Source organism: Zalophus californianus, chromosome 11 (genome assembly GCF_009762305.2).
Source record: "Zalophus californianus isolate mZalCal1 chromosome 11, mZalCal1.pri.v2, whole genome shotgun sequence".
Taxonomy (NCBI): Eukaryota; Metazoa; Chordata; class Mammalia; order Carnivora; family Otariidae; genus Zalophus; species Zalophus californianus.
In genome coordinates this window covers 35,794,284-35,938,462 of record NC_045605.1, presented here as the reverse complement: position 1 = coordinate 35,938,462, position 144,179 = coordinate 35,794,284, and positions in this window count along the sequence as shown.

Genomic DNA, 144,179 nt, shown 5'->3' with positions numbered 1-144,179 from the left:
AAATCCAAATCAAAACCTCAATGAGATACCACCTCACACCAGTCAGAATGGCTAAAATTAGCAAGTCAGGAAACGAAAGATGTTGGTGGGGATGCGGAGAAAGAGGAACCCTCCTATGCTGTTGGTGGGAATGCAAGCTGGTGCAGCCACTCTGGAAAGCAGTATGGAGGTTCCTGAAACAGTTGAAAATAGAGCTACCCTACGATCCAGCAACTGCACTACAAAGATACAAATGTAGGGATCCGAAGGGGTACGTGCACCCCAATGTTTATAGCAGCAATGTCCACAATAGCCCAACTGTGGAAAGAGCCAAGATGTCCATTGACAGATGAATGGATAAAGAAGAACTGGTATATGTACAAAATGGAATATTACACAGCCATCAAAAGGAATGAGATCTTGCCATTTGCAACGACGTGGATGGAACTGGAGGGTGTTATGCTGAGTGAAATAAGTCAATCAGAGAAAGACATGTGTCATATAACCTCACTGATATGAGGAGTTCTTAATCTCAGGAAAGAAACTGAGTGTTGCTGGAGTGGTGGGGGGTGGGAGGGATGGGGTGGCTGGGTGATAGACAGTGGGTAGGGTATGTGCTATGGTGAGCGCTGTGAATTGTGCGAGACTGTTGAATCACAGATCTGTACTTCTGAAACAAATAATGCAATATATGTTAAGAAAAAAAAAGAAGATAGTAGGAGGGGAAGAATGAAGGGGAGTAGGTCGGAGAGTGAGATGAACCATGAGAGAAGATGGACTCTGAAAAACAAACTGAGGGTTCTAGAGGGGAGGGGGATGAGTGGATGGGTTAGCCTGGTGATGGGTTTGAAAGGGGGCACATTCTGCATGGAGCACTGGGTGTTATGCACAAACAATGAATCATGGAACACTACATCAAAAACTAATGATGTAATGTATGGTGATTAACATAACAATAAAAAAATAAAAAAAATTTTGGAGGGAACGAGCAGTCTATTGGGGATATACATAAAAGAAATAGACTAAATTCAGGGAACATATTTTCTTTTTATTTTCAGAATTCTCTTTATAGGAAGGATGTTGATAGTGTGGTAGGAGATATGTCTTTCAAGAGAAGTCTTGCTCCTTTATATTAATATAAAAATAATATCTCTTGAATATAGTGAGGAAGTTGTATGGGTATCAGAACACATTTGTTTTTGATTTTTAAGTTTGTTGACCATTTGCTGAAAGTTTTCCTACTTACTTTGCTTCTTACAAAATTTGTAGTGCCTCTTTATTATCTTGTATTACACGATGTGGAAAATGAAAGAGCAAACTTTTTCTAGTCTACATAGACTATGATGTGAACATTTCTGAGCAATCACTATTTTCTGGTAATTTAATGAAATCAAAATAGCAAGACCATATGCCCAGAAGTCAGTACAAAATGAATACTTTTTTAGTCCAGTGATTTGTTCTTTACATTTTTTTAAAAATAGCCTTAATTTCCTTTGTCCTTAGAAGCTTACCCTTCATCATGACCATTTTTTCTTGTTTTTATTTTGTATGGCAACAGTTAAGAACTGGGAGGGGTCTAGGATTTTACCCTATTTCTAATTTATAAGTTAGCTTGTCACAATTTTAAAGGTGCCGGCAGAAGACAGGAGAAATCTCTTGGGTCAGAGAAAAAAGATTGTATTATTCCTGATACAGAATCAACATGGGATTCATATTCACTTCAGATCCCTTTGTCTTCCAAGTCCCATGGGGGCAAAATAGAGAGGCTCAGGTAGATGCTAAGCACAGCTGGAAAAATGTCAAGCTTAGGGAACCTAAATCTTTTATTATATTGAACTGGAAGCAAATTTATTAAACTTGTCCTTGAGGGGGACATTATCTTTATTATACTAGATAGTTTATATAAAACAAACAAACAAAAAAACCAAACTAGAAATGAAAAACTTCTCTTCTCTGCTTTGAGGGCGAAGTACTGTCTTTATCTTCCAAGGCTGTTAATTATACCAATAATCCTGAATACATACTCTAAAATAAAGGCCTTTAGTTCAAATGGTCTTCTCATGAGATGTTCAAAAATGTGAGAAACAATGGAAAACTGTCTTACTATAACAACAGAAAAGTAATAGTATTAAAAAGAATATGATTATTTGTTTAGAAAAAATAAAAACCTATTTGGAGCCATGTAAATTTCCATTTTTACTGCTTCCTAGACTCTAGTGAGGATGACCAAGCTATTATTTCTTCAAGAGAAAGACACTTCCAGAAAATAATTTTTTCTTTGTCTAAGAAATAATGGAACCCCAAAATAAGTGTTATTAATTTGTTTTGACAAAATATATAGTCCATGAAGTAGGAAACAATCTCATATTAATGAAGTTATTTCTATAGAATGTTATTTAAATTCTAAAAAAGTAAATTATTAAAGCTGATGAGTATACAGTGTGATCTATCCATGTTATATTATATGGTAACTAAAAGATAAGTTTCCAAATGATATTAATGACACAGAAAAGTTATAAAATATTATCATGTCAATAAAGTAGAATACAAGCCCAATGTATTATATATTTTAATTTTGCAATAAATCTAAGTTTATGTCTATGTGCCCATATACAGAAACAAACATACACAAGTGTGCACACACAAAGTTAGAAGGATGCACAAGAATAACTTAAAAGTAGGCAATTCTAGGTGATATTATATTTCTTTCCTAGATACTTAACTTCTAAATGTACTATATTATAAAAATTACTTTTATAAACATTAAACAATAAAATTAAAAGTCAAGTTGTAATGGACTATTGATTCTATGCAATACATTTCTCTTAATTTATAGTTGAGGGAAATCATGTTTAAGGGCTTGGCCAGGGTTGTACTCTACCTTCAGACCACAGACTGATTCCAGTTCTTTTGGTTCTTAACCTAGGGATTTTTCAATTACTACACTCTTACATCCTTTTACTGTACTCTGTGATATCTATATCCTAGGGATTTTACATGTTTCTTTTGGGAGTTAACTTTACTCAAGACTTGGAAGCTCTTTGAAATTTGAACATTTAAGTATGGTAGTAAATCCATGGAAGGATGCCTGGTACTGGATTCTGCAGAGAATAACCCAGACATCTCTGGCAGGCAGAGATGGGTACCTGGAAAGTCTGTAAATAGAGCTTCCAAGGCACCTGAGGAGGCCAGGCTAGAGAGGACAAAAAGACAGATTTAAAAACTGGCTTCACAGTAGATAGCAGATGGGAATCTTAAAGGGTGCTGATTCAAGTTGGAAAATTGATAGACTAGAAATAATGGATTTAATTTGGAGTAACATAAAAATCAGTTTAAATAGCGGCAGGGGGGAAACTTTTTAAGAAGAGCTGGTTTTAAGAACCACCAGGGAACAGAATAACCAAAGAGGCTGTAGAAACAAATAAACAAAAATACTTCAGCTCTTGATCAAATCAGAGATTAACAAATATTTTAGCGGCACATGAATCATTGAAAACTCTGTTGAAAATTAAAACAAATAAATATTGATAAATTGAACCACAGGTAAGTCTGTTTTTATGTATTTGTGAATTATATGGATGGCAAATTATTTCCATAAAAAATTATTTTTGTTCTTTTAAAATATTAGCATACCATTTTTCAAACATGAAGAAAATATGACAGGACAGGAAAATGAACATGGGTATATCCACCAACTGGATTTAAAAATTAAATATTTAAACTCATGAATTTTAGATTTAGAATTCTAGATTTAAGAACAAGTATTTTGACATTTTACTTATTATTTTCATTCCTAATCCTTTGCAGCAAGTTTTAGACATGTGGACACCTCACTTGTTAAGTGTTTTATCATACATCTCCTAAAAATAAGAACATCTAAGAAATTTAACAATATCACTAACCAAAGTCATGCCTTCTATTTCGTTATTTTTCCTTTATTGTTTTAGTCAGTCTGCAATTAAATAACAATTTGGTTATACTTGCATTAGAGGAAAACATGTTAGTTTCTCTATCCTGCAATATTTATTCTAGTACTCTGCTGATCATAAATTCTGTAAATTATGCACAGGAATATCAAAGGACCTTTAGGTCTGAAAAGCATGTAAGTCCATAATGATGAGGTGATCTGCCATGCTACTGAAAGCAACTTTTCTACAAGCTTTGTAGAAATTGGAGCATGACTCTTGTGCTTTTCATCTTGTGTATTTGAAAAACACAGATGTCTGCAGTTACTTAGGAAGATGATGCAGCTTTGCCAGCTTTGGATATAAAGGAATGTTCCATCACATTATCCTTTTTTCCCCCTGCAGCTACTCTGAGCAATGTATACACCTTCACTTTTCACATTTTGCCAATCTCTAAATGGGGTTTATGGTTGTTAAACTTCTTAACCATCCTTTCTGCTCTATACCTGCCTGTTGGCTCCTGAGACAGGTGCTGCCCTGAATAGATCGAAATTTGCCAGGGCAGGGTTTCAAATGATCTGGGTAGTCTTGGAGTCTTCAGTGGTGGACATGAAAGGCACATTATTTCCCTCCCTCCCTCCATTCTTCCTTTCTTTTTTCTTTCTATTAAAAAAATCAAAACTATAAGAAAGCTGAGAGAACATTACAATAAATGAACACATAGCCTTCAACAAGGTTGGATTTGCCACATTTGCTTTTCTTTGATACAAATGTACACATGTACATTTGTATGCTTTGAAAGTTTGGTTCAGACCTTCTGAAATTTCATAAACTGGATAATGACCCCTCATGACTCCATTATGATTGTATACTCCTCATCTGATGACATATTTCAAAGCAATAATTGTACAGAAGTAATTTTAATATAAATTTTCTTGAATTTGTTGAAAGGCAACTTGAATTTCTCAAAAAGCAAATTTTTGTCTATATTTTACCAAATCTATAATAAAATGTACAAAACATCAGTATCACACATCTCAGAGTAGAAGTATAACATCCATTAAAACAAAAGATAATTATACTGTTGATAACTATTTTTTAAGCTTTATTCCAAATATAATTTAATGATAATACACAACTTGGCCTTTCCTTGAAATCCAAATCTTGGATCAGCTCATCACTGCCAGGTTAGCTGACTATCTGGTTCTGGGTTATGGACCTCTAATGGCTTCAAAATATTCACTGGTCTTCTGACTCTATGTTCATTGATTCTATTATGGAGTTCTGGGTCTCTTGGAATTAGACCTGCACATCAATTTTCCCTTAGCCTTTTTTTTCCCCCTGAAAATTGCATGTGAAAATTTAGTTACTCTCCAACGCTGCTACACTTAAAGGGGATAAAAACCAAAAATGATGCTTCTAGAAAATAGAAAGAATAACTTCACTCTTATCGTAAGGACAAAGGAGAGCCTAGGGAAAGAGGAAATGAGTGATGGATGGACTGGAACACAAAATTTGAGTGGATCTTGAGATTCCCTTAGGAAAGAAGAAATACTACAGACTCAAATTGAGATAAGACAATTCAGAGCCTAAGGAAGAAGAAGTAGGAAGGAGATAAGGAGGAAGAAGATGACAATAGATATTCTTCAGAGGACATGAGCTGAAGGGTTGTGTATCCATGAACCTTGGGCATGATTAAGTGACTCACAGGAAGGAAGAGAAGTAAGATAGTTTGATCTACATTTGACATCAAGAGCATTGTTCTAAAATGGACATTGCTTACATATAGCTTTACTTCTATCAACACTTGATGTAAGCAGATCATCATAATTGACAACAAGTGTTCATTAATTTTAGAAGTATCTTTTTCTGTGAAGTAGAGGTGTGAGGTCAAAGTGAGAATCTATTTTGTGAGAACCTTATTAGCTTTACTGAGCATTTTATATATTCTTTCGTCTCTTGGATCCTACCACATGCTTATAATGTTGGAAGATTTGAGGGCTGGGAATCACAGGAGTCAAACTGGATTTATTTGCCTTCATCTTGGATTTGAAATTTATTTGTAAACTACCTTGCATTATACATAACTTTTCATTCCTGTAAGTCTTGCTTTTCCCAGTGGATCTTGAGCTTCTTGACAATAGTAACTGAATGTTGAATGGCTTTTTCTTTTTAAAGTTTTAAGATTTTATTCACTTATTTTTTAGAGGGGAGGGAGGGGGATTGTCTGAAGGAGAGAGAAAGAGAGTCTTTTTAAAAATTTTTTATTGTTATGTTAATCACCATATATTACATCATTAGTTTTTGATGTAGTGTTCCATGATTCATTGTTTGTGCATAACACCCAGTGCTCCACACAGAATGTGCCCCCTTTAATACCCATCACCAGGCTAACCCAACCCCCCACACTCCTCCCCTCTAGAACCCTCAGTTTGTTTTTCAGAGTCCATCCTCTCTCATGGTTCATCTCCCCCTCTGACTTACTCCCCTTCATTCTTCCCCTCCTGCTACCTTATTTTTTTTTTCTTAACATATATTGCATTATTTGTTTCAGAAGTACAGATCTGTGATTCAACAGTCTCGCACAATTCACAGCGCTCACCATAGCACATACCCTACCCACTGTCTATCACCCAGCCACCCCATCCCTCCCACCCCCCACCACTCCAGCAACACTCAGTTTGTTTCCTGAGATTAAGAATTCCTCATATCAGTGAGGTCATATGATACATGTCTTTCTCTGATTGACTTATTTCACTCAGCATAACACCCTCCAGTTCCATCCACGTCGTTGCAAATGGCAAGATCTCATTCCTTTTGATGGCTGTGTAATATTCCATTTTGTACATATACCAGTTCTTCTTTATCCATTCATCTGTCAATGGACATCTTGGCTCTTTCCACAGTTGGGCTATTGTGGACATTGCTGCTATAAACATTGGGGTGCACGTACCCCTTCGGATCCCTACATTTGTATCTTTGTAGTGCAGTTGCTGGATCGTAGGGTAGCTCTATTTTCAACTGTTTCAGGAACCTCCATACTGCTTTCCAGAGTGGCTGCACCAGCTTGCATTCCCACCGACAGTGTAGGAGGGTTCCCTTTTCTCTGCATCCCCGCCAACATCTTTCGTTTCCTGACTTGCTAATTTTAGCCATTCTGACTGGTGTGAGGTGGTATCTCATTGAGGTTTTGATTTGGATTTCCCTGATGCCGAGCGACGTTGAGCACTTTTTCATGTGTCTGTTGGCCATTTGGATGTCTTCTTTGGAAAAATGTCTGTTCATGTCTTCTGCCCATTTCTTGACTGGATTATTTGTTCTTTGGGTGTTGAGTTTGATAAGTTCTTTATAGATTATAGATACTAGCCCTTTATCTGATATGCCATTTGCAAATCTTTTCTCCCATTCTGTCGGTTGTCTTTTGGTTTTGTGGACTGTTTCTTTGGCTGAGCAAACGCTTTTTATCTTGATGAAATCCCAATAGTTCATTTTTGCCCTTGCTTCCCTTGCCTTTGGCGATGTTTCTAGGAAGAAGTTGCTGCGGCTGAGGTCGAAGAGGTTGCTGCCTGTGTTCTCCTTAAGATTTGGATGGACTCCTGTCTCACGTTTAGGTCTTTCAACCATTTGGAGTCTATTTTTATGTGTGGTGTAAGGAAATGGTCCAGTTTCATTCTTCTGCACGTGGCTGTCCAATTTTCCCAACACCATTTGTTGAAGAGACTGTCTTTTTTCCATTGGACGTTCTTTCCTGCTTTGTCAAAGATGAGTTGACCATAGAGTTGAGGGTCCATTTCTGGGCTCTCGATTCTGTTCCATTGATTGATGTGTCTGTTTTTGTGCCAGTACCAGACTGTCTTGATGATGACAGCTTTGTAATAGAGCTGGAAGTCCGGAATTGTGATGCCGCCAGCTTTGCTTTTTCAAGATTTCTCTGGATATTTGGCGTCTCTTCTGGTTCCATACAAATTTTGGGATTATTGGTTCCATTTCTTTGAAAAAAGTGGATGGTATTTTGATGGGGATGGCATTGAATGTGTAGTTTGCTCTAGGTAGCATTGACATCTTCACAGTATTTGTTCTTCCAATCCATGAGCATGGAACGTTTTTCCATTTCTTTGTGTCTTCTTCAATTTCTTCATGAGTATTTTATAGTTCTCTGAGTACAGATCCTTTGCCTCTTTGGTTAGATTTATTCCTAGGTATCTTATGGTTTTGGGTGCAATTGTAAATGGGATCGACTCCTTGATTTGTCTCTCTTCTGTCTTGTTGTTGGTGTATAGGAATGCCACTGATTTCTGTGCATTGATTTTATTGATTTTTATTTTATTGATCTTCCTACTTTACTGAATTCCTGTATGAGTTCTAGCAGTTTTGGGGTGGAGTCTTTTGGTTTTTCCACATAAAGTATCATATCATATGCAAAGAGTTAGAGTTTGACTTCCTCTTTGCCGATTTGGATGCCTTTGATTTCTTTTGTTGTCTGGTTGCTGTGGCTAGGACTTCTAATACTATGTTGAATAGCAGTGATGATAGTGGACATCTCTGCTGGGTCCCTGACCTTAGGGGGAAAGCCCTCAGTTTTTCCCCATTGAGAATGATATTTGCTGTAGGTTTTTCATAGATGGCTTTTATGATATTGAGGTATGTAGCCTCTATCCCTATACTCTGAAGAGTTTTGATCACGAAGGGATGCTGTACTTTGTCAAATGCTTTTTCTGCATCTATTGAGAGGATCATACGACTCTTGTTTTTTCTTTTGTTAATATATTGTATCACATTGATTGATTTGTGGATGTTGAACCAACCTTGCAGCCCAGGAATAAATCCCACTTCACTTGGTCATGGTGAATAAATCTTTTAATATACTGTTGGATCCTGTTGGCTAGTATTTTGGTGAGAATTTTTGCATCCATGTTCATCAAGGATATTGGTCTGTAATTCTCCTTTTTGATGGGGTGTTTGTCTGGTTTGGGGATCAAGGTAATGGTGGCCTCATAAAATGAGTTTGGAAGTTTTCCTTCCATTTCTATTTTTTGGAACAGTTTCAGGAGAATAGGTGTTAATTCTTCTTTAAATGTTTGGTAGAATTCCCCTGGGAAGCCCTCTGGCCCTGGGCTTTTGTTTGTTGGGAGATTTTTGATGACTGCTTCAATTTCCTTAGTGGTTATAGGTCTGTTCAGGTTTTCTATTTCTTCCTGGTTCAATTTTGGTAGTTGATAATCTCTAGGAATGCATCCATTTCTTCCAGGTTATCTAATTTGCTGGCATAGAGGTGCTTATATGTTTTTTTTTTCACTTTTTTTCACCCACCACCATATCACTTATAATATGTTCTTATAATTGTTTGTATTTCTTTGTTGTTGGTTGTGATCTCTCCTCTTTCATTCATGATTTTGTTGATTTGGGTCATTTCTCTTTTCTTTTTGATAAGTCTGGCCAGGGGTTTATCAATCTTGTTAATTCTTTCAAAGAACTAGCTCCTAGTTTCATTGATCTGTTCTACTGTTCTTTTGGTTTCTATTTCATTGATTTCTGCTCTGATCTTTATGATTTCTCTTCTCCTGCTGGGTTTAGGCTTTATTTGCTGTTTTTTCTCTAGCTCCTTTAGGTGTAGTGTGAGGTTCTGTATTTGAGACCTTTCTTGCTTCTTGAGAAAGTCTTGTATTGCTATATACTTTCCTCTCAGGACTGCGTTTGCTGCATCCCAAGGATTTTGAACAGTTGTGTTTTCATTTTCATTGGTTTCCATGAACTTTTTAAATTCTCCTTTAATTTCCCGGTTGACCCATTCATTCTTTAGTAGGATGCTCTTTGGCCTCCATGGATTTGAGTTCTTTCCGACTTTCCTCTTGTGATTGAGTTCTAGTTTCAAAGCATTGTGGTCTGAAAATATGCAGGGAATAATCCCAAGCTTTTGGTACTGGTTGAGACCTGATTTGTGAGCTAGGATGTGATCAATTCTAGAGAATGTTCCATGGGCACTAGAGAAGAATGTGTATTCCGTTGCTTTGGGATGGAATGTTCTGTATATGTCTGTGAAGTCCATTTGGTCCAGTGTGTCATTTAATGTCTTTTATTTCCTTGTTGATCTTTTGTTTAGATTATCTGTCCATTTCAGTGAGGGGGGTGTTAAAGTCCCCCACTATTATTGTATTGCAGTCATTTGTTTCTTTGCTTTTGTTATTAATTGCTCTCTATAATTGGCTGCTCCCATGTTAGGGGCACAGATATTTACAATTGTTAGATCTTGTTGGATAGACTCTTTAAGTAGGGTATAGTGTCCTTCCTCATCTCTTATTACATCTTTGTTTTAAAATCTAATTTGTCTGATATAAGGATTGCCACCCCAGCTTTCTTTTGGTGTCCATTAGCATGGTAAATCGTTTTCCACCCCCTCACTTTCAATCTGGGGGTGTCTTTGGGTCTAAAATGAGTCTCTTGCAGACAGCCTATTGATGGGTCTTGTTTTTTAATCCAATCTGATAGCCTCTGTCTTTTGATTGGGGCATTTAGCCAATTTCATTCAGGGTAACTATTGAAAGGTATGAATTTAGTGCCATTGTATTGCCTGTAAGGTGACTGTTACTGTATCTTGTCTGTGTTCCCTTCTGGTCTATGCTGCTTTTATGCTCTCTCTTTGCTTAGAGGACCCCTTTCAATATTTCTTGGAGGGCTGGTTTCATGTTTGCAAATGCCTTTAGTTTTAGTTTGTTCTGGAAGCTTTTATCTCTCCTTCTATTTTGAATGACAGCCTAGCTGGATATAGTATTCTTGGCTGCATATTTTTCTCATTTAGTGCTCTGAATATATCATGCCAGTCCTTTCTGGCCTGTCAGGTCTCTGAGGATAGGTCTGTTGCCAATCTAATGTTTCTACCATTATAGGTTACATATCTCTTCTCCTGAGCTGCTTTCAGGATTTTCTCTTTGTCCCTCAGACTCATAAGTTTTACTCTTAGATGTCAGGATGTTGACCAATTTTTATTGATTTTGAGAGGGGTTCTCTGTGCCTCTGGATTTTGATGCCTGTTTCCTCCCCCACATTAGGGCAGTTCCCTGCTATAATTTGCTCCAATATACCTTCTGCCCCTCTCTCTCTTTCTTCTTCTTCTGGGATCCCAATTATTCTAATGTTGTTTCATCTTATCGTATCACTTATCTCTCGAATTCTGCTCTCGTGATCCAGTAGTTGTTTATCTCTCTTTTTCTCAGCTTCCTGATTTTCCATCATTTGGTCTTCTATATTGCTAATTCTCTCTTCTGCCTTATTTATCCTAGCAGTTAGTGCCCCCATTTTTGATTGCCCCTCATTAATAGCCTTTTTGATATCGACTTGGTTAGATTTTAGTTCTTTTATTTCTCCAGGAACAGTTTCTCTAATAACTTCCACGCTTTTTTCAAGCCCAACTAGTATCTTTAAAATCATGATTCTGAACTCTGGGTCCGACATCATACTAATGTCTGTATTGAGTAGGTCCCTGGCAGACGGTACTACCTCTTGTTCTTTTTGTTGAAGTGATTTTTTTTTTCTTGTCATTTTGCCCAGAGGAGAATAGATGAATGAGAGAACAAAATGCTAATAAGTTAAGAACCTCCCCAGAAAATATATTCTAAACAAATTCGAAAAGACCTGTAACCCGGGGAAAAGAAAGGGAAAGAAAGAAACAAGAAAGAGAAAAAAAAAAAAGGAAAAAGAAAAAGATAAAAACAAACAAAACAGAACAAAACAAAAAAACAGAATATGATCAAATATGATTAGGCTGGTGCATGGATCAGTGCCACACACTAGATTTTGGGTGTATTTTGGTCTGTTAGAAGAAAGTGCCCTCTAAAATTTTAAAGAAGGAAAGACTTATATATGTACAAAATAAGGGTTGATACATTGAAGGGATGGAATATGACTGTAAAGATGAAAATTCTATAAAATTTCAAAAAAGGATTTGATAAGGTGCTTCAAAAAAGAAAGAAGAGGATTAAAAAAAAAAGAAAGAAAAAAAGAAAAAAAAGGGGAGAGAATGTGATCAGGCAGGAGACTAGAACAAAGCCATACACTAGAGATTTAGGGTATATTTTGATATGTTAGAAGAAACTTCATCTCAAAATTTTAAAGAGAGAACAACATACATATATATATATGAAAAATAAGGGTAACTACTATGAAGGGATAGAATATGACTAAATATGAAAAATAAAAATGTTTTTTTAAAAAGGGATTGATAAGATGTTGGTTGGAAAAGGGAAAAAGAAAAATTCAAAAAAAAAACCATTTAAAAAAATTAACTTTGAAAGACTAATGAATCATGGTAAAAAAGCCATGAATTTTATGTGCAGTATTCCCCTAGTGCTGGAGTTCTGCCATTCTCATTGATCTGTAAACTTGGTCTTTGCTGGCTGTTCCGGCTGATCTTCTGGGGGAGGGGCCTGTTGCCGTGGTTTCCAAATGTCTTTGCCCGTCTGGGCTAAGTAATCTGCTCGGGTTTGCTTTGAGAAGCTTTTGTTCCCTGCAAACTTTCTGTACAGCATTGGAGGATGAGAGTGAAAATGGCGGTCTCCCAGTCTCCGCCCGGAGGAGCTGAGAACTTGGGGCCCTGCTCCTCAGTGCGCCCCCAGAGAAAAGCAGTCACTCTCGTCTCCCTGGTCTCTGGCCGCACTCCGTGCTCACCTAGCCTGTGACCGAGCATTTCTATCTCTGGCACCCGACCCCCTGTGGAGTCTCCAAACCCAGCAGTTCCCTGTGGTGCACTCCCGCACCCCTCCTCCTGGGTGAGGAAGGTGAGTCTCCCCGGATCTGCCACTTGTTGGGTCCCTGCTTCCAGAAAGTGGTCGCTTTTCTGTTCAGAGAGTTGTTGCTATTCTTTTCTTCGATCTCCTGTTGAGTTCGTAGGTGTTCAGAATGGTTTGATCCCTATTCAGCTGAATTCCTGAGACCAGACGAAATCCAGGTCTCCTACTCCTCCGCCATCTTGCTCCGCCCCCCTCAATACACACCAATTTAAAATGAATTTACAACACATCCATCTTCCCTCTCATCATCTAAGACACATAATTCTGCAATCACCACTTTAGATTTGGAGAATGGTTATTTAATTATTACTTACTCCTTTGTTTCATTTTATTTATAAAAAAGTAAGGCCCAGAGAAGTAAACTGATTTTTCAAAAATAAAGTATGAGAGATATAGGAATAGATTTCAGTTCTTCTATTACCCTGATCAATGTTTTTCAAATATTACTCTACTCTGCAGTCTCCTTGGAGGGTCTAGATACTATCTCTCTGAACACTTTCTTCACTTCTCATCTTAAACATTTAGGAATTGAAAGACAGGACACATAGGTCTTAAAAACATGGACTCCATTCATAGACATGGTTTGAAAATTGGCCCTTGGAAAACTAATTACATTTATCATATCTGCTTCCTTTATGTATAAATAGAGATGTTTATTAGGGTTCTCCAAAGAAACAAACAACTGGATATCCATATATGTTTGTTGTCTGTGTCTCTCTGTCTTTGTTTCTATTAACTACCTGTCATCTGTCTAAATCTAAATAAGATTTATTATAAAGAATTGGCTCACATGATTATAGAGGCTAAGATGTGCCATGATCTGCTGTCTGTAAGTTATAGACCCAAGAAAGCCAGTGGTGTACTTTGAAGGCTTGAGAGCTGGAGAACCAAAGATGTAGATATTAGTCTGAGTCTGAGGAGCTAGGAACTAGGAGCACCAAGGGAAGGAAAAAAACATGTGTCAACTCAACAGTCAGGCAGAGAGTAAATTCATCTTTCTTCCACCTTTTTGGTCTATTCTGGACCTCAATGCATTGGATGATGACCACACACCTTGGGGAGGACTATGTACTTTACTCTGTTTACCAATTCAAATGCTAATCCTTTCCAGAAACACCTTCACAAACATACTCAGAAATGATGTTTAAGTAAACATTGGTGGCCCAACCAAATGGAACACATGAAGGTAGCCATCACTAAAATGGTAAAAATTTTAACTACTCCACAGTATTTTTATTGAGATTAAATGAATTAATACACATAAAAGATTTATAATTGAGCATGGCACTTATAACAGAATAAACACAATGTAGGTATTACCTATTTATATTAGGAGTACATAGACTTATTTGAACACCTACTTAGGCTGTCTCAGAGGATATTTTACTTAGGGTGTATGGGTCTCCATCTAGTTCATCTAGACCAGTGTCTGCTTAGTGTACTCAATATTTGGATCCTTCTTTCAAAAACCTTGTCTTTTTAGTTTTCCCCTCATTTATGAACTTTCCAAAGTAACCTTCCTTATGAACTTGCAGAAAACAGACTTTGCTATCAAGTTTTTATGGCCTGGTTTAGGTAGAAGTGTTCTGTAGGCATTTTGAGATTGAAAATATTAGGTATTTGTTGATGGTTTCAACATTATAAAACATTTTAGGAATTCAGAAATGTAATCTAAAAGCAAGGTAGTGAAAAGCATTTCTTTTTTCTTCTGTGTTGTTACTAGGACAACTGCAAATTCCCTTATTACTGGTAGATGGCAGCCCTGTGCTGCTGGTAAGAAAAAACAAGGCCTGAGTTAAAGCCAAGAGTTTCTTTGATTCTGGATTTGATCAATGAACAGATTACTATAACAAAAACCCCATATATGGGTTTTTAGACAGCTTGACAAAATTTCATTGTTGAAATAGACAATAATGAAAGTATAGTTGACACTAGGGTTCAATTTTCACAAAATATTCCAAAATGATAGGGTTTTAGAATGGAAGGCCTGAGCTTATGTCCAGTGTCTTCCATCTAGAAGCTGTAAGACTTTGAAAGGAGTCACTCTGAGCTTAAAATTTATGCAATCTGTAAAGTAGAAATAAGAATAAGAACTTTCCTCATGAGCTTGTTTATAGGATCAACTTAGTAGTTGCTGGCAAGAATTGCTTTTAAGCTTTTTCATCAAGAGTGCTTATTGTAAACAGAATGAATTCTTACCTGTCAGGGTAGACATGTAGCCCCAAATAGAGTTTAGAAATAAAAAGTCAATAAGGTCTTCCCGTGTGGTTTTGTAAATTAATCTCTTCTACTTAAGAGGGTACTATTTGTGTAAATGTAAAAATAAAGGTTCAAGTGACTTACCATACCATTATGTAAATTTCTGATTTTATCTACTAACATATAAAATCTTAAGATCTGTGTCTTGTTTATAATAGGCATTCAAAACCTGTAAATTTTTGTCAACATGCAGGGGCCAAAAACTTTATAAGACTGGTAGCATTTCATCATCTTTACAAAACCTCAGATCTCCAATTCACATTTGAGAAAAATGGTCTTTGCAATGATAAAGAACTTACCTAAAGTCACATACCTTGTAAATGGATGAGCCAGAATTTGAACTCAAGTCTTACCTTCCATGACACAAATGAATTGTGATTTAAGGAAAATTACTTAATGTCTATGAACTTGCAATGATTAATGTATGATTTGAATAGGCTGCTTTTTCCTGACAACTATAATATTGTGTTGCATCTCAAAATTAAGCTAAGTAAGACTCTCTACAGCTATATTGCTACTAATGAAGGATGCTGAATAAGAGTTTTCGATTGGCTGGTGTCCCAAACCATAAACAGAGCTGCCTGATGCCCCTTTTGGTAGGAGATGACCAACATTTTCTTTTGAACTTTGCCACCAATCTCTTTCAGTTTCTCTCTCGAAAGTACAAATGTGGGAGTCCTGGAAGAGTGGCCCAAAAAGCCCGGAGAGCATGTTCTCTAGCTGTTGTGCTCCTCTCTCAAGCAAACAGAACAGCTGGTAGAGATCAGGGTTGCTTGTCTGAAAGACAGATTGAAAACATACTCTCTTGGTGGATGCTTGCTAAGGTATAGAAACTCAGTGGAATTTAGTGAAAGTCCTTTGAAGAATTTCACATAAGCTGGAAGCACACAAATACATGCAATGTAGGATATACCTAAACATGGACTGGTATCTGTTTATTGCTTGAGCAGTTTTTGTTTGTTTGTTTTTGTGTTTTTAGATTTTTATGTATTTACTTGAAAGAGAGAGAGAGAGAGCATGAGAGTGGGGTAAGGGGCAGAGGGAGAAGAAAACTCCCCGCTGAGCAGGGAGACCAACATGGGACTCAATCCTAGGATTCTGGGACCATGACCTGAGCTAAAGGCAGACACTTCACCGACTGAGCCACCCAGGAGCCCTTGCCTGAGCAGTTTTGAAGGTGAAAGCTAGCTGGAGTAGTTTGAACAAATCGTATAGGGCATGCTATTCTAAAGTAAATATTTTTATTGAATTCAAGGAAGATGGAGAGCTATAGATTCTTTTTTTAAGAGAGAGTTGGCATTATTTAGTTTCAGATCACTTTAGCCACTGCATGCAGGTAGGGCTATCACATGGAATAAAAACAGGGATATCTTCAGGAGATTATTGCAATGAATGGTATGGTTTGACCTGGGGTGGGTCAAATTTACATTTCTCCTTCTTCCCGTTTTTCAACATTACCTAGGAATTAGATGAAGATAATCATATATTTTTAATAAAAGTAGTTCTCACTAGTGTACGACTAATCAACAGATTTAACATAGTCAAAATGAGAAAATGTGTTATGTGGTCTTATGCTTACTCAGTGACGTGCTTTTGATTTGAGGGAAACTTGACAATGTACATAACTTCCTCTCTCTCTCTCTCTGCCTACAGATTAGGCATTTGTCATATCCTTGACATTCCATACTTGCTAGGAGAGATAGGTAGAGACCTATGGTTGTCTTGAAGATAAAGATACTTTTGGTGATAGTATTCTACCTCCTCTCCATAATTAAGCAAAGCCAAAGCCTTATTATTTTAGAAAAACACGTAGAAGAGAGTTTCACTAACTCCAATTGTTTTGCTAGGTCACTTACTGGCTTCAGCTCCCTTTTCATATTCTTACTGAAGTCTTATTTCCAGCTATACACTTTATTTTTACACCTCTTTTTCTTGGCAATTTAATATTACTGGTGATGTTATCAAGCCCCTTATAGGTCAGTGCTTGTCCTTTAATTTAGCTATTCTAATAGTATGCTGGCCTGTTGACTATTTGCTTTATATTTTTGTGATTGAGATGAACCTTGCACTATTTATTTGACCAATTGGTAAATATAGGTTATGATATCCAAGTCTTCAATGAGATAATGGCCCTGCAGAGAGATAATTGGTTCTTCTGGCATTTTCAAGGGCTCTGCAAAAATAAGAGAGCTCTCAGTTGTATTTTGTTTGAATATATTTGGGCAAGTAAGGAGAAATTTCCAAATGGAACCAAGATTTCAACCAAACACTTCACACAATTCATCATAAAATCAGAGAGTATTACCACTCTCCCTGTATGCAGTAGTTTTTATTATTATTATTATTCTTGTTATGTTATGTTAATTACCATACATTACATTATTAGTTTTTGATGTAGTGTTCCATGATTCATTGTTTGCATATAACACACAGTGCTCCATGCAGAACGTGCCCTCTTTAATACCCATCACCAGGCTAACCCACCCTCCCACCCCGCTCCCCTCTAGAACCCTAAGTTTGTTTCTCGGAGTCCATAGACTCTCATGGTTCATCTCCCCCTCCGATTTCCCCCCCTTCATTCTTCCACTCTTGCTATCTTCTTCTTCTTTTTTGTTTTTTAACATATAATGTATTATTTCCTCCATAGGTACAGGTCTGTGATTCAACAGTCTTACACACTTCACAGCACTCACCATAGCACATACTCTCCCCAGTGTCTATCACCCAGCCACCCCATCCCTCCCACCCCCCACCACTCCAGCAAGCCTCAGTTTGTTTCCTGAGATTAAGAATTCCTCATATGACCTCATAGTGAGGTCATATGATACATGTCTTTCTCTGATTGACATATTTCGCTCAGCATAATACCCTCCAGTTCCATCCATGTCATTGCAAGTGCCAAGATTTCATTTCTTTTGATGACTACATAATATTCCATTGTATATATATACCAAATCTTCTTTATCCATTCATCTGTCCATGGACATCTTGCATGCAGTACTTTTGAATAAAGAAACTATGTACTTTGGTGTTGAGTATGTGTTATATAGGATACTAGGTACATGATATTCAGATAGAGAAATTAAACAATGGGAAACATTTTCTAGTCATATCAGTACCCTCATCTGAGACCCTCATCTGAGTCCAACTGACAGTTTAAAAACCATGTAGATATTAAGGATGCCAAAGAGAGCCTTGCAAATTAGCTTCTATTACATGATCAGAAGAAAAGAACTGAAGAAAGTGAAGAAATCATTAATCATTGAATTTGTCTTGAGGTCACCTCACTAGGAGGTGGGAGCTCAGACAGGAAGTAGGAAGTCTGGAAACCTCACATATAGGTATGCTAATGCAGAAACTGATTAGGAAGGAATGTTGTATCATTCATTGCTAACTGTCTGCATAATACTGAATTTTATGGTGGAGAAAACTATAGTCTTCCTTTAACAAAAGTGGTCTTTAAACAGAAGAAAAAGTAACATTGTCTTCTTTTACTCCCTGAATGAAAGAAAGAATTTGTATTGTGTTTCTGGAAAGAGAAACAGAGTAGTTACCAGCATGAGCTTTGTAGTCAGGTAGAAATGGCTATGCTCCTAACTACCTTACATATTGCATGGAAAAGTTGCTTAACTTCCCTGAAACTGATTTTTCTCATCTGCAAAATAAGGATTATAATACATAATCACATTATTTTGAGGATAGGTGAGAAAATACTTATAAGTGCTCTGTGCAGAGAGAAGTGCTAGCTGTTAAGAATGATTAGGTTAATCTATCAGCCATGAGATGAAAATTCTGTTTCTCTCTTTGCTGGTTAAGAACATTCAGAATCAGAAAATTCAGGAAGATAAAATGAATATCTTGGATATAATGTTTTTGCAATTTGCTATAATCAGTCTGTCCTTTGAACTCAGCGGTTATCAACCCTTATATACACTAAAAGTACTTGGGTGGGGAAAGTCTTAGAAAAAGATGATGCCAGGCCCTTCTGATCAATTAAACCACTCTTTAGGTGATTCTTTGTGCAACAGTGTTTAAGAATCACTACTTAAACTCACTAGGACTCATTTCTGCACAGCAACTGAAGACGTTCTGTATTACAGCAGAAGCACCCTTCCTATGAAGAGTTCACTCTCAGCAGGTTTGCAAGTGTAGACTGAACAGTTACATTTTCAGAGGTTAATATTTAAAATAGTATCGGTTCTGAAGAACAAAGGAAGGAATTGTTTCTATGGCTTCTGTACTAAGTGCCATTGTAACAATAAATCCTGGTTATCTTCCTCCTTTACTTTTTGTTTTTAGAAATGTTAAGGAGTGCACCTTATTTACTAGTCTCAAAATTTAATCAGTGAAATAAACAAACATGAATGTACAATGTCATAGGTTATGGTAAAGATGTGTTCAGATGCCAACACAAGGAAGAGGTATTTAAATCCAATGGAGAAGCCTTTTGAAAGAGATAGTGCTAAAGTTCATGTATTCACTTATTTATTCAAAACAAGTTCTAGTAGGCTCTGACATGAAAACTACCAGGAAGACAAATTTGGTCCTTGACATCATGGAATCCACAATTTAGAAATCTTGACGGAAATGTAAACTTAGTTAAAAAAGTAAAAGAAAGAAGAACATGTGGGTTAGTTAGCACAGATATGTAAATGCAAAAGGCTTTGGGGGAGAAATAGCATAAAATGGAGAAAGCAAATATGAAATGGGATTAGCTTTCATTGCTAATCTGTGAGTTTTTTTTTAATTTAAATTCAATAGCCAACATATAGCACATCATTAGTTTTTGATGTAGTGTTCAATGATTCATTAGTTGCATATAACACTCAGTGCTCATCATATCATGTGCCCTCCTAATGCCCATCACACATTTACCCCATCCCCTCACCTACTTCCCTTTCTACAAGCTTGTTTGTTTCCCAGAGTGAAGAGTCTCTCATGGATTGTCTCCATCTCTGATTTCTTCCCATTCAGTTTTCTTTCCCTTCCCCCATGATTTTCTGCATTATTTCTTACATTCTACATATGAGTGAAACCTTATGATAATTTTCTTTCTCTGATTGAGTTAATGCACTTAGCATAATACCCTCCAGTTCCATCCATGACAATGTAAATGGTAGGTATTCATCCTTTTTGATAGTTGAGTAATATTCCATTGTATATATGAACTACATCTTCTTTATCCATTCATTTGTTGAAGGACATCTTGGCTCCTTCCACAGTTTGGCTATTGTGGACATTGCTGTTATGAACATTAGAGTGTGGGTGCCCCTTCTTTTCACTACATCTGTATCTTTGGGGTAAATACCCTGTAATGCAATTGCTGGACTGTAGGGCAGCTCTAGTTTTTACTTCTTGAGGAACCTCCATACTGTTTTTCAGATTAGTTGTACCAGTTTGCATTCCCACCAACAGTGTAAGAGGGTTCCCCTTTCTCCACATCCTTGCCAACATTTGTTGTTCCTTGTCTTGTTAATTTTAGTCTTTCTAACTGCTGTAAGGTGGTATCTCATTGTGGTTTTGATTTGTATTTCCCTTGATGACAAGTGATGTGAAGCATTTTTTCATGTGCCTTTTGGCCATTTGTATGTCGTCTTTGGAGATGTGTCTGTTCATGTCTTCTGCCCATTTCTTGACTGGATTATTTGTTTTTGGGTGTTGAGTTTGAGAAGGTCTTTATAGATCTTGGATACCAGCCCTTTATCTATTATGTCATTTGTAAATATCTTCTTCCATTCGCAGGTTGCCTTTCAGTTTTATTGACTATTTCCCTTGCCATGCAGAAACTTTTTATCTTGATGTACTCCCAATAGTTCATTTTTGCTTTTTTTCCCCTTTGCCTTTAGAGATGAGTCTTAAAGACGTTGCAGTGGCAGAGGTTGAAGAGTTTGCTGCCTGTGTTCTCCTCTAGGATTTTGATAGATTCCTGTCCGCCTTTAGGTCTTTCACCCATTTTGAGTTTATCTTAGTCTATGGTGTAAGAGAATGGTTTAGTCTCATTCTTCATGTAGTTGTCCAATTTTCCCAACACCATTTATTGAAGAGACTGTCTTTTTTCCATTAGATATTCTTTCCTGCTTTGTTGAAGATTAGCTGACCATAGAGTTGAGGCTCCATTTCTGGGTTCTCTGTTCTGTTCCATTGATCTATGTGTCTGTTTTTGTGCCAGTACCATGTTCTCCTAAGGACCACAGCTTTGCAGTATAGCTTGAAGTCAGGCCATGTGATGCCCCCAGCTTTGGTTTTCTTTTTCAATATTCCCCTGGCTGTTCAGGGTCTTTTCTGGTTCCATACACATTTTAGGATTATTTGTTCCAGCTCTGTGAAAAATGTTGATTGTATGTTGATAGGGATTACACTGAATGTACAGATTGCTCTGGGCAGCACTGACATTTTAAGAATGTTTATTCTTCCAATCCATGAGCATGGAATGTTTTTCCATCTGTTTGTGTCTTCCTTAATTTCTTTCATAAGTGTTCTGTAGTTTCTAGAGTACAGATCTTTTATCTCTTTGGTAGGTTTATTCCTAGGTATCTTAATGGTTTTTGGTGCAATTGTAAATGAGATCAATTACTTAATTTTTCTTTCTTCAGTCACATTATTAGTGTATAAAAATGCCACTAATTTCTGTGCATTGATTTTGTATCCTGCCACATTGCTGAATTGCTGTATGAATTCTAGCAATTTTGGGGTGGAATCTTTTGGGTTTTCTACAAAAAGTATCATGTCATCTGTGAAGAGTGAGAATTTGACTTTTCTTCACCAATTTGAATGCATTTATTTTGTTGTTGTTGTTGTTGTTGTCTGATTGTTGAGGCTAAGACTTCTAGTATTATGTTGAACATGTCATGTTCCTGACCTTAAGGGAAAAGCTCTCAGGTTTTCCCCATTGAGAATGATATTCACTGTGGGCTTTTCATAGATGGCTTTTATTTTATTGAGGTATGTTCCCTCTATCCCTACACTGTGAAGAGTTTTAATCAAGAAAGAATACTGTATTTTGTCCAATGATTTTTCTGCATCAAAGGAGAGGATCATGTGGTTCTTGTCTTTTATTAATGTGATCTATCACAATATTGTGATTGATTTGTGAATGTTGAACCACCCTTGTATCCTAGGAATAAAACCCACCTAGTGGTGGTGAATAATCCTTTTAATGTACCGTTGGATCCTATTGGCTAGTACCTTGGTGAGTATTTTGGCATCCATGTTCATCAGGGACATTGCTCTGTAACTCCTTTTTGTTGGGGTCTTTGTCTGGTTTTGGGATCAAGGTAATCCTGGCCTCATAGAAAGAGTTTGGAAGTTTTCCTTCCATTTCTATTTTTTGAAACAGCTTCAGTAGAATAGGTATTATTGCTTCTTTAAATGTTTGGTAGAATTCCTCTGGGAAGCTATCTGGCCCTGGACTCTTGTTTTTTTGGGAGGTTTTTGATTACTGCTTCAATTTCCTTGCTGGTTATTCATCTGTTCAGATTTTCTATATTTTCTTGTTTCAGTTTTGGTAGTTTATAAGTATATAAACACTAACTTTGGCTGTAGTAGGTGTATATCTACATGGATCATAATATGAGTGTATTTAAATATCAATATATACTTGAAATAGTAGTATTGATTTCATATTGATTTCAGATATTCTAGGTTATCTAACCATTAAGGTCTTGAGTGAGAGAGATGGTACCCATTATAATATGACAACATCTTTCTATCTATATTTTGTAAATTGAAAAATGTATTATTTAATATAATTTCTGATGAAGAGGAAAGGTCAGGCAATATGGAAAATCCTTATGGAATAACTGAATATCCTCTTTAACTCAGTGATGAGAACATCAGGATTTAAATAAGAATTCTCTCAAAATTGTTTGGAGATGAAAAACTCTTAACAGAAAAAAAATATATATATGAATATAAATTTCAGAAGTTTCACTGAGATAAGTGGTACCTCAGAATAATGTTTCTTGAAATTTTAATGAGGAACGTTCTTATTGATAATAATAGATAGCTTGTTCATTCTATAGTCAAGAATAATTCACACATAAGCAGTACCAGTAGATCATAAATTTTGTGTTTTTATTTTTGGTAATTTTTGTTTTTAAAGATTCAGTGTTCATATATGAGGTTAATAGCAAAAGAAAAGGCTGCCCAAAAAAGACCTGGTGCCAATCTAGAAAGGACCCCACAAAGCGATATTTATATTGATAAATTAACCACACTTTATGGTCTGTCTGGCTTTTAGAAACCTGATTTTCCTGGGGCACTGAGAGTGTGTGAGAGCAGATAGGAAACACTGTCAACTAACAAGGTTCATAAAATTTTCAGCTTCTATAACTTGTCTTCTTAACCTCCAGCCCATAAATGGAATTTAGAGGGATTATAACCTCTCTGAAACAGTGCATATTTCTGAAGTAGTAGTCAAAATCTCAAAGGAGTCTGTGGGGAAAATAATAGTCTGGTTCTTAGAAATAGTCAAGTCAAGGAAACTACAACATTTTCAATCAAGGCTTTCCCTCCCAAGAAGGTTCCTGGTAAGAACTGCTTCTCTCTTGGTTTTTCCCTCCATTTCTGTCACTTTTTCACTCTGTTTTCCTAATCTTTCTTTTTCTTTATCTTTTTAAGATAACATTCCTATTGTCTGTAATAGCAGACAATTGGTTAGATTTTTCTGTCATTAAATTATCATATTCCAATTATCCAACCCTGAGGTTACTTCCAGATTTCTTGATGGGTATTTGGGGTGTTCTTAAACTTCTTAGTAGCTTACTAGTATAGTTAACAGTATATCCATTACATATCAATTTCACTATTTTAAATCCTGGTTTAAACACTGGTTTCTGAGTAATCTGATGCATCTCTACATTAGTTGTCATTTGAGGTAAAATTTAACTTTACCACACAGATGATTTTTCTCCCTTTTAACATAAAATGAATTATGATATAACAGAGAATTTATAGCATTTGTACTAACTACAAAGATTAATGTTTCATACTGAATTACATTTTGGTTTGGCTCTAGATAGGGATGTCATGATTGATTTCTTCATGTTAAACATAAAATCAGGGAAAATGTAAGGAATTACAAAGTACATCATCTATAATCTAATTGGGAACTTTTTTGTTGTTAATTTATAGATGCTGTTCTGAGAATCAGCCATGTTTGTGCATTTTGGTCTGATGTATCTTTGGTAGGGTAAGTCACAGTTAAAATTTATTAATCTTTGATAATTTTCTGTCAGATTTGGAAGTTATATATCCTATAATTACATCATACATCTATGGCTTATAACCAGTATTCATTTAGCAAATGTGGAAAAATATTATTATAAAAATTTAAGTGAACTTTGATATATCATAGTTGTGTGGATGAACTAGCATAAGTTCTGGAATCAATATATCCAAAGTAACTGCAGTATTACTATCATATTGAACAATAGGAAACTAAAATAGCAATGGGAAAGATCTTTTACCTTATTCTGTTTTTTTTTTAAGATTTTATTTATTTATTCATTTGTCAGAGAGAGAGAAAGAGAGAGAGCACAAGGGCAGGCAGAGGGAGAAGCAGACTCCCCACTCAGCAAGGAGCCCCATGTGGGACTCAAACCCAGAACCCTGGGATCATGACTGAGTCAAAGGCAGATGCTTTACTGACTGAGCCACCCAGGCATCCCATCTTTTACCTTATTCTGGCTGAAGCTATTATCAGAACATATTGTTTGTGCTTAATAACATTTATCATTGTAGTCCTGTTTATTTATGTAATGTTTACCTTTTCTCCTAGATCCTAACCTCCTAGAAGAGTTCTCTGTGTTAGTGTCTCTATATCTTCACAGCACTGAGCAAAATGATATCATATAGTTGCTACTTTTTATAGAATGTGTGTTGAATGGAGTAAAATTGATTGTTTGATTCATATGGGATTATCCTTTTAAGTACCATGAGAAATAGGTAAGATCAATAAACTACTTTAAGTTAGAATTTCACAATTGTACACTTCTTGGAGGACAGTATAGAGAAATGGCTAAGAAACAGAAAAACTAAATTTATTTTTTATTTTTTTAAATGTTAGTTTCAGGTATACAACTTAGTGATTCAACAGATTTATACATTTCACTGTGCTTATCACAAGTGTAGCTCCCATCTGTCACCATATGCCATTACAGTATCATTGACTATATTCCTTATACTGTGACTTTTATTCCCATGACCTTTTCATTCCATAACTGGAAGCCTGTATCTCCCACTTCACTTCACCCATTTTTCCCATCCCCCACACTCCTTCCTCAGAGAACCATTAGTTCTCTGTATTTGTAGGTCTGACTATACTTTTTGTTTGTTTATTCATCTGTTTTGCTTTTTAGATTCCACATATGAGTGAAATCACAGGGTATTTGTCTTCTTCATTTTGACTTATTTCACTTAGTATAATACTGTAGGTCTATCCATGTTGTGGCAAATGGCATGATCTCATACTTTTTTATGGCTGCATCATAATCCACTGCGTTTATCTTCTTTTTTATCCAGTTATTTACAAATGGACATTTAGGTTGCTTCCAAATCTTTGCTAGTGTAAATAATGGTGCAGTAAATAAAGTGGTGCATATATCTTTTCAAATTCATGTTTTTGTTCAGAAAACCTAAGTTTAAAACACTGTCTCTGACAAACTTCTTATGACATTGAAAAAAATTAGGTAAGCTATTAGAGTTTTGGTATCTTTAGGATGGGATGATATTTTAAAATGGGTCATAGCTCATAAGCTTAATTCATTCTTCCTCTGAAGTCTTCATCAGCTCAGCACACTTCACAATGCCCTCAAAGATTCTGTTATACTACCTAGTCTTGCTCTCTAGTAAGGAGATCTACCAAGCCACTTGATGGCCCTCATAATTTCTGTATAAGCTGAATTAAGACCACTGCTCTAGCTTTAAATAAATGTCACACACTGACAGAGATTTCACTGTTACACATTTACAAAGTAAAGTGTATATGGGCATATTAACCATGATAATCATCACTTATCCTTTCTATAGTGTCTTGAAGAAAATACAACTGCAAGTATCTGGAGTCTGAATGTGTTAGCAGTCAAGACTTGTGAAATTTATGTATATAATGATTAAAAGTTCATGCTAGCCTTCACTTCATCATTGTTCTAGTGTAGCAATTAATACTTCATTAGACTGTTTTAAGTATTAAATGATATATGCCTAAAGCATTTTACACACTGCCTGGCACAGAGTAAATGGCCAACAGTGATGATTAATGCAGTTATATTTGACAATGCCTAATAATAATAAAAAAACTTTCTCAACAATAGTATATTCACTCAGAATAAGCTATTAAAAACATTAAGATTAGAGCACTTATTGTGTTCTATTCATAGTACGGAAAGCTGTGTGAGTATTACTACATTTCACAGTTGAACAAATATAGACACAAAAAGGTTAAGTAACTTATTCACAATCACACAGATGATCAGTAGTAGAACCAGGATTTGAATCCAGGAAGGTGGACACCAGAACCTATAGCCCTTTTCTAAAATGTTACAGAGAATAAATACTTTAGGTTTGTGGGTCATATGGTCTTTGTTATAATTACTCAATATTATCTGTATATGAAAACAGCCTTATACATATACAAATGGACATAGCTATCTTCCAATAAAACTTTATTTACAAAAACAGGCAGCAGAGCTAATTTAGCTCATGAGCTGTAGTTTGGTGATACCCACTCTAAAACAACGGTTCTCAAAGTTTTGGAATATCATTGAATATTTTCCACAAAATAAAAAGGAGATAATTATTAAAGAATTCAGGACTATCCCAGAGTTGTATCCTTAGGCTACCTGATTTATATCAACTGGTCCATCTTTTTTATTGATCCTATGGATCTCAGGGATAAATTGAAAAGATCAATGGACCCACTATCTGAAAAACTGAAAAAAAAAGCCCTAATAATTAAAATATACATCTTTAGACTATAGGAAGGCCCAAAGGGTAAGAAAGGTGATCTTGGCTGCCACCCCTCAAAGGTTTCTTGTCAAAGTTGAATGAATCATTCAATCATATGACCAGCAAGAAGGTAGGTCCCTTTTAGACTTCAGGAATTGTCTTATGACTCTTAAAGAGTCAGGTCTTGGACCTGAAACTTTCACATCAACTGCTCTGTCAAATCTATTTGTAGCTGAGTTTAAGCTGGAAAAGTCTAACTTGGTTAGAAAATAAAGAGAAAAATGGTAAATCTCTACCCTTCAGGGATTATAGCTCTTAGCTATGCATTTAGAAGAGAGTCTATAAATAAAAGATAGACATAATCTCGATCAAACTCATGGTAATTAGAAGGCTAAAGAAAGAACTCTTATTGTTAGAGACACTAAATATTGAAAACTATAGTGCACTGGAAAAATAACTGTTCAGTTCTAGCCAATACAAATAGGGCAACCAAAATTAAGAGTACTACCTATGACTCTGCCCCTATAATTACCTCTAAGGGACTTGTTCTATCCTTCTTCAATGCTATCTTTCAACTCCTAGCTTGTATTTTAGAAAAGAGACAGATTTTCTTATAAATATAGAGGGTACCATGTCAACTACAATTCTCACCACTTTCCCATTCTATCTTCCTCTGTGTCAAAAATATGTTTCCATGGTAGGTATTATTAAATCTCTCAACATCTACCTGCCTCAACTATCTCATTAGGATCTTTGGCATGCTATGTCCTCAGTAATTCAGTGTCTTGAATGTATTCAGGAAATCCTTATTATGAAAATGGAATCCTATAGTTAGATGTAGTTCGGATGGCCTATTTTTAGATTTTCTAGAAGGAGGAATTGTGGTTACCTCCTCCTTATTGTCATCATAAAACTATTGTCAGGATATTTTACCAGGTTCCAGATAGAACTTGGGGAAGTCCCAGAAAGTCTGTGCGCTCAAAACTGTTAAATACTTCATGTACACACAAGTGAAGGATCACTCAAGGTTACCACTGACCCCTCTAGACTACTACATAAACTTCAATACTATATCCATAAATAGGTCATAGTGTTAGTTTTCTATTTCTGTGTAAAAAAAAAATTACCACAGAGTTAAGAACATAAAATAATACTTAACTTATTGCATATTTCTATAAGTCAAAAGTCCATATAATTTCATCTGATTCTTCTATTTAGAGCTAATAAGGCTGGAATCAAGGTGTTGGCCATGCTGGGCTCTTATCTGGAGATTCTAAGAAAGAATCTGCTTTTAAGCTGATTCAGGTTATATGCTGAATTCAGTCTCCTGTGACCTGAAGACAGAGATCCCTGTTTTTCTCACCAGCTGTCAGTGAAAGCTGCTCTCAGAGCTTGAAGTTTCCTGTCACAGGCCTTCTCCACCTAAGCAATGGAAAACCTTGTGGTAAATCCTTCTCAAGCTTCAAATCTCTTTGATTTTCTCGTAAACTACTAGCTGGAGGAAATGCTTTAACTTTGAAGGGCTGATGTGTTTGGACTGGCACATCCAAATGCTTTTTTTTTGCCCTATAGTGTAACATAATAACAATAATATTTCATTATATTCATCACATTTGCATGAGGTTCTGCCTATATTCAAAGGGGTGGTTAAGACAAGAGTGAAGACAATTGTAGATCATTTTTAGAATTCTGCCTCTTAGTTTCCAAGAAGCCTTGATTATAGAGTGGGGGGTTGGCAGTCCAAATCCAGCCAAATGCCTGTTAAGTAAAGTTTTATTAGAATACAGCCATACCCATTTATTTATATATTAATTATCCATGTCTTATGTTTTGCTTGCTAAAACACTGCCACCTCCTAATAGCCTAGGATATTGCTTTATTTAGTATCTTCAGGCCATTAACTGAATTGTCATTCCTCATTCCTTCATCATTCAATATCCAGTATTATTCTCTTTGCCTCTCCATCTAATGCTATTTATTTCATTGTAGTTGACTTAAGCTCTGCCTTCTGTAGAAACATTGTTCACCCTGATAGCCAGTATATTTGTATTCATACTGGAAAATCAACAATATGCCTGGACAATCATGCCCCAAGCTTCCACTGAAGCTACCACAAATTTCTTACAAATCTTAAACCAGTACATAAAGAATAAATCCTGGATATTTAACAATTGGTATTTTACTCTTATACTCAACAGTTGAATGGGATGACTCCCTGTTTATACAATGAAACCTGACACAAAAAGGCTTTGGAAAGTGCTACCAGACTTACTGAATAGCAAGAAAAATATGTCCCACATACAGATTATAATTTATGCATATTTGAAAAACTTGAAATTATAGCAGAAACAAAGAATTTGGGATTAACAAGATAGATTGACCAGTCAAAAAGACTATTAAAATGTAGCCTTTTGCCTCTGTTTACCTGTGATGAATGATTTTAAAGAGGCCTGATTTGTGGTCAGGTCCTCCTGCTATGGTTACAAGAGAATCAACCAGACAGACAATGTCACAGGAACCGTAGACCTATACCTCTAGAGGTAGCCATTTAAAAAAAGTCAAGTTGGAGTACACAAAAGCATAATAGATAATATTCTAGCCTACAGATAGGGCAACTGGGCAGTCCTAAGTAAGGATCCGTTTTTATATGTCTAGAGATTTAGCCTGCATCTTTAACACCATCAAAATGATCTGGGAACCTAATGCAAAAACTAGAAAGCACTGTTGGAAAAAACTTATCTTAGAAAAGGTGTTGGAAAATCTTGTGGCAAGAAACATGATCACTCCTCCCAGCTAAATCTTAGAATTCTCAATATGGTTAAGAGGACTTGTGTAATGACTACCAATAATTATTTCCTTTGTTCATCTCCCCACCCCCTTAAGGCAATGCCCAGAGCATTAAATGATGTTTATTTGCTCACTTGACGGATCTTACAGAAAATAATTCTGCAACTAAAGGTATCCAAATAATACTTCATAACCCAGATAGAGACTACAGATATTGTGGTTTTATAAGGAGTCTGAATAATATAGGCCTGGGCAATAGCTAAGGGAGAGACTTCCTTTTGGTAAAAAGGAAGAACTATAAAAGGTTTTCATTTCTGCAATGCCTAAATGATTTGAGGTTGCTTTCTTCAGTCATTGCATGTCGAAGAATCATAATCTTGAGTCTAAATCACTCATCTTTCTTCCTAAAACTGAAACAGCAGAATATGCTTTCCCAGACTTGCTTACTCCTCAGTCATATACTTCTGCAAACTGAGAATGCTTAATTTTAGCAAAACATATGTCTCCCATCCCTCATCACTTACTATTTTTATACCATTTTATTGAAACCAACCTATGAAGTCCCTGCCAAGTGCCACAAGCAGGGCAACCTCACTTGATGATCACATTTAGGATTCTAGAAACTTCTCGTGGGCCCTTTCTCTCTCTAGTAAAATCTTACAGATTTCTGAAACTACTGACCGAATACTAGGCCCTCTGTGAGGTGTTTTTTCACACAGTATGAGGTCCTAAACTCTATCATCACATTTAACTCACTACAGTTTTATATGCTGCTTCCATGTTTCTTTTGTAGGTTGTGCACTTCTCAAGGAAAGGGGGAGTGTCCTAATTTTTATTTCCCTACTAACTAATACAGTGGCTGATGTAAAGCTGATTTTCAGTAAACATAGTATGGCAAAGTGGTTAAAAGAATGGATTTTTGAGTCAGTCTGACTTTTATGTCAGTTCTGTCTCTAAATACATGAACTATAAAATCTTGAACAAGTTCCTTAAACTTTTTAAATATCAGTTTTACCTGTAAAAGAGGGAAGATAATTATACCAATCTAAGTAATGTCACTGAGATTAAATGTATTGATGCATATAAAGCAAATCCTCAGTTCCTGGCATGTGGCAAATCCTCAATATATGTTAGCTATTATTTAAAAGTATTCATAATTTTTTTAAAAAAATCATGAATTACAAAGTCTAGCAAATTATCTACAGCCTATTCCAAAATTAACTTACGTGAAACTAACATTTTTTTGTATTGCCTGGTTTAATCATATGTGAGGCATAAAAAGTTTCCAGCCCATATGGTTGAATATTTCTTTATGATGCCTGGGTGGTAGTACCAGTATTTCTGAATTTTAAAGATGCATACTAAAACTGTAAAACTACAATCCTATAATGTAAATGTTAAACTGCAATATAATACAATACACCAGAGTTTCAGATTTAAATATGGTTCCATGCATATGTACTTTCTATTTTGATTCTTTAGAGTCTTATTTTTTTCACTCTGCTTTTTTGATCTGGCTTTTCCAAATGGTGGGTCCTCTCTCTCTCTCTCTCTCTCATTTTATTTCAAGTGAGAAATTATGCTGTTGGATTTAATTTATATATTTGTAAGCATAATGTTTATAATATAAAACTGATTACAAGTAAATTTTATTTTCTGAAAAGTGGAATAAGATTCATTTCTTAGTGCTTTCTGACTTCTCCCTGCTAAGGAAGACTATCTGCATGTATGAGTAGCGGAACTTAGAGGTAACTCAGTACATTACACATCAATGAAGACAAACATTAAGATCTACGATCTACTTTCAAAGGTTGTAGATTCTATGGCTTGCCTCTCCTCTGGTGGTTAAACGTGAGAAGTTATCTGATGTCACTAATATAATATCTGTATTTGATGATTTCTCTGGCCATTTCAATTCTGTTGGAGTATGGAGAACAATTGTTATTGAATTTTTGAGTCCCCCTGGTAATAGATTTTAGTTGCAGCCTTGCATAGAAATATGCTAAACATATTACAGGCTCATAGATGTGTATCTTAGATCATTTGAAGACACGGTGAAATATAAAACTTGCTACTGTGGCCCCAAGTCCTTCTTAAGTGCTTATGATATAGGGGGAGAGAATTTATTACAATTTGGGGTAATGATCTGTTATAGATCATTGTTGATCATTATAATTCTAAAGTGAAAAATGTACTGCAATTTAAAAGATTTGTTTCCTTTTGGATCTCATTTGTAACTCTCCTATTTGTTATATAGAATTTCAATATATATTTATGATCTATGCTGCTACAAATATGCTACAACATTGAAATAGGATTCTTTGGATAAAGTTTTCTTTCTTCCTCTTTAATGAGAGTTTTAAAACATTTATGAGGAGTAATGCATATAATATACTATTTTAAGGGTGTACCAGCTGTTCTTCACACCAAATGTCTATAAATACATATTTTTGGCCCATATTCAAAGACATTATTATATCTAGTAAAAACTAAAATAATTTGGGCAGTTGGTTTAGAGCAAAGGGAGGTGGACTGGTGTGGTATTGAGTTTAATATGTAACATTCAGTGATCCCTAAAATGTATTCCTATGACATTCTCCACTAAATAAGCAAGAGTTATAAATACTAAAATTATTTGTAGCTTGTGTTTCTTATTCATACCTTTTATACTATAGAGACTTAAAGTTTTCAAAATGGTTTCACAGACTTCATACAACCTCTAGAATGTGGCTGAACTGGTACTACTGCCCTCCACTCTATCTACCCCCACCAAGTCTTTTCACTCCCAGCATTACTGGAACTACAGTCAGATGTAGTTAGTGTACTGTGTGCTATGTACTACCTTAAGTACCTTAACATTAACTACACAGTTAATTTAAATATACATTATATAGGCTTATAAATAAAATATAAGTATAATTTAGATGCAGTTTTCCCATAAGTATAAAAATAAATATAATATTTCTTTAAATATAAACATAAAGTAGAAATATAAATGAAGGTCTTAAAATGCAATTTTTTAAACCAAAGAAGTAACATTTAAATCTTATAAAATATATACAGGATCTGTGTTCAGAAAATTATAAATCACTGATGAAAGAAATCAAATATCAAAATAGAGATATTCCATGTTTATGGATTAGAAGACTCAATGTTATAAAGATGTCAATTTTTTCTAGTTTGATTTATAAATACAATGTAGTCCCAACAAAAATCTCAGAGAGCTATATATAGATATAAAATAACTGTTTCTAAAGTTTATATAAAAATGCAATACACCTAGAATAATCAACATAATACTAAATAAAAAAAGTTGGAAGATTTACATTACCTGATTTCAAGATCTATAAATCTATAGTAATCAAAGCAATGTGGCATTATTGAAAGATTAAACAAATAGATTAATGGAACAAAATAGAGAACCCAGATATAGACTTTCACCTATAGATTCAATTGAAATTTGACAAAACAGGAAAGGCAATCTAATAAAGAAAATACAGACTTTGAAGAAAAGGTACTGAAACAATTGAATGCCATATGAAAACAAAGAGTCTAGACACAGATAATACAATTTTTTCTCAAATAACTCAAAATGGACCATAGACCTAAATGTAAAATTCAAAACTATAAAACTTCTAAATGGAAACATAGGAGAAAACCTACCTGTCCTTGGGTTTGTTGATGAGGTTTTAGATATAACATCATCACAGAATCCATGAAAAAAATTTTATGTTTGTCATTATTAAAATTAAAACTTCCTCTCTGTGAAAGACACCATTAAGAGAATGAAAATACAAGTGACAAGATGGAACAAAATATTTGCAAAACACATATATGACAGAGGACTTGTCCAAAATACACAAAACTTCTTAAAACTCAATAACAAAAAAAAAAACCCCAAAATGATTAAATGATGGAAACGGGACCTGGACACCTCACTGCTGCATCCGATGGTTCCTTTGGCCATTTCAATTTGCTTAGAATATGGAGGATGATTGCCATTGAATTTTTTTTGGGCCCCTGGGAAGATAGAGAAGAAAAATATGTATGTAAAAAGATAATCAATAATCATCTTAACCTTCATTAAGGAAACACAAATTAAAATGATGATTTTACTACATACCTCCAAGAATGACTAAAATTCAAACGCTGACAATACCAAGTTGTTGAGAATACAGAGCAACAGAAACTCTTGTTGCTGGTGAAAATGCAAAATGGTACAGACACTTTGGAAGACAGTTTGGCAATTTCTTACAAAGCTAAATATAGTCTTACCATAGGACCCAACAATTGCCCTCCTAAATATTTACTCAAATGAATTGAAAACATCTGTCCACCCAAAAACCTAAACACAGACATTTGTTGCAATTTTATCCATAATAACAAAAAAACTGAAAGGGATGTGCTTCAATGAGTTTTAATGGGTGAAAAAAATTGAGGTTCATCCATATAATGGGATACTTCAACAATAAAAATAAATGAATGATCAAGCCAGGCAGAGACATGAATTAGCCTTAAATGCATATTGCTAAGTGAAAGAAGCCAGACTGCAAAACCCACGTACTTTGAATCCAATTATGATATTTTGGAATGTGTAAAACTATAGAGACAGTAAAACTAATACTTATCAGGGGTTCAACTGTGGTAGGGAGGAATAGGTAAAGCGCAGTGGGTTATTGGGGTAATAAATCTATTATGCATGATATTGTAACGATGAATATGCAACACTATGCATTTGTCAAAACTTATAGAACTTTATAGTACAAAAAGATTTCACCTAAATGCATGTAAGTTTAAAATAAAAGCACGGGAGTTTGTGGCATCACAAGACAGAATGCAAAATGTGAGAAAAGAATCTATTGCATTACAGGTATGAAACAACCTCACTGCCAAAGGGGAGGTAGTTGCTTTCTTAAAAGTCTGAAAATGAGTTGAGTCTGTAAGACTAAAGGCAAAAGGACTGTGTATAAGCAATGTGTACAAATTGGCCAAATCTCCCTATCCTGCACTCTGTGGGGGTAGAGGTTAAAATTTTTTAAACATTATACATGAATACTGGATGATAGAGCCAGGTGTCTCATTGTTCAATTGGTTGGTTGGTTACAGATAAGCAAGGGGAAGAAGCTAGAATAATCCATGTGGTAATGGATTAGATTTGGAAATATCAGTATGAACTCATATTTGGCATAATATATATACAGACTGCATATGTATATAATATACATATCTATGTATCTCCATGGGTTTAGTGGATACACACATATAGTCTTACTTCGAAAGTTGAGAAAGCCTAGAAACAATAACACCTAATAGCAACAGGGACAATTAGTACTCAAATCTTAGTTTCTAATACCATTCCTCCGTAAAAGGAACCAAGGTCATTTGGAGAAGTAGCTATTTCTAGGACTGGACAGGAAATATGCAAATTGACCCTGAAACACCTTGTAGTTCCAGAAAGTAAAAAATGCTCAAAAAGAAAAGTAAAACAAGATAACAAAACAAAAATGCTTCACATTGGTGTGAGTAGGTCAAAGGGACATAGGAGCCAATTGAGAGGTTCCCAATAGGCAAAACTAGTACAATTTGGAAACACCAATAAATAAAGTAGTTTTGGATTATAACTCAAAGTATAAAATAAATATTGAAGAGTCTATATTGGCATATAATTAGTTGAATAAAGAAATCAATGGAGAGTAGAAAAATCTTTCATGCATAATAATTCTGAATAATTTATGTAGATACTCTGCCCTTTATGAAGTTAGCATAACCATCCGCTCCTTAAGAATGGGTATAATAGTAATTTCATTCCAAAAAGTATAGTATGAGACAAGGAAAAATTAACTTTACAGTGGAGAAACCTGAAAAACACTACCTAAGCCAGGTGATCAAAGATAACATCAACAGTGACAAGTCATGCTGACAGTGCTTCTGTTGTGGAAAACCAGCCTCTGTCTTTTGGAGCCAAAATACAATGCAAAAACTGTTTGGGATAAAGAGGAACAGTAGCTTTATTGCTTTTCCAGGAAAAGGAGACTGCAGCAAGTTATGGTCTTCAAAAACTGCAAGCCTACCTGGGGGAAGGGGCTAAGGGGTTTTATAGGGAAATGACAGGAATTGTGTATATGCTGCCAGCCTCCTTAGTCATTTTCACGGGTAGTACCAACTTCTTGAAACCAAAGGCTAAGAAGTGAGGAGAGGATGTTTTCAGAAGAGAGGAAAAACCTTACTTAGTATAAAATTGAGCCTTGCTGAAGCATTAATTAAGCCAATTTGATTTTTGTTCAACTTTGTTTTTAAACAGTTTCACTTGCACTTGGTATGGTGTAATGAAAATGTCACTTAACCTCTGTGGTCTTCCTTTCAAAAATCCATGAATCCAACCTAATCATGAGATAAATATTACACAAATTCCAACTGAGAGACATTTTATAAAACACTTGATCAATATTTGCCAAAACTGTCAAAGTTGTCAAAAGCAAGGAAAGTCTGAGCAATTCTCACAGCCAAGAAGAACCTATGGGGGCATAATCCAGACGCCAAAGGGACACATTTTGGGGTGGCATATTTTGCTCCCCTATAGAGGGAAGAGTGATAAGATGTTGGTGGTTGCTATTTTGAATAGAATAGTCAGGGCCTTACTGAGAAGGTGACATTTGCATAACAACATTAATAAGGTGAGGAAATGAGTCTTCAGCATACCTTGGTGAGGATGTTCAAGCATCCAAGCAGAGAAAATGAATTGGAAAGATCTTGAGGCTAGAATGTGGGTGGTACATTTGAGAAACAGTATGGCTGAAGTGGAGGAAGGAATTGGGATAGAGTGGGAGATGAGATCAGAGAGACAGTAGTGGTCACAGTATGAGGAAGCGTACAGATTAAACAGGGCTTGTAGACCTTGTAAACACTTTTAGCTTTATTATTTGTAAGATAAAATGGGCTTTGAACAGAGAACTGCTAGGGAAAGGATTGAAACAAAAAAACTATGAGAAAGGTCTTAGAGTAATCTAGGTAAAAATGAAGGTGGCTTGGATGAACATGTGGCAGTGGAGGTGCTGAAAGTGATTAGATATAGTCTCTGTTTTGATGGCAAAATTAATGATTTTTTAATGAATTGGATGTGGAATGTGAGAGAAAGAATAATTCACAAACTTGGGAGTTCAATACCTAGCAGAATAGAGTTTCCATTAACTAAGGTTGAGAAGGCTGTAGGTAGAACAGATGGCGGTGGCTTGGGGGTAGAGCAGAAGTTTAGTTTTGAACATACTAAGTTTTTGATTTATTTTAAATACCCAAGTGGAGATGCCTAATGGATAGGTTTATGAATCTGCATTCAGGGGAGATGACTGGGTTGAAACTAAAGCTTTAGAAATTTTAAAAATTCAGGTGGGATTTAAAGTTATAAGTTTGAATGCGATCCCTTCAAAAGTAGGTGTATGTAGTGTTAAAAAATTCAACTGAGTAAATTTGAAGATCTAACTGGCTTTATTCAATGATTCATCAATCAGGCAGCCTCTCATCTAGCAAAAAGAAAGGAACTCCAAGAAATTATATGAAATACAAGTCTCTAAGAGGTAGAAAGAAACAGAAAAAGGAGGTTTGTAACAGCGTGGGCTGTTTCAGCAAGGTCACTTTCCTTTTTGGGGGGTGAGGATGGGGTGGGAGTCTATCAGACAGATTGCCTTATTAATGCTGATCATATAATTCTGGATTGACTGGTTGAAGGTCACATTCCTGAGAGAAGCTGAAACTGCAATTAGGTTAGATGTTATGTCTTGGTTTGCTGACATGGGTCATAGCACAAGTAACTCTATTTTGGACCAATTTTCTTTTTTTCTCTTTAATCACTAAGAGGACAAAAGATATAAGAACTGACTCCAGCTATAAGAAGTTAGGGATATAAGGGCATAAAACAAGAGTAACTGAGAAAAAGTAACTAGGTGGATAGGGAGAAAAACCAAAGTATTTTATTTTATTTATTTTTTTAAAAGATTTTATTTATTTATTTGATAGAGAGAGCAAGAGAGCACAAGAAGGGGAATAGTAGAGGGAGAGGGAGAAGCAGGCTCCCTGCCAAGCAGGGAGCCCAATGCGGGGCTCGATCCCAGGACCCTGGGATCATAACCTGAGCTGAAGGCAGATGCTTAACCATCTGAGCCACCCAGGCGCCCCAAAACCAAAGTATTTTGAAGAGGAGGAGATGATAAGCTGTGCCAAGTGCTGTAAATAGATCAAGGAAGAGAAAAATTGAAATTTGATAAAAGTAACAATAATAAAACTAATAATCATAGCTTCTTTTTGTGATATACATTACAGCTCACAAATCACTTTAATTTTCCTCATTTTTTTCAAAGTATTCCTGGGTTGTATGCGTTGTGAATTTTTTTTTAAATGACTTTTTTTTTAAAGATTTTATTTATTTGACAAAGAGAGACAGAGCAAGAGAGGAAACACAAGCAGGGGGAGTGGGAGAGGGAGGAGCAGGCTTCCTGCTGAGCAGAGAGCCTGATGCGGGGCTTAATCCCAGGACCCTGGGACCATGACCTGAGCTGAAGGCAGAAGCCCAACGACTGAGCCACCCAGGTGCCCCATGAAACTTTTTTTTTTAAGTTGAAGAAACTGACAGAAAAGTAAAATTACTTTCCAAACATTATTTTGCTCCAAAGTGGCATAGCCTAGGCTTAAACAAGATTACATGGTTTTAAATCTAGTGAGATAATATCTTTTCTAACATATTTTATGCCACATGTTTGGTACTCAATAGATTATTTTTCTAATTTTCCTTTTTCTTTTAAAGAATAATATTATTCTAGCAGTATTAATACCAAATAATGATAAAACTCAAAATTATATCTATTATTAATCAATTTTTATGTGACAGTCAGTAGGCTTGTTCAAGGGAAACAAAGCTAAGATATAATCCAATCATTTGAAGAGATCACATCAAAGTAGGAGAGACATGCAAGCATTCATAATACAGTGTACTAAGGACCATAATAGAGATAATTGGAAAGGACTATAGGAACACCAAGAAGAAATAATAAGCTTGAGTAGTTGTGTTGAAGTGACACATTGTAGGAGAAAGTCAAGATGATTGAAAACAGAAGGATAAATATGATGTTTTTCTCACTTTCAGCATCCTGAGTTGTTCAAGCCTTGAGGTAGTTATGACCGCTAACATATCCATCAAAGGCTTTACCTTGGCACCAGACATACCAAGGTCAGGACAACAAGGAAACCACACATCCGAGCAACCATCAGTATTGATGGATGACTTAATTATCTTGGTCTCCTGATGAATGAATAGTGTAGCTATTTCCAGGAGATATTTTGCAGTCTCCAAGTTGAAATGACTTAGTTAAGTGGAATATTGCAACCATGATCTGATAAAATAAAAACATTTCATACACTACAAAGCTTCAATGGTTTGCCCTTAGTAAGCTATACTATGGGCTTGACAATACTCGTGACATAACAAGACAACCGGCTTATGAATGGATGTCACTGGTATCCATTTGGATAGGCTTTCAAAGAAAGACATATTTGTCATTTGCTACAGCAGATGTTTTGTCAGACAAATTTAGCAGAGAGGATTGGCTAATTGAATGCCTAGTTTAAAACACAAACACAAACACACAGAGCTGTAGTTAATAGACAAAGGAAAGTGAGGAAACACTTCCATTGGGACTGGAGAATCTAAAAAGTATTCAAACAACAAATTCCAATGAACTTTCAATAAAAGAGCAAATATGTTGTCTAGAAATTGAGAAACAATGTGCAATGACTCAGGGAACTAGTAGGTATATGGTATATCTAGGAGAGATTTTTATGTTTAATTTCAATCATAACATTGAAAATATCACACAGTTGCAATAACCCTAGGTCTTTTTGTTTTTTCTTAGTCTTTTTATATGGAAGATAGATGAAAAAAGAGCTGTGAAATTTCCAAATAAGTACATTTCAAGTATTTAAGACTTAGAAATAATTATTTTTTGGTAGGCCTGTAGATGTGTATAATGGATATTATAAAATTATATGGTCAATGAATTTAGAAAAGCCCACATGTCCAAAATATACTTAACCCCAAACAAACCTCCCTCATGTGCATTGTAAGCCCTGATGAATTTGGAAAGCTTCCCTCAGATGGATCCTGGCCATGAGCCTAGATATCAGTATCTAGATTGGAACTCAGTAATTTAGCTTCAGCTTCATACTGGCTCCCTTATTTACATATCAGTTTTTTATCTTACCACGAATCCCATTTGAATTCTATTTATATAATTTATTTTGTAATATTGCCATTGTAGTGATAATTAGCACCACTGTCATGTTACATACTTATTTCTTTTTAATAGAATAAATTAAGTTTTAGTCTCTTAGCAAGTTTGCTAATTATAATACAATATTGTTGTCTATATTCACTATACCATATATTGGATATCTAAGACTTATTTACTGCTCATAGCAAGTTTGTACCCCCATACAACATCTGCTTTATCCTTCCACTTCCCATCCCACGGTAACATCCCATTTTACTCTGTTGCAATGAGTTTGGCTTTTTTAGATTCCACATATAAGTGATATCATACAGTATTTATTTTTCTTTGCCTGATTTACATCACTTATCATAATGTGCTGAAGGTCCATTGATGTTGTTACATATGGCAAGATGTCTTTTTTCTCAAAGCTGAATAATTCTACCACATCTTCTTATCCATTTATTCATTCATGAGCAGTTATTTTCCAATCTTCGCTATTGTGAATAATGTTTCAATAAATTTGGGAATGCATGTATCTCTTTGATATCCTGTTCTTATTCCTTTTGGTATGTACCCAGAAGTAGAATTGCTGGATATATGGTAGATCTATTTTTAGTTTTTTTGAGAAATCTCCTTATTGTATTCTACATTGGCTGAACCATTTTATTTACAGTTCTACCAACGGTGTACAAGGATTCACTCTTCTCCTCATCCTTACCAACATTTGTTATCTCTTATCTTTTTGATGAAAGACATTCTAATAGGTATGAGGTGATATCTCACTGTGGTTTGGATTTTCATGGCAAATGATGATATTGTGATGTTGAACATCTTTTCATATACCTGTTTGTTATTTGCATGTCTTTTTGGAAAAATGTGTATTTAGTTCCTCTGCCTATTTTTCAATCAAATTGTTTTTTGTTATTGAGCTGTGTGATTTTTTTAAAAATATATTTTGGTTTGCAAATTCACTATACGGTTTACAAAATTTTTTCCCATTCAGTACATTGCCTTTTTATTTTATTATTTCTTTTGCTATGCAGAAGCTTGTAAGTTTGATGTAGTCCCACTTGTTAATTTCTGCTTTTGTTGTTTGAACTTCTGTGTCATATCTAAAAACTCATTGCTAAAACAAATATCAAGAAGTTTCTTTCCTATGTTTACTTTTGAGCATTGTATATTTAAGACTGATCCATTTTGAGGTAATTTTTGTGAGTGGTGTAAGGTAATAGTCCAATTACATTGTTCTATAAGTGTATATTCAGGTTTCCCACACCATTTGTTGAAGAAACTATCCTTTTCCCACTGAGTGTTCTTGGCTTACTTGTCAATTTTTAGCTGACATTGTATGCAGAAGGTTAATTCTGGGCTCTCCAATTTGTTTTATTGGTTTATGTGTCTGTTTTTAGGTAAATACCATATGTGTTCATTATAGCTTTGTAGTATAGTTTGAAATTAGGAAGTGTGATACCTCTGGCTTTGTTCTCATTTCTCAGGATTGCTTTAATTATTTGGGTCTTTTGTGATTCTACACAAATTTTAGATTTTTTAAAAATTACTTTGAAAAATGCCTTTGGAATTTTGATAGGGATTTCATTGACTCTATCAGTGACTTTGTGAAATATGGGCATTTTGCCAATATTAATTCTTCTGATTCATAAACACAAAATATTTTTCCATTTGTGTTGTCTTGATTTCTTTCAACAAAGTCTTGTAGTTTTTTATTGTACAGATCTTTCACTTGTTTGGTTGCATTTATTCCTAAATATTTTGTTATATTTGATGCTATTTGAATAAGATAGTTTTCTTTATTTTTCAGATGTTTTATTATTAGTGCATAGAAATGCAGCTAACTGCTGTGTGTTGATTTTGTGTTCTGCAAATTTACTGAATTCATTGATTAGTTTTTTGGTTGAGTCTATGGAATTTTCTGTATACAAAATCCTATTGTCTGCTAATATCAATTTAAATTTTTCCTTTCTGATTTGGATGCCTTTTGTTTCTTTGTTTTTTTTAATTGCTTTAACTAGGACCTTCAGTACTACATTGAAGAAGAATGGTGAAAATGGTCATGTTTGTCTTGTTCCTGATCTTAGAGGAAAAGCTTTCAGTTTTTCAGTGTTGAGTATAGTGTTAGCTGTGGTTTTGTCATATCTGGCCTTTATTATGTTGAGGTATGTTCCTTTTATGCATGATATGTTAAAAGTTTTTTTTTATCATGAAAAGATGTTATAGTTTTTCAAATGCTTTCCTGCATCTATTGAAATGATCATGTGATTTTTATCTTTGTTCTATTAATGTATGACATTTATTGATTTGTGGTTTTTGAACCATCCTTTCATGGTAGGGATAAATCCCACTTGGTCATAGTTTAGTATAATCCTTTTAAAGTGTTCTTGAATTTGGTTTGCTAATATTCCACTAAGAATTTTTGATTTATATTCATCCAAACTATTGGTCTGTAGTTTTCTGCGGTGTCCTCATCTGTCTTTGGCGTCATAAATGAGTTTGGCAGTATTCCCCCCTCTTCAATTTTTTGGAAGTTTTAAGGAAAATTGGTGCTTCTTCTTCAAATGTTTGGTAGAATTCTCTAGCAAACTCTTTTGGTCGAATTCTCTAGAAAACTCTTTTGGTCCTGGAGTTTTCTGTGTTGGAAGGTTTTTGATTAGTAATTCAATCTCTTTACTCATTATTGGTCTGTTCTGATTTTCTATTTCCTCCTGATTTGATCTTGGTAAGTTGTATATTTCTAAGCATTTATTCATTTAGGTCATCTAATATGTGGCATACAGTTATTTATAGGAGTCTCTTTTGATCCTGTGTATTTCTGTTTATCAGTTGTAATGTCTCTGCTTTTATTTCTAATTTTATTTGCATCTTTTCCCTCTTTTCATAGTATGACTAGCTAAAGGTTGGTCTTTTTTTTTTTTTTTAAGCCAGCTCTTAGTTTCATTAATCCTTTTTGTTGTTTTACTGGTCTCTATTTCACTTATTTCTGCTCTGATCTTTATTATTTCCTTCTTTCTGCTAACTTTGGGCTTAATTTGTTCTTTTTCTAGTTCCTTGAGGTGTAATGTTAGGTTGTTTGGGATCTAATTTCTTTATATATATATATTACTATAATTGTCTATCCCTTCAGATCTGTTATTGTTTAATATATTTAGGTGCTGCAGTGTTTGAGTACATATATATTTATGCTATATATTATTGACATTTTTATCCCTTTATCATTATATAACAACCCTCTTTGTGTTTTTTTGATGTTTTTGCTTAAAGTTTATTTTGTCTGATACACATATGGCTAACTTTGTTTTTTTTTTTTTTTTTCCTTTCCACTAGCATGGGATATTTTCTTCCATCCCTTCAATTTGAGCCTCTGTGGGTCTTTAAAATGAAATGAGTGTCTTATAGGCAGCATATATAGTTGGGGTCCATTTTTGATTCATTCTATCCACTCTGTGTCTTTTGGTTGGTGAGTTCACTTCATTTACATTTAGTGTGATTATTCATATGTAAGAACTTACTATTGCCACCAGTGGTTTTTTTTTTCCCTCTCTTTCTGCCTATCTTTACAAATTGCTGTTTTACGTGATGCTATGCTCTGTTTCTTTCCCACCCAGCCACCCATTTTTGTTCGTTTCATGAGTTTACTTGATTTTTGTTTTCTGGTTACCATGAGGCTTACATAAAACCTCTCATAGATAAAATAGTCCATTTTATCCTGTCTTTATTCATCTATAAAGGCTCTAGTCTTTTATTTCTTTCTATTTTTATTTTTGATGTCATAATTTACATGTTTTGTGATGTGCATTTGTTAACAAATTACGGTAAATATAGTTACTTTCAACATTTTTTAATTTTTATGCTATAGTTAAGCAGTTAACACAACATCCTAATGTGCAGAGTTTTCTTCTATTTTTTATTTTTACAAGTGTGTTGGATACTTTCATATGTTTTCATGTTGTTGATACACATCTTTTCATTTCAGCTTAAAGAACTTTCATCATTTCTTATAAGGCAGGGCTAGTGATAGTGAACTCCCTCAGCTTCTATTTGTCTGGGAAAACCTTTATTTCTCCTTCATATCTGAACACTTACTTTGCTAGATGAAATATTATTGGCTGCCAATTTTTATCTTTTTACACTTTGGAATATGTCAGTTGACTCTCCTGGCCTATAGAATTTTTGCAGAGAAAATTTTTGCTGATAGCCTGAAGGGAATTTCTTTGTAAGTTACTTTCTCCCCCCCCCCCACTGCCTTTAAGATGGTTTCCTTATCATTGATTTTTGACAGTTTCATTGTAATTTGTCTTGGAGAATGTCTTTTTGTATTGAGATAACAGGATGTTTTATTAGCTTCATGGACTTATATACCATGTCTTTTTCTAGGTTTAGGAAGTTCTCAGCTCTTATGTATTTAAATAGACATTCTGCCTCTTTCTCCTTTTCTTCTTTTTCTAGAACACTGATTATTCTAATATTTCTGATCAAATCCAAAGCTCTTGCAGTTTCTTAAAAAAAAAAAACCTTAGTTTTTTCTCCTTTTTAAACTGAATACATCTATATTCCTATCCTCCAAGCTCCTTATTGTTTCTATCTGCTCTGTCTGTTATTGATGCTTTCTATTAATTCTTCATCTCATTTATCAAATTTTTCAGTTCTAGAATTTTTTTGGTTCTTTTATATAATTTCAAACAAAACACCATTTACAACTGCACCAAAAATAATAAAATACCTAGGAATATACCTAACCAAAGAGGGGAAAGACCTGTACTCTGAAAACTATAAAACACTGATGAAAGAAACTGAAGACTACACAGAGAAAGGAAAGACACTCTATGCTCATGGGTTAGAAGAACAAATACTGTTAAAATGTCCATACTACCCAAAACAATATACAGATTTAATGCAACCCCTATTAAATACTAACAGCATTTTTCACAGAACTAGAATGAACAATCCTATAATTTGTATGGAATCACAAAAGACCCCAAATAGCCAAAGCAGTCTTGAAAAAGAAGAATAAAACTGGAGGGATCACAAATCCAGACTTTGAATTATATTACAAAGCTGTAGTAATCAAAACAGAATGGTACTGGCACAAAAACAGGCACATAGATCAATAGAACAGAACAGAAAACCCAGAAATAAACCCACAATCATATGGTCAATTAATTGTCAACAAAGGAGAAAAGAATATATAATTGGGAAAGACAGTCTCTTCAACAAATAATATTGGGAAAACTGGACAGCTACGTGCAAATAGTGAAACTTGTTCTACTTTTTAGAACTCATATAGTTAGGTTGGGCCCACCTAACACATCTCAAGGACATAGCCTTAATTACATCTGAAAAATCCCTTTCTCCATGTAATGCAACATATTTACAGGTTCTGGGGTTATGACATGAACATCTTTGGGGAGTCATTATTTTGCCTCTCATAACCCTTTTTTATTTTAAAAAAGATCTTATTTTATATCAACAAAACTTTATATCGGTGTATTTATCACTCTCCTCTCTCTCTACCACTGACCAAAAATCACTGCTATATCTGCAGAGATGTCACAGCATAGGGTCTATGCATGGTGACATGTAGCCAGATATTGTAGACTCAACTCCAGCTCCAACTTTTGTGATCTGTGGTACATTGGACAAGTGCCTTAGTTCACTAAGTTTAAATTGCCTAAACCTTAATATGGGAATATTCTAGCACCTACATCTTATTTAGACAGTTAACTCATGCCAAATACTTGGTATGCCCTAGGAGCTCAAACAATTTATGTCATAAGGAATATTTATTCAACATGTAGAAATATTTTTTGTAATTAGTTAAGTGTTGGATGCTGTTCTCAGTAATTGAAATATAGCATTGAATAAAACATGGAAAAAATACTGTCTCAAAGCCTATATACTAGTGACGAGTGTGGGCATGGGAGAGATAATAAATAAACATAACAGGTAAGTTATATGGTGTTATGGACTAATTTGTGTCTCCCCAAAATTTATATGTTGAAGTCCTAATCCCCTGTACATCATCTATCTAAATATAGTGACTGGGGCGCCTGGGTGTCTCAGTCGGTTAAGCGGCTGCCTTCGGCTCAGGTCATGATCCCAGGGTCCTGGGATCGAGTCCTGCATCAGGCTCCCTGCTCAGCAGGGAGCCTGCCTCTCCCTCTCCCCCTGCCTGCCTCTCTGCCTACTTGTTCTCTATGTCAAATAAATAAATATATCTTAAAAAAAATAAATATAGTGACTGTATTTAGAGACAGGATCATCAAATTAAAATTAGATCATTAGTGTAGGCCCTATTCCAAGCAGGTGTCCTTATAAGAAAAGGAAATTTAGACACAGGCACATACAGAGGGAAGACTATGTAAAGACACAGGGAAAAGATGGCCATCTATGAGGCACAGAGAAAGGCTTACGCTACAGTCTTCAGAAGGTGCCAAGCCTGCTGACAACTTAATCTCGGACTTCTAGTCTCTGGAACTGTGAGACAATAAATTTCTGTCATACAAGCCACCTACCCTGTGGTATTTTGTTATAGCTAATCCACCAAACTAATACATATATGTTAGAAATTGATGATTGCTATGGAAAAAAATGAAACCAGGTAAGGAAGTTGGTGGGCATGTAGGAGTACACATTTCAAGTTTAAATAGAAAAGTAACTTTTGCCTGGTTATTGCCCTCTGCTTACAAGTAGGGTAAAATGCTACCACAGAAGAATTCTACTAATGTGTCATCCCTTTGATTACTTTTTCCAAGTAGACCTGGCCTGACCAACAAGGATTGCAACTATTTCTCTGTTTTTCTTATCTAATTAGTAATAGGTATCCATGATAGGCATTATATTGACAATTACAACTTATGAATGGCTGTTTTTAAAAGTTGCCTACAGTTTGGAATACAAAATAATTTCCCCTTGAAACACTTGAAACAAATTCTTAAACACTGCATATTTCTGTGGCTAAACACTCCCTCAACAATCAGTAACACAGAGTAAATCTGTTGAGTAAATTTGTTTTACTAATTTTATATTAATCACTGTATAGATCTTAATATGGCTAGTTGACTAATGACAATCACTACTCTGTAATTACGATACAGTCTTTAGTTCTTTATTTCATATTTATCTATAATTTTTTTAGGGGGGCAGTGTTGTAATGAATACAAACACTCCTGAATCCCACCTTCTTTCTGTGGTAATTTATATTAGCTGTCTGTCACAAGTATTATGCCAACAGTTTCCAATTTAAAATCTCTCTTTTTTCTTTGTTTGTAAGGTACCTGAGATACTAAATTTTCACTTGGAATCAAAATTATAAATATCAGATTCTTAGGCTAATTTGAGAAAACAGTTTTTACCCATATGAAGCCTGAGATATACTGACAAAACTAACTAGATCAATTATTCTGGAACTTTGTGAGGATCAGATGAAATCCTGTGTGTGAACAAACTTCATAAAAATGATTATTCATATGCATGCCCTGAGTTCAATCCCTGGAAACTTGGACTATGAGCTATAGGAAAGAGATAACTTTCTCCTACGTACATAATTCTTTGAGTAAATAAAAATGGTAGAAACATTCAGTCAAAGAATGTCTGGGTGGAATGAGATAAATTACCACAACAAAACTTTAATTCTTTTCCTAATAGTATCTGAGCAGTCACCTGTGATGGTGAATCTGTAGGGAATCTTAACTAATATATAACCCAAACTTGGATTTAAAAAGTCAGTGAAAACAGAGAGCTCCCTTTATCCTAAGGTAGCACATTCCATCTTTGAAGAGCTCTTTTTCCCCCTCATAATTTTCTTTTGATAGATTTACATTTTTAGAACAGGTTTAGATTTACAGAAAACTTGAGAAAGTTTCCTTAACCCCGTACCCAGATAGTTATTCTTTTAACACTTTACATGAATGTGGTACACTTGTTAAATTAAACTGATAGAGATATATTTTATTAACTAAAGTCCATAATTTATTCAGATCTCCTTAATTTTTATCTCAAGTCTTTTTTTCTGTTCCAAGATCTCATCTAAGATATCATGTGATATTCAGTTCTTGTGTATCCTTAGGCTCCTATTGATGATAGCGGTTTCTCAGATTTTCCTCATTTTTAATGACTTTGAGAGTTTTGACAAGTGTTAAGTATTTTGTAGGAAGATAAGATTGGAATAATGGATTATTGGGAAGAAGAACACAGAGTGAAAGTGTTATTTTCATCACATTTTATCAAGGATACAAAATATCAATATGATTTTTGACTGTTGTTGTTGACTTTGATCACCTACCTGGCTGAAGTAAAGTTTGCTAGGTAAATCTGCACCATAAACCTTTCTCCCCTCTTTTCATTTGTATTTTTTTGGAAGGAAGTACTATGCTCAATCCATACCTGAGGAGTGGCTAGTCATACTAACGTCATTGAAAGTGAGTATCCATATAAATAATTTAAGACAATTATTCAGGGGAAGTTTGTTTTGTCTCACTCATTCAATAATGTATTCTATCATTTACTCATGTATATTAGTATGGATCATAGATACTTATTTTATACTTTGGGCTATGATCTGGTGATCCTTTATTTGTTTAAATTGGTTTCTTAAATTGCTCCAGCTTTGGCCACAGGAGTTCTTTCACCAATGAGGTTTCTTTATTCTTTTCTTTTTTCTTTTCTCCTTTTTTTCTTTTTATTTTCTTTGCTTTTTTTTTTCTTATTTTTTTTCTACTCCCCCTTCTTCAGCACTTTATTGCTTTCTGGCACTAGAGGAAGCTCTCCAGGCTTATCTCAACATATTCTGCCCCAATATGTGCATCAGCCATTTCTCCAGAGTCTTCGTTCCTTTCATTGGAGAATGGTATTGGAACCCAAAATTTTGAGACTGGATGTGCTTTTTGCTACTGAAGTGTCATTTCTTTTAGGTGCTCTCAGCTGACAGCACATAAATATGTGTGTGTATTCTAACCCATATGTATATATTTCTAAATATTTCTATATGTAGCCATCTATCTGTATTAAGCTAAAAAATAAGTTCATATTGATTATAAAACTCTAATCCACTACCATCTCCATCTCCTGCTTATCTGTAAATTCTCATGCCAACAGTGAGAAAGAAGACTAGCTTCCAATCTGTACTAAAACTTTAATTGTTCAATACCAGTATACATGCAAAGCAGTATCAGAATTTTAACTGGTGCCCACGAGAAACAATTTTATCAACTAGATTATAGTACTTATGCACAGTTTCTTTTGTCTTTAGTCATACAGAATCCATTTAGGTAGGTAAGCACCTAATGAATTAGGTTAGCACCATTTCCCCAGTGAAAATTTCCTTCAGTGAAATTGTTTCATATTTTTGCCATATAATTACATTCTTTTGTTACATTCTGCTTTCTATCCTGGGATCTCTCAACTTCCTAAATTATATTTTTTAATTGTATACATTAAGGAACACTCTTGTCCTTTAAACTTCTATGAGTTTTGAGACATAAGTAATGTTATGTCTCTATTATTACTATTGAATACAGACTAGAGTTACTGACAAAAATTTCCTGGGCTTCACCTATTCCTTCTTTCTACAGTTGACCCCTAGCAGCCATTAATCATTTTATTTTCTCTATAGTTTATTTTTTCCAGAATAATAATTAATGGAGTTCTAGAGTGGGTAACCTTTTACAGCAGGCTTCTTTTACTTAGCACCACTCATTTAAGATTTATCCATTTATTTGCCTGGCTCAATAGTTCATTGCTGTTTATTGTTGACTAGTGTTTCATTCAAAGGATGAACCCCACTTTGTTCATCTACTAATCTGTTGAAGGACATTTTCATCACTTCCAGTTTTTGCTACTATGAATAAAACTGCTGTAAACATCTGTGTACAGGTTTTTGCCTGGACTTGAGTTTTCAAATCATTTGTATAAATACCTAGGGGGGGTAATTGGTAGGTTATATGGTAACATTGTATTTAGCTTTGTAAGAAACTGCCAAGTCATCTTCCAAAGTGACTGTATTATTTTTCTTTCTCACCCACAATAAATGAGAGTTCCTATTGTTCTTCATTCTTGACAGAATTTGTTATTTTTGGCTTTATGGATTTTATCCATTCTAATAAATATATAAATGTATCTCAGTGTTGTTTAAATTTATAATTCTCTCATGACCAATGATGCTGACTGAGGACCTTTACATGTGATTATCTGTTCATATTCTTTGATGGCATGTCTGTTCATATACTTCCTTCCTTCCCTCCCTCCTTCCTTCCTTCCCTCCCTCCTTCCTTCCTTCCTTCTTTCCTTCCTTCCTTCCTTCCTTCCCTCCTTCCCTCCCTCCCTCCTTCCTTCCTTTCTTCCTTCCCTCCTTCCTTCCTTCCCTCCCTCCCTCCCTCCTTCCTTCCTTCCTTCCTTCCCTCCTTCCCTTCTTCCCTTCCTTCCTTCCTGACAGTAGACATTCTCTTGTTGCTTGTGCCTTTGGTGTTATATTCAAGAAATTATTTCTATACCCAGTGTCATGAAGTTTTTGCCCTATCTTTTCTTCTGAGAGTTTTAACTTTAGGTCTTATGATTAAGCCTTTGATCCATTTTTTTTTTTTTTTTTTAGAGATTTTGTTTATTTGAAAGAGAGAGAGAGAGAGGGAGCACAAGTGGTGGTGGGGGGGGAGTGGGAGCGGGAGCGGGAGAAGCAGGTTGCCTACTGAGCAAGGAACCCGATGCAAGGCTCGATCCCAGAACCCTGAGATTATGACCTCAGCCAAAGGCAGACGCTTAACTGACTGAGCCACCCAGGCACCCCGCTTTTGATCTATTTTGAGTTAATTTTTGTATGAGGTCTAAACTCATTCTTTTGCATGTAGTGGATATCCACTTTTCCTAGTACTATTTATTTAAATGATTGTGTTTTTCCCCATTTAATGGTCTTGGTGCCCTTGTCAAAAAATATTTGACAAAATATGTGAGAGTTTTTTTCTGGCCTCCGTATTTTACTCCTTTTATCTGTATGTCTTTATGCTAATACCACTCAATTTTGATTATGGTAGCTTTATTGTAAGTTTTGAAATCAGGAAGTATGAGTCCTTCATCTTTGTTCCTCTTTTTCAAGGTTTTTTTTTTTAAAGATTTTATTTATTTATTTGACAGAGAGAGACAATGAGAGAGGGAACACAGCAGGGGGAGTGGGAGAGGGAGAAGCAGGCTTCCCGCTGAGCAGGGAGCCTGATGCGGGCTCCATCCCAGGATGCTGGGATCATGAACTGAGCCGAAGGCAGACGCTTAATGACTGAGCCACCCAGGCACCCCAAGTTTGTTTTGACTATTAGGGATTCTTTGAGATTCCGAATTAGTTTCAGGATGGCTTTTTTTATTTCTGAAAAAAAGTGTCATTGGGATTTTGATAACGATTACTCTGAATCTATAATTATATCTAGTAGTGATATATTAACAATATTAAGTCCTCTAATCCAGGAACATGGGATATGTTTTCATTTACTTGGGTCTTTTAAAATTTACTTCAGCAATACTTTGTAATTTTTATCATACAAATCTTTCACTTCACTGGTTAATTCTTAGGTGTTTCATTCTTTTTGATACAATTATAAATAATCTTTTTTCATAATTTCATTTTGAGATCATTCATATTTAGTGTCTGTAATTGTGGCTGATTTTGTGCATTGATTTTATATCCTGATACCATGCTAAATTAATTTACTAACTCTAATATTTTTTTGAACTATTAGTGTTTTCTACATATAAGATTATATCATTTATGAACAGAGATGATTTTATTTCTTCCTTTCCAACTTGGATGAATTTTATTGCTCTTTTCTTGATTAATTATTCTTTTTTTTAAGATTTTATTTATTTATTTGACAGAGAGAGCTAGCACAAGCAGGGGTTGCTGCAGAGGGAGAGAAGGGAGAAGCAGGCTCCCCACTGAGCAGGGAGCCTGCCATACGGCTCGATTGATCCCAGGACCCTGGGATCATGATCTGAGCCAAAGGTCAATGCCTGACTGACTGAGCCACTCAGGCACCCCTTGTCTAATTATTCTGATTAGAACTTGAAGTAGCAAAAGTGGCATTTTTATCTTGTTTTTGATCTTAGAGGAAAATCTTTGTTTTTACCACTGAATACAAAGTTGTTTTGGCTTTTCTTTTATGGATTTTATTATGTTGAGAGAGTTTCCTTCTATTCCTGGTTTTTATTTGCTTGTTTTTATTTCTTAATGTTTTTATCATGAAAAGCTATTGAATTTTGTCAAATGCTTTTTCTGCATCAAACACAATTATTATGTGTATTTTCCCTTTATTCTGTTAATGTGATATATTGCGGTGATTGATTTTCATGTGCAGAAACATCCTTGCATTCCAGGAATAAATGTTACTTGATCATGGGATATAATTCTTTTAATATGCTGCTAAATTCAATTTCCTAGTATTTTTGAGAGTTTTAACACCAATGTTCATAAGGGATATTGGTCTGTAGTTTTCTTGTAGTGTCTTTGTCTGGTTTTGGTATCAAGGTAATGCTGATTACATAGAGTGAATTAAGACACGTCCCCATTGTTTTCTTTTATTTATTTTTCTTTCTTTTTTTTGTGGGGGCAGGGCAAGGTTTGAAGAGGAATGGTATTAGTTCTCTTCAAATGTTTGGTAGAATTTACCAGTGAAATCCATCTTGTCCAGTGTTTTTCTCTGTCAGAATATCTCTGATTACTAATTCAATCTTCTTACCAGTTATAGGTCAATGCAGATTTTTTAATTTCTTTACAATAAGTCTTTTTTTTTTTTTTTAAGATTTTATTTTTTATTCATGAGAGACAGCGAGAGAGAGAGAGAGAGGGGGAGAGAGAGAGAGGGGCAGAGGGAGAAGCAGGCTCCCAAGGAGCAGGGAGCCTGATGCGGGACTCGATCCCAGGACCTTGGGATCATGACCTGAGCTGAAGGCAGACGTTTAACCATCTGAGCCACCCAGGCGCCCTCTTTACAATAAGTCTTGATAGGTTTTCTGTTTCTAGAAATTTATTTCATCTAGGTTATCCAGTTTTTTAGTATACAATTGTTTGTAGTATGATCTTATAATCCTTTAATTTCTGTGTAATTAGTAATTTCTGACTTTAGTAATTTGAGTCTTCTCTTTTTTTTCTTACAGCATCAGCTAAATGTTTGCCAATTTTTTTTTTTTATCTTTTCAAGCACTTTTTTGGTTCCATTGATTTTCTCTATTGTTTTTCAATTTATCATTTTATTTATCTCTGCTCTAATCTTTACTTCCTAGCCTTTGCTAGCTTTGGATTTAGTTTATTCTTTTTCTGGTATCTTAAATTGTAAAGTTAGGTTGTGGACATGAGAGCTTTCTTGTTTTTTAATTTAAGTGTTTACATGTCTAAGTTTCCGTTTTAGCACTGCTTTTGCTTCATCCCATTAGTTTTGGTATGTTGTTCTTCTCTTTTCATTTCTTTCAAGATGTTTTTCTACTTCACTTTTGAGTTCTTCTTTGACCCATTGGTTGTTTCAGAGTGTGTTATTTCCAGAAATTTGTGAACTTCCCAGGTTTTTGTTTTTGTTTATTCTGTTATTGATTCTAACATTATCCCACTGTGGTTGAAGAAGATACTTCATAAGATATCTATCTTTTAATATCTGTTGAGTCTTAATTTGTGGCCAAGCATATGTTTCATCCTAGAGAATGTCTCATGTGCACTTGAGAATGTTTATGTTGTTGTGTGGGGTAGAGAGTTCTACACATGTCTGTTAGGTCAAGTTGGTTTATTATGTTGTATAAGTCTATTTCCTTACTTATGTCTTGTTCTATCTTTTAATGAGAATGGGGTATTAATGTCTCCAACTATTATTGTAGAACTGCCTATTTGTCCCCTCAATTCTGTCAATTTTTACTTCATTTATTTAAAGTATGCTCCACACACATGTGGAGCTTGAACTCATGACCTAGGGATCAAGAGTTGCATGCTTTACCAACTGAGCCAGCCAGGCACACTTTTATTTCATATTTTTATGGTCTATCATACTGTGTGTAAATGTTTATGGCTATTACATATTCTTGCTATGTTGAACTTTTTATAAATATGTCTTTGTCTATTACAACCTATTCTGATTTAAAGTCTATTTTGTCTGATATTAGTATAGCCACTCTTGCTGTCTTTTGGTTACAATCTCATGGAATATATTTTTTCATCCCTTCAATTTCAACCTATTTGTATCGTAGATCTAAAAGCAAGTCTTTGGGGGCACCTGAGTGGCTCAGTTGGTTAAGTGTCTGCCTTCAGCTAGGTCATGATCCCGGGGTGCCGGGATCAAGCCCCATGTCCAGCTCTCTGCTCAGTGGGAAGCCTGCTTCTCCCCCTCCCTCTACCTGCCACTTCCCCTGCTTGTGCTCTCTCCTTCTCTCTCTCTCTTTCTCTGTCAAATAAATAAATAAATAAATAAATAAATAAATAAATCTTTAAAAAATAAAAGCAAGTCTCTGTAGATAGTATTTAGTTAGATCTTATTTTTTATCCACTTTGCCATACTCTGTTTTTTGATTGTAGAATTTAATCCATTTACATTTAAAGTAATTTTTGATAAAAAGGGGCTTACTTCTGTCATTTTGCTATTTTTTTATATGTGCCTTACAATATTTCTTGCCCATCATTTCCTGCATTTCTGTTGTCTTCTGTGTTTCGTTGATATTTTTTCAGTGAAATGTTTAAATTCCTTTCTCATTTCTTTTTGTGTATTTTTAGAAACTATTTTCTTTATGGTTATCATGAGGATTACATTTAACATCCTAAAATAATAGCATTATAATTTGAATTTTTATCAGGATAACTTCAGAAACATAAAACCTTTGCTCCTTTGTAGCTTTGTCCCTTCTCCTTTTGATTGTTGATTTCACAAAATGACATATTTATATATTGTGTGCCCCAAAATGTAAATTAATAATTCTTTTAAATGCATTAGTCCTTTAAAGTAAGTAGAAACAAAATGTTGAGTTACAAACCAAAGTTAAAAAAGTACTTGCTTTTAGACTGATTTTTTTAAATGTATCTAATTTTTTTAAATGGAGGATTAAGTGTACATATCTTTTTTTTTAAAGATTTTATTTATTTTTTTCACAGAGAGAGAGCACAAGTAGGCAGAGAGGCAGACAGAAGAAGAGAGAGAAGCAGGCTCCCCGCTGAGCAGGGAGCCAAATATGGGGCTCGATTCCAGGACCCTGGGATCATGACCTAAGTCAAAGGCAGACTCTTAACCAACTGAGCCACCCAGGCGCCCAAGAGTGTACTTATCTTGATGAACACTGAGAAATGTATAGAAATGTTGAATCATTATATTGTGTACCTGAAACTAATATACTGCTGTATGTCAATTATACTTCATTAAAAAATAAATAAACTACATGAAAAATCATAAAAAAATATTAGTCCCTTAATCATGTAGAAAATTAAAAGTAAAATTACACACTATTGTTACAATAATGGCCATGAATTCACCATTATTGAGATATTTATGGCTTCATATGGCTTTGAATCACTGTCTAGTGTCCTTTCATTTCATTGTACAGGAATTCTTGAGCATTTCTTGTGGGGCAGGTCTAGTGGTTATGAGTGCTCTGTTTTTATTTAAGTAGGAATATCTTAACTTCTTTCTTATTTTTGAAGAGTAGTTTTTCTGGATGCAAGATTCTTGGTAGACAGTATTTTTCCTTTAGTGCTTTGACTTTATTAGTAAGTTAAGTTTTTTGGATGTCTATATTCATGTATTTCATTATATTTTGCAAGTTTTTAGACATTATTTCTTCATCTGTTCTCTCTGTCTCTTTCTCTCTTTACAGGACTCCTAAAATATCTATGTTGATCTGCTTGGTGGTATTCCACAAGTCCCTTAGGCTATGTTCATTGTCCCTCAATCTTTTATCTTTCTTTCCTCAGTCTCAATAATTTATATTGCCTTATCTTCACATTCATTTTTTTTTCTTTTTCCTGCTCCAATCTGTCGTTGCATCCCTCTAACCTTTCATTTTAGTTTTTATGCTTTTCAGACCTAGAATTTCTTTTTTGTTTCATTTTAGGTTTCCATTCTTTTTTTTGCTATTTTCATTTTGTTCATGCATCATTTTATTGACTCTCTCCATATCTTACTTTAGTTTTGAGCATCTTCAAGTCAGTTGTTTTTTTAATATTTTTAAAGATTTATTTATTCAGGAGAGAGAGAAGGGGGAAGGAGGACTAGAGAGAGAGAATCCTCTAGCAGACTCCCTGCTGAGTGCAGAGCCTATGTGGGGCTCCAACCCCAGACCCCAAGATCATGACCTGAGCTGAAATTAAGAGTTGGATGCTTACCTGACTGAGCCACCCCAGGACCCCTAAGTCAGTTGTTTTAAAGTCTTTGTCTAGTGTAACTTTCATCAGTCTTTTTCAGCAATAGTTTATTTTTTTTCCTTTTGAGTTGTCCAAACTTTCCTGTTTCTTTTTATGCTTTGTGATTTGTTGTTGTTGAAAACTGGGCATTTGAATTTAATAATATCAGTTTGTGGAAATTAGATTCTCCCACTTCCTGGGGATTTGCTATTTCTTATTGTTTTTGCTTTTGATTTTTATAGGTTGTTTCTGTGGCAAGGATCCTCCTGAGTATAAGCTTTAGATCCTTTCATGTCTTTCTGAACTTTTCTCAGACATGTATCACTTTCTAATTTTTTTTCTGTATATGCAGTTGTTTTTGAATGCCCTACACTGTAATGTATGACTCCTAAAGAGGAAAAAAGAGAAAAATGAAAGGAGGAGAGGAGAAAGGCACCAGATCTTTAAGTCACCTGCAGTCACTTCAACTTGAGGGGGAAGGGCTTGCAACAATGGCCACTTGCCTCTTTTTCTGCACCTCTGTAATCAGAAGTAGCAATCAGCTCAGAGCACAGATCTCTGCTGCTTGGAGGACAGGGTCCTTTTTTTTTGCTCATCTTCACTCCTGCAAGCAGTGCAAGCTGCACAAGGAACACATGCATGGCTTCTTGTCTTGCAGGTGGGAGGTTGGGGAATGGGTAGCTGCTACTGTGCTAAGAGCTAAAATTGACTGAAAATTAACTGCAGTTTACTAGAAGTTGCAAACCTTCAATAGACTCCAGAGTTTCATAATAATTACATAAGATGGATTCTGCCAGTACAATTGTTGTATAAGTGGGGAAATAGATTCTTGGTACTTCCTACTTCACCACCTTCCTGAAAAATCTTCTGCTTTACTTGTGAAGGATTTTTTTTTGGCGGGGGGGAGAGCTGGATATAGAATTCTAGGATTATAGTTTTTTGGGTTTTTTTAATACTTGTTTTTTTTTTTTTTAACTCCAGTCTCTTTTAGCTTGCAAATTTTCTGAGCAAATGTCCAGTGTAATTCTTATTTCTCTAGGCAAGGTATTCTTTTCTCTCTACCTGCTCTCCTGATTGTCTTTTGTCTTTGGTTTTCTGTGGTTTGCCTATGACATACCTAATTGTTGACTTTTTAGTATTTTTCCTGTTTTGCATTCTTTGAATTTCTGTATATGTAATTTGGAATCTGTTATTTATTGTGGGAAAAAAATCTCAAACATATTTACTTAATTTTTTTTTATGTGTGGTCCATTTTCTTTCCTTCTGCTTTGGCATTTCAATTATTTGTATGTTATTATGTTTTAAAATTTCCCACTATTTTTGGATATTCTTTTACATTTTTAATTCTTTCTTGTTTATCAGTTTTAGAAGTTTCTATTAATATATAGCTTGAATCTCATGTACTCTTTCTTCACTTGAGTTCAGTTTTTTTATTTCTGTTATTTCTGTTTTTGATATCTAGCATTTCTTTTTATATTATTGGTTAGAATTCCCATCTCTGTGCTTATATTATCAATTTACTCTTGCATGCTGTTAACATTTTTCCATCAGAGTTTAACCTGTTAATTGTGGTTATTTTTAGTACCCTGATAATCTAAAGATCTGTGACACATTTGTGTCTGATTCTTTTTTAAAAGATTTATTTATTTATTTTTAGAGAGAGTATGTGTGTGTGAATGGGAGGAGGGGCAGAGGGGGAGAAACTCAAGCAGACTCTGTGCTGAGTGCCGAGCCTGACACAGGGCTTAAAACAGGGCTTGATGTGGGGTTCAGCTCAGGGCTTGATCTCACCACCCAGAGATCATGACGTGAGCCGAAATCCAGTCAGAGGCTAAATTGACTGAGCCACCCAGGCATCCCTTACATCTGTGTGTCACTTTGATACTTGCTTTGTCTTTTCATAGTGTGCTTTTAAATTTTCTTTAGTATGCCTTTTAATTTTTGTTGAACTCCAGACATAATGTATTGAGTAATAGTAACTCAGGCAAATAGATCTTTAATGTGTGGTTTAATGATGGACTAGTAGATGATCTGTGTTTAATACTTGGTATAATTATAGGTGTCAAAATATCTTTCTTTTAATCTCTTTCTTAAACAGAGTCTGTTCCTTGAAGGTCTTTTAAGTGTAATCCAATGTTATTTCACTGGAGGTCTTTTGATGTCATGGTAAATTGAAATGTAATGGGAAACATTTTGTAATCCTATGATTAAATCTTAATCTTTTAGTGGGCCTATAACCCTGAGTTTAACCTTCACAAATGTTTATTTGCTCTTTTTTCACTTCCTTTAGTGATCCAGTGGTTCAGATGAGCTAGAGTTGAGTAATTTCTCCTCTCCCTGTTCAGATAAATTATGGGTAAAAATTTTTCCCTTACTGAGTACACTTTTGTTATGAAGAACACTCTAGATACTCTGGGCATATTTCAAATGTTTGCTATTCCTCTCCCCCTGCTAGAAAGAGAAGGAATTTTTCTTAGCTTTTCACCCTGAGAAACTAGTGATGTTTCCATAGGTAAAACCCATGAAAGTGTGCCCCCACTTAAAACTGTGTGGAGATTCTTACTTTCATGCTAGTTTACATTCCACCCGCAGCATTTACCATTTAGGTACATGTTGCCATTTAAGTGTTTTTATCAACTTAGGCTTTCCAGCAGTTTTTGCTCTGAGTAAATTGATCTCAACTGTGATTCTCTGTATTTGTCCTTCTCTCCAGATTCTGGAATGATGGTTGTCCTCTGACCTAAATTCTCTAATGGGCCTAAGAATATCCATTGATGTTTAGTTCAGCTTTTTTTCTTGTAAGTATGGGTTGGCAGCTCCCAAACTCTTTACATATTGAAGCTGGAATCAGAAATTTCCCTTTGTATACTGAGCCAAAATCTGTTGTCTTATAGCTTCTAGACATTGGCTTAACATTAACCTTTTGTATAACACCTAGAAGATTTTTATTCATAAATTTTACTGAAATCCTGGAGGAAAGATAAATTAGAGTTGTACTGTACTTACTGGGTCCCTGGTTGTCTGTTAGAAATTAATACAGTATTTCATCATGCCAACTTTCCAGGTCAGTAATAGTATACCCTTTTTATAAATGTGGAAATAGGTGTTGAAGAGGTAGAATAACTTACTCAGTGTAACAGTTAGAAAATGGTAGAAGTAGGATTAGAATCTGGGCTCTGAGACCTAGAACTCAACATGTTCTTTCTCCTACAGTGTGCTGCCTCCCAGCAGCCACGTCAGTGTTAGTAGTGGTCAGAAGGCATGATACAGAATTGCTTTCCTGCTACATTTGAGATCTGAGAAAGATCTTTTGATTTAAAATGTACCTGACAAAAGATAAAATAAGATAAAATAAAATAAAATATACCTGATATTTTGTTTTTATTCAGGCATGGTGAAGCCAATGGATCAGGAGAACATTGCCACTGAAAAGATATTTTGTTACTCACCGTTCCCAAGAGGAGGGCACTCCATGCCAGAGCCTTCAGGACTATACAAAGAACAACAACAAGGTTTGGTCAGGAGACAGAGAAGAAGTGATAGAAAAGAATGGCCAGAGTCTTTATTTTTGGTGTTCATGGAAAAAAAAAAATGAGCAAAGCAAAATAGAGAGGTGAGCAGGCTTAGGACTATATAATTTGAATAATTTTGGCAGGCTCTAGGCTGTAGGGGTAATCCCTCATTGTCCAGTACCTGGCCCTGGGGTGAGTTAGGACTGAAAGTTAGTGTTCTGGACTATAGGAGACTGATAAAAGAAGGCAGAAGGAGGGCATGGGTTTAGGACTGGTTTGTTTGCATATAAGAGGCATGTTTACAGACAAGTTGTTTGCTATCTCTGGGAATTAGCTAATCCTGGGAAAGGCAGTCCATCCCTGGTATGCAAGGCCTCCATGATGTCAAAGCATCAAAACATCAAAAAAGAAATGATTAATAACTCCTCCAGCTAACTCCATGAAAACATGGATCTATTTTAAATTTTTACCCTGACACTGCCTTTCCTTTAACCAGCCTATACCTTCTTTTCTCTAATGTAGCCTTCAGCTATATTTGGTTCATGGGACTCACCTATTGGCATGTTCAACACTGTCCTAGATTGGGAGCCTATGCTGACATCAGTGTAACTATGGTCCCCATCAATTAATGAGAATTAAAATTAACTACCTGTAGTGAGTTTGAATTTTGGAGTTTATCAAAGAAAAATACATGACTACAACATGGCAGTAACACAAAATGAGCTTTATTAGGGTGGTGCTTTAATAAGTTGAATTCCAGGGAAAGGAGATGTCCTGGAGACATGAGACCACCATCCAGAAGGAGATGAGGGTAAGAGAACTCCTAGGGAGAAGGGAGATTGGAAACAGGGCTTACATGTGTGCGTAATGCTGCTGAACAAAAAGATGAGAGCCTGTGCATCAGGGAGCTCTGAAAGAAGCTGCTTGGGGTCTTTTATAGCTCAGGGCTTGTCTTATCTATGACTAGCAAATGTTGTATGCAGTTTCACAAAGTATGAAAAGCAGGCAGGCTCTAAATGCTAAAAAATATGTTTATTTGGGCTGTATTTAAAATAATTAGATGTAAAAAATAAAATAAAATAATTAGATGTATAAAATTTGCCTTTTATACCTTTGAGTTTTGAACTAATAGTCCCAGCCTGCTGTGAAGAAGTAAATAAAATGCCAATATATAGGGGCCATCTTTGTCTCATTTATATAATACTAGCATACCTATTCTATCAAACTTTTGCTTGTTAGAAAGTCACATATAGATTGTCCTCTCAAAATGCTACACCAGATTCACACTGCCTTGTCTAAACTCTTTCTCATGGTACTCCTTATTCTGTCCCTCACTCTGTGCTTGATCATTCCTAATTTTTACCTGCCTGGAGAAGCAGAATATGGAATAAGAAGTGTTAATGTTAGATGTAGAAGTTTCAGCTCTTGGCTTTACCCCATTTTCACTATTTAAAATTAGAGAAACTAATTAAACACTGAACTTCAGTTTACTTCTCTGTTAGAATGGGCACTGCCTAGATGATTGTTTTGCAGAATTGACATAGCTGTATACCCAGTATACTTTATTTGGTATGTAGTAGGCTCTCATTGAATTTTTCTTAATAAACAACATACATTTATGCATTTTCACAATGTTTAAAATAATGTGAACTGCCTGAGGGGAATCTGGATGTGTTGAGTCAGTCAGGTCTTTGAGTGCCGTCAAGTCATACCAAAATAGTTACCTGCAAAGCCCTCTAGAGAGGAGGATGGGTAGTTTTTGCTCTCCCACATGTTGCTGCCCATACTTTTCTTCCAGACTGGAGAATAATAGAAGCAGATGCAAGAGAAGCAAAAGACCACGAGTGGACCTTAGTTTGACTTTGCATTAGTCCTTTGGAATTTCAACTACTATCACACTATAATTATATAAGAAATATTTTAAAAACCTTTATTCTTTGAAGTAGTAGCAGTAAAGAGTAGATCTACCCAGTACCTTTGATGGGGTTTATTATCTTATTTTTCAACATTTGTTTCAAGTGTATGTCAGGACATGTTTGCATTAAAGACTAATATAGCAAAAATATGAAATCACAAAGGATTATGAGAAATTGGAGAACAGAACTAAGTTAACTTTGTATTCCTTTTAAAAGGGAGATATTTTTTTAAAATAGGTCAGTTTACTATGGGTTCTACTGTTTGATTTTCAAGATGAGGCATAGAAAAATATTTAAAATTTTGAACATAATGTATGAACTGTAGATTTATTGCCTGTTATTGACACTTGTGCCCCCTGGCTGGACAGTATATATCAGTGCATATGTGGTGAATATGAGGAGCCAGCTGTCAGACCAGATTTGGACCCCTGGATGATAGAAAGTGAAGGATGTTCCTAAATTCCGGTTTTCTTAAAATTGTTCCATTCAGTGTACACTCTTTTGACATAACATCTTTCTCTTTCTTGCCTTATGAATATCTCACTTATTCTTTAAGATTTAGTTCTTCCCTCCTGAAATACTACTAAAATGACAGCAAAGTTAGAAATCTATAAGGTCAAAGAAAACTAGGACATGTGCAAGAGATTTCCACAGAAGTTTGGAAGCCAGATATGGAAGGAAGGAATTATGGCTAACTGTCAAAGGATCTTCAATCTATAGGTGCCATGGCCATGGTGTAGAAGACTGATAAAAAGGAATATGGAAGGCTCAGTAGTTGGAGGTACCCAGTATTGGGGAAGAAGAGAGTAAAACACAGTGCTCCTATGAAAGAAATATCTAGAAAGTAAATTTAAAAAAGAGAATCAATAAGGGAAGATAATATTTTGAAGTATTATTACAGATGGGCCAATATCTTATCATTAGTATTTACAGAATGAAGCCACAGAGAAAATGGAAGGGATAAAGTTATCAACAAATAAAAGAATATTACCCAGACTGGGGCACCTGGATGGCTCAGTCAGTTGAACACCTGACTCTTTGTTTCAGCTCAGGTCATGACCTCAGGGTCCTGAGATCAAGCCCAGCATGGGCTCCACACTCAGCACTGAGTTTGCTGGAGATTCTTAACCCTTCCTCTTCCTCCCCTTCTGCTCCTCCCCCACTTGCACACACATGCTCTCTCTCTCACTCTTTCTCAAATAAATTTAAAAAATCAAAAGAATGTTTCCCAGACTGAAGGATGTAAATATCAGGATTGACCAGGGAATTAATTGGGCCCATTCAATATGGAGAAAGTATACATAGGCATACACACACACACACACACACACACACACACACACACAAACACAAACATATATAGCCCTAAGGCCTGTAATTGTAATTTTTTTTTAAATTTTATTATGTTATGTTAGTCACCATACAATACATGTGATGTGGTGATCCACGTTCCTTGTTTTTGTATAACACCCAGTGCTCCATGCAGTACGTGCCCTCTTTAATACCCATCACTAGGCTAACCAATCCCCCCTCCCCCCTCCCCTCTGAAACCCTGTTTGTTTCTCAGAGTCCATAGTTTCTCATGGTTCATCTCTCCCTCCGATCCCCCCTCTTCATTTTTCCCTTCCTTCTCCTAATGTCCTCCAAGCTATTCCTTATGTTCCACAGATAAGTGAAATCATATGATAATTGACTTTCTCTACTTGGCTTATTTCACTTAGCATAATCTCCTCCAGTCCCATCCATGTTGATGTAAAAGTTGGGTATTTATCCTTTCTGATGGCTGAGTAATATTCCATTGGATATATGGACCACATCTTCTTTATCCATTCATCTGTTGAAGGGCATCTCGGCTCTTTCCACAGTTTGGCTATTGCAGACATTGCTGCTATGAACATTGGGGTACATATGGCCCTTCTTTTCACTACATCTGTGTCTTTGGGGTAAATATCCAGCAGTGCAATTGCTGGGTCATAGGGTAGCTCTACTTTTAATTTTTTGAGGAACCTCCACACTGTTTTCTAAAGTGGCTGTACCAACTTGCATTCCCACCAACAGTGTAAGAGGGTTCTCCTTTCTCCACAACATCCCCAACATTTGTTGTTTCTTTCCCTGTCCATTTTTGCCATTCTAACTGGTGTAAGGTGGTATCTCAATGTGGTTTTGATTTGAATTTCCCTGATGGCTAATGATGATGAACATTTTTTCATGTGTCTGTTAGCCATTTGTATGTCTTCTTCAGAGAAGTGTCTTTTCGTATCTTCTGCCCACTTTTTGACTTGATTATTTGTTTTGGGGTGTTTAGTTTGAGAAGTTCTTTATAGATCTTGGACACCAGCCCTTTATCTGTAGTGTCATTTGCAAATATCTTCTCCCATTCTGTGGGTTGCCTCTTTGTTTTGTTGACTGTTTCCGTTGCTGTGCAGAACTTTTTATCCTCATGAAATCCCAAAAGTTCATTTTTGCTTTTGTTTCACTAGCTTTTGGAGATGTATCTTGAAAGAAGTTGCCATGGACGATGTCAAAGAGGTTACTGCCTATGTTCTCCTCTAGGATTTTGATGGATTCCTGTCTCACATTGAGGTCTTTCATCCATTTTGAGTTTGTCTTTGTGTATGGTGTTAGAGAATGGTCGAGTTTCATTCTTCTGCATGTGGCTGTCCAATTTTCCCAGCACCATTTATTGAAGAGACTGTCTTTTTTCCATTGCATGTTTTTTTCCTGCTTTGTCAAAGATTATTTGACTGTAGAGTTGAGGGTCCATATCTGGGTTCTCTATTCTGTTCCATTGGTCTATATGTCTCTTTCTGTGCCAGTACCATGCTGTCTTGGTGATCACAACTTTGTAATATAGCTTGAAATCCAGCAACGTAATGCCCCCAGCTTTCTTTTTCTTTTTCAACATTTCCTTGGCGATTTGGGGTCTTTTTGATTCCATACAAATTTTAGGATTTTTTGTTCCAGCACTTTGAAAAATGTCATTGGAATTTTGACTGGGATGGCATTGAAGGTATAGATTGCTCTGGGTAGCATAGACATTTTAACAATGTTTATTCTTCCAATCCATGAGCATGGAATATTTTTCCATTTTTTGTGTCTTCTTCAATTTCTTTCATGAGTGTTCTGTAGTTCCTAGAGTATAGATCCTTTACCTCTTTGGTTGGGCTTATTCCGAGGTATCTTATGGTTTTTGGTGTTATTGTAAATGGGATTCTTTCTCTAATTTCTCTTTCTACAGTTGTGTTGTTAGTGTATAAGAAAGCAACTGACTTCTGTGCATTGATTTTGTATCCTGCCATATTACTTAATTGCTGTATGAGTTCTAGTAATTTGGGAGTGGAGTCTTTTGGGTTTTCCACATAAAGTATCATGTCATCTGTGAAAAGAGAGAGTTTGACTTCTTCTTTGCCAATTTGAATACCTTTTATTTCTTTTTTTTGTCTGATCGCTGTTGCTAGGATTCTAGTACTATGTTGAACAATAGTGGTGAGAGTAGGCATCCTTGACGTGTTCCTGATCTTAAGGGAAAGGCTCTCAGCTTTTCTCCATTGAGGATGATCTTTGCTGTGGGTTTTTCATAGATGGATTTTATGAACTTGAGTAATATTCCCTCTATCCCTGTACTGAAGAGTTTTAATCAGGAAAAGATGTTGTATTTTGTCAAATGCTTTTTCTGCATCAATTGAGAGGACTATATGCTTCTGCTCCCTCCTCTTATTAATGTGTTCTATCACATTGATTGATTTGAGAATGTTGAACCACCCTTGCAATTCGGGGATAAATCTCACTTGGTCATGGTGGATGATCCTTTTAATGTATTGTTGGATCCTATTAGCTAGGATTTTGTTGAGGATTTTGGAATCCATATTCATCAGGGATATTGGTCTGAAATTCTCCTTTTTGTTGGGGTCTTTGCCTGGTTTGGAGATTAAGGTAATGCTGGCCTCATAGAATGAGTTTGGAAGTTTTCCTTCTGTTTCTATTTTTTGAAACAACTTCAGTAGAATAGGTATCATTTCTTCTTTGAATGTCTGGTAGAATTCCTCAGGGAATCCATCAGGCCCTGGACTCTTGTTTTTTGGGAAGTTTTTGATCACTGCTTCGATGTTGTTACTGGTTATTGGCCTATTCAGGTTGTCAATTTCTTCCTGTTTCAGTCTTGGCAGCTTATAGGTTTCCAGGAAGGCCTCCATTTTATCCAGATTGCTCAGGTTATTGGCATATAGTTGTTGATAATAATTTCTAAAAATTATTTCTATTTCCTTGGTGTTAGTCGTGATCTCTCACTTTTCATTCATAATTTTATTAATTTGGGTCCTTTCTCTTTTCTTCTGGATAAGTCTGGCCAGTGGTTTATCAATCTTATTAATTCTTTCAAAGAACCAACTTCTAGTTTCGTTGATCTGATCTACTGTGTTTCTGGTTTCTAATTCATTGATCTCTGCTCTAATCTTAATTATTTCTCTTCTAATGTGTGGCTTAGGCATCGTTTGTTGCTGTTTCTCTAGTTCTTTAAGGTATAGAGTTAGTAGGTGAATTCGGGATTTTTCTATTTTTTTGAGTGAGGCTTGGATGGCTATGTATTTCCCCCTTAGGACCACTCTAGCAGTATCCCATAGGTTTTGGACCAATGTGTTTTCATTCTCATTGATTTCCATGAATTGTTTAAGTTCTTCTTTGATTTCCTGGTTGACCTAAACATTCTTGAGCAGAGTGTTCTTTAGCTTACAAGATTTTGAATTTCTGCCAAATTTTTTCTTGTGATTGAGTTCCAGTTTTAAAGCATTTTGGTCTGAGAATATGCAGGGAATAATCTCAGTCTTTTGGTATCAGTTGAGACCTGATTTGTGATCCAGTATGTGGTCTATTCTGGAGAAAGTTCCATGTGTGCTCAAGAAGAATGAGTATTCTGTTGTTTTAGGGTGGAATGTTCTGTATATATCTATGAGGTCCATCTGGTCCAGTGTGTCATTCAAAGTTCTTGTTTCCTTGTTGATTTTCTGCTTAGATGATCTGTCCATTGCTGAGAGTGGAGTATTGAGGTCTCTTAAATTAACGTATTGTTATCAATATGACTCTTTATTTTGGTTAACGGTTGGCTTATGTAGATGGCTGATCCCATGTTGGGGGCATAGATATTCACAATTGTTAGCTCTTCTTGTTGGATAGACCCTTTAAGAATGATATAATGCCCTTCTGTGTCTCTAACTATAGACTTTAGTTTTAAAATCGAATTTGTCTGATATAAGAGTTACTACCCCAGCTTTCTCATGAGGTCCGCTGGCATGGAAGATGGATCACCATCCCTTCACTTTCAGTCTGGATGTATCTTTAGGTTCAGAATGAGTCTCTTGTAGACAGCATATGGATGGGTCCTGTCTTTTTATCCAATCTTCAACCCTGTGCTGTTTTATGGGAGCTTTTAGGCCATTCACGTTGAGAGTGATTGTTGAAAGATATGAATTAATTGTCAACATGTTGCCTGTGAAGACGTTGTTTTTATAGATTGTCTCTGTAAATTTCTGTCATATATCACTCGTGGGGACTTTCTCCTTTTATAGGACTCCCCTTAATATTTCTTGCAGGGCTGGCTTAGTGGTCACATATTCTTTCAGTTTCTGCTGGTCTTGGAAGCTCTGCATCTCTCCATCCATTCTAAATGAGAGTCTTGCCGGATAAAGTATTCTTGGTTGCATGTTCTTCTCGTTTAGTACCCTGAATATGTCTTGCCAGCCTTTTCTGGCTTGCCACGTCTCTGTGGATAGGTCTGACGTTATTCTGATGTTCCTCCCTCTGTACGTAAGGAATCTCCTCCCCCTAACTTCCCTTAAGATAGTTTCCTTGGTTCTAAGATTTGCAAGTTTTACTATTACATGCTGGGCTGTTGGCCTATTTTCCTTGATCTTGGGAGGGGTCCTCTCTCCCTCTAGGACACGAATGTTTATTTCATTCCCCAGATTAGGGAAGTTCTCAGCTACGATTTGCTCAAATATATCTTCTAGTCTTCTCTCTCTCTCCACCCCCTCCAGGATTCCAATAATTCTGACATTGGGATGCTTCATGGTGTCACTTATTTCTCTGATTCTATTTTCATGGATTCTGAGTTGTTTTTCCCTGGCCTCCTCTTTTCCCTTTTTATCTATTAAATTGTCCTCCAGGTCACTTATTCATTCTTCTGCCTCACTTACCCTAGCTGTTAGGTTATCTAGATTAGATTGGATCTCATTGATAGCACTTTTAAGTTCTGCCAATTCAGCTTTCATTTCTGCCCTTAGAGACTCTATGTTGCCATTAATTGATTTCTCCAGTCTAGTTATTGTCTTCACAATTGCTAGCCTGAATTCCATCTCCAACATCTTGGTTATATCTGCATCCATTTGTAAATCTGCTGCATAAGTAATAATCTCTGAGTCTTTTCTATTTTGGGGGTTCCTCCTCCTAGTCATTCTGTTGATGGGTGGTTGAGGGTATGTATAGAGTCCAAATTATTGACCAGAACCCAAGCAAGATGCACCTGTTTTCTAGGAACCTTAGGGTTACTGGCCTCTTGTTTTCCCAGCCTGTCTTCTGGGGCAGGGGCCTGCCGTGCTGTTACTCAGGCAACCCTGTTTGGGCAGAGTTGCCCTGCCCCCTGTGGAGGGTGATGGCCTCAGTGGGAACCAGTTTTTTGGGGCTTTTGTTCTCCAGCAGCTTTCTCTGCGACTTTTCATGTCTCTTCTGAGAGTCAGAGCAGAAGAGTTTAGTTTTAAAATCGAATTTGTCTGATATAAGACAAATTATATCTAGAATATAATTTGTCTGCCTCAGAGCAGAGAGATCGCAGTCTGTTCTTCAGTGAGCTCTCTAGGCCACACTATCTCTGGTTCTGTCCATGCTGCTTTAAACTGCAGCATCCTGGGTTGTGTGCCCCTCCGCAGTGCCCCCAGTTCTGCCTCCAGGTCGGGGAACATGTCTGCTCTTTGTGCTTCTAAAACCACCAGCCACTCCCAGTTTGCACGCGTGACCTGCCACTCTGGGTTTCTGTCCTGGGGACTGCCCTAAAGTCCTTTACCTGCCACTACTGGTCTAAGAGTCTATGCCTCATCCCCAACACGTGAGGCTGTCACTCACTGGCTGTGTAGGTAGCTCACCACAGCCAGGCTCCCTCCGTCTGCCATTTATCCTCTGATATCTGCCCACGGAATCATGGCTCCCCACTTCATACCTTGAAACCAACCGCCCACGATATTCTGTAGAGATCCAGATTCTATTTTCTTACATCTCAGGCTGATTTTGTGGGTGCTCAGAGTGGTCTGGTAGATACCCAGCTCAATTCCAGGGACCAGTTGGAATAGGGTCCCCTACTCCTCTGCCATCTTTTCTCCCCCACCTCTAATTGTAAAATTTTTAAACACTGAGGATAAACTGATAACAAAGGGCCCTAAAAACTTCAAGAAAAGAAACCAAAACAATTTATAAAAAAAGAAAAATCAAAATGTCACAAGATTCTTAACACCAACAATAGGAGCAAGAGAAAATTACCTCAAAATTCAAGAGATTACTAATATACCAGTATACCTATTGAAACTGCTAATCAAGTTAGAAAGAAGTATAAAGATGTTGAGCATTTTAAGAATCTATCTGTCTTACACCCTTTCTTATGAAACTATTGGAGACAGCCTGCATCTAAGGACAGATTTTGCTAAGAAGCAAGAATGGAGATGATTGACTATAAACCATGTGTGGGAGATGCTGTTGTCTGATTCTTATGATGGTCATATTATCTCCACAGCTCCTTCCAAGTATTATATTACCTAATTCTCATTTATTAATAGCAAGTTATAACACTCCACTTTTATAATTTGAGAATTTGTTATGTTTTATTTTTCTGGAGTAATACGTACCTTTCAAATGGTTATCTGTCAGTAGTCAAAACCCTTTTGATACATGATCCTTACATATAATTTATCCCATGTAATTTATTGACAGGTACAAAATAAATATTTTTCTTGATAGAAAATGTTACAACAACATTAAAGTAGGTGCTAGATCAAAGAGAGGAAGTACAAATGAATAAAGGCCATTTTGGGACCCTCCAGCTTTCGGATTCTCTAAACAATTAAATGTATGTAAATGCATTCATAGTAAGGAAAATTGTTTTCATCATGATAAAAAACCACTGATATGTTCAAAGATATAATACATCAACTCAGAAGAATCTCTTCTTATGATTAATATTAACATTGACAACATACTTTCCTGACCAAGTATTCTTCATTTTACTTCCCTTCTATAAAGAAATATAAATTATAAATTAATTTTTACATCAACATATTTTATGATCATGATATGAAGAGATCCTTTTCCATTGGATCTCTTTTGTGTTTCTTTGTATATTTAATATAATTTTCTTTCCTTCTCAGTTGCTTTTAATTTTACACTTTTGCTGTGTATTGAAATAGCTCAGGATCTCTCTTGCTTTCAGCCTCTTTCCCTTGAGCACGTGCGTGCGCTCATGCACACTCCCAATATCTATTCTTTGTATTTCAGCATCTTTCCTACATTACAAACGCTGTCACATTAGCAATTTTTATTCATAATAGTTTTATTTCATATTGGCATTTGTTTTCATTATATATGACAAAAACCTCATTAGCAAAAACTTATTAGCATTTTATCATAGAAAGTAGTTTCTTCATTTTATATTAGCACCATAATATGAGATAACAAATGACTACTTAAAATTTTTGCAACCCCTCCACGTGAGCTGTGGAACACATCCAGCACAGTGAGTGGGAGGACACTGTGGTGCCCTATCTGCCTTCTTTCTAAGATATTTGGTAACAGCAGTAATAGTTACAGCAACAGCAATTAAACACTACAGTTGTGTGCTTGATATTGTATTTTCCTTTTTCATCATTTTGAGAAGGACCTATCTTAGGCCCTAATATTTTATTCTTAGATGTGATAAGACTAAAAATAAAACAAAGAAGGGATATTTATATCTAAGCACTGGCACTAATAATTATGCTTTTAAAAAGGTTGACTCTGTTCCTGCTACACCACTGATAAAAACAGATAGTGATATGTATTACTGCCAATAGATATTGTCTAGACTAGTGATGTTGAAGAGAGGATCAAAGGAAAAAAGAGTTCTATGTGCAGGGAATGGAATACATATAGTTTCATTAGTATAATTCACCCACTGATAAAAGGAACACCTATGTGAATTGTTTTAATAGCTCTCCCATGTTTTTGGAAGACACAATTGTAGTTAGATAACTCAAATTAAAAGACAATAAACAATTCAATTTAAGAACAGAGAAGGTACAAAAGAAGCATAAAGAAGAAAGCAATAAAAGTATTAAAAACAAAGCTTTAGAGCTAGATATATCTAGATTCAATTTCTATGTTGGTCACTTAATTCTATGGTGACATTGGTCAGTATCTTTACTTTTCTTCATCTAGATAATGTAGATAGTATTAACTCTGTCACAAAGTTATTGTTAGAATTAAATAAAATTGTAAATGTAATGCCATGTATATATCGGTTGGTGTATAATGAGTTCAAAATAAATGTTATTTTTTAAGATTATCTTCCCAATTTCTAGACCAAAATATTCTAGGGTTAAAACGGTCCCTAGAGATAGTCTAGTCCTGTGTTCTGATCTCCCACTAGATGCTTTATGCCTTTGGTCATTTGCTTAGTAGCATATGTCTTCTAGGAAAAAACATATTTTCACACTGTTGGCTTATAGTTGGGGCACTTTTACTACAACTGTACTTAGAATTATTACCATGAAAATATTACTTTCTCAAAGTTCCTGACTTATGTTGTTAAATAAATAAAAGCAAGTGTTCTCCCCCAAATGCTATCTCGTTTAATCTCATTTTGTATTGAAGATAAATGGCAATCTTAAAACTTGCCATATATAAAAATAAAAGTGAAGAAAGGAGAGTGAACTTGATGTCAAATGATTTCGTACATAAAAGTAGCCAACATACAGAAAATACACTCTTTAAAGAAGGCAGAGAGCAGATGGTCATCACTTCATAAAAATTTTTGGACTGGCAGAAAAATGTGATTCATTAGATAAGGGAAATGTTTTTTTTATCTCGATTGAGATGTTTAAACAGGAGTATACATTTATCAGTGTATATTGATAATCACAATATCTCCATATTTCACTATAAATAAAATTTAGCTTAATTTTTTAAAAAATAAGGGATCTAAGGTTGTGCCCATTTTATATCTTGATTATAAGTCAAACGTTAGGCTCAATCTAGTATTTGGGAGGGAAAAAGTAATCTTTAAGTAGGATGACAAGGGTTGGAAATGAGTAAATAAAGATGAAGAATTTAGGATAGGGAGGAAGAAAACTAAAAATGCTCTGCTTTAGATTTGTGGAAGTTTTGCCTTGGTATTGCATTTTGGTCTTTCTGAAAAGAAAGCAATACCGTCTTCAATTTTTATTTAACTTTTATCTTTTAGAACCTCTTTCAGTGGAAAAATTATATTAATCAAGTTAATTAAAAATCAAGTTAATGAATAATTATTAAGCATACTCTTGTTTATGGTTTCCAAATTTCTAGAATGTTTACAATGTAAAAAAAAGTCTGGAATATTGACAATCCCTTGGGATTCACTTGGGTGGCTTGATGCTGGAGTGCATGCTCTTAACTATTAAACTATGTTCCATTTTCATGTTGGCCTAAATGGGGGTGGGGAATACTGGGATCTAGACTTGACAGAGTCTTTTTTTTTTTTTTTTAGTGTGCTCTTTGTTGCTATTTTATATCATTATTCTGTGATCTGTTTTCCGGAAATCTATGTTAGGCTCCAATTGAATACTTTTGGCCCAGGATTACATTGGGCATTTGCTGAACACAGAAAGCCTGTGGACAGCTGAGGCTTGGAATGATGAAGAATGTTACGTTGAAGTGAAAGCGGGAAATAGTGGATAGAAACACATGGCAGAGAAAATGTGTTTGTTCAAAACGAAAGCTAAGAGAAAATCTGGAGATTAGAAAGGATTTAATCCATATAGGTCATGAAATAAAACTGTGAATTCCATGCAGAAACCTAATTGAAGTTATGAGTTCGATGACTTCTATAGATTAGTTTTAAGAATGAATGTATTAGTTAGGGTTCCCCAAATAAACTACAAAAATGTCCATATAACTATATATCTATTTATACCTATATATATATATAAAATATTATCCATCTATCTATATATAATTGGTTCTGTATATATCTATATATTGGGGGGGTGTGCTTGTGTGTGTATTCATACACACATGTGCATACACGTGTGTACACACACAGACACATGGAACTAATAGAGGATAGAGAGACAAAGAGCCAGAGATAGGTAGAGAGAGAGAGATAAGTAGAGACAGGGAGAAAGAGAGACAGACTGATACAGAACCAATAGGAGATATGTATCTCTCTCTCTCTCTCTCTCTCTCTATATATATATATATATATATTCTGTTTCTCTGGAGAACCATGACTAATTAGATAGATAGATAGATAATCATGAATAATTGGCTCAAGTGATTATGGAGGCTGGGAAGTCCCAGGATCTGTCATTGACAAGCTAGAAACCCAAGAAAACCAGTAGTATAATTTAGTCCAAACCTGAGGACCTGAGAACCAGGGAAGTCAATGACATAAGTGCCTGTCAAAGGGCAGGAGAAGACCAATGTCTGAGTTCAAGTAGACAGATGGGGGAAATAAAAGGTGATTTTTTTCCTTCCTCTGCTTTTTGTTCTACATAGTCCCTCAATGGATTGGATGATAACCCATCCACACTGGAGAGGGCAATCTATTTTACTGAGTACATCAATTTCATCTGGGAAGACCATCACAGACAGAACCAAAATGCTTAGTCGGAGTCAAATAGATGTATAAAAACGGCCATCACAAATGTGGTTCTTTTTGATTAAATTTGCTCAGCAGGAAGCCTGCTTCTCCCTCTCCCACTCCCCCTGCTTGTGTTCCCTCTTTCACTGCTTCTCTCTCTCTCAAATTAATAAATAAAATCTTAAAAAAAAAAACGGTTTTGGAGCTCAGAGGAACACCATGACACTCCAGAAAAGTGAGTGTGATTTCCCAGAGTGTAATCGGAATATGTCAGAGAGAAGTTTATTCTCATTAACTAGCTGATATTGTTTATATTTGATCCCCATAGGACCAACTTTCCTTCTTACAGGGGAATGCATTCTGTGCATAAAACTCAAGTTCATGATGGAGGGAAAACAGTCATTTCTTTTTTTCATAAGTAAAGAAGGCTAGAGAAGGACATGCATACCCCTAATCAAAGATGGATGGCAGACAGGAAAATATGAACAAAAGGAACTTGAGCTCAGAATCATCTTCATGCAGTGTCACACACCATCTAAATTAAATATCAGAGCAGTTAGGATATATAAAAGCAAGTGTCAGTTTTAGCTAAATAAGATAGTATTTTGAATTCACCTACACATCAAGCTTTGCATTGATTGTGTCTTTTCAGAATATGTTTATTAAATTATAAAACCTTGCACAGAATTTGATAATTGTGTAAGTGTTGCACAAAAACTAATACAATATGCAAATATAATGTCATATTGTCTCATTAGCCATGTGTGAATCTTTATTATAATAAACCCCATATCTAATTTGGAGTTTTTACATAATTTATTTTAATTTGTGGATGAAAGATCTGCATTGTAATTACAAAATTTAATTTAATTAAGTTTTCCTTCTGATAAGAGCATTTATGTAGATTTATACATACCTAAATAACATCAAAACCGATGGGACTGTTAAGCTAAGGTTTACCTTGGTTTCTAATATTTTAACTTTCAAAATACAATTTTGATATGTAATAGTGAAAATAAATAGTGATGCTCTGGAGCATGCATTCCATTGTAGAGATTCCTCAATCCCTCTATTTCTCAAAGTTGCTTAAATCTCACACCTTCTGAGATGTCCTTAAAGACAGTAATATTAAGTTGCAATAAAACTTTCCAGTTGAAGACACTTTTAACATAATAATACTGTAAGGAAGATACAGATAATTACACTCAATTTAAAGTGAGAAACTTTTAGGAAACTTAAGACTGATTAAGTTAAAAGCACTTAATTGTTAAGTTGAGAAGCTAGGCTCAGATTCTAGTCTATATTGATCTTTATTTTTCTTAAATGCCCAGAGCATGTTCTGTACTACCCACATTGACTTTTAATGATACGATGCCTTAGATTTTCTAAAATAATTCCCTAAGAGCTAAACCACATATACTTCATAGGATTAAAAAAATACTGGAAAAATTACCTCTTCTTTATCTATTATTACACTTTAATTCTGAAATGTCATTGGGCATTTATAACTCAGGCTAATAAAATATTTTTTAAGATTTATTTATTTGAGAGAGAGAGAGAGAGAGATCGTGCCTGTGCACAAGTGAGCGGGAGAAGGGACAGAGGGGGAGGGAGAAGGACAAGCAGACTACACACTGAATGCGAGCCTCTCGAATTTCATGACCCTGAGATCAAGACCAGGGCTCAAATCAAGAGTCAGCTGCTTAAAGGACTGGGCTACCCAGGAGCCCTTTAAACATTGTAAGTATTTTAAATACATTATCACATCTAATCTTTTTAACAACATAGTGAGATAGAAATTATGTCTTTTTCCCATTTTTTTTTCAAATGAGAAAACTTAAGACACAGGGAATTTAAGAAGATTTCCCAAAGTTATCCAAGTAGTAGATGGTAGAATCAAGATTCAACCGCTTCCATGTAGACTAATTTGCCCCAATTTGGGATACTTTCAAATAGGAAAAGTTCAAAATGAATTTAGATTAATCTGTGACATTTAATATAATGGAGGGAAATTTAAAAATAGTAGAACTTTTAATTGCAAGAGTTTAATAAACAATCACAGTGCTTGGTTTCCATGTTAATTTCATATTAATGTGCTCTCTTTCCTACATTGTAGCATTTTAATAGAATGTGCTGCTTTAAAGTGTTGTTTGTTGATTAAAATGATTTAATGAGGGCAATACATAAACAATGTATCCATTCCAAATCTGATCCTATATAATAGGCTAAAAATAAATTTACTTTGTTTAAAGTAAAAAATACTTGACAGTTAAACAGTGTTCTCATTTCTTAGAACTTACAGAGGTGGGAATTCAATAAAAGTTACTGGACAAAATTCCACAAAAGCACTCTTTCACCAGAGGCGTGAAACTCAGAGATAAGTGTTCCAAATTTCAAGCCGATTGCTCTAAAGCCTTGTAAAACGTCAGTGTGTGAAAGCAGCTCATTTGCATTGAGCCACTGCCAACATATCAGAGTAAAACATATTTCTTGTTGAAATGTAAATGATTGGATTCTGAAATCTTTCATAGTATGTTTGCCATTATAGGGTATTTGAGGTCACTGTTTGACCTGTGCTAAAAATAAAAACCACAGACATTGGTCAACCTCAGTTTATTGCCTGGAAACCACTCTTCTGTGGAGAAAATGACCTTAGAGTTGGAGATTTTGAATTTCTAGTTCTGGTCTTTATATAGTGGAATTAGCCTTGTAAATTGTAAACTAAATATATAAAGAATACACATCTCCATGACAAGGATGTTTTATACTGTACAACTAATTTTATATTACAAATGAAATTTGTATTGAATTATCTATTTTATATCAAATCTCAGTAGTTATTCTAGGTTAAGTTATTCCCTCCATTAATACCAACAGACTGAGGATTAAGAATACAATTTCTGTTTTCAGGAAATAAGTACATGTTTATAGACAATGAGAAGGGTATTAGTCCTTTCTACTCCTCCTAAATGCTCTCACCATACTTCTGTAATTCTCTACTCTGGTTTGATTCCATGATGCTGACTTATAATTTTCTCACAAGAGTAACTGTGTTAATACACTGTACATAGATGCTCTTTTCTTCCTTTCATACAGTACATTTTATCGGTATAGTAAGACTCAGTCATCTTTTAGTTTCTCTCTCATTAAGAGAACTAAAATATGAACTCTGCATAAATGGTAGGCTGACCCAGCCAGCTCTGGCACTTCATTCTCTCTTTCCACTGGCAGTTGGAGCATAGCCAAATCCCTAAATTCAGGTTTAGGCTGTAAGAGATGAAGGAGGTCTCTTGAGTTTAGGTAATCTTTCTAATCTTGAAAATGAAATAAAAAGTTGGGGTAAAAGCCTAAATAAAATAGTGGTTTTCCCCATTATCATGTCTCTTATGCATTTAATTCTCGGATGAAACATAAAGCAAAGGTAGCTGGGTCAAGATAGGGTTTGTGTATTTCTGGGCTTGACGTCATCTAATACTTGCGCTCTCATAATCATTTATAATTTCACCCACTGCCTTCCCTGCTATTAACAATATTTTGCTGAGCATTATGTGGGTTGGAGATGTACTCCATTCATTCGTTTCTGAGTTTTATTTTATCTCACTTATTATGTTCATATGCATAATAGTCTTGTGGGGATAACTACAGTTTGATATCTGGCTTGGCTTCCTGCAGGGTTTATTAACTATAGTTAACTGCATTCTCACAAGTAATCATCACTCAAGAGCACTGAGACTTCCTATAGAAAATGGGTGAATTATGGCTCTGGCTTGCACAAGAGTAGAACATCTGAGTAGGAAAGATGGTAAGAACCAAACTAGAACTCAGTTTTATTCATGCAAATGATCTCATAAAATAACATGAACCAATTCTGCAATAAGCAGTCATTCGAAATTTTGCCAATCTTACTTAACCTCTCCAGAAGTTGGTTTCCTCTTCTGTGTTACCAGATGTTTCGATTAGCAGAAGAGTAACAGCCCTAATATATTATGAACCTAAACTTAAACTCCTTAAGGTGGATACTTTTGTTTCTCGTCCTGAACTATGAGTATCCTAGAATAAGTAGAAAGTTAGTAGAAACTTAGAAAAATAGATAAGGAAAGGCTCAAAAGAGAATTATTCTAAAGAATCTTTGAATCACTGGCTGAATTAGAGTTCATCCACTTCAATTGCATGCTAAGCCCTGGTTTAAATAGAGTTTAAGAATTAAGAGAGCAGAGGAAGTCTCTATTAGAACAGAGGAAAAAACAAGGAAAGATATCTTGGAAGCACTAAATTCCTTCTGTCCATTTCTGCACTGTTACTTTTAATAGCTGAGGTTTGTCTATGCCCTGGATACTACATTAAAAGGTCTTGGCCTTTAAGAAACTCAAGATGTTATTCTTTTTTTTTTTATTATGTTATGTTAATCACCATACATTACATCATTAGTTTTTGATGTAGTGCTCCATGATTCATTGTTGGCGTATAACACCTAGTGCTCCATGCAGAACGTGCCCTCTTTAATACCCATCACCAGGATAAACCACCCTCCCAGAACTCTCAGTGTGTTTCTCAAAGTCCATAGTCTTTCATGGTTCATCTCCCCGTTCGATTCCCCCCCTTCATTCTTCCCCTCTTGCTATCTTTTTTTTTTTAAACATATAATGTATTTGTTTCAGAGGTAAAGGACTGTGATTCATAGTCCTACACACTTCACAGCACTCACCATTGCACATACCCTCCCCAATGCCTATCACCCAGCCACCCCATCCCTCCCACCCCCCACCACTCCAGCAACCCTCAGTTTGTTTCCTGAGATTAAGAATTCCTCATATCAGTGAGATCATATGATACATCTTTCTCTGATTGACTTATTTCGCTCGGCATAATACCCTCCAGTTCCATCCACGTCATTGCAAATGTTAAGATTTCATTCCTTTTGATGGCTGCATAATATTCCATTGTGTATATATACCACTTCTTTATCCATTCATCTGTCGATGAACATCTTGGCTCTTTCCATAGTTTGGCTATTATGGGACATTGCTTTTATAAACATCGGGGTGCATGTACCCCTTTGGATCCCTACAATTGTATCTTTAGGGTAAATATGCAGGAGTGCAATTGCTGGGCCGTATGGTGGCTCTATTTTCAACTATTTGAGGAACCTCCATACTGTTTTCCAGAGTGGCTGCACCAGCTTGCATTCCCACCAACAGTATAGGAGGGTTCCCCTTTCTCCGCATCCCCACCAACATCTGTCATTTCCTGACTTGTTAATTCTAGCCATTCTGACTGGTGGGAGGTGATATCTCATTGAGGTTTTGATTTAGATTTCCCTGATACTGAGCGATGTTGAGCACTTTTTCATGTGTCTGTTGGCCATTTGGATGTCTTCTTTTGAAAAATGTCTGTTCATGTCTTCTGCCTATTTCTTGATTGGATCATTTGTTCTTTGGGTGTTGAGTTTAATAAGTTCTTTATAGATTTTGGATACTAGCCCTTTATCTGATATGTCATTTGCAAATATCTTCTCCCATGCTGTCGGTTGTCTTTTGGTTTTGTGGACTGTTTCTTTTGCTGTGCAAAACTTTTTATCTTGATGAAGTCCCAATAGTTCATTTTTGCCCTTGCTTCCCTTGCCTTTGGTGATGTTTCTAGGAAGAAGTTGCTGTGGCTGAGGTCGAAGAGGTTGCTGCCTGTGTTCTCCTCTAGGATTTTGATGGACTCCTGTCTCACATTTAGGTCTTTCATCCATTTGAGTCTATTTTTTGTGTGTGGTGTAAGGAAATGGTCCAATTTCATTCTTCTGCATGTGGCTGTCCAATTTTCCCAACACCATTTGTTGAAGAGACTGTCTTTTTTCCATTGGACATTCTTTCCTGCTTTGTCAAAAATCAGTTGACCATAGAGTTGAGGGTCCATTTCTGGGTTCTCTATTCTGTTCCATTGATCGATGTGTCTGTTTTTGTGCCAGTACCATACTGTCTTGATGATGACAGCTTTGTAATAGAGCTGGAAGTCCGGAATTGTGATGCCGCCAGCTTTGCTTTTCTTTTTCAACATTCCTCTGGCTATTCGGGGTCAATTCTGGTTCCATACAAATTTTAGGATTATTTGTTCCATTTCTTTGAAAAAAGTAGATGGTATTTTGATAGGGATTGCATTGAATGTGTAGATTGCTCTAGGTAGCATTGACATCTTCACAGTATGTGTTCTTCCAATCCATGAGCATGGAACATTTTCCCATTTCTTTGTGTCTTCCTCAATTTCTTTCATGAGTATTTTATAGTTTTCTGAGTACAGATTCTTTGCGTCTTTGGTTAGACTTACTCCTGGGTATCTTATGGATGTGGGTGCAATTGTAAATGGGATTGACTTCTTAATTTCTCTTTCTTCTGTCTTGTTGTTGGTGTTTAGGAATGCCACTGATTTTTGTGCATTGATTTTATATCCTGCCACTTTACTGAATTCCTGTAGGAGTTCTAGCTGTTTTGGGGTGGAGTCTTTTGGGTTTTCCACTTAAAGTATCATATCATCTGCAAAGAGTGAGAGTTTGACTTCTTCTTTGCCAATTTGGATACCTTTGATTTCCTTTTGTTGTCTGATTGCTGTGGCTAGGACTTCTAATACTATGTTGAATAACAGTGGTGATAGTGGACATCCATGCCATGTTCCTGACCTTAGGGGAAAAGCTCTCAGCTTTTCCCCAATGAGAATGATATTCATTGTGGGTTTTTCATAGATGGTTTTTATGATATTGAGGTAGGTACCTTCTATCCCTTACTCTGAAGAGTTTTGATCAAGAAAGGATGTTGTACTTTGTCAAATTCTTTTTCTGCATCTATTGAGAGGATCATATGTTCTTGTTCTTTCTTTTATTAATGTATTGTATCACATTGATTGATTCGCAGATGTTGAACAAATCTTGCAGCCCAGGGATAAATCCCACTTGGTCGTGGTGAATAATCCTTTTAATGTACTGTTAGATCCTATTGGCTAGTATTTTGGTGAGAATTTTTGCATCCATGTTCATCAAGGATATTGGTCTGTAATTCTCCTTTTTGATGGGGTGTTTGTCTGGTTTGGGGATCAAGGTAATGGTGGCCTCATAAAATGAGTTTGGAAGTTTTCCTTCCATTTCTATTTTTTGGAACAGTTTCAGGGGAATAAGCATTAATTCTTCTTTAAATATTTGGTAGAATTTCCCTGGGAAGCCACCTGGCCCTGGGCTTTTGTTTGTTGGGAGATTTTTGATGACTGCTTCAATTTCCTTAGTGGTTATAGGTTTGTTCAGGTTTCTATTTCTTCCTGGTTCAGTTTTGGTAGTTGATACATCTAGGAATGCATCCATTTCTTCCAGATTATCTAATTTGCTGGCATAGAGTTGCTTATAATATGTTCTTATAATTGTTTGTATTTCTTTGGTGTTGATTGTGATCTCTCCTCTTTCATTCATGATTTTATTTATTTGGGTCATTTCTCTTTTGTTTTTGAGAAGTCTGGCCAGGGGTTTATCAATCTTGTGAATTCTTTCAAAGAACCATCTCCTAGTTTCGTTGATCTGTTCTACTGTTCTTTTGGTTTCTATTTCATTGATTTCTGCTCTGATATTTATTATTTATCTTCTCCTGCTGGGTTTAGGCTTTATTTGCTGTTCTTCTTGAACTTCTTTAGGTGTAGGGTGAGGTTGTGTATTTGAGACCTTTCTTGTTTCTTGAGAAAGGCTTGTATTGCTATATACTTTCCTCTCAGGACTGCATTTGCTGCCTCCCAAAATTTTGAACAGTTGTGTTTTCATTTTCATTAGTTTCCATGAATTTTTTTAATTCTTTAATTTCCTGGTGGACCCATTTATTCTTTAGTAGGATGCTCTTTAGCTTCCATGTATTTGAGTTATTTCCAACCTTCCTCTTGTGATTCAGTTCTAGTTTCAAAGCACTGTGGTCTGAGAAAATATGCAGGGAATGATCCCAATCTTTTAGTACTGGTTGAGACCTGATTTGTGACCTAAGATATGAACTATTCTGGAGAACGTTCCATGGGCACTAGAGAAGAATGTGTATTCCGTTGCTTTGGGTTGGAATGTTCTGAATACATCTGTGAAGTCCATTTGGTCCAGTGTTTCATTTAAAGTCTTTATTTCCTTGTTGATCTTTTTCTTAGTTGATCTGTGCATTTCAGTGAGTGGGGTGTTAAAGTCCCCCACTATTATTGTATTGTCGACGTGTTTCTTTGTTTTTGTTATTAATTGCCTTCTATAATTGGCTGGTCCCATGTTAGGGGCATAGATATTTACAATTGTTAGATTTTCTTGTTGAATAGTTCCTTTAAGTAGGAAATAGTATCTTTCCTCATCTCTTTTTACAATCTTTGGTTTAATATCTAATTTGTCTGATATAAGGATTGCCACCCCAGCTTTCTTTTGGTGTCCATTAGCATGGTAAATGGTTTTCCACCCCCTCACTTTCAATCTGGGGGTGTCTTTGGGTCTAAAATGAGTCATTTGCAGACAGCATATCAATAGGTCTTGTTTTTTAATCCAATCTGATAGCCTGTGTCTTTTGATTGGGGGCATTTAGCCCATTTACATTCAGAGTAACTATTGAAAGATATGAATTTAGTGCCATTGTATTGCCTGTAAGGTGATTGTTACTGTATCTTGTCTGTGTTCCTTTCTGGTCTATGTTGCTTTTAGGCTCTCTCTTTGCCTAGAGGACCCCTTTCAATATTTCTTGTAGGGCTGGTTTCGTGTTTGCAAATCCTTTAGGTTTTGTTTGTCCTGGAAGCTTTTTATTTCTCCCTCTATGTTCATGAGAGCCTAGCTGGATATAGTATTCTTGGTTGCATATTTTTCTCATTTAGTGCTCTGAAGATATCTTGCCAGTCCTTTCTGACCTGCCAGGTCGCTGTGGATAGGTCTGTTGCCAATCTAATGTTTCTACCATTGTAGGTTACATATCTCTTCTCCTGAGCTGCTTTCAGGATTTTCTCTTTGTCTCTGAGACTCATTAAGTTTTACTATTAGATGTCGGGGTGTTGACCTATTTTTATTGATTTTGAGAGGGGTTCTCTGTGCCTCCTCGATTTTGGTGCCTGTTTCCTTCTCTGCTATAATTTCCTCCAATATACCTTATGCCCCTTTCCTTCTTTCTTCTTCTGGGATCCCAATTATTCTAATGATTTTTAGTCTTATGGTATCACTTATCTCTTGAATTTTGCCCTCGTGATCCAGTAGTTGTTTATCTCTCTATTTCTCAGCTTCTTGATTTTCCATCATTTGGTCTTCTATATCGCTAATTCTCTCTTCTGCCTCATTTATCCCAGCAGTTAGAGCCTCCATTTTTTATTGCATCTCATTAATAGCCTTTTTAATTTTGACTTGTTTAGATTTTAGTTCTTTTATTTCTCCAGAAAGGGTTTCTCTAATAACTTACATGATTTTTTCAAGCCCAGCTAGTATTTTTAAAATCATCATTCTGAATTCTAATTCTGACATCTTACTAATATCCATATTGATTAGGTTCCTGGCAGTCGGTACTACCTCTTATTCCTTTTTTTTGAGGTGATATTTTCCATCTTATCATTTTGTCCAGAGGAGAATAGATGAATGAGAGAACAAAATGCTAACAGGGTATCAATGTCCCCAGAAAATATACGCTAAAGAAATCAGAAAAGCCCTGAAACTGGGGGAAAAGAAAGGGCAAGAAAGAAAGATAAAAAAAGAAAATGAACAAGATAAAAACAAACAAAAACAAAAGAAAACAAAAGAAAACAAACAATATGATCAAATATGATCAGGCTGGTGCATAGATCAGGGCCAAAAACTAGATTTTGGGTGTATTTTGATCTGTTAGAAGAAAGTGCTTCCCAAAATTTTTAAAGAAAAACATATATGTACAAAAATAAGGGTTAATACAGTTAAGGGATGGAATATGACTGTAAAGATCAAAATTATAAAAGATTTTATAAAAGGAATTCATAAGATAAGAAGTTGGTTGAAAAAAGAAAGAGGATTTAAAAAAAAAAGGAGAGAATGTGATCAGGCAGGAGACTAGAACAAAGCCATACACTAGAGATTTAGGGTATATTTTGTTCTGTTTAAAGAAGCTGTATCCCAAAATTTTAAAGAGAGAACAAGTTATATTTAGATACCAAAAAGAGGTTAACTACTATGAAAGGCTAGAATATGACTCAAAAATGAAAAATAAAAATGTATTTTTAAAAAAAGGGATTGATAAGATGTTGGTTTAAAAAGGGAAAAAGAAAAATTCAAATAAGAAAAAAGACAGTTAAAGAAAATTAACTTTGAAAGACTAAAGAATCATGGTAAGAAAGCCATGAATTCTATGTGCAGTATTCCCCTGGCACTGGAGTTCTGCTATTCTCATTGATCAGTGAAGTTGGTCTTGGCTGGCTGTTCTTGCTTATCTTCTGGGGGAGGGGCCTGTTGCCGTGGTTCCCAAAAGTATTTGCCTGAGGCGGAATTGCCCCGCACTTGCCGGTCCGGGCTAAGTAATCTGCTCGGGTTTGTTCTTGGGAGCTTTTGTTCCCTGCAAGCTTCCCATACAGCTTTGGAGGACCAGAGTGAAAATGGCGGCCTCCCAATCTCTGCTCCAGAGGAGCTGAGAACTTGGGGCCCCACTCCTCAGTGAGCCCCCAGAGAATAGCAGTCAGTCACTCCTCTCTTCCGGGTCTCTGGCTGCACTCCATGCTCACCTGGCCTCTGACCGAGCATTTCTATCTCTGGCACCTGACCCCGTGTAGAGTCTCCAAATCCAGCAGATCCCTGTGGTGCACTCTGCACCACTCCTCCCGGGGGAGGAAGGGGAGTCTCCCTGGATCTGCCGCTTGTTGGGTCCCTGCTGGAGGAGGGATCACAGTTTAGGGCAACCGGGAGCTGAGATCCCAGTCCTTTGCTCCGTCTTTGCAGCTGGCTTCCCTGCTCACATACCTGGGAGCTCTGCCGCACTCAGGCACCCCTGGTCTTTTGTGACCCTGAGGGTCCTGAGACCACACTGTCCCGCGAGGGTTCCACCCCCCACTTAGCCACTGGAGTGATGTCCGTCAGCAGAGCCATCTTTTTTTTTTTTTTAATTTAATTTTTTTTTAAGATTTTATTTATTTATTTGAGAGAGAGAGAATGAAAGATAGAGAGCAGGAGAGGGAAGAGGGTCAGAGGGAGAAGCAGACTCCCTGCTGAGCAGGGAGCCCGATGCGGGACTTGATCCCGGGACTCCAGGATCATGACCTGAGCCGAAGGCAGTCGCTTAACCGACTGAGCCACCCAGGCGCCAAGAGCCATCTTCTTTTAAAGGTTCCAGTTTTGTGCTCCATGGTTCTTTCACTTGACAGAAGCCGACGGAGGACCCCTCCCCCGCCATCTATCCTCCTGAATATCACCTTGGATTCACTTCTCCACACGTCCTACCTTCCAGAAAGTGGTCGCTTTTCTGTTCAGAGTTGTTGCTATTTTTTTCTTTGATCTCCTGTTGAGTTCATAGGTGTTCAGAATGGTTTGATCCCTATCCAGCTGAATTCCTGGGACCAGAAGAAAGCCAGGTCTCCTACTCCTCCACCATCTTGCTCCTCCCCCCTCAAGATGTTATTTTTGTTATTCTCACTTACTTTCTTCTACAGTATAAGTAAAGGAAAAGTTTTCTTTAACAAAACTCTTTTAAGAGGCTAATTGGTACATTTGAGATGCTTGAAGTCCTACCTAGGCAGTTGATTCCTTCAGTTTGGGACTTTAATTTCTGCAAAAATATAATCTGCTATGAGAGAAATATGGGTTTAGTTTGAGTGTTTTTGATAATAAGCTTTTATATGGAGCTACCGTAAAAATCAGGAGCCCTAAAAGAGGAAGCAGGAGTAAAATAATCAAGAAAGGAGAGCTATGGGTGAGGGTCACCCTATTTGGATTTCCCTGTCAGAAAACCCTTCTTAATTATCCCCTTTATAATGGATGCAACTGCACACAAGCATCATCTTTACTCATCACACTCCCTAAAAAGCTTTTTAATATTTTTTTCTCCAAAGAAAAATTACAACCTCAGTGTCAGCTCAATAAATGGTATGCATGGCTATAAAGCCATCTTGTATAACAAGGATAAATCTTTCAAGCAAAACCTGCTTCCCATTCAAGATAGGGTTACAACTGAATAACATTTACAGGATTTAAGAGTTGAACTGTGGAAGGAAAAGACTTCTCAAGGGATGAATTTTGGCACTGTACTGGCCCAACCTAAATACCCTAAACCCAAGAGGGAATTGTGACTACTTGTTATTTGCTGTAAGTTTCAAAAAGGGTAAAACGGGACAAGTGAGTTTGAATTATTAATGTGAAAATGTGTGTGTTGAGTATGGAGGAAGAGGAAAAATTTACTAAAATAGGAACTACTTTTTCTTTTTTAACTTTTAAAAACATTTTAGGCATAGCAGATCAACCAGTTAAGTGTATTTATTGAGATCATTGAAGGTCTCTAGCACAGTTTTTCCCCAACCTTATTTCTGCTATAACATATGTGACAGTAACATGCATGTGCTTGAGAAACCCAAGGCAGACTTAGTTTATATACTAGCTTAAATAAGAGATCTATGTGCTATTATAAAATTGAGGATAAGCTATCTTTATCTTGACCTCATGTAATAAACTATGAATACTGTGTGTGGAGGGACAGTGTTTGAGTCCCACCTGCATGACATTTAGTAGAGACTTTGTAAATGCTCATTGCCTAAATGAATGTATGGATGTCTAAGGTGGCACAAACTGCATCAAAATATCAATACTTTCAAAGAATGTGGGTTTGTGGGGCAAGCTGAGGCAAGAGAAATAACAAAGGAGAGAAGCTTTTTCAGTGTAAATATGTATTTCAAGGAAAGAAAGACTCCTACATTTTGAAGCCTCTGTGTTCAAGATTATTTCCATTCATTCTTTCAATAAATACTTATTCAGTATCTAAAATTACTACAATATATTCTAGAATCAGCAACACAAAGATGAATATGATAGTTTTGTCTTTAAGAGTTCACATTCCTTTGAGAATAATTGTCATGTAAAGAAAGAAGTATTCAGTACAGCAGCTCCTTTTCTGAAAAGACATACGATAGACTGTGGTAGAGTAATTTTAAAATTAGAATAGCTGTTCTCTATTATTTAATAATCTCATAACTGGATGGGGACACTTTTACTTTTGTGTTTCTGCCTAGTTCTATAATCCTATAATCCATGATAAATATGTATCAAAGACAAAGAGATCTGATAATCAAACATATTTGTAAATTTAATTGTAGTTATATGCAGAAGTTGATGAAAACTGTTTTCTTTAGAAAAGGAAATTCAATATAAATTTTCCACTGAATATGCTGCATTCTTTATTCTTTGACCAATATATGAAAATGCTGCTAAGAACTAGAAAGATTTCATATCCTCACTCAGTAGATGATGTGCTTTTCTGAACTCTGAGTGGCACGCCTTTCTTTTTTTTTCCCTTATGTGGGACCCAAGATGAATTTTTGAATGTCAGTGTGTCATTTAACATTTGAGAACCACATCTGATGAGTCTATTAGACCTTTACAAGTCCACTTCCTGGGGCCTTTTTCAAAGGAGAGCCATAGATATTCTGCAGTAGGCAAGGAGGAAGCATGGACTCTTGAAAAAGAGGGGGTGGTTAAATTAAAAGCATTAAATTGGATGGGATGAGAAAAGTAATACAGTGAAAATGGCTTATCGTGTTAGTAACCCTGTGCTAAGAGGGGCCTTGTGCTAAGAGGGGCAAGCTCTGTTGGAGTTCATGTTGGAAGCTCCATAGAAATTACCAAAATGAAAGAAATCAGAGCTTTTTAAATGTGAGAGGTTCAATCTGAAAGCTTGTTTCCCTTATTGTTCTTCTTCACACACAATTTCCCAAAGTTGAAAGGACTAGAAAAAGTAACATCGTATTCCTTCACTCTGTCTTTTATGTACCTTTATTATATAGGTGTTTATTTATAGAGAAATAATAAAAGCCTCTACAAACTCTATTCTTCCTAAATAACCACATTTTCACAACCATTATTTAAAAAATACTGAATAGATTTTTTTTAATAGACTCTTTTATCCCTTCCCATGGGAGTGATCACTTATACCTGTCAGAGGTGGGGATTGAGCAGTGTATAAATAGAGCAAAGAAGCAAAGACCAAAAACTGAATAAAATGTACCCAAGAGGCAGAGAAGGTGTGGGTGCTGGTCTAGCTGTAGGTATGGAGAGTGATATTTACTTAGTCTGATTGGTAGGCACAATGTGTCAGGACTATTGTATTCTCTGGCTAATGTCCAAATAAAATGCTATCAACTGAGAGTTCAGAATGAAATTCTACTTTATGTAATAACAGTGGTTGGGAACTCAGGGTACATATAACACTAAATGCTCAGGAGGACTGGAAGGTGGAGGTCGTCTCAGCGGTAGTAGGGCTCCAAGGATGTTCAGGGACAGACCTCAACATCTGTGACTAGAATTGGGAAAATCATGGTAAGGTTTGTTTCTAGGTAGAAGCAGAGCTTTAAGCTGGTAACCAGAATAGGAATTTAGAAGTAGTGATAAAGGCCTTGTTAGAGCAATAGGAAAGGGACACAAAATGTAAAATAATAAAAAGTTCCTTAAAAAATTCAAGAGATGTTAGATGGAGAAATGTGACTAAGCTCTGAAAGAGATGCATAGCCACTGATTGTTGTAAATGGTCTTCTGTGAGGAGAGGATTGTTTTTAGCAACTGTTGTTGGCAGTGCAGTTTGAACTTTCCTTTTAAGTCTTTAATTATAGCATAATGACAAGTGCTCTGGAGAAATCCAGAGGTTCTGCATGGTCAAAGAGGAAGTGACCGACTCTACCTGCAATTCAGAGGAGGTGTTATTTGTATATCTTGAAAAACGTTTAATAGCTATTTGGAATGGGGAGATCTATTGAAGACAAAGAAACAAGATCCAGAGATATATAGTTGTGAATAGGAAGAGATGCTTGGTGGAGCTGGGTCTTCAGTTGAGTCTGGTGAGCTGGAATTGAAGGGAGGAGAAGGGAAGAAAGGAGTAAATGAATGCAATTGTGTAAAGCTGGTGTGAAATAGCATAGCTAGGATCATGTAGATACTAGAAACCCAGAAAGATCTTTAAGCTGGTAACAATTATGATCGGATTGAATTGTAGGAAAATTATTTTAGTAACAGAGTTTGAGAGCTCTGAAGGAGAAGTGTTCCCTACTGGAAAAGATTTATTGAATTAAAATATACAGATGAAGAGCAATGTAGAGAATTTTCTAGATAAATCCAATGACAAATAAAGACAGGGAAGGATAGAGGATGAGAAGGATAGTTTAGTAAGTAGTATGAATCATGTTGGGAAGAATGGGCAAAAAGGAAAATGCTCTCAAAATCATATGAAAATGAATGTAATAATTATGTCTTGTTGACTTCTATTTTTCATGCCAAGCACTATGTTATACTCCTTACGTTCATTCTCTCATATCGTTCACAGAGCTACCTTATGGGGTAAAACTTATCTCCAATTTTAGGATGAGGAAATCAACACCCAAAACACAAGAATTAGAGATAGTATTAAAATGTTTTTCCCATCTAATGCAGTGATAGTAATGACTAAACTATTATTATTTTCATGGAATTGGAATCTCATTGTAGAGGTAGTATATATTTTCACAAATAGGATTAGAAACATAACAAGGCAGACATTATTGCTACAGAAGGTGGTATATACCATGCGATTATAGAGAACTCTGTTTAAAGCATTCATTTGATACTCAAATTACTGGGAGAGAAAAAATGATCAGTTCCCTTTAAAAAGCCTCTTTTACAGATGGAGTTATAAGATCTACACCCTTTTCTTCTGAGAAAGAAGAATCTGAACAATGATTAGAAGACTCCTGGTGATTGAGTTTTGTGTCTTTGTTTAGGAAGAAGCAAAGCCAAGTGTTAAATTTGGGCCAGTTATAAAGCTATGGAATAGGTGGATCAAAAGGGAAGGGAATAAGGTGGTAGAAAGTTGTGTCAATATTAAGATCATATAATCAAACTCATCTTCTTAGTGATATTTATGAGAACGAGATCTAGGTTTGTGAGGTTGGTAAAAATGCTAAGTAAAAGTAGTGTGTTTTTCTGCATAATATTTCTGAATGTAACTTTGAATGGAGCCTGGGGGTGTGGATTAGGGGTTTGCTGGGACTGATCCTTCTACAATTTAGGTCAATTTAGGTTTTTTAATTCAGACACACCTCTAGATAATTAAGAGTCTCCTGAAACTGGTTGATAAATATTTATTTTTATTTTTTTATTGTTATGTTAATCACCATACATTACATCATTAGTTTTTGATGTAGTGTTCCATGATTCATTGTTTGTGCATAACACCCAGTGCTCCACGCAGAACGTGCCCTCTTTAACACCCAACACCAGGCTAACCCATGCCCCACCCCCTCCCCTCTAGAACCCTCAGTTTCTTTTTCAGAGTCCATCGTCTCTCATGGTTGGTCTCCCCCTCCGATTTACTCCCCTTCATTCTTCCCCTCCTGCTATCTTCTTCTTTTTTTTTTCTTAGCATATATTGCATTATTTGTTTCAGAGGTACAGATCTGTAATTCAACAGTCTTGCACAATTCACAGCGCTCACCATAGCAGGAAATGACACATGTTGGCGGGGATGCGGAGAAAGGGGAACCCTCCTACACTGTTGGTGGGAATGCAAGCTGGTGCAACCACTCTGGAAAATAGTATGGAGGTTTCTCAAACAGTTGAAAATAGAGCTGCCATATGATCCGGCAATTGCACTACTGGGTATTTACCACAAAGATACAAATGTAGGGATCCAAAGGGGTATGTGCACCCCAATGTTTATAGCAGCAATGTCCACAATAGCCAAACTGTGGAAAGAACCAAGATGTCCATCGACAGATGAATGGATAAAGAAGAAATGGTATATAAACACAATGGAATATTATGCAGCCATCAAAAGGAATGAGATCTTGCTATTTGCAATGGCGTGGATGGAACTGAAGGGTGTTATGCTGAGTGAAATAAGTCAATCAGAGAAAGACATGTATCATATGACCTCACTGATATGAGGAATTCTTAATCTCAGGAAACAAACTGAGGGTTGCTGGAGTGGTGGTGGGGTGGGAGGGATGGGGTGGCTGGGTGATAGACATTGGGGAGGGTATGTGCTATGGTTGATAAATATTTGCCCAAAGTATCTCAAAGTAGCCAAACCTGCTCTCGTCTTTTATGAAGAATGGCTTCCATTGTAATACATACCTTTTTGAATTGCCTACCTCAAGCTAGAAATCTGGGAGTCAGTCACCATAATCTATTGAATGTATTCCCGAGTATATCTCATGGACAACCACTTTTTTTTCCCTTTACCCTCTTTATGTCACTGCCCTGTATCATTATAGTATTGCCTTTAAAGTAGTAAAGCATAGTGGTTTAGAGTACAGATTTAACAGCCAAAGTGGCTAGGTTTGTAACCTAGCTCCACCATGTTACTTAATCTGTTTACCTCAGTTTCCTCATTTGTGCAAAGGGGTGCTAATATTACTGATTTCAGGCTTATTTTATTTAATAAATGAGTTACTTTAAAAAATGTGAAATAGTAAATAAGTACTAAAAAAATGAGCCCTTACAAGTTTGTCCCTTGTCTCTTCTCAAGTTTCTCTAAGCTTTGAATCTCATTACTCTCTAACATATTTCCTACATCATAGAAATTTTTAGGGTTTGCAGATCTGATCTTATTTCTTACCTCAAAATTCTTCAAGACTTCTTTTGTTTAAATAAATTACTTGAACACTAAACATTTTAGAAGATAGATTAGGCCCTTTTGTCCCTCTCTACTATGTAAAATTACTTTCTGGTGCTGATCAGAATTCATCCTTTCTCACTAGAATTTTCCAAGATTTAACCAACCTTTTCTTGCCTTCAGTGTAGTTTGTACACCATGTTTCCTCTAGAAATGAGAACCTTCTATCCTTTGTCCCTCCCTTCTCTCCTTCCCTCCCTGTTTTCCTCTTTTCTCTTTTTCTTTTAATTTTTATTTGCTTGGCAAATCATTCATCCTCAAACCTTACTGAAATGCTTTCTCAACAACTCTCCATTGCCCCTAAAGACCTTCTAACTTGCCTGACTTTTAGCTGTCTTTTTATTGAATTAAACTATTTTGTTTGCATATCTGTCTTTGCACAAGATCCCAAGATCCCAAGCACTAATATCTTCTATTCTCAGCTAGCACATTGTCTGGCATTTAATAGCCACTAAATAAATATTTGTTGATTAAATCAATTCTTCTACTCAATAGTTTCCTATTTCTAGATGAGAACATGAGAACACTGAAGTCTAGAAATTAGGTAAGGCTATTTAGTGGAATATCTGGGGCTATCACTGCTATTTCCAGATGTATGATCTCATGTGTTACTTATTAGTTGTCAAGAGCTCACAGATAACAGCAGATTCTGTGATGCTGAAAAGTTATCCATGATAATCATTCGTTTTGTATTACTTGAAATAGCTTAGAGTGAAGTCGTCAGGTTTAGGCATAAACACCAGATGATGTGTTCAGACTATTCATTATGAACGTTTAAGATAAAGTAGCACAGTAATACCAGTGGCTTAGTAATTAAGACGCATCAAAGAGCAATATTTGCATTAAGCAAATCATTAAGGACCATGTCAATTTTACCAAATCTGTTTATTCGACAGTGCCTGAATCTTGGCTTTTTTTGCTGTCTTTTTATTTTAATATCATAGGAGATCTCTGACAAAATAAACTTTGATTATCTGAGCTAAGTCTGCATATTCTCAGCACTTGGGGGATTTTCTTTTAACTTTCATTGGGAAAGCATTTGTGATTATTTTACAATTGCTTCTAGATACCCACTGAATGAAGTGAAGCACCTTGGCTCCTTTCCTACATGGACAGAGTTTAGCAGTCAGTGCATAAGTGGAGGGAACACTTAAACAATGCTCTTGATTCCCTAGGCTCTGTGCTAAGTGCTTTACATCTTTTCACTCATTAACAGATTCTGAACTTTCTCAGAGCTCAGCCCCTCTCTATCTGCAAATCATCTTATTTGTAACATACATTATTCTGACTACCATATGTTCACTTACTTCCAAATAATATTTTTGCTGCTATAAAAATGGATGCAGGAAAAAGATAAATGCCTTAGATGGAAATACTTGAATAAATTGCTCCACATAAATAAAACCTAGAAACGCAAGCAATCCTTAAACTGTAAAATTAATGTAGAAAAGTGAGAAAGATTTTTTTAAAAAGTGGATACTAAAGAAACTAAATGTTTTAATATGTGGCTATAGATTGAATTTGGAGTAAAATTTAAAGATATGTATAAAATACCTCCACAAATAATCAGATAGCTTGGTAGGGGAGAGGTGAGGTTCACACAGAAAATAAATTAGATTTCCACAGGTATAGAAAAATTAAAGCTAAAGCTTGAATATCTAAGGATATGTTTTCTTTTTCTTTTTCTTAAAATATTTTATTTATTTATTCATGAGAGACAGAGGAGGAGAGAGAGAGAGAGAGAAGCAGAGGGAGAAGCAGGCTCCCAAGGAGCAGGGAGCCCGATGCGGGACTTGATCCCAGGACCCTGGGATCATGACTTGAGCCGAAGGTAGACCCTTAACCATCTGAGCCACCCAGGCACCCCAAGGATATGTTTTCTAATGCTGTCGTTTGACTCTGAGATTTCCGTGATATAAACAGAAAGACAAATATTTTGACTTTTGGAGTCTCTGTACACTTACAGTTTTCAGAATTTATATAACCACCAAAAGCCACTCCAAACATTTTTTTCCAAAGAAAATAGTCAAACCTATTTTAAGAAAATTCATTCTAGAAATTGACACTGGTAACAAATTTGAATTAAGGCTTGTCATTTATTTCCATTTTCAAGGTGTGAAATCTGTGAGAAGGGATGCAAAATCATGAGGCAAAAATGCTAGAAAAATGTAATAGCTACTAAGCTATAAATTATCTGTTTTGGATTTTTTTCTTCCAGTGCTTACTAAGACAAATTCCTTATGTGAAATAGGTGTAGTAATTCATCAATTCTGGATATGTCCTATTTTTCGGATATGTGGAATCCTACGTAAAATCACAAAGTGTGTAACTGCCTGGAGTAAAGGAACTAAATTCTTTCCCAAGTCACTCAAAGAAACTGGAGAGTTAATGGATCTCGAATATTTATAGAGGAAATTATAATGAGAATCCATTTTGATTCCAAGTGACACGATATCCATTTGTTCTTCTTAAGCTGGTTTTTATCTCCCTCACAGCTCTATGAACTAAACAACTCTGTACCATGACTCATTTTACTCTAACTCCTTATCTGAACACCACTCCTTTATTCCATTTGAAAGTTCCCCCCCGCCCCGGCATATTAAGGGTTATATGAAGAAACTACCACATAAAGACTGTTTTTGCATTTTCTGTAGACATGCTGTTAAAAATGGCAACTTCTTTCATCAGGTAAAAGTTTAAACTCTGGGACACCACAGAAAACAAAACAGAAAAACACCCCTATCTTCATTAAGCTTACATTCTAGTAATAGGAGATCAATGATAAACAAGATAAATAAAATGTATCATAACTTAGATGGTGTTAAGTGTTGTGGCAGGAAGGGCTTCTTTAGGGGATTTTTATTTGATGATGTGGTCTAAATATTCCTAAAAAAGGAATATTTCAGTAAAGACTAGAAAGAAGAGAATAAGCCATGTGAATATTTGGAAAGAAGAGTATTCCAGTCAGTAGGGGCAACAAATACAAAGGACCTGGGGCAGAAATGTGTCTTGAGTGTGTAACGAAGTTTAGTTAGAATGGGACAAAAAAGGGATGAGAGTGGTAGGAGATGAGGCCAAAGAGAGAGCAGGGGCTGGTTTAGGTAGGGGAATACAGATTACTGTACTGTACTTTGACTTGTTCTAAGTGAAATGAGAAGGCTTCAGTTTTGAGCAGAAAGAGTGATATGATAACAGTTTCCTTTTAGCAGGATTACTCTAACTAACTGTATTGAGAATAACATGTAGAGGGGCAACCGTGTCTGGAAGGGAGGATGCTGATCTTTATGAGGTGAGAAATGCCAGGGACTGGCAGCGTAGAGGCAGCAGGGGGGTAGAAGTTGTTAGATTGGGGGTATAATTTGAAAATAAAAGGATTTGCTAACAAATTACATGTAAAATGTTAAAGAAAAACATCTTTTTCTAGGCAACTAAAAGATTAGAGTTAGCCTTTACCGCAATAATCTGAGAGAAGGAGCAGTTTTGAGGCAACTGTAAGAGTAGAGATCAAGTTCAGCTGGTACACATATTACCTTTGAGAGAGATGCTTGTTAGAACTTTAAGGGGAGGTCTAGGGAGACTGGGTGGCTCAGTCACAAGCGGTTAGGCAGTTCAAGTCATGATCCCAGGGTCCTGGGATCGAGTCCCACATGGGGCTTCCTGCTCAGTAGGGGGTCTGCTTCTCCCTCCCCTCCCAGCTCATGCTCTCTCTTGCTGTCTCTGTCTTTCGCTCTCAAACAAATAAATAAATCTTTAAAAAGAAAAAAAGAAAAGAAATTTAAGGGGAAGTCTTAAGTGAGTAACTAGACATTGGTTCAGGAGTTCAGGGAGTGGGCCAGGCTGGAAATAGAAATTTAAGTCTGGTCCATGTTTTGTAAACATTGACTGTCTTCTTTATCCTCTATAGCATAAAGTTTGTCTTCCTTTCATCAGATGGTAGAAATATTATAGGAATTTCTCCTGGAAAATGTTGATTGTTTTGATAACATTCATTTCCAAATTATCTTAATTTTGTTCCTCCTACTAATTTTAATTGAATTAACAGGATGATTCTGATTTAGGCAGGCCCAAGTCAGGATGTACACAATAATCTAGGGAATTTTGGTTTTGGTTCTTCTATAGGCCACATTAGGAAATTGCACATGCCAATGGACAGAGTGATGCCTGACTTAACTATTTTTGAGTCAATAAGAACTTTCCAGATAAATAAACAAGAGGAAACAAGTTGAATACTCTTCCACTTGACCTTCATTTTTCAAATACTAATTTGGTAATTAGTTCAAATTCAGTTGATATTTTCCAAAAGGGAAGCAGCTCCAGAGGGTATCTGGCCCTGTACATAGCGGCCACTAGATAAGTGTTTTGCAAGCTCTATTGTCACTGTGTCCACTATCCTGCTCCCTACTCTCAGCCTTTCCATAAAACTATTTTGTTTTTTCTCCAATTTATTAATAGGTTCTTATAATTTTATATACATATATGTACACATATTCATATACTCCCATGCATGTACTACACACTCACTTGTGTGTTACAGGAACACTGAGTTCTATGACTGGAAAATTACCAAGATTTCAGGGGAAACATAAACTACTCTACAAATCTGTGACATCCTTTGGATAGCATTTTTGAGAATGGGTGAAGAGAAGGTTAACTTTGGGGAGAAGAATTATAATATTATAAAATCTGTTTTATCTATGAACAGGGAAATAAAATAACACTTTCTAAAGAAAAGGTAATCTAATCTAAATCAAAAAAAGGGAAGTACATGTTTTTGAATAGACAAACCATAGGGTAATGGGTGTGACAGGCAAAGGGGCAACAGGAAACTTGAGATGACAAGATGCTTTAAAAAAAATCTCACAGAAAGCAGATATTTAGGAGTAAACTGAACAAAACTCAAAATTTTTATAGATGTGACAGCAAAAAATATATATTTATAGCAATAAAGCCTCTAATATTTGTGGGTATGTTATGCTTTGCACTAATGTCACGTATTTTACTTAATCCTATTATATAAGCCCTCTGAGAGGGACAGAATTATAATCATTTTATGAAGATGAAGAACCCGAAGTCCAAGAACAGTTAGGACTGGTGCACAATTCTAAGTTCCTATCCTGTTTGTTTTTATTGGCATCCTAATTATAACCACTAAAAAACCCATTTAAATGTTTTCTATGACACACATGTATGAAAGTGCTTTCCGAAGTTGTTTAGTATAAATACATAAGGAGGCATTAGGTTCATTGTTATTATTACTTTTGGTCTTTGCACTGCGTTTTTGCTACGGGTACATCTATTATTGACTATACAACAGCCCACACATCTATCTAATTTCTTTTATTTATCTTGATTCCCCTCTACAATATCTTAAAGTCAAAACAAGAAAAAAGCTTTGCAAAATATTTCTTAATCAGAAGGATTTAACGAAAGACTCTTATTCAGTGAATTAACTCTTGAATCATTTCCAGAAATATTGGCTATTTTTATTAAAATCAGAATCGATGCAAGATTGAAGAGATGTATGATTCTCTTATTGAAATGAGTACTGTGTATTATTTAAGGAACTACACCAAATAACCAAGTAATCATAGTTTGGAAGACCAGGGGCCAGATTCCAAATCAAACACTGAGTTCAGAGTAGAAGTAATTCTGTACTTGAATTATTTCCAATGTCATTTTATCTTGTATGGATAAGATAATGATTCTTGGAAAAACAAAAGTTTAAATAAACATTTCTTAAGGCATAAATCGATGCTGTAATACAATATGCCTTGAGAAATTTAAAACTACTCAGAAGACTTCCTTTTCTCTTTTAAAGTACCAGTAATGATCAATACCCCCAGCTTCCGTACCCATGAAAAATGCATGGTTATATAACTTTAGGCATGTGATTCTTGCTACAGACTTGAATATATTTACAAAGAAGAGATTGGATGGCATTTAATGAACTAATCAATTGTGCAAATTATTAAAAGGTGAGGAAGTTGAATAAGTTCATTTCATAAATTCTGAATGTAAAGGTAAAAAGAGAACATCCAAGTGCTGATTTAAGGAAGTTTTCTGCTTAATGCATAACCATGACTAACCACAGCATGGGGAAGCCTTCTGTTAATGAGGCAAACTTTCTTTGATACAAGTGAGCAACTAATAATGTCTACCTTTAGGGCAGATGAATCTATTATTTCAGTGCTGGTGAACAACAAAGAGGAGGGATAGAGCCTGGAATGTAATATAATTGCCTCTCTTAAAGGAAAATGTGCTCTCCTTTGAGATATAGAATTTCTTCTCTGCCTTCTTAGCAATCCCTTTTTTTATGCAGCAGGAAGCCAGGTGTGCCATAAAATAAAACCAGCTTGTTCTCTTTTTTGGGGGTTATGTTAACTGAATTAATAAGCTTAGTAAGTCCTCTAACTACATCTCATTCTTAATACTAATTATTTCGATTTACAAAAAAACATGCCCGTTACCTGGAGTTCCCTTTTCATGTATGATCTAATCTGAACACAGCAAGGATATAAGATTCAGTTCTGTTCTCACTGAATTTCAAAAGACACAAGAGAACAAAACTCAAGAAAACTAAGGGATAGCAAAGTGATGATTAGAAGATTGGTATGGGGTGGGGAGGGTATTTGGAGGAGATAACACCTTGAACATGATGTGCTATGGGGCAGGAGTCCTAAAATAGGAAGATCTGGGTTTAAACTCCCCCATTCTGTTGTTTAATATGTAAGTGGTGTTAGTCCTGTTTCTTAAGCTCAGTGAGCCTGATTTCTCTTTAATATAACTGTGATAGTAATACCCGCTTTACAGTGTAGTTTTAAAGATTAATAGGTAATATCTATAAATAGGTAATATCTAAAAATGTCTCCTTTCCTCTTCTCTCTTTTTGTTTGTTTGTTTTCATTTTATTACCTAAGTTGTTTTATGCTTTTATTCTGTGTGTTTTGCAGGTCTCATCTTGTGTCCTTAGGAAGAGAATGCAATCTCACATTTTTAAAGTTGATGTCCTCCCACTAATTTTGTTGAGCCCTGTAACAGGCTGTCATTGCTGTGCAATTATTTATAAGCACAAGAGAAAATTAACCCAGTTTTCAAGCTATTTTGAATTCCTATGGACTCATTTATTTACATTCATTTGAACTGAAGTGATGAGGGGAATTGATGTACCTAAATCTTGGTACCAGAACCCTCTCCCTGAAGTTACTATTTAGTCTTAAAATGTTGTAGCCATCAATCTGTGATGAGAACAAATGGAAATTTAGTAGTCTCTGATTTCTGCTTAAACCTTGCTTCCACTAAGTAGGACCAGATGATGAGTCCTTGTTTAGCAGACCTGGTTCCAATACAGGATAGTACCATATTGGGTTTATTTGGTTATTTTCTCATACTAAATTTTAATTAAAAATAGATGAAAACTTAATAGAGATAGTAAGGCTCAGCTGCTACAGTCAAAACCTAATGTAATTCAAATTATTGAGTATAATAATTTAAAATAACTTGAAAATAGTATGAATACTATGTTAGAAGAGATAAGACTTAGAGGTATATGGTGACAAGTTTTATGTTTAATCTTGCTGACCTCAAACTTAGTTTCCAAAATCGGTAGACCAAACATGTTTCTTCTTCCTTAAGTCATTACACCTATAAAAAAAAAGATCACTATATCGGCCTTAAGACATAAATGATAGGAACCATGACGTGCATTCATTCAAGTTGTGGAATGAAATTTCAGTAACAATTGTTTCAAATACTAGCCTCTAGAAACCCTGGTACTATTTACATTTCTGGATAAGGAAATTTTGATACTGCATCTTACATCACATAAGCATGTGTTGGTTCACAAACCTGGATAAAACAATCCCCTGGCTGATGATTCCCAAATTGGACACAAGTCATTATGATGCAAGTCTCATGCTTGAGTATAAGAAATGACTATTTTATAGTGTCCCTTCTAAAGATTTCTCTAGACATCCATGACAAATGCTTATTTATTTCTCAAATGCATTCTGATTGTGTTTACGCTGGCTAGTTATCTACTAGGGCTGTAGATCATTGCCTATTTTTCTTGTGGGTCTCTTTTGGCTAACTATAAACTTTAGGCAATTTCTGCTTCTGCTATGCTACTTTGTGCCTTGCAAGATGTGGGGTCCTTCTATATTTTCCCCAAAGTGATTGCTAATACCGAGCTCGGTCATTTAAGACAATCTACTTGAAGGGTTGGGCAAACCGAAGCAGCACACTTTGAATCAGTCGTAACTGGTCCAGTCCAAGGTCCTTCCTAGGGTTTTGCCTCATGGTTTTCTTTCTCCTTCTTTCAGTCAGTTTTCATGATGTAGGGGCCAGACTATATAACTTTATTGCTTCAAGGGAATGAGCTTAATACCAGAGCTTTCCATTTCTCCCCGGAGGGCAAGTTCCAGCCTCTGGGCAGTGTTAGCAGCAGGAGAGAGTGGGAGAATTAGAAGGTTGTTTTCCTAAAGGAAAAGATAATATGCTGGGAAGCAGCTCTATCACTAATGATGCCAAGTTTCATTGTTACGTCAGCTTTGACTTTTAACTGTCATAAAACTCTCTTTACAGAATAGAATTTTGCTTTATCATTGTATAACAAAATAATTTTGTACAAATAAAAGGCAGATTGCACTCACAAAAGGATTGAAAAGTATTAGGCAAAATTAATTAAATAGTTTCTGTGCCTTCACAAAAATAGTGGTCTAGGACTATCTTGCCCACCCTAACACTTACTGGAAAACTATTTCACATCGTTTGTTTCCATAATGCTCACTTAGCATTTAGATGAAGTTGTCCTTCCTTACCTTTGATAATCAATACAGTACCTAGTAAACCTTCAATATTTAGCTGTTATTATATGGACAGATTAAATGGCTTTGGAGAAAATCATATTTAAACTGTTTACAGAATTAGTTCTGTCTTTTGTAAAGTAGGTAATGATGCCTGCTTTTTCAAATTCATTGGTTGGCAGGTTAATTCCAGTGCCCTTTAAACCCATGTACATGGTGGTGGGGAGTCTTCTGGGTTTGACTAAGGGAACCCTTGGTCTGATCAGTGTGGCCGTTATTCCTCTAATAAGCATTTTTAACTTATATTTGCTCTCTGCATATGTATATTACATATACACACACCACACACCACCACTACCATCTTCTATAAAACTGGAAGATTCCAAATATCTGAAATATCTTACTTTAAGCCATAATTTACTCCAGACTTCACTTAAAGATGTTTCCAGCCATATGAGTTATGATGAGACCATACCTCTTTAAAATAGGGGAAAAATAATAGTACAACATACAGCTTAAAATTAGACCTGGAAGCCACTGCCAGCTGTATTTGGTCAATGGGTTTTAATGTAAAATAAGGATAGGTTTTTGCTGACAGGTATTATTTACAAGTCTGTAGTGTTCTTCTACCTTTGTTCAAAAACATTAAAAGAAAAAGTGACAAAGGGGAGTGTTCACAAGGAGTATATTTACATATACATATGTAGCATATGTAGTACATAAATACACAAAGTAAAAAAAAAATAAAACTCACCAAAAATGTGTATCTGACGGACTCTGTGTGGTAGGAATATAATTCACATTGATAATTATTCTGTTTACAGTACTTTAATAGCTACATTGATTACATTTGGAATAATGAATTGCTTATGTTAATAGTAATTGGAATTTGCTTATTTAAACACCTATCATTGTTAATTTCAGTTACCCAATAATGGGAAGTTAAGATTACACAATTAAATGGATTTTATCAAGCTTTCTTTGGGGGAAAACACATTCATTTTGATATAAAACCTATTTTAATGCCAAATTTATTTTAAGCTAACAGGTTTATTTTAAATTAAAGGACAGAGCTGTAATTATGAAAAAGTGCTCCTTCAGCAGATATATCTACTTTTAGTATAGACAGTACTGTAGGGAATATTTTATTAGTTTTTTCCCCTAGTACTTTGTTCTTCTTAAGTGCTTTTAAATTGTTTTTATAAGCTATTTATCACAATAATCATGAGATAAGTTAGTAATGTTTCCAATTTCACAGATAAATGTATAGCATTATTAATGAATAAGTCAGCTCCTCAAAGTAATGAATGCACAGAGGTAGTTGGTGCTCATATACACAATATAGCTCTTTCTATAGACAGCTTTGCATAGTGTTTAGTAAGGAGAAGGTGACCCCAAAGTATCTGTATAGTAAATAAACTCTTGAAATAATGAATTAAGCTCCAATCTGCTACTTAGTTGAAGTCTAGTGTTCTGGTTTTTTTAGAGATTAATACGGGTCCCTGTCTATGACTGATTTGAGATGCTGGATAAAATCTATATTCTGGTCTAAGCAATGGTCCTCACCTGATTGTATCAAGGACCACATACAGATTTATTATTAAGAATTAGAATATTGTTATTAAAATATTATTCTACCCTTTAATTTCTTCATCTAGGAGATGTAAATAAAAAGAAGATCTTACAGACTTGTGAGAATTAAATAAAATAAATAATATAAACTAGGTAGACCATTGTCTATTGCACCTAGAATGCATTCAGTAAATATAGGTACAACTAGTTTCAGATTAAAGTTAATGTCATGTGGAGATGAATATATTTATTTATTCAACATTTTAATGACAATCCATAAACACTGGTCATGATTTCATAGGGTTATACCTTAATATCCTAATCCTTTCACACACATTTATAGCACTGTTTTAAGGCCATATATATATATATATATATATATATTCTATATACTATAGAAAGAGCCTAGATGTCCATCAACAGATGAATGGATAAAGAAGATGTGGTGTGTGTGTGTGTGTGTGTGTACACACCACAGCTTCTTTATCCATTCATCTGTACACACACACACACACACACACACACCACATCTTCTTTATCCATTCATCTGTTGATGGACATCTAGGCTCTTTCTATAGTTTGGCTATTGTGGACATTGCTACTATAAACATTGGGGTGCATGTGCCCTTTCATTTCACAATATCTGTATCTTTGGGGTAAATGCCCAGTAGTGCAATTGCTGGGTCATAGGGTAGCTCTATTTTCAACTTTTTGAGGAACCTCCATACTGTTTTCCAGAGTGGCTGCACCAGCTTGCATTCCCACCAACAGTGTAGGAGGGTTCCCCTTTCTCCGCATCCCCGCCAACATCTGTCGTTTCCTGACTTGTTAATTTTTGCCATTCTGACTTGTGTGAAGTGGTATCTTATTGAGGTTTTGATTTGGATTTCCCTGTTGCCAAGTGATGTTGAGCACTTTTTCATGTGTCTGTTGGTCATTTGTATGTCTTCTTCGCAGAAATGTCTGTTCAAGTTATGAAGCCTAATTTCAAGAAATATTAACCCAATATCTGAGGAGAATATTAAATAGATAACTACAGTGCAAGATATTATTTGATATGTATAAAATGGTTACATAAATGCTATAAGATTTCAAAGGAGTTGTACTATGTTTATTGTTATTAGGAAATTGGGTCAGGTGAAGACAGAGGTTTTAAATATGGATAAAAAATTAAAAAAATATGGATAGAATTCTCTGGTAATTATGTGACATGATGGAGGTGTTAACTAATGCTGTGGTGGCAGTCTATAAGTGTATTGAGTCAACACATTGAGTACCTTGAACTTACACAATGTTATATCTCAATAAAGCTAAAAAATGTGGACAGAATTTCAGAAATTAGCCCATATATATATGAATACTATGCTTTTTCTTTTGGGAAAATTATTTTGCCCAAATATGAAGGTTAATTTCTTTTTTTTTATTTTTTTAAATTAACATATAATGTATTATATGTTTCAGGAGTACAGGTCTGTGATTCAACAGTCTTACATAATTCACAGTGCTTATCATAACACATACCTTCCTTAATGTCCATCACACAGCCACCTCATCCCCTCCCCACCCCACTCCACTCCAGCAACCCTCAGTTTGTTTCCTGAGATTAAGAGTCTCTTATGGTTTGTCTCCCTCTCTGGTTTTGTCTTGTTTCATTTTTCCCTCTCTTCCCCTATGATACTCTGTCTTGTTCCTCAAATTCTTCATATCAGTGAGATCATATAATAATTGTCTTTCTCTGATTGACTTATTTTGCTTAGCATAATACCTTCTAGTTCCATCCATGTGGTTGCAAATGGCAAGATTTCATTTTTTGATGGCTGCATAATATTCTATTCTATATGTATATATATATATATAGATATTCCTAACGTTTATTTTTTTTATTTTATTATGTTATGTTAATCACCATACATTACATCATTAGTTTTTGATGTAGTGTTCCATGATTCATTGTTTGTGTATAACACCCAATGCTCCATTCAGTACATGCCCTCTTTAATACCCATCACCAGGCTGACCCACCCCCCCACCCCCCTCCCCTGTAGAACCCTCAGTTTGTTTCTCAGAGTCCGTAGTCTCTCATGGTTTGTCTCCCTCACCAATTTCCCCCCTTTCATTTCTCCCTTCCTACTATCTTTTTTGTTTTAACATATAATGTATTATTTGTTTCAGAGGTACAAGTCTGTGATTCAACAGTTTTACACAATTCACATTGCTCACCATAGCACATACCCTCCCCAATGTCTATTTTTAAGAATGCTCCCCTAGGTTTTGAACTCACTGCTAACCAACTAGTTGGCCTTCTTGAACCCCTGTTTTTGGCTGGAGACAATCCCAGGTGTTAGAACTAAGGAGAGAAACAGGAAGAGAGGTCTTATAAAAGAAGAAGTGTATATTCACAACTTTCTCAGGAAAGGGTAGTTTATTATAGTAGTCATCTATTAAGTTCAGCTTGTTTTATTCCTTGGAACCACTTAAGTTGTAAATTCCAGATCTCATATTTACTAGCTATGTGACTTAGAGTAAACTAATAAGCAACCCAAAAAGTCTCCTTTTCTGTATCTTTAAAATGAGGTTAATAATGTGTCATTCTCGGCTTCTTATTGTGACTGAGATAAAGCTAGGTAATCAATACATTGAACATGCAGAACATGATGGGCAGCACTCCTGGAACTATTGTATGCTTTTCTACACTTGCTTGTCCACATGTGTTTCATTGGGATGATTTCTCTCCACTGCTTGGATAAAAGTGAAGCCTCAAGACTTGTTTTGTATTAGTTAGCATTCTTCAGAGAAACAGAACCAACAGGAGTGCCTAGCACAGTAGAAGTTTATTGTCTCACAGTCCCAGAGGCTAGAAGTCTTAGATTAAGTGCTGGCAGGGTTGGCTGTGAAGGAAGAACGTATTCCAGGTCTTTCTCCTTAACATATAGATGGCCTCCTCCTTCCTGTCTTCACATCATCTTCCTTCTGCATATGTCTCTGTGGACAAATTTCCCTTTTTAAAAGGATGCCAGTCATATTGGACATGGGTCCACCCTTCCAACCTCACTTTAACTTGACTATCTCTATAAAGACACTCTCTCCAGATATAGTGACATTCTGAGGTACTGAGGGTTAGGACTTCAACATATGAATTTGGCAGGGAACATAATTCAACCCATGGTACTTTCCAATCTCCCACTTTCCATTCTAGTCTTTGTTCTCCAGAAGTAACTACTACCCTGACTTCAGTGATTATTATTCCTCTCCTCTTCCTTACTATTTTACCAAATTTTTAAGTATGGCAAACAATATTATTTGTGCTCAAAAGATAATTTATTTTTATAAACATTATATAATTATTCTTACCTAACTTTTTATGTCAGTATTATCCTTCCTGAGATTTGACCATGTTGATGTGAAAGCTGTAATTTATTCATTTGCTTTGTAAGAAACTATGTCAACACATTAGTCATTTTATATTTGATGGGTATTTGGGTTGAAATCACTTTTATTGTTGCACAGTATTCCCAAACACAAAAATGTTCTTTTTGTATTTCTTGGTATACAGGGACAAGAAGTACTCCAGAATATGTACTTAAGAATGGATTTGCAGATTCAGAAATTATGTATGGGTCAGTGTTGGATCGGGGTAGCAGAACTACTATATTATGGGTAAGGAATTTATTACAAAAATTAATCTTACAAAATTATAGGAAGTGCTGGAGAAACAAAGGTATGGAAAGGATCAGAGAAAAGTAAAAAATATTTGATATGGTATGGTTGATAAAATTGAAGCTTGTGGGAAGCTAGGCATATGTAGTTGCTGGAGTGAATCCTGCAGGAGTCTGGAATAGAAGTCTATGGAAGTGTCCATGTATCTGAGTTCTTTCTGATTTTCCTCTTATGATTGATTCTAGTTTCAAAGTGAAAGGATGTCCAATGGAAAAAAGACAGTTTCTTCAACAAATGGTGTTGGGAAAATTGGACAGCCACATGCAGAAGAATGAAACTGGACCATTTCCTTACACCACACACAAAAAATAGACTCAAAATGGATGAAAGACCTAAATGTGAGACAGGAGTCCATCAAAATCCTAGAGGAGAACACAGGCAGCAACCTCTTTGACCTCAGCCACAGCAACTTCTTCCTAGAAACATTGCCTAAGGCAAGGGAAGCAAGGGCAAAAATGAACTATTGGGATAAAAATAAAGATAAAAAGCTCTTGCACAGCAAAGGAAACAGTCCACAAAACCAAAAGACAACCGACAGCATGGGAGAAGATATTTGCAAATGACATATCAGATAAAGGGCTAGTATCCAAAATTTATAAAGAACTTATCCAACTCAACACCCAAAGAACAAATAATCCAATCAAGAAATGGGCAGAAGACATGAACAGACATTTTTCCAAAGAAGACATCCAAATGGCAAACAGACACATGAAAATGCTCAGCATCACGGAAATCCAAATCAAAACCTCAATGAGATACCACCTCACACCAGTCAGAATAGCTAAAATGAACAAGTCAGGAAACGACAGATGTTGGCAAGGATGCAGAGAAAGGGGAACTCTCCTACACTGTTGGTGGGAATGCAAGCTGGTGCAGCCACTCTGGAAAACAGTATGGAGGTTCCTCAAAAAGTTGAAAATAGAGCTACCCTATGACCCAGCAATTGCACTACTGGGTATTTACCCTAAGATACAAATGTAGTGATCCAAAGGGGTACGTGACCCCAATGTTTATAGCAGCAATGTCCACAGTAGCCAAACTATGGAAAGAGCCTAGATGTCCATCAACAGATGAATGGATAAAGAAGATGTGGTATATATATATATATACAATGGAATATTATGCAGCCATCAAAAAAAAACCAAAATGAAATCTTGCCATTTGCAACGATGTGGATGGAAATAGAGGGTATTATGCTAAGCAGAATAAGTCAATCAGAGAAAGACATGTATCACATGATCTCACTGATATAATTCTTTTTTTTAAGATTTTTATTTTTTTTAAAAGATTTATTTATTTATTTGGGAGAGAGAGAATGAGAGATAGAGAGCACGAGAGGGAAGAGGGTCAGAGGGAGAAGCAGACTTCCTGCTGATCAGGGATCCCGATGTGGGACTCAATCCCAGGACTCCAGGATCATGACCTGAGCTGAAGGCAGTCGCTTAACCAACTGAGCCACCCAGGCGCCCCCTCGCTGATATAATTCTTAATCTCAGGAAACAAATTGAGAGTTGCTGGAGTGGTGGGGGGTGGGACGGATGGGGTGACTGGGTGAGACATTGGGGAGGGTATGTGCTATGGCGAGCACTGTGAATTGTGTAAGACTGATGAATCACAAACCTGTACCTCTGACACAAATAATACATTATATGTTCAAAAAAAAGAAGATAGTAGGAATGGAAAAATGAAGGGGGAGAATCGGAGGGGGAGACAGACCATGAGAGACTATGGACTCTGAGAAACAAACTGAGGGTTCCAGAGGGGAGGGGGTTGGCAGGATGCATTAGCCTGGTGATGGGTATTAAAGAGGGCATGTATTGAATGGAACACTGGGTGTTATACGCAAACAATGAATCATGGAACACTGCATCAAAACTAATGATGTAATGTATGGTGATTAACATAACATAATAAAATAAAATTAAAAAAAGTCTATGGAAGTGTGTTGAGTTTTCTTGGATATTGTCTCTGAGTCTGTAGCAATTCATCTAGCAAGCTGACAGAAAAGGTAAGCTTGGTTTGATGAGGGGTAAAACAGGAAGAAAAACAGGAACCCAGTATTCCCAATGAGTCTGCCCCTTACAGACTCTAACTAAACAACATGTAAATTTCTCATGTGGCAAACCCTAACATGAAATCATAAAGGAGAGAATTCTGAGATTCACATTTACAGATTACCTAAATTGAATTACATCAACTTTACTAGGTAATTAATTCCAAATAATTTTCCAAAGTTGTTCCAATTTTTACCCCACCAGCAATATATAAATTTCTCTTGCTCTGCATTCTTATTAGCCCTTGCTTTCTTAGGCTTTTATTTTGCATATCTAGTATGTATAAAATAGTATTTTATTCATATTATAATTTGCATTTCTATTTCCTCCTCTGTGAAGTGCCTGTTTAATGACATTGGCCCATTTTTTTTTCCTATATAGTCCATTTTTTTCTATAAATTTGAGTTATTTTTATATTCAAACAAAGTATGTATTACAAACATCATTTCTAATTTTCTTCATGGTAATATAGTCATATTTATCTCTTATTTTTCTTATTTTTGTTTTCTATGACTCTAATTTCTTTAGTTATTCTGATACTTAAAAGACTTGTTATAACAAAAATTTAGAGATTATTTTTTTTTCTCGAGTAACAATAAAAAACTTTCTCTCCCACTTTGAGCTCGCTTTATGCTTGAGAAGGTTGTACTAGAAAAGGGTGATGATGTCTGGCTTTTCTATGTTCTCTTCTTGCTTTTCTTTACCTACTGCAAGTCAATTAATTAGCCGTGGCTTCCAGTATTTGAATACTTTGAACTTGAAGCAAACTAGAAATAATTAAGGATCAACCACTTTACTTGCCAGATCTTATCCTGCTTTTAACGCTGGGCTTTCTGGAGTTTGTGACTATTCAGTACTCTCTAGGTGGTGTTTTTCTGGCCTTGGACTGTCCTTCCCAAGATGCAGGTGATGTTTTATTATTACTTTTTTCATCTGGCTCCTTTGATTTTTTCTCTGGATCCTTGGGCGTCTGGAAATATAATCTTTTCTGTCGATGTCATATCATTCCCACATCCCTGCCTTGAACAGGACTTAAGAGGGTTGCAGTCAATTTAATCAATGCCCACTCTAACTCATTAATAAGATTCATGCATTTGTTGCCCCACTGTTGGTGGAAATAAAGCTCAGTCCTATTTCCATCCCATTTCTCCCCCTTTCATGCCTCAGACTGATATATTTATCCTTTCAACTTTAGGTTACTCAAAAGCAGTTGTCAAACAGTATTCCCATGGGACATCCAATCCAAACACCAGGACATTCACAGAAAACCCTTTATCAAGCTTCCTTTAAAACCTCTCTTACCACAGGTCTGGCAGAGGAGGGTAAATAGGCACCAACACTTGCCATAGTAATCCCCTCTCCCAACTTGTTCAGACTCAACCCATTTACACTTCTTTTTTTTTTTTTTAAAGATTTTATTTATTTATTTGAGAGAGAGAGAATGAGAGATAGAAAGCACGAGAGGGAAGAGGGTCAGAGGGAGAAACAGACTCCCTGCTGAGCAGGAAGCCCGATGTGGGACTCGATCCCGGGACTCCAGGATCATGACCTGAGCCGAAGGCAGTCGCTTAACCAACTGAGCCACCCAGGCGCCCCCCCATTTACACTTCTGATTAGATATGGGACCTACAGGTCTGAAAACCAATTTAAGAAACTTTCTTTTTTTTGCAAATGCTCACTTTGGAATTTAGGAGGTAATGTCACAAATTGGTTTCTTCCTGGTCTTTTGCATCCTCAATCTAATCTGAGACAGAAAATGTCCTATATTAACCTCCCACTATGTTATTTATTAAGAATAAAAAGCGCCTCACATCTGATAGATAAAGAGAAGACTTAGATTAGTAATTATAATTTCATAGAAAAAAATAACAATTATATGTGGTGGCTAGATGATTCAAGATCATCAACTCTCAGTTTTAAAAGTTCCTAAAAGATACTTAATTTCGACTTCCACCATGTGGATGCTTCAATATCATTTTCAAAAGACTTGTCAAGGTGGTGACTTATAAAGGACTGAGTTTTTCTATCAGTGTTTGAACAAACTTTCTGGAAGAAGAGAGTGAATGATTTTTTTCTTCTCCTTTCATTGGATCCTACTGAAATCTCTCCCAACTATTCCACCCCATTTTAAAAAGTCAAACATGGAAAAGCTCAGTTTCTAAGCCTAAAATGTATTTTCTCTTTGCAAACTTATCCAGAAGCTAAACTCCCAACTAAGTTACTTTTCATGTCTGAATCTTTGCTTCAAGTTAGGTTTGGGTCAAAAGTTTGTCTTAAGAAATTGGTGGTTGCATATACAAGCATTATATTAAAGAGATAGAACAGTATAGGAGAGAACTTATATCAGAATTAGATTTTAGTCTTGGCTGGGTCAATTATGCAGAAATTTGGGGCAAGTTTTATACCTTGTCAATATGGTTATTCTCTATGGGACTTCTCCTACCCCCAGATCCATTCACCACTAGTCTTTGCTATGCTCTAAATCTCCTATACACTGCATTCCCTGGGCTCCATGGTGATTAGCCTTTTTTTTTTTTTTTTAAGCTTGATCCAGTGGTATACTGGAGCCAACTCAAACCAGCTTGCAAGAGCCAATTGTGTACTTCTCTTTCCATGTCCAGTTCAATGACATCACATTGGTATATTGAAATCAGCCATGGTGGGAGTCATTACACCATAAGCATTGGCAAATTCTAAAATCAAAGTTTTATTTTTGTTCTGAAAGCCATTTTTTAAACATTTAATTTATCAGTCTACCCCTGGTTTAGTCAATGGGAAGTATGGGCAGATCAGAATGCAGGAAAAAATATTGAGGTACTTCACTCCTTCCCCCTCCTTGCTCAAGAGCTCCATTTTGGAAAGCATCCCCTTCTTTCTCCTTCACAATTCCTATCAAGCAGGCCCACCTTCCAGAATCCCCTCTCACAAAGGATATGGTAACATTATCTTATCTCCTCCTTTTCAGCCCCAAGGGTTTTCTCTGTTGCTTGTCTCTGGTTATCTCTGCACCCTTTATAGGGTCCCATAACATTGCTCTTTAAGTAGTTCCTTCATTAAATTTCATTTGAACTAGCTGGTATCCATTCTGTTTCCAAGATCATAAATGATGCATCAATCATGACAGTTTTTCTGAAATGACCCAAATGCAGTCTCAGAATTTTGCTAAATATAGTACCTCCCTGCAGGTCCTACCTTGTATTAAATTTGGCATGTAAGATGAGGTTTCTTTAGAATCCAAATCTTGGAATGATGGCAGTCAGCCTGATCATTAAAAACAAAGTGGCTTTTTTAAAGTTAGTTAAGAATTTTCTTATTTTCACATTGACTAATTGAAAGTTAAAAAGCCAAATATTTAGCTTTGGGCTGCTGGTGCTCTTCCTAGCCCAAACACATGTAACATTGCTTTTTCTTTTTTTCAAATCACAATGGTTTTCACTTTACTTGAGAATCTAAGAAACTTCATAGTCATTACTCTTCTTAATGTGCTGCCAAATAGTTTGCCTACTGACATTATTTCACTAGGGGCAGGAAAATAAGTGGCTTATTTTTACTTTTAAAAAATGTAACTCTGGTGAGGAACATGTAAGGAATGTTAATGTTTGCTCTCCCTTCTATAACCAATTAGTCATTAAAAATGACTTTGGCCAAATAAAATGCAAGATCTAACCTGATTTTCCTCCTCCCCTTTACTCATTTTTATCAAGGCAGAGTTTTAGATAGTGGAAATGGCATCCTTAAGCAAATTTCCTTTTTAAAGTTCGGTTAACTTGGCAGATATTAAACTGTACATATTTTATTTCTGAAATTTATAAAAGAAGTAGTATTTTCTTTACCCAAAGACCATATGTCAAGGAAAAATATTTTATACATGATTCTCTCAAGGAAACTTGTTTTCTTTACATTTTTACTACCAGATTTATTTGATAGATTCTCAGATCAACATACTTCTGTTTGACATGCTATCTTTAGAAATAGCTCTCTGTCCCATTATCTTCATAACAAGTAAACACTGTCTGAAATCATAGTAATAATTATTTCTACAGATGGTGATGGAAAAGTTCCCTTTTTCTCACCCAAGGTGTCATGGTCATCTACAGAATAACACCCTCTTAGTTCCTTCTTTTTTATGCTTAGCCCCATTAAAACAGATAAATGGAAACTGACTCTATGGTATTCAAAGTCAGGGCCAAAGTTAATTGTAACATTGACTCTAGTATGTGCTTTGCAAATGCATATCAATGGTCATAAGAAGAATGCTGTCTGTTGTCATTGTTAAGGGTAAATATTGTAAACTAAAGACTCTACATCATTTATACTTACTTAAACTCTCCATCTTCAAAAATATAAAAGCAGCTATTTTATCTCCTACACATTCAATTAACTACTCCTGTATTCATGGGCATAAAGAGTATCCAATTTAATAAATATACATCTATGAGTCCATTTGGCCCTCTTAGATATTCAACATAACACATTTGGGAATTTTGAAATATATATCCAAATACTTATGTTAATATTTAAAAATATATAGTTAAATTAATATTCTACATATTCATATTGTATTGTATTTTATACTATTCATTAAATTAATATTTTTAAAATGTTAATTTGGGTTAGTTAGGTCCATTTTAAGGAATACTATAGCCAGCCAGTTTGTATGCCAAAGCCTAATTAGAATTACAAACAGGTTTCCTATTCAGGAACTACTGGATCCCAAAGAAAGTCATTCAGGAAGCATTAATGGCCTTAAAGCTACAATATACCTTGTTCTTTTTCTTTTCTTTTCTTTTTTTCTTTTTTATTTTTCTGAACATTCCACATGTTTACCCATCCATAATTTTATGAATGTTATTTAACTTTTGGAACTTTCTTCCCCTCTCACAGCATTTTATTTTCTATGCACCCTAAAAAATCTATCTTTAACTTTCTTTAATCCTTCAGAATGAGTTTATTCATTTGAGTTCTTATGATGCTGTGACAACAGTACTATTATAATAAGATACAATGTGATTTTTCACATATATTTCCATAAATAAATCTAGTATCTCTAGAGGATAGTGTCTTATGATATTCTTCTTGGCCTTTCTGAAAGCTAATCAATGCTAGGATATGGTTTGTGCTCAGTGAATGTTAGTTTAATAATTTATTGAATGCATGAACTACTTTTTTCCAGTTATTGGAATTTATGTTGATAATCTTCCCTCAAGAAAACAAGCAATGATTTCTCTTTAAATATTGCAAATTGAAGGATCATGGGCATTTAACCCAATGGGGCCCAACAAAAATAATTCTCTGAACTTGCAGAGCATATAGATTAATGAGTGTTAAGTCTTAACAGGTCAATGTATTTTCTCTGCAAATTTAATTTTAGTACATTATTAATTAGATCCCAAACTCATTATAAAATTTTTCACAGGGATTCAGAAACACAGGACTTCAGAAAGAATATACGAATGTGTAGTTCATCTAAAATGTGTTTCTCTGAATAGAAAAGTTAGAAAAAAGGTAATTAAGTATTAGACCCTCACAAAATATTGGCATAATAGTGTTTTTGTTATAGTATCTCTTTTATAAAAGGTAGAACCTATAGCTTTCTTAATATTATAATTCTTATCTAAAACAATTTTTATCACTGTTTTAAAATGATCATAGATATAGGGTCATTAGCTTTGATTTCCTGAACCTTTAAATTCAAGGCATCAGCTATGTTTGACTGATAAAGACTGCAGGAAAACCTAACATCACTGGTCAAGTTAGTAAAGTAGCAATTCGGAAAGGTTTCAGATGAAACAAGTACAAACTTTGTAAGTTAAATTGTTTTGTAAGCAACACATCTTTCCTAAAACTGAAAAAAAAAATCCTTAAATGTAAATAGGAAACTTTACATTTAGTTGCTGTACCTAACTGCATTCAGTTGGGATGAAGCAGATTTAGGTAGGCCAATGATTATGATTAACCAAACCAAAGCAAAGCAAACCTAGAAAAGCTGAAAAAAGGCATCAAAGAGGTGGGAAGCAATTAGATTAGACTAAATTCTAGAGATGGAAAAAACTTTTAAGAGGTGAGCTGAAAATTGCCAAACATTTTCTTTTTGGGGCCATTTTTCATTTTTAGTGCTGATTAAGAGCTGTTAATCAGTGTTGACAGTAGAAGGTTGCAATGGGGAAACAATCCAGCAGTGCTTTGAATGTGCTTTATGTGCAAGGTTGGAGTAATGAAAGTAGAGAACTGAGGGATTTCAGATATGGACAATCTCCCATGACATTTGCTGAATTTTGAGCTATGAGGTTGGCTAAAGAACTACACAAAAGTTTTTAGAATTGGTCTGTCATATACAGTAGCCATTAGTCACATGTGGCTGGTTAGCATTTGAAATGTGGCTATTCTAGGGGTGCTTGGGTGGCTCAGTTGTTAAGCATGTGCCTTCAGCTCAGGTCATGATCCCAGGGTCCTTGGATGGGGTTCCCTGCTCCACAGGGAGCCTGCTTCTCCGTCTCCCACTCCCCCAGCTTGTGTTCCCTCTCTTGCTGTGTCTCTCTCTGTCAAATAAATAAATAAAATCTTAAAAAAAAAAAAGAAATGTGGCTATTCTAAATTGAGATATACTATGAGTAAAATCCACACTAGATTTTCAAAGACTTAGTACAAAGAAAAAAAAGGTAAAATATCTCAATAGTTTTTTTTATATATTATATGTTGAAATGGTAGTATTTTGCATTTGTTGAATTGCATAAAATATATTATTAAAATTATATGTTTGTTAGTTTTTCACTTTTTAAAATGTGGATGATAGAAAATTTCAAATTTAAATATGGTTCACATTATGTTTCTATTGTTCAGTGCTCATCTAGAAGGCAGACTGAAATATTCAACCATCTCATGGTGCTTAGGAACTAAAGACACAAAAGGCAACAGAACCAAAACAGAACAGGCAAGAGTTGAAACCCCTTGTTGGAGTGGCAAGTGGAATTGTTATATACAGTCACATATATTTACAGTTACTGATTCTAGGTATACCTTGACTTGGAGAATCTAGAATTGGACCAGCTAGAAGACATTGCTGGAAGACAAAAAAAAAAAGTGTTTTTTTTATTTGTGTGTGTGTGTGTGTGTGTGTGTGTGTGTGTGTGTGTTTTGCCCCAGCACAGACTGAGTTTACAGAAGACTTGAATGGCATTAAACACATAGTAATTTCCCTTTCAGTAGATTTTTAGGTTTGGGATAGGAGGCTAAGTTGTGGAGCTAAAAAGAATATGTTAGCAGAAACTTAGTTCTACTATTATGTGCATGGTTGGAGTAATTTTAGGGCTGAGGAAGCAACAATCCACCAGGCTCTCAGTGAAAGATGTTGTGGGTTACACCTTAAAAACGTAGTCTGAAAATTAACTAAAACTGCAATCCATTCTTGACCCAATTAGTCCCTTATGAGATTGATGAAACTAATAACCCACACTCTCTGCCTAATAGAGTGTTGAACTATCTCTGGTAAAAAATAAACACCATTTGTTGACGATCTCTTCAGACAATATTTATGCCATCAACCAAAAAAAAAAAATAGATGGAGATGTATGGATTATCCAAAAAATAGGAGTAGACATGGCTAAAAATAACCAAAATTTAGTACGTTTATTAAAATGGATGAAAGATAAGCAAAAATAGATGAGAATGGGAATAGTACCAGAGAAGCCATAGAAAATCCATACAAAAAATTAAATTGACAAAAAATATAGAAAATTACAGTATGTAAAATTAAGAACTTGGTGGATAGTATTAATAAGAAACTAGACTAAATACAAGATAGTCTAAACATAATGTTTAACTATAATATCCAGATAGAAGCATAGAAAGATAATAGCATATGAAAAGAGATAAACTTAAGAGAGTTACATGCTCAAAAGTGTTAACATACATGCTATTGGAACCCTAAAAGGGGAAGACTCAATGAGGTAGAAGCAATGTTCAAAGAAATGATATCTCAGAATTTTCTAAAATTAATTAAAAACATTAATGCTGAGGCACTTGGGTGGCTCAGTCGGTTAAGTGTCTGTCTTCAGGTCAGGACATGGTCCCGGAGTCCAGGGATGGAGCCCCATATGGGGCTCCCTGCTCAGGGGGGAGCCTGCTTTGTCCTCTTCCTTTGCCCCTTCCCCCACCTGCTCATGCCTCCTCTCTCACTCTCTCTTGCTTTCTCAAATAAATAAATAAAATCTTAAAAAAAAAACCCAAAACAAAACATCAATACTGACTCAAGATATTTAGCAAATGTGAAGGAGGAAAAGACCACTTAAGTAAAACTGCTGCAGTCCCAAGATGAATATAAACATTGTAAAAGCAGCAAGAGAAAAAGACAATTTCATTGTAGCAACAATAACATTTATAGTTGACTTCTCATTAAAGATAATGTAAGCCAGAAGATAACAGAATGACATGTTTAAACTCTGAAAGAAAATACTGCCAATCTAAAATTTTATATCCAGAAATATATACTTTAAAAGTTAAGGTGCAGCAAAGATGTTTTCAAACAATAACAACAATAAAAGCTGAGAGGGATTTCCAACAAGGCTGTCCTAAAAAAAAAAAAAAAAAAATTAAAGTGAGTTCTTCCAGCAGAAGGAAAATGATCCCAAATGAAAACATAAAATACATGAGACAATGAAGTAGGCAGAATAAATGTAGGAGTAAGTAAAAATGAATACCAAATGTTTAAATCAATAATGATGATGATGATGATGATGATGATGATGATGCTCTTTGGGGATTGAAACATATATGGCAATAACGAATAGCAAAATGAGAATGTGGAATTAAAGTGTTCCCTGATTCTAGTATTTTCAGAGAACATATTACAGTTTAATAAGTTGAGTATATGTTCATTCTTTATGATAAGAAGTAATATAATAAAAAATTATGGCCAAAAAGGCAATAGAAAGAATTATTTAAGTATCAAAAATATTTGAGTCTTCAATAGTGGGCAAAAAAGGAGAAGAGAAAAGGAATATAGAGTCAAATTAAAAACAGTGACTTCTAGTTTCTGGCTCTGCAAGTAAGGAGCTTAGAAGTCACCATTCCGTCTTAATGAGTAAAAACACAGGCAGACTGAAAACTCAACAACTCTTCTTGGATTCATAAAAAAGGAGAGGACACACAGCAAACTGCTACCCCCAAAATTGGAAAGACAGGTGAATACAAGGAAGAACAGCTTGCCAGAGCACAGACTAACAAGAAGAAACTACTCTGGGAACTGGTGCCTAGTAGGAACTGAAATAAACTATAATTGAACAGCTAGAGAATCAGTGTGGACAACTCTGAGAGTTAAAAAATTCCACGGATCACAGTCATAAAGGGCCCAAATATTTAAAAATTTATATCTGAGAATTCAACCAGATTCCCACAGTAAATATCTCAAAAAAAACTCCTTTATCCTCTAGCCTGGCTAGGGGAAAAGGAATCATTTGAAAATATGCCGGAAATGCCCCATTCTTCTTAACAAGTCCTGCCCTCGGGAAATTTAGTTAACCACAGCCTACCTGATTTGAGGGAAGGAAAATACTCAACTCCAGCTCACTCCAGCCAATCTGTCCTGCCTAACTAGGGAAAAACAACTGAGAAATTCTCATGAAGTTTATAGAGGCACAGTTTTATTAAAAGACTGAGACTTAGTCATAGGATTAGGGAACACTTCTCCCCTCACACTTCATCACCACATTACTAAGGTATATTTATAGCAGTTCCTTTTAATTAGTATATCATGTCTAGCTATCATGAAAAAAATCACAAGGCATACAAAATACAACATAGTTTGAAGAGACAGAGAAAGCATCAGAACATAGATGGCAGAGATGTGGGAATAATTGGACCAGAATTTTAAAACAACTATAATTAATATAATGATAGCTCTAATGGATAAAGTAGACAACAAGCAAAAAGAAATGAACAATGTAAGCACAGAGATAAAAATCCTAAGAAAGAAACAAAAGGAAATGTTAAGATTAAAAAAATAAAATACTGTAACAGAAATAAAGAATGACTTTAATGGGCTTCTTAGTAGACTGGACATAGCTGAGGAAAGAATCTCTGAGCTAGAGAATACATCAATAGACTTCTCTAAAACCAAAAGGCAAAGAGCAAAAACTGAAACAGAACAGAGTTTCTAAGGACTGGGGGACAACTACAAGATGTATACCATACATGTAGTGGGAATACTAGAAAGGGAGAAAAAACAGAGAGAGAAACATGTTCAAGATGGCAATGTAGGAAGACTCTGAACTCACCATGTCCATGGAATACACCAAATTATACCTATTAATAGAACAAGTTCTCCTGAAGAGCTGAGGGCTAACTGAATAGGTACTGAACAAACAAAGACTTAGAGAATGGCAAGAGAACAGCAAGAGAAATGGAAACATGCTGCAGTTTAACAGAGTAACTAAAATATATAGTCACAGCTTCAGCCAGTCAGCAAAAGTCATTAGGCACACAGTCTGCTTAGGGGTCAACATATATAAGACCACTCCTTTAAGTTTAGGAGAAGTAGCCATTTTGCCTAATCTGTAGAAACAAAGACAGAAAGTCAAACAAAATGGGAAGACACAGGAATATGCTCCAAAAGAAAGAACAAGGGGGAAAAAAAAACTCAGTAAAAGAATTAAATAAAATAGAGATATGCAATATGATTTAAAAAAATTTAAAGTAATAATCACAAAGATACCCACTGGGCTGGAGAAAAGAATGGAAGAACTCAGTGAGACTTTCAATAAAGAGATAGAAAATATTAGAACCAATTAGAGTTGAAGAATACAATAACTGAAATAAAAAACACACTAGAGGGAATCAATAGTAGATTAGAAGATGAAGAAGACCATATCAATGATCTGGAAGAGAGGATAATGGAAAGCACACAGCTAAACAGCAAAGAGAGAAAATAATTTTTAAAAATGAGGATATTGGGGCGCCTGGGTTGCTTACTTGTTGAGTGTCTGACTCTTGGTTTCAGCTCAGGTCATGATCTTGGGGTTGTGAGTTGGAGTCCTGCGTCAGGCTCTATACTCAGCTTGGAGTCTGCTTGAGATTCTCTCCCTCTCCTTCTGCCCCTCCCCCCACTTGCATATTATTTCTCTTTCTTTAAAATAAATAAAATCTTTTAAAAAATGAGGAGAGATTAAGAGATCTCTTGTACAATATCAAGCAAACAACATTCATTTTATAAGGGTCACAGAAGAAGATAGAAAGAAAGGTATAGAAAAATTATTTGAAGAAATAATATCTGAAAACTTCCCTAACCTAAGGAGGGAAATAGACATTCAAGTCTAAGAAGCACAGAGAATTCCAAATAAGATGAACTAAGAAGATCTGTACCGTAGCACACAATAGTAAAAAGGACAAAGATTAAAGATAAAAAGAGAATCCTGAAAGAAGCAAGAGAGAAACCAAAAGTTACCTACAAGGGAGAACCTATAGGATTATAAGCAGATTTTTCAACAGAAAGTTTGAAGCCAGAAGAAAGTGGCATTATATATTCAAAAAAATGAAAGGAAAAAACCTATAATGAAGAATACGCAAACTGGGAAGATTGTCATTCAGGTTTGAAGGGGCGATAAAGAGATTTCCAAACAAACAAAAGATAAATGAGTTTATCACCACTAAACTAGCCTTACAAAAATGTTAAAGGGACTTATTTAAGTGGAAAATAAATGGTCATAATTAGACATAAGAAAATATGAATAAAAAGATGTAAGATATGACAAAATATACACACAATGTGGAGAAGGCAGTAAAAAGGGAAGGAAAGGGGAAATAGAAAAAGAAACAAAAAATCTTTCTCTCTCTCTCTTTCTTTGTTTTTTCTAGAATGTGTTTGAACTTAAATTATTCAACCACAATTGATGGTGTTGAGCCATCAAATTAATATGGACTTCTATTAGGATGTTATATATGAACCTCATGGTGGCAACAAACCCTAAACCTATGATAAATACACAGAAAATAAAGAGAAAGAAAGCCAAAAGAACACTATAGATACTCATCAACCATGAAAAAAGAACAAGAGAGGAAGAAAGGAATAAAGAAGAACTACAAAAACAACCAAAAAAATTTTTTTAAAAATAGTAATAAGTCCATACCTATCAGTAATTACAATAAATGCAAATCGTCTAAATGCTCCACTCAAAAGACGTAGAGTGGCAGAATGGATTGGAAAAAAACCCCATCTATATACTACCTATAAGAGATTTGCCTCAGACCAAAAGATGCATATAGACTGAAAGTGAAGGGATGGAAAAACATTTACCATGGAAATGGAAGAAGAAAAAAAAGAAGGCTAGGGCAGTAATATTTAGACAAAATCAAAATAGACTTTAAAGCAAAGACTGTAACAAGAGGTAAAGAAGGGCATTATGTAATGACAAAGAGATAAATTCCCCAAGAAATTATAGCAATTGTGAATATCTACACACCCAACACTGGAACACCTAAATACATAAAGCAAATATTAATTGCACAAGAAAAAAAATTGATGGTAATACAATCATAGTAGGGGGCTTCTTAAAGTGTTAACTTGTTAAGTGTTAACTCCACCTACATCAATAGATAGATCATCCAGATAAGAAGAAAACAATGTCTCTGAATGATACATTGGACCAGATAGACATAACAGACAAATTCAGAACATTCCATCCAAAAACAACAGAATACACATTCTTTTCAAGTGCACATGAAACATTTTCCAGAATACATCACAATTAATTAGGCTGTAAAACAAGCCTTGATAAATGTAAGACTGTGGCAGTTGGACAGCAGAGTTCACTATATCTGCTGTCTTATGTTTCAGTGCCAGTGGCAACCAAACATCCTCAAAAAGGAAAATCTCTTATTTATTATAATATTGTACACTCATTATTTTGCTAAAAATTCCTGCCTTAAAAAATTACTCAATTTTATTATTTATTAAAATAGACCTAATTGTTTATTCTATAAAAAGTTATAAGCACAGATAGGCCAAAAGGAAAAGGAATGAAAAACCACTGAATCTTTAGTTGAACAAACTTAGAGATATTGTAGGACTAATTTATTGAGCAGTCTAAACTGAGTGAAGTAGAAAAAAATTGTTTTTCTCCAGCCCTTGCCTTTAACTATGCTATATGGAATATCCCTTTTCAGTCTTTAGTGATAATTTTGGGCAGGTCTCACTGCTTTCTAGTGAAATCCAGCCCAGGCTAATCAATTTGTAGGCCTCCATCTCTTAACTAGTTTAATGTTTTTCTTGTCCTGTCAGCTTGCGCTTGGATTTTGACACAAGGGACCTAAGACAGAGGGTAGATCTAATCTTTCACTATTTGTAACTACCTCACTTTCCTGCATTTTTTGGATCCCATTTTTCCTCTAGAATGGTATGGACTAGGAGGAGGCATGGGGTAATATATGAAATCTACTCTTTCCATCACATTTCACTTTTGCTTTTGCTATTTTCTATGTGTTTAGACATCTAGATGTTGGCTCCCCCATGAGGTTGTTAAGCCAATATTTGAGGAGCTTTCCTACTTCCGAGTTGCCTGATTTGAGAGGTACATGCTATCGACTTTCCCCAAACCTCCTCTGTTGCTATAGTTTACTCTTTCTAACTTCTGGGCTCCTTTGGCCCCATAAACCCTCTTGGGTCCCATAATGGCAAGAGCCAGGGTACCTTTCCATTTGCTCTAGGGAACTAAAACACCCTTGCTAAATCAGAGTGATGAATGCCTTGTTGTTGTCTCTTTCCTTACCTGCCATCTCCAGATTTCTTTTTTTTACACAAATATGCTTGGAAACATCAATGCTGTCCAGGCAAAGACCAGGGTCACAGCTGTAATTGAACATGTTTGGTCTATTGTCCATGGCAGCAAGAAAGAATGTACACCAAGGAGAACTGTAGGAGTCTAGGTAAGAATGAGTTATAAACGGTTTATTGTAATTGGGGCTGTGGTAGGTGATTTTGTGGAAGATTTAAGAAAGGGCTTTGCTCTTCATTATAAGTTGTCGGCAAACAGAGGTAATTCTAAGATTGGGTATCTTGATAAGTCTTATTGAGAAGGAGGGGAGATCCCTCATATCTCCCTCATATTACCTAAGGTAGGGGGGATGTCTGGTCATTTTTGTGGCTTGGACAATGTTCATGTTTTCTTTGTATTCAGATGTGACTATGAAGTAGTCTTACTGTTCCCTTGATCCATCACCAATACAGAGTAGCCTTGTGTGATACTGACATTCTGTGATATTATTTAAGTTCAACAGATAACACTAAGGCCTAGTTGAAAGTGTCAGGCCAACTTCTAGCAGTACCACAACCTAATTGATCTGCCAGATGAGGTGCCTGCTTGCTGCTTTTCTCTTTTTCAGAGTACAGATCAGCAAATTCAAAGTCAAAAGCAGACTTCAACGTGGCAATAACCTGCCAGTCACTCTTCTTGGCAGGACTCTGTGTTCTCTATGAATAATCTCTTGGGGCCCTCCTCACTTAGCTTATTAGGAGGTTGTGGTGATTCTCAAATTTCTTTTTATTTATATAGACAAGTAGGAGCAGTAAGGTGATGGTACAGGCCACATTCTTCAGCCTCATCACAAGTACTATAGAGCTTCAGACACTGACCTTTATCTGGCTGCTTTCTTTGAAAAAACAGTTAAATAACATTGCTATCGCAGTCTTGAGATATTCCTTCCAATTGACATAATTCTAATAGGAAAAGACCCATTCAGCTTTCTTTTAAACATACACATGCATTCATACATATATATTTTAACAAAACAGTTCATGCCAAAAATATAATCTGTTTTAATCAGCAACATATTATGGACATCTTTCTATCTACAGAGAAAAAGGAAAACATTATCCTCACATATTTGAGGAATAAATTTCTCAATTTAAGTCCTTATGAAAGGATAAAGGCCTTTGAATCCACACTATTTAACCACTAGCGCTATTTTATTTTATCTCACAATAAAATGTTTGGAAAATATGTAAAACTCTTGATATAAGTTGATCCTGCCCAAGTTGTACTTTTTCTATATTTTCAATCAGTTGTATCACCAAAAGCAATATTCCTGGCTTACAATGTTATAGCTTCCTGAAGAAATGGTTTTGTAGAATTAAAGTCCAGTATTAAGGAATTGGCTTTTATAGATAGTCAAAAGGGAAAACTGTTGTTGAATGGAATTCAACAGAAAGAATGATACTAAATGGATTTCTGACTTCCAGATTTAAAACCCAATGGTCTATTTGACAGCTCTATTTGAATTTCTAACACACATCTCAAATACACTATGTTCAAAACTGAACTTTTATTATTATCCTATCTTCTCTATGTCAATAAATGGCAATTTCTATCTTTCAACTACTCAGGCCAAAGCCCAGGGATTTTTTGTGACTCCTTATCTTTTTCTCATACTTCACATAAAATCAGCAAATTCTGTTGATCCTTCTTTTAAAACTATATTCAAAATCAGACCACTGTTACCATCCTGCTGTAGTCCACTCTCTTGACCACATTAATTGCCGGAACCATCTAAATGGTTGGTCTCACTATTTTGCTACTGTTCTCCACTCAGCAGCCAGAGTGATCATGTTAAAATATAAGCAGATATTACTAATCTGTCCCAAACCCTTAGCTTTTATTAGAGTAAAAGACCAAATGTTTACAACGTCCTTCAGTACCCTCCCCTTTACTCTCTAAAGGCAGCTCCTCTAATTCTTCCTCTACCCACTCAACACCAACTTCTTCACTGCTCATTGCACAAGCAAGGAATAATCCTACCCCAGATCTTTGTGTTTGTTGCTTCCTGTTCTTAGAACGTTTTCCATCCACAGAGCTGCATGACTTGTCTAAATTTCTTCAGGTATTTACTCAAATGTCACCTTTTCAATGAAGCTTTCCCTGGTCATCCTACTTAATATTGTACTTTTTTCTCTCCACAGTCTATACTTCTTTTGTGTTGTTAATTTCTTTTGTTTTCTCACCATCTAACATATTTTATTTACTTACACTTAACTTTTGGTCCAGCCAAAAGAATGTAAGTTCTATGAGGGCAAGGGTTTGTTTATTTTGTCACTCACTCATTCCTAAGCCTAGCAAAATGCCTGGCACACTTCATATTGTCAATGATTAGTTGAATGAGTTTATGAATACATGAAAGATTCTCTTTTAGCAATCTGCAATTTTCTTTATCTCTGATGTTCTTCCCATTTGTTTTCGTAGAGATTGTGTTTCTTTTCCTACTTCTAAAATAATCAGGATAATTCATTTTTGGCATTAGTCCATGACATACTACCTTTAATTGTCAGATTTTTAAAAACAAAACCAGATATGAGATGCTATGTTTATAATCTTTGAATTTAATTAGGAAATATATAAAATGATGTATGATTTTTTGGTCAGTTTTTACATGTATAATAATAATTTCTATGAAAAATTTACACAATTTTTCCATTTTATTTTGTTTAGTCTAGATAGGGAATTTAATAGAATAATAATAATTTCCTTGATCAGCAGTTCTTGATTTGTTCTTGGAATGAATGTTTGTGTTTTCTGAATAATAAATTCCTGACTCTTTATAATTTTTTTATTTCTCTAATTATTTTTTAAAGCTTGATTATAAATATAGGCTTCTGTACAGACTCTGAAAATACTATCTAAATATTTCCCAGAAACTGAGTAATAAGGATGATTTCACTTGATTACACCAACATGCTTAACTATCTGTGCTTTGAATCTTGTTTTATATTTTTATGCTGCATTGAAGTTAACTGATTTTCAAGAATTATCTTAAATTATGAATAATTCTTAAAATGTCTTTAAATATTTTTAAATCACATTTTTCTTTTCTCAGTGAATTCTGTGTAATACTCACTTTTACATTATAATACCCTTCTGTAACACAAATTCCTCACAGAAATGCCAAAGTCTAAATAGAAAAGTATGGGTCTATACTGAAATTCCCATTAAATAAATTCTTCCCAGATTCAAAACACGAAATATTGAAGTTGTTGGCTGGTGGGGATCCTCTCATATTCCTCTACTTTTGGTACATACATCCTCAAGGTATGGATGTTGCCTGCTAACATCTCAGACCTATACCATCTTCTGAGGATTACCCTTGGCTTATGAAACCATTTTGCCTGGAAAGACATGGGATATAATGGTCTGCTGCCTTGCCTCTGAGGTAGACAACCTTTGTTGCACAATTCACGCTCCTGCGATCTACCCAGCATCAATCTGACATTAGATTTCTCTTATAGTCACATCTTTGGCTTTTCCCATAGCTAAACTTGTTTTCCTTACTCCCTCATAAATAACTTGCAAAAAGTATCTCATTTCAGACTCTGCTTCTAGTGGACACAACCTAAGATAAATGTTGTAATATGTTTAAATGCCTTTTTTATTGTTGTTGTTAACTTCATCTTTCAAATACACTGAAATTCCTTTTATTTTTGGTTTACCATTTCCCCTATGTCTGAAACATTGAACACATTTATGACAAAACTGTATACTTTTGCACCGAAGGATAGTACTTAAAATGAAGTTTATGATCATTCTCTGATATCGTATTTCATGCTACTAGATTCACTGAGACATTCTTAATCTAAATTGGAAATATATCTCATAGAGCCAGAAGTATTGTATCTAGATTATTTTCCATCTCAAAGTTTTCTGGTTACCTGTAATATATTATATATTCTCTTTAGAACTCTGTTTCTTGAACTACATAGTAAGGCTATTAATGCCAGTTCTACCTCATTTTTTATATTTGTTGTAAAGATTAAATGAGATAATGGATATGAAAACACTTTCAAATATGGAATAAATTACATAAAGAACATGACTATTTCAGTTCAAAGGAGAATGTATTTCTCTATGAATATAAATATTTTGTTTATTCAAACTGTAATGCCAAATATCACTCTGTCAGTAGTGTCACTTCTATTAATTGTTAAGCTTTAAGGAAGTAGTATAGTTCACTGTTTTAGAAACAAGTAGGTCACTAACATTTAAACAGCTATTATGTTTTGTATAATTGTAACTCAAATGACAGTGACAATGAGCTACTTTTGCTTAAATTGCTAGAGATGATTCCCTTCCAAGAGACCCCCAGCTACTTCTGAGAGTATTCCAGCTTATTACCTCAAGGGCTTTTAGGAACTAACCCTGGGATTTGTTGATGCAGAATTCTTCTCACAGTGCTTTGCCTTGGCCATGATTGCTGCTGACCCACTGTGAGACTACCTACCTAGACACAGTGTCCCCTGCAGCAACCAATCGAGGCTCAGGGAATGGTCCTGGAATCCCCTGGAGATCTTCTTATTGTGCTACACACTACCCTCTGTGTGTGCAAAGTTGGTAACTTTTAAGGAGATCTCACTGAAGTGAGTGCAGGAAACACAAAAGCAAATTAAAATAATTAAAGTTTTGTACAGTCCTAGTTCCATGCTAAAATCTCTTGCTAGAGTGGTTCCCTGCTTCTTTCTGGACTTTTTTCTACCTGGCCTGCAGGGGGAGTCCCTTCAGGCATTACAAAACATGTCTTCAGTTTTGCATGTCTTTCTTTTCTAGGCAGGTACTGGGACTAGTCTTGTATGCCCAGTGTTCTTTCCACTTTTGATCAAGAAACTGATAATTTTTCTTATAGTATTCATTTCATGGTCTGAAAGATGTGGATAATTTTTTTAAAAAGATTTTACTTATTTATTTATTAGAGTGTGTGCGCACATGAATGGGGGAGGGGCAGAAGGGGGAGGGAGAAGGAGAATCTCTCCAGCAGACTCAGCACTGACATGCGGGGCTTGATTTCACAACCCTGAGATCCTGATCTGAGCTGAAACCAAGAATCAGATGCTCAACCAACTGATCCACCCAGGTGCCCCTGGATGATTTTGCTACAATTCTTTTGGCAAAACGGTAATTCACTCTTCCTCTGGGGACCTACCTTCCATTCCAAATTCAAGTCAAGGGGTTTAACTAATGTGCTTATTCTTACCCTCAGCTCCAAGGAGAGGTCCTGATTATCTTTAAGGGGCAAATTTATCTTAACTCCAGGCCAGGGCCTGGCCATGGTAGAGGATGGAATCTTTCAGGAGGATCACCTCAGAAGGTACTCAAAGGGCCCTATTGCTAGGACTCTCACGCACATTGGAAGTATGGCATGGCCAGAGGAGCTGGAAACAAGGAGAGGACTGTTTTGTGGGAACTAGGACCACAGAAGAGATAAAGCCAATGCTTGATAAGTCACCTGAAGAGAGACAGGTACAAAATTTGGGGCCCAGTAAAGAAAGAAAATGTGAGCCCTTTGTTCAAAAAGCTGGAAAAGAACTGCTATTACAGATATATATTATAAAGTGTTTCCTTTTCTTCTGTGGTCTTTCTTGATTTATCATGGTTTTTCATTTGCCATTCTAAGTAAAGATAAAGTACTGTTATTAATGTGAGCTTTGCCACTTACTTTTATACTGTTTGATGCTATTTTTAAATGTACATATGAATATTTAACATGTATTTGGAATCACCAAAACTACATGCTTCATATTTTATGGCTTATAAATGCATAGGTATTTTGTTATCAGAACAGAGGAAACAGAAGATATGTTGGGACTTCTGCCAGATAGTGGCATAGTAAGATCCTGAACGCACCTCTTTCATGGAGACACCAAATCTACAGCTACATATGGATAATTTCTCTTTGAAAAAGATCTGAAAACTAGATGAACTTCTCTACAACAAAGGATAAAGAGACTATGTTGATGTGGGTAAGAGAGGCAGAGACATGGTCTCACTAAAAACCCCACCCCTTGAGCCCCAACACACAATAGGGATAGATCTCACCAGTCTGGTGCTTCTCCTGGAGGAGTGAGGGGTGAGTGCCCCTTTTCAGGCACCCCAACCCTGCACCAGAGAGATGAGTTCCCAAAATAAATGGCTTAGAAAACCAATAGAGCCATTATCCAAGGGACCCAGAGTGCTGTAGGAAACTTAGATTCCTACTTTAAATGGCTCATATGAGAGCTCACTTACCCCATGATCCAGCCAAAAGAAAGAAAAATAAAAGGAGTTTGAAAAGTGCCTAGACTATATGTGAAGGAAAGCAGAGGACAGTTGACACTCTTTCTAGATATGGAAGGACTGGCAGATACCAGTTTTGCACTTTCCATTCATCCTGTTAGCATAGGAGGACAAGCTCAGATGCCACATCCTTCTACTACCTTGCTAGGACAGCCAGGAATGAGTGATTGTGACAATATCCCATTGCCTTGTCGAAGTCAGAGACCATGGGTGGTTGTAGCACTGTTTCATTTCCTGCCTGGGGCTGGTAAGTGTGAGTAGTCATGGCATTCTCCCACTCCCAGCTGAAAATCAGCATACGTGCACAGATAAAGGCACGCTCCTGCTGTATTCATGAAGTCCATGAGCACATAGTCAAGAGATTTTTCCCACTGCCTTTCTGAATTCCATGAGCATGCCCTTCCCCCTACATTCTCCAACTGCTTTGCTGAAGCCAGTGGGTACGTGCATCCACACAGTGGACCTTCCTTGATTGCCTGGCTCTGGTGGCCAAGGGAGCTGGCATTCCTGAGCTCCATGAGAAGGTAACAGTTGGAAAGACAGTTCTTGACAGGCCATGAACTCCAAGGCACTGCACAGACAGTTGACTAAAACACAGCTTCAGTCTTCTTGGAAAAAAGACCTGTTTATTTAGCCTCAGGTTCAGAGTGAGGGAAAACTTCAGGTTCCTCACATAAATAGAGGCTAGGAAGGCATTTCCAGGGAACATAAGCATGGAGACACCATCCTTGTGTACCACTTTGACCTCGCAGCAGCTCAATGAGAACTTCTAGAAAGGAGCGTATTGCCTAGAGCTCAATTTTTGCAACTGTCACCAAAAAGACAACTCCAGATCTCCTGATCTACATACTTTATACTCTCTTGGATTACGATTATGGTCACACAAGACAGTATATATGTATATACTTTAAAAAGTGCTGCCTGAGGGTCTGACGTCTGATCAGCTTGAAACTAGGTGGAACACCCTCAATAACAGAGACATATCAAGAATAAATTGGGCAGTTTAGATAATCACATTCAAGAGACAACCAAGAGTGAGGGCAAGATTGAACAAGTTTTGTCACCTACACAAAGCCACTACTTCAAAACGAAGAGGTAGCTGCTTCACCTAATACATAGAAACAGAGTGAATTAAAATGAGGACACAGAGAAATGCGTTCCAAATGAAAGACCAAGACCAAACCTCAGAAAAAGATCTTAATAACATGGAGATAAATAATCTACCTGATAATTCAAAGTCATGGTCATAAAGATACTCACCAAACCTAGGAGGAAAATAAATGAACACAGGGAGAACTTCAACAAAGAAATAAACGATATTACAAGAAGAAAACTGAAAGAACTACAAATATGTGGAGGTCAAACAACTTGTTACTGAACATCTACTGGGTCATAAAAGAAATCAAAGAATAAATAAAGAAATACCTAGACACAAAGAAAACAAAAATACAACATACCAAAATCTATGGGGTGAAGCAAAAATGGTTCTAAGAAGTAAGTCCTTCACAATACATACCTACATCAAGAAACAAGAGAAATCTAATCATGGAACACTACATCAAAAACTAATGATGTAATGTATGGTCATATCACATAACATAATAAAAAAAGAAACAAGAGAAATCTTAAATAACAATTTAACTTTATACCTAGAGGAATTAGAAAAAGAAGAACAAACAAAGCCCAAAGTTAGTAGAAGCAAGGAAATAATAAAGATCAGAGTGGAAATAAATGAAATAGAGACTGAAAAGACAATAGAAAAAACAAAACTAAAAGCTGTTCTTTGAAAAGATTTTTAAAAATGACAAACCTTTAGCTAGATTCTCAAAGGAAAAAAAAAGAGAGAGGGATTAAATCAGAAATGAAAGAGAAAAAGTTATAACTGACACCAAACAAACATAAGAGATCATAAGAGTCTAGTATAAAAAATTATATGCCAACAAACTGGACAAACTAGAATAAATAGATGAATTCCTAAAAGCTTACAATTATCCAAGATTGAATCATGAGGAAATGGAAAATCTCAATAGACTGATTACTTGTAAGGAGATTGAATCAGTAATCAAAAAACTCCCAACAAACAAAAATCAGGACCAAACATTCAAAGAAGTTTTAATAACTATCTTTCTTAAATTCTTCTAAAAAATTTAAGGGAAAGGAAAACTTCCAAACTGATTCTACAAGACCAGCATTATTCTGATACCAAAACCAGACAAGGACACCACACACACAAAAAATTACAGCCCAATATCTCTGGTGAACATAGATGCAAAACTTCTCAACAAATTATTAGCAAACCAAATTGAACAGCACATTAAATGGATCATATGCCATGATTAAGTGGGATTTATTCCAGGGATATAAGAATGATTGAACATCCACAAATAAATCAACATGATATACCACATTAACAAAATGAAGATAAAAATCATATGATCATCTCATTAGATGCAGGAAAAGCATTTAACAAAATTCAATATCCACTTATGATAAAAACTCTCAACAAAGTGGTTATACCTCAATATAATACAGTATATGACAAACCCACATCTCATATCATAATCAACAGTGAAAAGTTAAAAGCCTTTCCTCTCACATAAGATACAAGATAAGGGTCCCCACCCCCCCACCTTTCATTTAAAATAGTATTGGAAGTCCTAGCCCTTGCAATTAGTCAAGAAAAGAAAATAAAATTTATACAAACTGCAAAGAAAGAATTTAAACTTATTATTTGCAGATAACATGATACTATATATAGAAAACCCTAAAGAGTCCACAAAAACAACAAAAACAAACAAACAAAAAACCCCAAAAACTACTAGAAGTTGCAGGATACAAAATTGATATACAAAAATTTCTTGTGTTTCTGTATGCCAATAACAAACTATCAAAGTAATTAAGAAAATAATCCCATTTACAGTCATATCAAAAAGAATAAAAGAGCTAGAAATTTAACCAAGGAGGTGAAAAACCTGTACACTGAAAATTATAAGGCAATGATGAAAGAAACTGAAGATACAGATAAATAAAATGAATTTTATACTCATGAATTGAAAACATTAAATATTGTTAAAACGTCCATAATACCCAAAACAATCTACAGATTCAATGCAATCCCTATCAAAATTCCAATGGCACTTTTTTTTTACAGAATTAGAAGAAATAATTATAAAATTTGTACAGAACCACAAAAGACCCCAAATAGGCAAAACAATCTTTAGATAGAAGAGCAAAGCTGAAAGTATCATGTCCCTGATATCAAACTATACTACAAAGCTATAATAATCAAAAAAACTATAGTACTGGCACAAAAACGGACACATAGATCAATGAAACAGAATAGAGAGCCTCAAAACAAATCCATGTATATATGGTCAACTGATTTTTGACAAGGGAGGCAATGATATACAATGGTAAAAGGACTGTCTCTTCAATAAATGGTGTTGAGAAAACTGAACTGCTAAATGCAAAAAAATGAAACTGGATCACTATCTTGCACCATATATAAAAATTAATTCAAATGGATTAAAGACTTGTATGTAACACCTGAAGCCACAGAACTCCTAGAAGAAAACATAGGCAGTAAGCTCATTAACTTAATGATTTTTTTCATCTGACTCCAAAAGCAAGGGAAACAAAACAAAAATAAACAATTGGTACCAAATCAAACTAAAAATAACTGCACAGTGAAGGAAACCATCAAGAAAACAAAAAGGCAACTTACTAAATGAAAGTATTTGAAAATCATATCCAATGAGGGTTTAATATCTAAAATATGTAAATAACTCATGCAACTCAATAACAAAAAAACCAAACCATCTGATTAAAAAGTATGCAGAGGACTTATTTTTCCAAAGGGGACATACATATAACCAGCAGGAACATGGTAAGATGTTCAACATCACTATTATAAAGAAAATACAAACCAAAACCACAATGAAATACCACCTTATACATGACAGAATGGCTATCATCCATGAGTTAAGAGATAACAAGTGTTGATGAGGATGTGGAAAAAGGTAAACCTCATGCACTGTCACTGTTGGTAGGAATTTAGATTGGTATTGCCACTATGGAAAACGGTATGGAGGTTTCTCAAAAAATTAAAACTAGATCAGGCAATTCTACAACTGTGTATCTACCTGAAGAAAACAAAAACACTAATTCAAAAAGATCTATGAGCCCTCATGTTCATTGCAGCATTATTTACAATAGCCAAGATATGGAAACAACCTAAGTGTCTATCAATTGATGAACGGATAAATAATATGTGGGGTGTATGTGTATACGCGCGTGCGGGCGCGCGCGCACGCACACACACACACACACAAACACACACACACAACAGAATGCTACTCAGCCACAAAAAAAAAGTGACTCTTGTTATTTATGACAACATGAATGGACTTTGAGAGTATTATGCTAAGTGAAAATAAATTATACAGAGAAAGAGAAATAATGCATAATTACACTTATATCTCTAATCTAAACCAAACAAATAAAAAACCAAACTCAGACTGATTGGTACAAAGAACAGATCGGTGGTTGCCAAAGTGGGGGAGGGTTCGGGGGGCAAAATGGGTAAAGGGAATCAAGAAGTGCAAACTTGCAGTTATAAAATAAATAAGTCCTCAGGTTTTAATGTATAGCATCGGAAATATAGTGATAATATTGTGTTAACATCGTAAGATGACAGATGGTAACTAGACTTATAGTGGTGATCATTTTGCAATGTATACAAATGTTGAATCACTATGTTTTACACCTGAAACTAATATAATATTGTATGTCAGTTATAATCCAATAAAAAAGTGGAAAGACTATGGAAAACAAATTCAATTGTTTTTTATTTTACTTCTCAATACATGTACATTATACCAATACACTATGGAAGTGGAAGACTTTCATACATACTTATCTTGTACTTACCTTGAGAGTCTTGTTGACCTTCTATCCATTAGCTGATCTCCCGTTCATTATGAGTCTAATTCACTTTTATGCTCCAAGAGCATCACAGACACTATATTTGAATGGGGTGGCTAGATGTGGTGGACATCCATATTGCATTTATCTCCTCTGCTTATATGCATGCTCCAGTGTACCATCAGACTTTACTTACAAAACACAAGTCCCAAGGAAAAAAATATAAGGAACTTTAAGATGACAATAGCAGAATATTAAGCAACCATTAAGCCCTTCTGAGCATGATACTCTGTGTGACCATACAGGTCCCACCCTTGTGAAGTCTCATCTAACTCAGGTGGGGATGATGAGAAGGAAGTGATATACTGACTTTTTTTGTTATTTCTGCTTTCCAATTTTCCATCAGTCCCACCTATTGCCTAATGATACTGGGAATACAGTTATTTTGCCAAACGAAGTTTGCAGGTGTCAGACTTTAGCAAAACAGAGCAGAGAAGAATGGGAAACAGATGACTGCCACATGGACCCAGACAGATAAAGATAGAAATTTTCATTCATTTTTTACATAGTCTAAATGCTGCTATTTCTTCATGGTAGTAATAAATTTTCTGGAATCTGTATTTTTACTATACGCTAAGTATATAGTATTTAAAATAAACACATTTAAGTGTGGAATAACTATGCCAAAAATAATAAAATAATTTTCTATTAACGACAATTGTTCATTTATAAAATTTCAATAAGCTACCTCGTGAAAATGGTACTAATTCATCAAATTTGGGATATTAATAAAATACTCTACCTTGGACATACAGAATTCACATTTGATTGTAAAATGTATTTTCATTTACTTTATGCTCTTGCCTCTTATTATTTTGCTGTGTGATAATGATATACATAGGCAAAGTCAGTTTGCGTCTGAAATGCGGTCTTCTTTGCAAACTTTTCTTACTTTGAATTCTCAAAGTGAATGACATGCTTGTAGAGCTTAGCATGTAAGAAAGTATCTGCATAATTATTATTGATATCTCACTGAATTTTTTTTCTAGTGATAACAGACTTTGCTTTATGGGGTAATCCACTGCAGTTTTAGAGTTGTTAGAAGGCTAGTATTTTATATAGGCCAATGTACATAGTTTTCATAATGAAATTTACTTGAGCTCAAATTCCATTTCAGCTATTTAGTGTCCTTGGACAACTTGATTAGCATGTTTGAATTTAGTTTTATTCTTTGTAAAATAGGGATTATAGTATTTACCACATAGGACTAGTATTAAGTAGAAATGAAATAATATTTGTATGTTTTCTGGTACATAATATGTATAACTAGTGTGTTGAACAACAATGTTGTATGTCTTGTAACAAAAATGTACTTCTGTTTATCCCATTATTCCTTTAAACTTAATTCAGTGAGGATCATTTTCATTGGTCATTGACATGCCTATATCTTTGATGTTTACTTTCAGGAAACAGAAAGGTCTTTAATTACTTTAAGTCACAAATACACCCTCAATTATGGAATTCTATAGTTCCATTTATAGTCTAAATTTCAACTTAATTTAGCATTAAATATTCATTTCCTCTGCTCAGAAGCCTGCCCATAGAACATTGACTGGTTTCCCCTCCCCTTACCTCCATAATTCACAAATGTCATTTTGGATTTGGGCAGTATTAAAGCAAGGGAAAGAGAGCTAAGGCATTTACACAGTTTACTTAAGCTAGTAGTACCTTTGTAACCTGACTTGGTGTTCTTTGGGCTCTTAGGAAGCTTCCTGTTGAAACCTCACAGCCAGAAGTTCATTAGGCCAGGGTGATGCATCTCTATCCTGGGTGAATGCTCCACTCCTCCCTCCACTTATAGACAACCAACAATAAAATCCTAGCCTCTTTGGGCTGAAATTGCTAGACTCTTCAGGCAGCCCTCTTGCTCTCACATCAATACCTTCTCTGATGTGAACTATGGCTCATTCTTGAGGAACACTGTGGTATTCCTAACCCAAAAACCCTGTTGGGGGAAGGAGGTGGATCTAACCTATTCCTGAAGTCTCCTATCTCCACCTTTCTTTTGCACCCTAGATCTTCTAACAGAAGCCATAATCTGTTCAAGCACTGGTGCTATGGCTTTTCCAGTGTTGAAGCAGGCACCTATTATCTGTGTATCCCAACTGCAGGTTATATAATTCAATGTATTTTAGGGACCCACCTTGAGATCCATTAATGACTAGGGTTCAAAGACAGTATCATGTATCCTTACCCTAAAGCCGTGGAGGGGTTGAGTGAGGCAAAGTGTGGGTCTGTGACTGTAACAACTGCTTTTTCCAAAGAAGTGTCTTTATCAATCATCCTTCATGCTAATCTTTCAAAACTTTTACATTCTTAGAATTAAAGAGGAAATTCAAGAATTATAGAACAAGTTCTCTTCCCTTTTAATCTATTGAAAGTTTTGCATATGTTGGTATTTCTGTTTTATACTCACTTAGGTATCCTGATACCTATTTTTGGTTGGTTTGTTTCCTCAGAAATTTAGGCTGAAAGACCCTTTCTAAGATCATATTCATGAGCAATCAAGGGTATTACTCCTCCTACTCCATACTAAGTAAAAAAGTGATTCATGTCTTCCTTTGGCCTTATTTCTATCACTTAGTACTTTGTTGAAGATGTTGAAATTTGAGAATAATTATGGTGTTGAATTAAAATGTTGTTTTCTTATAACACTGGGCCATGAAATTCAGTACCTGAAATTTAATTTGACTCCAATATTCCTCTCTGTGGCAAGGTCACTGAAGGGAAAGTACACAATATAGGTTAAAACAACAACAACAACAAAAACAAACAAAAAAACAAAACCCATATCAGACTATGGTTTTGGAGGTTGTGGTCAAAAATCAAAGAATACAATTTTACTACCAGAGAAATAAGAAAAACCCGTGCAATATCTAGATATGGGTTTTAGACTTCACCTGTTGAATGACTAGTCAAATTTTCTAGGACCAATAGGAAAAAAGCTAGAGGATAGGGTCATGCAGTTTAGACCAAGTTATTTCTATGAGGTTTCATACATGAAAAAAATTGTTCAGAGTATTTTAGAAACTGACCAATATTGGGGCGCCAGGATGGCTCAGTCAGTTAAGCGTCTGACTTTGGCTCAAGTCCTGGGATTGAGCCCTGGGTCAGGTTTGGTGCTGAGCAGGGAGTCTGCTTCTCCCTCTCCCTCTGCTCCTCTCCCTGCTTATGTTCTCTCTCTCTTAAATAAATAAATAAAACCTTTAAAAAATTCTGGAATCTGACCAATATTATTAGCATAACTCTTTGTGGAGTAGAATAAAGGGATGAGGAAAAAACAAAAGGACTTTCTTTCTCTAGAGGTCAAGCAACCCCTATTATATGTAATAAGATATTTTCTATAGCAATAACAAGATCATGTGATCTGGGATATTTTTTTCCGTATCAGTAATAGTATGTTCATCAAATATATGTCATTAAAAGACAAAATGAGCAAATATCCTTTCACTCTACACTAAATGAATTATTTTCAAAGACAAGAAAAAAACCAATTAAATTGGGGTTGTCTAAAAAAAATACAAGGGATTGCTACTTATGTTTGGACGAATAGAGTATTCCATGTCCAGAAAAATTGTGTTAGTTCATTCAGGCTGCTATAATAAAATACCATAGAATGGGTGGTTTATATACAATGGAAATTTATTTCTTACAGTTCTAGAGATGAATACAAGATCAAGATGCTGGTATATTCAGTGTCTGGTGAGGACAAATGTCCTCATTCATAGCCATTTATTTATTTAGCGATAATTTCACATGGCAGAAGGGACTGGGGAGCTGTCTGAAACCTCTTTTATAAAGTCACTAATCCCATTCATGAGGGCTCCACCCTTATGACTTAATCACCTCCCAAAACTCCCATCTCCAAATACCGTCACTTTGGGGATTAGGTTTCAACATATGAATTTGCAGAGACACAAACATTCAGACTGTAGCATATATACATAGGCAATTAAATGCAAATTCAGTGCCACCTCAATGTAAATGGAAATTCTTATATGAGCTTGAAATTCCAGATAAAACAAGAGATTCACAATTACTAATTAGTAATAGAGGGCCGGCCCTTTAATGATGTGGTAACTGAAAAATAAAGCAGTATCTGTGCATCAAAGGACAAGTGAGTATTAACATTCTGATACACTTACTGACTCAAGTTAAATGTACTGAAAGAGAATCTTTCTTTCTCTCCTTTTTTTTCTTTCCTTCCTCTCTCCCTCCCTCTTTTCCTTCTTTCTTTCTCTTTCTTTCTTTCTTTCTTTCTTTCTTTCTTTCTTTCTTTCTTTCTTTCTTTCTTTCTTTCTTTCTTTCTTTCTTTCTTTTTCTTTCTTTCTTCTTTCTTCTTTCTCTTTCTTTCTTTCTTTCTTTCTTTTTCTTTCTTCTTCTTTCTCTCTCTCTCTCTTTCTTTCTTTCTCTCTCTTCTTTTGTCTCCTTCCTCCTTCCTTCTCTTTATTTCCTTCTTTCTGTTTCATTTTATATGTGAGCTCTAATACTTGTAGTGTTACTTACTTGCTTCTTCACTAGAACTAAGAATAAATAATATACACACTATCTTCATTTATATAAATCACTTGATTTCTATTTACTCTGAAATCCATTTTTAAATTGCTTTCTTGATTTTTTTTTTTTAATTCCGGGTGTATTGATCTGTATTTTCCACTTATTATCATTCATCTTCTGGGTGCTTGCCTTCTTGACATGTGTATACAAAGGCAGCCATTCCTAACCTTCTCTGGGGCATTTTAACACACAATTGTCTTTTTAAATCAATGGCTTTAACTATCTTCAAATCTCCTCTGAAAATCCATTTTATATCTATTAACTTTGTAACTCTCTTCAGTGCATTAAAGAATCTTGGAAATAGTTGATGAAACATAATTTCAGAAGAGTTGTAGTATGAACTTATTAATGAACTACTCAGAAGGAGAATAGAGTTTCATTAATTTATAGTAGAGTATTATTATTTTATTTTTATTCTTATTTTTTTGAGAGAGAGAGAGAGGGAGTGTGAGGGGAGGGGCAGAGGGAGTGGGAGAGAGAGAAAATCTTAAGCAGGCTCCATGCTTATTGTGGAGCCCGACTTGGGGCTTGATCTCATGACCCTGAGATCATGACTGAGCCAAAATCAAAAGTCAGGTGCCTAATCAACTGAGCTATCCGGGCACCCCTTATTACTATTATTATTATTAATAATTAATATATAGTGAGTCACTTCAATTACAAGATTGAGAAGCAAAATAATTATAAGCATTTTAGGATATTATCAAATTTAATTTTCTTTTTGGAATCATACTAAATCATACTAAAGCCCTGTATATAAACTGAGGATGTGTTTCCTGGCTTTTCATTATTCTATCAAAATATGGGGCAATAGAACAGAGTGGAAGAGCTTAGAATTTGTCACCACATGACTTGCCTCTGCCTCATAGGAGCTGTATAATTTCAAGTGAGATAACTAATAGTGCTGAGCTTCCACGGCTTCATTTGTAGGATGAAAATCATGATATGTAGTTTAAAAGTTTTTTTTTTTTTCCCTGTACGTGTTGCCATACAGGAAGTATGACCTAATAGCCCTTTCTGGATATTTACTGAATTGAATTGAATTTTATTAGTTAGTTAATATAGAAAAAATAAGGGTGTTTCTAATATAGAATTATTTAAGTAGCCAATTATTTTTAAGAATTTGTTTTGTAGATTTATAATTTATATACAATGAAATGCAAACCATTTTTAGGTTGCAGTTTGATAAATGTACAAAATATATACTTCCATGTAATCGTAGTCTGACTTATGATAATGAAGATTTCATCCCCCACCAAAAATTATCTTCTGACCCTTCGTAACCAATTCCCCAGAAATCCCTACAATAGGTAACTACTAATCAAATTTTATCACTATACATGAGTTTTGTTTGTTCTAGAACTTCATATAAATAAAATTGTATAGTGTACCATCTTTCTCTGGCTTCACTTAGCACAAAAGTTTGGAGATTCATGCAAGTTGTTGCACATAGTTTGTCTCATTTTATTCCTGAATACTATTTTATCATAAGGATATGTCATATTTATTTAACCATTGGCCTATTGATGGACATTTGGGTTGTTTCAAAATAGGATCTTTTTAAGATAGCTTGCTCCTGGGAGACAGTTGACTGACAATCTCCCACTGTCACACGTTTGTATGGGCTGTAGTGGCAGGCACATCAATATCACACTTCCCCCAGGCTGTTCCTAGCCAGTGACTAAGCACCAAGCCAAGCCATTTTCACCCAACACGGGGACTCCACGAGCAAGCCATGTTTTCTTGGGGTATCCCATCAAAGGGGCAGAGACTTACTCAAAACTACAGTGTGCAATTATTCCTGTTGAATTCTTCATTCTCTTTTTTCACAGGTGTCAGACTTAGAGTATGCTCTGAAGGCTCTCACCACATAATGCCCCCTTTACCTTTTATATGTGTTTCTTCCAATAAATCTCTTGTATATATTATCCCATCTTAATGTCTGTTTCTCACAGACTTCAGTCATTAATCCTCTTTGGTAAATATCTGGGGATGGAATTAATCATATGGTATCACCGTTTGATTTCTCTGAGAAAGACAGCATCTTTGGTATAGAGTGCTTTTTCTCCTTTATCAGGCACGGCTTGTACCTGGGTGGGTTATACTGTGACTTAACCCTGGTTAATAGGGTTATAGGGATGGCAGTTGAGAGAAGTGGTGGTCACTTTTGCTTTTTGGGTGAAATAATCATGCATTAATTTCCTGCATCGGTGGGGTACTAGCATTAATAGGCAAGGCTGGGCAACTTCTGTAGGCCCAGAATATTTAGAAAAATTTGGGAAGTAAACATTTTGGGGTCATGCTCCCAGATATTCCCATCCTGCATGTCAGGATCTCTGATTTTCCAAATTAGGGCCATGATTTTTAGAATAACACGTCTGTGTTGGCTGGATATTCAGCTCTTGATCTTCAACTGTTTTATGCTCATTCCTTGCATACAATGAAGGCGTCTCTGCATGCTACAAAAGGAACTCTTGGACTCTTATTCTCAGTTATTAACTGTTTGTTAATTATCTTCAGCTTTTAATGATCTGCCTGTATACCAATTCTATTATTTTTATATTTATTATCATACCCACTAGCCCATTTTCCTCCATCAGCATTGTCCCAGCTCAAAACAGAAGAGAGTTTTAACAACCGGAGTGCCATTGTGTGCCAGGAGCTGTCTTCACACCACCTACCACCAGGGATGAAGTTTTCATTCCCAAACTGTTGATAGATAATTCAGTCTCCCAAAGCCATTTTACAGCTTGCTTTCTCACACCACTCTTAGTGCCAACTGTCATAGGTTAGGGTTTCTGGGAAGCAGACACTGAGAGGGAGTTAGGAGTGCAAAAGTTTTATTGAGGACTAATGCCTGTGAAAAGTAAAAGGTGTGAAGGAGAATTGGGTGAAGGAAGAAATCAGATGGTAATACAGACCTGGAAAGGTCTCTGATAGCCCAACAGGGAGATCCAGGTCAAAGATCAGCAATTAAAGGAATCTCATGTACAGAAATGGCTAGGCCCTTATATCACCTCCTTGCTCTTGCATTGTTTGGTGGCCATGATAAGAATAGCATGATCTCAGATTGAAAGCCCAGCAGGCCACTGCAGAGCTTAACAACTGGAAAGTATCCTCTAAACACATTCTTTACAATGGGGCAATGTATACTTTCTTAGAGGGGAATCTGAGTGACCCTCCTGTTCTGTTGTATCTGAAAGTATATAGTTTATTCTGTAAAGTATTGCCAAACCCTTGTTCAAAGTGGTTGTACTATCTCATACTATCAAAAATAAAGCATAAGAGCTCTTGTGGTGCCACCTACTTGCCAAGACATGGTTTGGCAAGTCTTTTAATATTGGCCAGTCTTATGGGTATGCAGTTGAATCTCATTGTAGTTTTAATTTAAATTTTAATGATGAGCATCTTTTCATGTGTTTATTGGACATATGTGTATTTTGTGAAGTAACATTTCAAATCTTTTGTCTACCTTTAGAAGTCATTTATTTTCTTCTTATTTTATCATGAGAAATCTTTATATATTCTATGTACAAATCCTTTGCCAGATTGCAATGATTTGTACCCAGTCAGAGGCTTGTCTTTTCCCTTGCTTAATGGTGACTTTTAAAGAGCAGGGAAATTTTATATTTGATTAATCCAAATTATAACTTTTTCCTCTTATAGTTAGTGCTTTTGTGTGACCTGTCCAAGAAATCCTTTTTATGTCCCAAGTTTACACTTTTTTTTTTTAACTATACTTCTTCTAAGAGTTTTATATCTTTAGCTTTTATATCTAGGTCCAAATCCACTTTTTAAAAATTTTTCTGTGTGATGTGTGGAGAGATTTAGTCCCTTATTCTAATCACATACCCAACCAACATTATTTGTTTCTAAAGGAAATCTAGCATTATTTGTTCAATGTTGACTACCCAGAACCATTTGTTGAAAAGTTTACAAATTTCCATTTAATTACTTTTACATTTCTGTTGAAAATTTAATTGATATAAAATTTAATGATATACATTTGGATCTCCTGGATTTTCTGTTCTTTTCCATCAATCTATATGTCTGTTCTTACACCAATACCACGCTATCTTGATTATTATAACTCTATAATAAGTATTGGAAAAAACAGTGTAATTCCTCTAACTTTTTTTTTCAAAATTATGTTGCCTGTCCTTTGTTTTTTGCATGTCCATATACATTTTAGTATTAGATTGTCAATTTTTACAATTGGTTTTGAGTGGAATTTATATAAACCTATCATCTAATTTGGGAAATTATCTTCTTAATAATAGCAAGTCTTCATATTCTTGAACATAATACATTTCCCTTATTTTGGTCTGTACTTCCCTTAGCATTAAAAATGACAATATTTTGTCGTTTTTAATGTGAAGATCTTGTATATGTGAAGTTCATGAATATCTCATCATGATTTTTAATGTGTTTTAAATTACATTTTAACTTGAAATTCCAATTATTTGTTGATGATAAATTGAAATACAATTGATGTTTTATATTGACTTTGTATCCTATGATCATGTTAAATTTACTCAATTTTAGCAAGATTTTTTAGTTTCTTTAGGATTTTATACATAAATTATAACTACTGTTTTATTATTATTTTAAGATTTATTTATTTATTTGAAAGAGAGAGAGTGAGTGAGTGGGGTGAGCGAAGGGAGGGCCAGAGGGAGAGAGAGAATCCTAAAGCAGACTCCTTGCTGAGTGTGGAAGCCTCACACGGGACTTGATCCCAGGTCCCTGAGATTATGACCTGAGCCAAAATCAAGAATTTGCTGCTTAACTGACTGAGCCATATAGGCACCCCTATTATTAATATCATTATTATTAGCAAATAAAACAGTTTTATTTTCTCCTTTCACATTTGTATGCATGATTCTATTGGCTAGGACCTCCAGTGCAATATTGAATTGGAGTCTTAACAGTGAACATTCATGCCTAAATATAGATCTTAGAGGGAAAATATTCAGTCTTTTTCAAGTAAGTATGATATAGTGAGTATAGAATCTGAAAATGAGACCACTGTGCTCTGCTTGAATTCTCTCTCCTTATACCTAGAGTGGGAAGTGCCTCCAAGCATAATACCCATCTGGTGGTCAAAGGGCTTACCTTGTTATTTTTTCTTCTCTCAGAAGAGCTCACAGTCCAGCACTGCCTATTGTCCAGTGTCTGAAACTGTTGCTTCCTATGTTGTGTTCATGTTCTTTTGGTTTTCAGTAAGAGAGTTGGTCTGGTACCAGTTACACTATTGGCTAGATGCAAAAAGCACCATTTACTTTTAACACAGATTATAGAGGGAAATTTGTAGAGGAGATAATCTGGGTGGGGGGAATCACTTAGGTATTATTATTGGAGGGTTCTGAAGCAAATCCTTTTGTAGAATCCTTGTCCTGTGAGAAGTCATTTTGTGGAGAAATAGTTGGATTTTACTGCCTGGAACCAAGTGCAGGATTACATGATCAATGACATATATTTTTTTTTTTTACCTAGTCCCACACCATCATCCTAATCTTTGATATTTGCCATTGCTGTTGCAAGAAGATGCAAATGAAGATAAACGTAATAGAATAAGGGAGAAATTGTTTTAATGCTACAGCAGAGTAATTTTAATCCATCATTAGCCTTTCTGCAGCATCTTTAGCTTCTAAAGAATAGGCAACTCCAGGCACATTTTATTCTAATCACATGAAAGTAAATGGTTTCAAAGAGTAAGGTGACCAAAGAGAAAGGATGATGTTATATGAAAGGTAATCTTGTTACTTATTTGCTTATCACCGTGAAAGCTTGATTTACTGGATTATAGCTTCAAATCACACTCTACTCTGAAATTAATGGTTGTCCTTCTTTTGGGAGACAGGGAAAGGAAAGCCATAAGATGCTCGGAGAAAACTATTTTTAGTTATATTTTTATTATTATAGTTCCTTTTCATGCTTGCCTGACTCTAATCTATTACCAATGCCCAAGAATTATAAGTCCAAAAGACTTTCAAAACCATCAGTACCTTTCCTTTCCATCACTACCCTAGTTCAGACCACAATAATTCCTTACCTGATTATTCCCACAGCCTTGATCATCTGCTTCCTATCACAGAATTTAGCATATCCTAGTTGTTCTTTAAAGTCTAAAGTGCTTATGGATCACCTCTGAATTATGCTAAATGCAGATTCCAAAACAGTAGGTCTGGAATGGTCTAATTTTGCATTTCTAACAAGGTCATTGCTGATACTGACACTATTGGTTCATCGGCCTCATTCTGAGAAGTAAGTGTAGTCTGTTCCTTAGGCATCAGCATTGCAGACACTGCTCCACAATTCTCAGATTCTGTCAGCACCACTGAAATTCAGCCATAGCCCAAGACTCCTTACTGAATTTTGTTCTGTATAAGTTTATGTTAAGACACAAACTTTCAGATTCTCAAGGAAGGCATTTCTTGTTGTCATCACTGGCCATGCATACTGGGAGACAATGACAACCAGAAACTTCTTGCATCATCCAGTCTCACACTCTGTGGATTTGCCCATCAATAGTATCCAGATGTGTGGATGGGATAGGGTCATTGGATTGCTATACTTAGCCTCACCATTTCCTCACCCAAAAGCTCAACTAGCATATATAACTCCAACTTGATTTCTTTTCTGAAGGGATACAGGGCATGCCTCCCTTAAATACTAATGAGACCTCAAAGAACCTGAGCATCCCATGCTCTTTTTGGAATGACCTTATTAGGGTAGAGGCCAATTATTTTAAGTTTTCTGTTTAAGTCATCATCAATAACTCTTGGCAACTAATAATTACACAAGTTTTATTTTTGTTTTTATTTACTTAGTAACTGGTTTGAATCAGGCACTGGGAGAAATATATATTAGTTCATTTATTTTTTATTTTATTTTATTTTTTTTAAAGATTTTATTTATTTATTTGACAGAGACACAGCGAGAGAGGGAACACAAGCAGGGGGAGTGGGAGAGGGAGAAGCAGGCTTCCCGTGGAGCAGGGAGCCCGATGTAGGGCTCGATCCCAGGGCCCTGGGATCATGACCTGAGCTG